The sequence below is a fragment of the Gymnodraco acuticeps genome, unplaced genomic scaffold, assembly GCF_902827175.1.
Source record: "Gymnodraco acuticeps unplaced genomic scaffold, fGymAcu1.1, whole genome shotgun sequence".
NCBI lineage: Eukaryota > Metazoa > Chordata > Actinopteri > Perciformes > Bathydraconidae > Gymnodraco > Gymnodraco acuticeps.
This window is the reverse complement of record NW_022991219.1, coordinates 1307256-1448980: the sequence shown is the minus strand read 5'-3', so window position 1 is coordinate 1448980 and position 141725 is coordinate 1307256. Positions and strand designations below refer to the sequence as shown.

General features: G+C 40.4%; 12 protein-coding genes across 25 annotated transcripts in view; 9 read left to right on the top strand and 3 right to left on the bottom strand.

Moving 5' to 3' along the window:
- samd1b (sterile alpha motif domain containing 1b) overlaps positions 1-5297 on the top strand; it is a 12511-nt gene extending 7214 nt beyond the window's left edge. The window contains exons 4-7 of one of the 2 annotated variants that reach the window (XM_034239087.1): positions 1007-1043; positions 1147-1267; positions 2769-2883; positions 3009-5297. In XM_034239087.1, the coding sequence (XP_034094978.1) occupies positions 1007-1043; positions 1147-1267; positions 2769-2883; positions 3009-3152 (417 nt within the window). In that variant the 3' untranslated portion in view covers positions 3153-5297. Of the gene's footprint in view, positions 1-910; positions 1044-1146; positions 1268-2768; positions 2884-3008 lie in introns of both variants that reach the window. The other variant, XM_034239086.1, reaches the window with a different exon arrangement.
- Positions 5298-5581: 284 nt separating this feature from the next.
- zgc:136908 (uncharacterized protein LOC563679 homolog) lies at positions 5582-18184 on the top strand. The gene is given in 19 exon segments (XM_034239090.1): positions 5582-5927; positions 6254-6386; positions 6467-6639; positions 10586-10728; positions 10806-10936; positions 11674-11805; positions 11908-12010; positions 12106-12244; positions 12748-12790; positions 12792-12879; positions 12956-13068; positions 13812-13976; positions 14542-14664; positions 14763-14975; positions 15055-15233; positions 15320-15449; positions 15748-15906; positions 17220-17371; positions 17468-18184. Coding segments are annotated over 19 exon segments (2448 nt in total). The 5' UTR covers positions 5582-5904; the 3' UTR covers positions 17574-18184.
- Positions 18185-20914: 2730 nt separating this feature from the next.
- Positions 20915-23735, top strand: ndufb7 (NADH:ubiquinone oxidoreductase subunit B7). The gene is made up of 4 exons (XM_034239275.1): positions 20915-20995; positions 21086-21218; positions 22835-23003; positions 23576-23735. Exons 2-4 carry the CDS (start codon positions 21107-21109, stop codon positions 23661-23663), a joined length of 369 nt encoding a protein of 122 aa, XP_034095166.1. The 5' UTR covers positions 20915-20995; positions 21086-21106; the 3' UTR covers positions 23664-23735.
- Positions 23736-25439: 1704 nt separating this feature from the next.
- Positions 25440-43301, bottom strand: tecrb (trans-2,3-enoyl-CoA reductase b). Of its 2 annotated transcripts, XM_034239251.1 has the most exons (12): positions 43180-43301; positions 38930-38980; positions 31418-31469; positions 31254-31298; positions 29816-29919; positions 29396-29511; positions 27598-27703; positions 27372-27444; positions 27236-27279; positions 27015-27072; positions 26399-26487; positions 25440-26083 (listed from the first exon to the last, which is right to left on the bottom strand). In XM_034239251.1, the coding sequence occupies exons 1-12, from the start codon at positions 43282-43284 to the stop codon at positions 25910-25912; spliced, it is 1017 nt and encodes a 338-aa protein (XP_034095142.1). In that variant the 5' UTR covers positions 43285-43301; the 3' UTR covers positions 25440-25909. The 2 variants fall into 2 exon arrangements, with proteins under 2 accessions (XP_034095142.1, XP_034095141.1); XM_034239250.1 differs by lacking the exon at positions 43180-43301 and having other exon boundaries at positions 38930-39610.
- A 1946-nt stretch (positions 43302-45247) lies between these two features.
- Positions 45248-48380, top strand: dnajb1b (DnaJ heat shock protein family (Hsp40) member B1b). Its single transcript, XM_034239357.1, has 3 exons — positions 45248-45641; positions 46949-47571; positions 47680-48380. Exons 1-3 carry the CDS (start codon positions 45422-45424, stop codon positions 47911-47913), a joined length of 1077 nt encoding a protein of 358 aa, XP_034095248.1. The 5' UTR covers positions 45248-45421; the 3' UTR covers positions 47914-48380.
- A 1526-nt stretch (positions 48381-49906) lies between these two features.
- LOC117561753 (hepatitis A virus cellular receptor 1 homolog) lies at positions 49907-54661 on the top strand. 2 transcript variants are annotated; one of them, XM_034239348.1, is made up of 6 exons: positions 49907-50001; positions 51112-51447; positions 52424-52579; positions 53741-53836; positions 54310-54326; positions 54421-54661. In XM_034239348.1, the coding sequence occupies exons 1-6, from the start codon at positions 49962-49964 to the stop codon at positions 54574-54576; spliced, it is 801 nt and encodes a 266-aa protein (XP_034095239.1). In that variant the 5' UTR covers positions 49907-49961; the 3' UTR covers positions 54577-54661. The 2 variants fall into 2 exon arrangements, with proteins under 2 accessions (XP_034095239.1, XP_034095238.1); XM_034239347.1 differs by having other exon boundaries at positions 54307-54326.
- A 5715-nt stretch (positions 54662-60376) lies between these two features.
- LOC117561752 (CMRF35-like molecule 9) lies at positions 60377-63087 on the top strand. Of its 3 annotated transcripts, none has more exons than XM_034239345.1 (6): positions 60377-60564; positions 60652-60972; positions 61262-61387; positions 61478-61519; positions 61790-61868; positions 62249-63087. In XM_034239345.1, exons 1-6 carry the CDS (start codon positions 60528-60530, stop codon positions 62295-62297), a joined length of 654 nt encoding a protein of 217 aa, XP_034095236.1. In that variant the 5' UTR covers positions 60377-60527; the 3' UTR covers positions 62298-63087. The 3 variants fall into 3 exon arrangements, with proteins under 3 accessions (XP_034095236.1, XP_034095235.1, XP_034095234.1); XM_034239344.1 differs by having other exon boundaries at positions 61720-61868; positions 62252-63087; XM_034239343.1 differs by having other exon boundaries at positions 61720-61868.
- Positions 63088-64228: 1141 nt separating this feature from the next.
- Positions 64229-67105, top strand: LOC117561749. Of its 2 annotated transcripts, none has more exons than XM_034239333.1 (5): positions 64229-64372; positions 64473-64769; positions 65195-65215; positions 65426-65553; positions 66460-67105. In XM_034239333.1, the coding sequence occupies exons 1-5, from the start codon at positions 64306-64308 to the stop codon at positions 66766-66768; spliced, it is 822 nt and encodes a 273-aa protein (XP_034095224.1). In that variant the 5' UTR covers positions 64229-64305; the 3' UTR covers positions 66769-67105. The 2 variants fall into 2 exon arrangements, with proteins under 2 accessions (XP_034095224.1, XP_034095223.1); XM_034239332.1 differs by having other exon boundaries at positions 65399-65553.
- A 9764-nt stretch (positions 67106-76869) lies between these two features.
- LOC117561571 (dynamin-2-like) lies at positions 76870-99599 on the top strand. Of its 6 annotated transcripts, XM_034239067.1 has the most exons (21): positions 76870-76958; positions 77052-77335; positions 80431-80504; positions 80928-81077; positions 81167-81370; positions 83952-84050; positions 84420-84580; positions 84891-85033; positions 85434-85569; positions 86005-86072; positions 86438-86576; positions 88850-88936; positions 89029-89099; positions 89574-89628; positions 91869-91979; positions 93182-93291; positions 93381-93492; positions 95564-95731; positions 95843-96069; positions 96592-96837; positions 97164-98051. In XM_034239067.1, the coding sequence occupies exons 2-21, from the start codon at positions 77175-77177 to the stop codon at positions 97231-97233; spliced, it is 2592 nt and encodes an 863-aa protein (XP_034094958.1). In that variant the 5' UTR covers positions 76870-76958; positions 77052-77174; the 3' UTR covers positions 97234-98051. The 6 variants fall into 6 exon arrangements, with proteins under 6 accessions (XP_034094958.1, XP_034094963.1, XP_034094962.1 ...); XM_034239072.1 differs by lacking the exon at positions 97164-98051 and adding an exon at positions 98490-99599 and having other exon boundaries at positions 76905-77335; XM_034239071.1 differs by lacking the exon at positions 86438-86576 and adding an exon at positions 87527-87665 and having other exon boundaries at positions 76905-77335; positions 97167-98051.
- On the bottom strand, positions 99424-104672 carry tmed1b (transmembrane p24 trafficking protein 1b). Its single transcript, XM_034239073.1, has 5 exons — positions 104331-104672; positions 102756-102853; positions 102458-102647; positions 101089-101256; positions 99424-100464 (listed from the first exon to the last, which is right to left on the bottom strand). The coding sequence occupies exons 1-5, from the start codon at positions 104655-104657 to the stop codon at positions 100414-100416; spliced, it is 834 nt and encodes a 277-aa protein (XP_034094964.1). The 5' UTR covers positions 104658-104672; the 3' UTR covers positions 99424-100413.
- Positions 104673-106839: 2167 nt separating this feature from the next.
- On the top strand, positions 106840-114146 carry LOC117561573 (tumor necrosis factor ligand superfamily member 14-like). Of its 3 annotated transcripts, none has more exons than XM_034239076.1 (7): positions 106840-106864; positions 111030-111295; positions 112053-112121; positions 112211-112244; positions 112393-112464; positions 112582-112819; positions 113704-114146. In XM_034239076.1, exons 2-7 carry the CDS (start codon positions 111098-111100, stop codon positions 113903-113905), a joined length of 813 nt encoding a protein of 270 aa, XP_034094967.1. In that variant the 5' UTR covers positions 106840-106864; positions 111030-111097; the 3' UTR covers positions 113906-114146. The 3 variants fall into 3 exon arrangements, with proteins under 3 accessions (XP_034094967.1, XP_034094965.1, XP_034094966.1); XM_034239074.1 differs by lacking the exon at positions 106840-106864 and adding an exon at positions 110459-110604; XM_034239075.1 differs by lacking the exon at positions 106840-106864 and adding an exon at positions 110476-110744.
- Positions 114147-116759: 2613 nt separating this feature from the next.
- On the bottom strand, positions 116760-118821 carry LOC117561745. The gene is made up of 3 exons (XM_034239327.1): positions 118349-118821; positions 118197-118230; positions 116760-117854 (listed from the first exon to the last, which is right to left on the bottom strand). Exons 1-3 carry the CDS (start codon positions 118568-118570, stop codon positions 117469-117471), a joined length of 642 nt encoding a protein of 213 aa, XP_034095218.1. The 5' UTR covers positions 118571-118821; the 3' UTR covers positions 116760-117468.
- Positions 118822-141725: the final 22904 nt, after the last annotated feature.

Sequence of the window (141725 nt, the reverse complement as noted above, 5' to 3'; positions counted from 1 at the left end):
ATGCATTAACCAAAACAACACCGCACGACACATCATACACGCAATACATCATCAGAAGCAATGTTACATGCACCATAAAGACCAACAACAGCACACACACACACACACACACACACACACTCACACACACACACACACTCACGTAAGACGCATACATATTATTTAAAAAAAGAATATCTCTGATGCTTTTAACATCATCTCCCCCCTGTCTCAGATATGCTCTTTTTGTCATGCTTATCATTTAGTTGCGAATCAGAAAATAGAATTTGTGCAATCATACAAATATCTCGGGACAATTATTGACTCAAAATTGAGCTCTGATCCAAACTGTGAAGCTGTGTGCAAAAGGGGGCACCAGCGTTTGTACTGTCTTAGGAAACTGTCCTATTTTAACATTGACAAAACCATGATGATTATGTTTTATCGTGCTTTTATGGAGTCAATTCTGTCTCTTTCACTAATGTCATGGTTTGGTAACCTGACTTTACAGAGCAGAACCTCTCTGAGTCAGATCGTAAAGTGGTCCAGCAGACTGATTGGTGAGCCACAGCTAAACCTGGAGACCCTGTACCTCAGGCAGTTACAGCGGTTATCCAGCTCCATATTAGACGATGACTCCCACCCTCTGCACTCAGAATTCAAGCTTCTTCCTTCGGGCCGGAGGTTACTTGTCCCAAGGAGTAGAACGAAGCGGTATAAAAACAGTTTTATCCCAGCCGCTATTGCACAAATTAACACATCATAGGAGCGTCACACAGATGCCTTTTTATTTATTTATGAATTTTGAATTATAGTGTTTTTCTTCTTAAATGTTTTTGAAATATTTTGAGATTTGGTTGAGCAGGGTGTACTTGCACTTTTTGTTAGTCCTTTTATTAGAGATGTGTCTGTTGTCTGTGTTTGTTTTTAGAGTGTGTCAGGATGGATCCCTTGTCTTTTTCTCTGCAAACAAAATGTACCTACGGGTACAAATAAAGAACCTGACCCCTCTCTCCTCCACATACAGGATGACACAACCAACCACACCTCCTCAGGCTTTAACAGTGAGTTCTGCTTTTTACAGATCATCTCAAAAGAAGTGTGTATGAGTTTGGTGGCTTGCAGTGACGACAGTTGATCACACTGCAATCTGTTTTCCCATCGTAGGCCTGGAGTGTAAGACAGAGGTTGGCATGTCGTCCTGCCTGCTCACACCCACTGCCTCCCCGAGAGACTCCGGCGTGTGTGAGGAGCGAGGGATGAACGGAGGACTTGGCGGTGGAGGAGGGTGAGTAGAGCAGAGATACTGGAGACGCTATGACTAAAGTCCAATTTGACTTAAAGCACGTTCTCACTCCACTGTAGTCCCATTTCAGTGGTCAATAAATCACCAGACATTGCATGTTCTTTCCTTCGTGTAATCCAAGTTGACTCTTTCCCTCTTTTCCCTTTGGCCACATGAGGGAAGCATAAACACATTGGGAGGGCATCCCCTTTTAAAGTGATGTGGCACATTTATCATATCCAGAAGTTATATACCACCATTATTAGTACTTTTGGAGATGTGTCTCTGTCTTTCTGATCAATGTCTAATATTCACTTTCTTTTACCTCTGTATTTGGTCTTCTCCAACTACTAAGGGAAATATCTGTCTCTTTAGCATCTAAAAGCTACACTTGGTTCACCAGCTAGTCTCTTACTGAATCTCTATTTGCTTGACGCTGAGCCAGTAGTGTAACGACAGTTACAAAAACAATGTGAACAATGAGTTACAACTCAATATAAAGCTCTGTAAAGCCAAGTATCAAAATATTGATTATAGCCTTTTAAATAGGGTCAAGCCATTTCATATGAATCAGAACGTAACATATCATTCTCCTGTTTACACTAAAACAGTGCAGTGTCAATATTAAAGCTACAATTTATTTATCAGTAAAAACATTGACCTAACAATGCTAATTGTAATTAAATAGCGCTTTACCGAGTGCTCAAAGACGCTTGCTAATTCTCCCATTCTAATAGAGCAAACACATAATTTATATATATATAATTAATTTATTTATTGAGGTCCAAATCTCTTAACAACCCAGAAGTTGGTACAGAGAAAAAAATATATAATAATAATGATAATGGTAATAACATAAAATATAGCTGTATATATATATATATATATGTATATGTATATGTATATATATATATGTATATGTATATGTATATATATATATGTATATGTATATGTATATATATATGTGTATATATATATATATGTATATATATATATATACATATACACACACCACCTCAATAGGAATTCTAAATAAATGCTTTCTTGAATGGCCTTGTCCTAGGTATAAAACATGCAAGTACAAGCACATTGTGTAAAACACTCTCACCTAGAATCACTAGAACTCCTAGCCAATTGTCCAATCAGCAAGTTTCAGTCTATTCTGTAAATTATTCGAGAAGAATAGGCAAAACTATCAGAAGGTTGTCTCTCCCAGATTAGTATTTACTGCAGGAACATGTTATGTTAGCCTCCGCCCACAACAGGTGTTATAGGTATAATGTCTGTAAAGGCACACGAGTGACAATAAAAAGGGGGTAGTTTTTTTAAGGAATCATTTGATGCTTCATGAATCCGAAAAAAGGGAATAAACCCCTTTTATAAACCCTGGAATAAAACACAAAACTACATTCCTTATTTAAGCTGTCTTCATTCCAAGAGTTTACGATTTCCAGATCCCTTCAGGTTTTTAATTGGCCAACCGCCGTCTTCCTTATCTCTCTAGTTTTATAAAGTCCGAGGGGACCATTGGGAGCCCGATGGACTGGACAGTGTCCGATGTGGTCAGTTATTTCACAGAAGCAGGTTTCCCTGAGCAGGCGGCTGCATTCGGGACCCAGGTGAGCCTGTCAATCCCATTAACGGCCACTAGAGGACACCAGAGACACGGTTAATGTCTGTACTTGAACCTCTCACAGCTGTAACCCACATCTACCTCCCCACATTGCTTTGCTCTCCTCATTAGGAAATTGATGGCAAGTCTCTTCTCCTGATGCAGCGTAACGATGTTTTGACCGGCCTGTCGATCAGACTCGGCCCCGCCCTCAAGATCTACGAGCGCCATGTAAAGGTTCTGCAGAAAACACACTTTGATGAGGAGGACTGTTAACAACAGAAATACACACAGACCGTTGTGTCTGTTGTATCTACATATAGCTCCAGTTATCAAATACTATACAACTATATGCATGATATACAATACACTTCAATGTTCATCTCATGTGCAACAGCACACACACACACACACACACACACACACACACACACACACACACACACACACACACACACACACACACACACACACACTGTGAATGCTCTGTCCCAGAAACAACACACAAAAGTAGAGCTGGAAAGGAGCCAAAAGGAGCACAAATGTTGGAGTGAGTAAGAAGACTTAAAATGTAAGATGCAGAGGATGCACAAAATAATGCAATATCCCCAATATCAAGCACTTTGAAATGTATCGACCAAACTGTGCAAAATGTTTTCTTTGTGTTTATATATTAGTTTGTTCTGACCTTTATGCACATTTTGAAAGAGGTCGGGTCTGTGTGGAAGTTATAAAAAAAACCTTTGGCTTTTTGAGGCACTGATGCAAGGGTTACTTGCTTGTAGGTGTGTGTTTTGTACACATACTGTGAGTGTGTGTAGAGGCATGGAATAGTAGGTTGGATTGAGCAGAAACATTCCCTGAAACTTAGATGGTTGGCTCGCTGACCCGTCAGTCGTCCTATAAGGATAAAATCCCGTGCAGGGTCGATGACCTTGTACAAGGTCATTGGACAAAGCAATAAACTCGTAATTCCCCCCTAGATGTTCGAGAGGTTGTTGGATCTTGTCAGCTCGCTGATCGGCAGTATATTTCAGATATAAAACTCTTTGACATAATGTTTTTAAGCAGAGCTCGCATGATCTGTTCTGACCTATGCATCAGCACATTGGGGGCCAGTTTCACAGACAGATTGTGGCTTAGATCAAACCAGTCAGACTCCGAGATGTCAAAATGATCGACTGTAAAAATGTTTGAAACATCATGCATTCTTATTACTCTACTCTTATTCTAATCATGAATCGAGAGCCATGTTTTCCCTTTATATAGTTGTTGGGTGCCACTGGTCACCATTGTAACCAGGTGATTGTAGTCATAGAAACATGGCTCTTAGTTCAGAGTTAGCGTTGGGGTACAGCAGCTTAATTTTAGGTCCCCAATTTTTTTTAACTTGCATTAGACTCACCTTAGTAGGATATTAAGACCGGACTAACACTACACACAAGTCTTTATATGAAACTGGCCTCAGAAATATTGATCAAACACGCCGGCTCACTGAACTGAAATCAGCAGAACAATCGGATCTCACTTAGAGTGTAAGTATATAAAAAATGATGTCCATCCAATACATCAGCCTCCATTTTGTAAGTAACTGAGAAACAACTATCTAACTGAAAGATGTTATGGCAGGGTAAAGCTGAGTCAATCAATAATCTCATAACACCAGCATTTTTCAACTATTACCGGTCAAACCTTAGAAAACCAATGCTGCCAAATGATCACACGTCTCATTCCCACCGTCACTGTCACGACAAATATTCCAGGTTTGGTATCTTTGTGCATGAATTATAAAATGATATTTATCTTTTCTCATATTTGTGTTTATCTTCTGTTTGTCATGTTCTGAATGTTTTCAGTCCACTCTCAACACACCAATAGTTCTTAAAACCTCCTCTACCTCTTTCCCCTTCACTTTCACTTACTTTGCATATCCAGAAACACGTTACAGTAGGCCTGTCACAATTCTGTTCTTAAGAATTTTCAGAATGTGAAAGAAATATTAAAATATCACAAAAAAAGACCACACGTCCAAAACAAGTTAGATTAGTTTTTGGTCTCTGTTAACAAAAATGTGCAATACCCAAATCATTGAATGTTGGCTAAAGTGTTGGTGACATTGTTATGTAAACAAAAATGCATGGAAAACAACATGCATATAACAACAGGTAGTACTGAGATCAAAAATGTTTGAGTTCACATACTTTAGTCTAAATTTCAAGTTATTTCACTTATTTTAACATGTATGTTACTATTTTTGTTGCCACTGTTATCAATCAAATCAATTCATTGTCATTAGTTGAACCTGTTGGAGCGGACAGCTGTGTCTGAGTCCAGATTCTCATGAGGGTAATGTACAGTGTGTCTCAAGTTATTTGTTAAAATACTTTTTTTGTAATAAAAGTTTTAATTAAAACACCAAAGTATGTCCATCCTGAGTGTGAGTGCATGTTCTTTGACACACGTGCTTATGTGTGAGGAAGGGAATCCAACAACAGCAGCTCCCTTCAGTCACAAGAAGTCAAAGACCATGAAACACATCCGGACAAGACAGACTAAAAGTCTGTTCTTTTGGAAATAGGCTCTATACCCACATTTGTTATGACCCATCAATATTTCAGAGAGTCAGGAAGTGTTCTTCATGACAAGCTAGTGCCTGCATTTGCTGGGAGGAGGAAATGTCATGCCGCTATATCTGTCCTGGGACTCACTGCAAAGTAAGTGCTTGTGTGCGTATGATTGCACATCATTGGTTCACAAATAAAACAGGGAAGCATATTTATACCTCCACTGACGTATCCCACAAACATGTTGATTCAAGGCAACATAGAAAAAAGAAAAGACTGATCCCTCTACTTGAAAATAAACAAAACCACACCAGGGCAGTTCAGAACCTGAAACCTTTGGCACTTGTCGCAGCTGAAATTGGGTCATACAAGATCAACTCCCACAGTAAACAAGTGCAGACGACAGAGAAGGAGCCGGTCTGAGTGGAGGTTTAGGATATCTGACCAGACAAAGGAGAGCAGTCATGCCCAGCTCAGGAGGAGCAGAGTGAGTACAACTGCTGCGATTGTGTATGCATATTTTAACTAACTCATATATAGTATTTTTGTTTAATTAAAACGTGTAACTTAGAAATTGTGCAGATTGCATGTGCAGTTGATCACGTTTTAAAACAATATAGTCATATTACTTGAAACGTAAAGCTATTGATAAACTATTAGGATCTTTTCATGTGTTTACAGACTATATACTGTAGTTGCTATGTGCAGAGCCAAAGAGTCTAAATTCAGCTCAGTGTCACATGAGGAAATTAGAGCTCCAAGTGTAGAGCCTGCATGATGTGCGAGAGTCATAATGTGTCTCTTGTTTGGAAGTCCAAAGGGAGAAGATTTATCCACTGCCATCCTGAAGCAGAAACACAGACCCAACAGACTCATTGTGGACGAAGTGCTCATTGATCTCAACAAAGCTCACAATGAAGACGGTAGCATCGTCAGCCTGTCACAGGTCAGTGTGTGTGTGGGTGTGGATCTATATCATGTACATCATGTGTATTTTTGTTGAGATGTTTGGTTTGTGCACTATAGGATAAGATGGAGGAGCTGCAGCTGTTCCGGGGGGACACGGTGGTGTTGAAAGGGAGGAAGCGTCGCCAAACGGTGTGCATCGTCCTGACTGATAACACCTGTGGGCAAGAACGAGCCCGCATGAACCGTGTGACGCGCAACAACCTGCGTGTCCGGCTCGGTGATGTCATCAGGTAGATCTTATAGACTGTGACTTTGCGTATGGGGTCAAGGTCCAGGGGTGCAAAGTGTCAGGGGCCCCTCTGGTCGTCTAGCCTTCACCCACAACATTTCACTTAAAGGTGGGGTAGGTAAGTTTGAGAAACCGGCTCGTGATACACTTGTTGTTATATTCCATGGAATGCTTAACATCCCGATAGCAATGAATATCTTAAGTGCTTTGACAAAAAATCCATTAAAAAACGTCATCTGTGGAAGCCGTAGCGCTGTAAAAAGCACGACCAATCATTTTAGCTGGCTAAAGTAACTGGATGGCCTACCTGCCAGTGTTGCCAACTCCATAGTAAGGAAAGTAGCTATTGGCTGTCCGAAAAGTCGCCAGAAGTCGCTAAATGACGTCATCGCCTAATTTGCATATCATGTAATGGCGGCTGTAGGCAAAAAAACGTTCCCAACCCTTCAAGGATCAAAACTTGAAACCACCGGAGTTAAATCCAGACGACAGTAGATCAGAAATGTCTTTGCCTTTTGAGTATGTTTTGGGGTTTTAACATGACAGTTTGGCATAGAAATCCCCCTTACAATAAAGGCAGTATGCCCGTGTGTCATCTCCAATAAATGGCTTCAACCATCCTTTATACTCAGGGTTTGATTCCCACTCCTTTCTGTATTTTTGAGAATACAATTTAGACTGTGCCATGATGTTTAGCTTGTCACAGAGAGGCACACACACAGTGGACGAGGTGATTGAGTGACTGAGGCTGTGTGAGGCAAAGCAAAGCAAAGGCAGTTATTTATTATAGTGTGAAAGTGAGTGAAGAAACATTTACATTCAACATTTAAATCCCGCTCAAAACCAGGACGGCTTGGCAGTTGGCGCATGCGCAATTCATTTGCAGTCTCGACGCGGGGGAGTGTGGTTGTCTCCTCTCTGCTCTGACTGCAGCAGCAGCTCTGCTGCGGCCAGGCAACAGTCAGTCTGAGCGCCTGTGAGTACTATGGGAGGGAGGCGGGGCTCTCGGGCTGTGCAATTAATCGTATTTTAATCGCGATTACGATTATGGTTTGCGACGATTAGGAAAACAGCATAATTGACAAAATACGATTATTTTGCTGGGTGCGCTTTCGCCCCTCCCTAAAAGCCCACTCGGCCACGTGGGAATGACATGTGTTGTGAGTGTTCAGCGCAAGCGAAGATGTCAGAACAAGAGCAGCAACTAGTTAAAAAGAAGGGTCGCGGGGAGATTCCCAGTCGATCGCGAGATGTGTCTAAAAATAGAACAACAATATTCTGTTTTATCGTTAATGTCCTGTAACATAATGTTCCCGTGCCAGAATAATGCACATGAACGCATCAAAGCTTTGTGATTGGCCGGCCTCACCCCATGTGTCCGGGCGTGGCTGGTGAGCAGTGCACTAGTTCGCTGACGTTGTCCGTGTCAACAGCATGGATGGTCAACAGGAGTGACAGTCCGCACACACACAAGACCGCAATTATGGCAGAAGCAAAAAAGCCCAAAATATATAATTTTCACTCCAAGTGGGAGGATCATTATTTTTGTATCTATTCCAATTCAAAGTCCGTCTGTCTCATCTGCAATGCGAGCGTGGCTTTATCGAAGAAGGGTAATTTAGGAGCGGCATTTCAAAACAGTGCACAAACGCTACGAGACGGAATTCCCTCCTAATTCTGCCCTACGCTCCCAAAAGGGGAGGGGCCTGAAAGGACAGCTAAATGCAGCACAGCAGTCAATTTTCACCAGGCTCAACAACAAGAGCAAGGCTGCTACCATAGCATCTTATCGTGTCAGTCACGTTCTTGCGAAACACATGAAGTCTTTCGAAGACGGCGAAGTTGTGAAAGAAGCTTTCCTGGAGGCTGCGACGCGCTTTTGTGGCACAGTAAAAATAATAGCAGCATTTCAACAGGTTTTTGATATAATAAAAACTCAATTTAGATACCGTTATTAATCTGCTGTAAGTTTTAGTTTGTTTGAATTTATTCATGATAATTATTGTACAAAATGGTATAAGAATGCAAACATTAAGATCTGTTCTGTTTAAATTGATTATTGTCTATCAGTTCAGAAACTAGTGTTGCTTGCATCCTATTTTAAAGGCATTTATTTTTATACTCTAATAAAATGCAACAAAAAATGGGTTTGATTCTATTAATGTTGTCTTTTTTATTGCACTGTTGCTGCAGCAGATTACTGTGTAGCTTCAGATCTGAGTTGTCTTATTAGTAAGCCTAATTTATACTTTTGTAGCAACACTATTTTTATATAATGGCAAATAAAGGGTTCTTCAAAGTCTTTTCTTTTTTTCCTGTGTCATATGTGGCAGCACTGCCACAAGTTCCTCTTCAGAGAGGGTCTTCAGTACAGGTGGCAATATTGTCACCTGCCTGCGCTCATCTCTGAAACCAGACCATGTAAACAGGCTGGTATTTCTTGCAAAAAAATCTTTAAGAGATGACATGAGCAGCCCTACCAGCATTTGCCATGGTGGCCTAAACATTTTTATTTGGTCTTAAATTGTAGTTCAACATTTATTTCCTGTTACTTCTGGACCATGACGGTGGGCCAGCCTTCAACGTTTAACTGAGTGGAATATGTTGAATATGTTTTACCAAAATGTTAGCTATATGTTAAGGAGTTTTCAGTAGGTTGTGACAGTGCACTGCAACATGTTTGATTTCATTTATTTTGGTCTAATTTATTTTTATTTATCATATTAATATATGTTTAGTATGGTTTTGGAAGTGCGCTCCAACACATTTATTGATCTTGTTTATTGGTAAAATATTATTTGTTTTAAAGTTCAATAAATGGTCAATGAATAATCGTCAAAATAATCGTGATATCAATTATTGACCAAATAATCGTGATTATGATTTTTGCCATAATCGCACAGCCCTACACGGCAGCACCCGCGGCTCGTTAACTGCAGAACAATGTGAGTCTCCAAACACCAGAAAAGTCGCTAATAACACCATTATAAATCGCTAGATTAGTCGTTAGTCGCTTTTGACACAAATAAGTCGCCGGAGGGTTTGGAAATCCGCCAAATTTAACGAGAAAATCGCCAAGTTGGCAACACTGCTACCTGCCTGTCAGCCTTCCATCTGTGCACAAACTTATCTCGTGCCCTCATTGGTCATGTGCGCGTTCGTGTGTGTTGGAGGAGGGGCTCTGTAAGGAAGTGGCAGATTTTCTCCGGTTGTGTATTTTCAAATTCTAGCGCACTCGAGCTGGTTTCTCCAAAATTACCTACCCCACCCAGCGCCATATAGACTATAGACTTCTATCTATATGGCGCTGACCCCACCTTTTAAAGACAATTACCAACCAGGAAGAGACTTAAAATGACCCCAAAGAAACATACAACTAATTCAAAGAGAAACCAATAGACAACGAACAGACTCAAAAATTACAAAAAGATTCAAACAGCTGCAAAGGGAATTTTGTCTTAACAAAACAAACAAAAAAGATCTACAAAGACACTCAAACCTATTAGCCTACAAGGATACTCCAAAAACTACAAGACACAAACCAACTATGCAGAAATAACCACAATATACACCTCTAAAAACACAGAAATGGCAAAAAAAAAGACCAATAATACAATGATAATTGAAAAGGGACATATAGACAAAAATCTAGATTTAAACCAGCTACAAAGAGACTCCAAAAACTATAACCAACTACCAAAACACATAAAAAGGGTAAAAACTGAAACAAAAAAATAACTTGAAAAGACCATAATAACAAAGAGATCCTAAATATAAACAGGTTTAAAATAATGTATTTGTGTTTCGCTTCTATTGAAAGCTGGGGGAGGCTTTTGCATGTCTGTACCCAGGCCAACATTGTAATCCGCCCCTGGTATGGAGTAACATGTGAGGTTTGACGACAGTATATGAAGTGACCAGGATGTCGATGTGTTTTTTTACAACAGTATTCATGCCTGCCCTGATATCAAGTATGGGAAACGGATCCATGTCCTCCCAATAGATGACACCATTGAGGGCCTGTCTGGAAACCTCTTTGACGTTTTCCTCAAACCGTACTTCCTGGAGTCTTACCGGCCCGTCCATCAAGGTACTGAAACTCCTCTGCTGCTGATGTTACCCTGATCCTCCCCTCTGTATGTGATGACGTTTTACCTGTGTTTCCAGGGGACATCTTCTTGGTGAGGGGGAGCATGAGGGGGGTGGAGTTCAAGGTGGTGGAGACTGATCCCGGCCCTCACTGCATCGTAGCCCCGGACACTGTCATCTACTGCGAGGGAGACCCAATCAAAAGAGAGGTCTGTGACACATCCAGCCTCTTCACCAGCTCTGTACTGTGATCAGGATGTCACTGAGTACATTTACTGCAGTACTTTACTTAAGTACATTTGTTAGGTACTAATACTTTGAGTGTTTTCATTTCCAGCCAGCAAATATTGTACTTTTTACTTCACTTCATGTATTTGCTAACTATTTGTTACTTTGCAGGTAAAATGTTTTAATACAAAATATAACTATGAATTATTATGTTTTTTTTAAAAAGTGTATTAAATGGAACAAACATTAAGTAGATCCAGCTTTTTTAAGGGAGTTGCTGCTTTCCTTTGTCTTATGTGGTGGTAAAAAAGGCATATTACTAATAAAGGACTGGCTTATCTAAAGCCAGTTGAGTAGCACTTGAAATGTTTGGCTCTATGAAACCTGATGTACTTATATGATTCTGTTTTCTTCAAGGTTGTGTCTTCCTGGTCGAATGCACTTATTGTAAGTCGCTTTGGACAAAAGCGTCAGCTAAATGCAATGTAATGTAATATTTGGTTCATTCAAATTTTTTAATTTTTTTCATTCAGAAAATGAATTGGCAGATAAATGGATTAAAACCAACATAATCTTTAGCAAAGTCGCCAAAGTCCTCCAGCCTGGATAGTTTCATGTAACCTTGTATGCATCAGGTGCCGGCCACTGAGCATACACCACGATCATTACAACAAATAAACTCAAACAGGGCTGACTCTTGCGTATCACCCTCTGATAGGATGAGGAAGAGAGCCTTAACGATATCGGCTACGACGACATCGGAGGCTGTCGGAAGCAGCTGGCGCAGATCAAAGAGATGGTGGAGCTTCCTCTCAGACACCCGGGCCTCTTCAAGGCTATAGGAGTGAAGGTGTTGTAGCTTGACCCCATACACTCTGATCTCTGCTTCCTTTTTTATTTGAACATTATTCTTTTTTATTTACTCAAAGTATTCTTCTGTCCTCTCTCTCAGCCCCCCAGAGGGATCCTGCTGTACGGCCCTGCAGGCACAGGGAAGACCCTGGTGGCCCGGGCTGTGGCCAATGAAACTGGGGCCTTTTTCTTCCTCATCAACGGTAAGGTAAATTAGGAAATGACCCTGTTCTTATGTATAGCTCTCTCTGTATAGGAGGAAATGTGTTTAACATGCCGTGCATTATTCTGTGAAAAGGTCCGGAGATCATGAGTAAGCTTGCAGGAGAGTCAGAGAGCAACCTAAGGAAGGCGTTTGAGGAGGCGGAGAAGAACGCTCCGGCCATCATCTTTATTGATGAGCTGGACTCCATCGCTCCTAAGAGAGAGAAGGTGAACAATAGATAGGAAGTGGCTGTGTCTGCAGTCAGTGTACAGAAACTCTATCAAGTTCACCACCAAGCTGTGTGTGTGTGTGTGTGTGTGTGTGTGTGTGTGTGTGTGTGAGGTGTGTGTGTGTGTGTGTGTGGTGTGTGTGTGTGTGTGTGTGTGTGTGTGTGTGTGTGTGTGTGTGTGTGTGTGTGTGTGTGTGTGTGTGTGTGTGTGTGTGTGTGTGTGTGTGTGTGTGTGTGTGTGTGTGTGTGTGTGTGTGTGTGGTGTGTGTGTGTGTGTGTGTTGTGTGTGATGTGTGTGTGTGTGTGTGTGGTGGTGTGTTGTGTGTGTGTTGTGTGGTGTGTGTTGGTGTGTGTGTGTGTGTGTGTGGTGGTGTGTGGGTGTGTGTGTGGTGTGGTGTGTGTGTGTGTGTGTGTGTAGTGTGTGTTGTGTGTGTGTGTGGTGTGTGTGTGTGTGTTGGTGTGTGTGTGTGTGTGTGTGTGTTGTGTGTGTGTGTGTCTCGACCCCCTGGTGAAGTGGAGCGGCGTATAGTCTCGCCGCTCCTGACCCTGAATGGATGGCCTGAAGCAAAGAGCTCATGTAGTCCGTCATGGCAGCCACAACCGACCAAACAGCATTGACCCTGCTCTGAGACGCTTTGGTCAGGACAGCAACATAAACAATCATATACACACATAAACACAGATGCATTTACAAATGGTGACGTCTCTCTCCAGGCAGGTTTGACCGGGAGATTGACATTGGAATCCCTGATTCCACCGGCAGACTGGAGATCCTGCAGATTCACACCAAAAACATGAAGCTCGGGGACGACATTGACATGGAGAGGGTGAGAGAGAGTAGCAGCCCGGGCCAAGACAAACTGACAGTTGATCATTCTTCAACTATTTTGATGGTCAAAGCTTAAAAAAATTAAATGTTTACGTAGATCTGGACTAATATTTCTGATGATTTGCTTCTTTTTTGTCTTATGTGACAGCAAATTGAGTGCTTTTTGGTTTTGGGATGTTATTAAATTGACGAGAACACTAAAGATATTACTGGGCATATTAATGGATAGTGAAAATAATTGTTAGGTACATAATTAGTTACAGAATTACATTTTGTCCACAGCCCCTTCATTTTAAAGATTGTTATTTTTTTATAAACTGTATTATAATATATTTTTCATGCAAATAAAAATGTAACAATATTCTTTCAGATAAAACATATGGGAGTCAATTAAAAAAGTGATTCAATTAAAGTACATTTCTTTAATTCTAAGAAAAACCCAGCTTAGCAACATAACATTTACATGAATTCCAGTGCACTCCTGTAAACTTTATATTATATAAGAAGTTGGAATTGTGACTTTCTCTACAAATATGTTGTTCTCATTAATGAATGTTTAAATGTTAAACTTCTTGCAATAACAGATTCAATTGAGTTCAGTCAGACAGCCCAGTTCCATCAAATGATGTCTAATTTTAGAGTTAAAAAACAAACACCCCCATCTGGTTGCATGCACCTACATTTTGAAACGCATATGTGCTACTTAATGAGTTAATAATAAAATCCCTAAACCTTTTTCAGATTGCGAAAGAGACCCACGGTCATGTAGGCGCTGACATGGCTGCTCTGTGCTCTGAAGCTGCTCTGCAAGCTATCCGCAAGAAGCTGACCCTCATCGACCTGGAGGATGATACCATCGATGCAGACCTGCTCAACTCACTGGCTGTCACCATGGACGACTTCCAGGTACACACGCAATTTACACCAACACGCATACACATTTTTGCTCATCCAAAAATAGAATGGGTTATTTAAGTTTAAGTTCTGTTACAGTCATTCCTGCCAAGAGTACAGATGTTAGAGACCCAACAACTCTGACCAATCAGAACAACGGGTCTTTTCCAAAAGAGGGCCTTAAAGAGACAGGCGCTCAAATAACATAAAACATTAAGGCAAAACTTAAATGACGACTTTAATGAAGTGTATTATGTCAACCAATTTCACATAACTGTAAAAGGTTAGTTAAAAGCACCTAACATTTTCTATTTAAATGTAATATTACTGCTTCCAACCAGTAATATGTGATATCTGTTGACATTTAATTAAAGTCACTGTTTCAGTTGTTCAGTGCATGCTCTAGTAGTAGAAAATGCAAATGCAATACAAAAGAAACTGAAATTAGCATTAATGCCTCCAAGAACGCAAGTGTGCACCTTGTGTACAACCACACTTAATGTAAATGTTTTGTAATGATACATAAATAAAGAGTGATGCATTTCCGCTCCCTGACGTTTATCATGTCCTCTCTCAGTGGGCGCTGAGTCAGAGCAACCCCTCGGCTCTGAGAGAGACTGTTGCAGAGGTGCCTCAGGTGAACTGGGAGGACGTTGGAGGACTGGACGAGGTCAAGAGAGAACTGCAAGAGCTTGTTCAGGTGAGAGACACTCACACACTCACACAAGCATGTTATGTGCATACCTACAAACAAAAGCCCCATCGGGGGTCCTTCTATCTCCACCTTGCTCTCCTCAGTACCCTGTGGAGTATCCAGACAAGTTCCTGAAGTTTGGTATGACTCCGTCTCGGGGAGTGTTGTTCTACGGCCCTCCAGGCTGCGGGAAAACTCTGCTGGCTAAGGCCATCGCCCACGAGTGCCAAGCTAACTTCATCTCCATCAAAGGACCCGAGATGCTCACCATGTGGTTTGGAGAATCTGAGGCCAATGTCAGAGACGTGTTTGATAAGGTGAGAGCAGAAAAAGGAAAATGAGGCATTCTGGGATCATTCATTTCACACTCTAACTTGTAACCCCCTCTGCCTACAGGCCAGACAGGCAGCCCCCTGCATCTTGTTTTTTGATGAGTTGGACTCTATTGCCAAATCCAGAGGAGGGGGAGCAGGGGATGGAAGCGGTGCAGCTGACAGAGTCATCAACCAGATACTCACAGAGATGGACGGCATGTCGGACAAGAAGAATGTTTTCATTATTGGAGCCACGAACAGGTGCACATGTGGGAGTTTTGTGTTCAGGGATTGTTAGCACATAGAAAGTCCTGATCTCACTTCCTGTACTCCTGTCTTCCCACCAGGCCAGACATCATTGACAGTGCCATCCTGCGGCCGGGTCGTTTGGACCAGCTCATCTACATCCCGCTGCCGGACAAAGCGTCTCGCACAGCAATCCTGAACGCCAACCTTCGCAAGTCTCCTATTGCAAAAGTTAGTGATACACACATACAGAGATTAATTACTTTCTTATCTACACAACATGGAAGCACAATCTGCGTTTGTATATCAGCCAATCAGTTTACCTGTGTCTGGTGAAGATCATGGGCTAGATTTGTTCTTAAGCCTAAGAACAGAGCCAATAGGAGGTGAAGAAGTCTAGTTTTCTCTCAAACTGCTTGAAAGACAGTTATTATGATTTTTTTGTCCAATAATGACAAAAATAAACTGTCTACTCCAGAGGCACGTTCCCATTCTACATCTTCCTCTCTTCTTCCTCTCCTTCCTGTAGGATGTGAACCTGGACTTCCTTTCTGGCATCACTGAGGGTTTCTCTGGAGCAGACCTGACAGAGATCTGCCAGCGGGCCTGTAAGATGGCCATCCGTGAGGCCATCGAGGCCGAGATCAAGGCTGAGCGCGAGAGGCAGAACCGACCCGGCGTCCCCATGGTCAGACTGTCAGGCTGGTGGCTACAGCTGCATGCTTGATCCTACACCATACTATAATATGTTAAGCAGGAGAACAATAACTGGTGTAGTGGCCGATTATGCAAAATAGAATGTTCAAAGGCCACTTAATCTACGAGTCGAATTCGAGTATTGACTCGCGTACATTTAAGAAATCCAAATACCTTGCGCGTTCCATTCAAGTGCTTTATTAGAAAGTTCACTGGATCAGCTGGCAACCCACTGCCGACTTGCAACATTTGCACGGCATTTAAATTAAATAAACAAACAAATCCAACAAGCGCACGGATGTGTGCGGTCAAAAACTTTTTCCGACTTTCTTCTCTCTAGACTTCCTGCTGTGTCACGCTGGCAGCGTCATTTATACCTGAGAATGCGCACTACATTCTACTTTCTATAAATAATAACAAAACATAAAACTAGAGCAGTCCATAAGCTAAACAAAACATTACAAAAACAGTATAATTATCGTTCATAGTTTTTCAGTTCATTTGAGTTAACTTAAAAGAATATTCAATTGGCTCATCAAACCATAATTAATTACCATTCAATAATGTGCCTAAAAGGCTCTTAAAACTGGGTTCTGTGACTTTGGTAACACTTTCTATGACCCACATGTCTGTAATGCACTATACATCTATAATCCCTTCAACTGCTCAAAGCACTGTGTATTTTATAGTTGTAAGCACTCGTAAATATTCATAATTCTTTATTAAAAAAATTATAATAACATACTATAATGTATGATTATAATGTCTTATGAGGTGAAATGTCATAAAGCGTTATAACTGTTGGTCTCTGCAAAGATCAGGGGTTCTTGCTAATTCCCATGGTTGTAATCAATCAATTAATAATATTTTAATAAAAATCATAATCACTATAATCACGTTTTAATGTTATCATATGTTACTCAGCTCATTGTTTGCTTTAAGTGAAGTAAAAATTACAAGTATTGTTATTGTATAGAATTAAGGATTTTTTTTCCCCTTAATTTTAACTAAACAATGACCAGAGTATCTGGCATTATAACATTAATAATAATACTCTATACTATATATAGTATTACAAATACTGTTATACAATTATTGCTATAAATCATTATGAATGTTTATGAGTGATAAAAGTTATAATTATACTGTGTACTATAGGAAGATCATAATGTGTTATAAGTATGTTTATTATAGAATTAGGTGTCATAGAAAGCGTAAGCGTGACCTGTGGGTTTTGTTACTTTCAGCCTTTGGACTGGGAACACACACACACACACACTCATTGCGTTTTTTCTCTGCCTGCAGGATGAAGACTTTGATCCAGTCCCAGAGATCAGGAAGGACCACTTTGAGGAGGCGATGCGATTCGCTCGTCGCTCTGTCAGTGACAATGACATCCGCAAATATGAAATGTTTTCTCAAACTCTGCAGCAGAGCCGGGGTTTTGGAAACTTCAGGTACATTTTTATGAATACAATTCATTTGTCACACAATCAAATGTAGTCGTGGATTCTTCTACAGATATTTGAAGTATTTATTTGTATCCCTTCTAGGTTCCCCTCTGCTACGGGTACCCGGTCTGGAGGTCAGGGGTCAGACTCTGGGTCAGGGGGGCCGGGACTGCAAAGTGAGGAAAGCAATGATGATCTCTATCAGTGACAGAGTTGGGAAGTAGTGGAGTACAAATACTTTGTTACTGTACTTAAGTACATTTTTCTGGCATCACTACTTTACTCCACTACTTATTTTTCTGACGACTTTTTACTTTTACTTCTTACATTTTCAACACAAAGCTGTACTTTCTACTTCTTATATTTTCAAAACAGGCTTGTTACTTTAGTTTTAATCTGCGTTTGGTGGTGTGATCATTATTATTTAGAGTCATTGCGTGACTATTGATTTGAACACGATCCATGTATCCATCATTTCCTGGTCTTCTCTAAACAAGAGGGACCAATGAGAATGGCAGACATTAGGGAGGAAGCGTAAGAGGCAGAGTTGTCGCAAGTTAGCGACAAGCGGAGATATTAATCTCCCTCACCCATGGCCATACAGTATTTGAGGGTGATGCTCGAAATGATCGGCATCAGAAGCGATTCCTGGCGATGTGTGGTTCAGGAAACTATTGTTACGCTGATGTGTTCAGCTACAATGTTACTTCATGTTAATTTGTTTGGTTTTCGAAGACACGGACACAAATACACACACAAATACTGAGTTGGGTTGTTTATTAATTGATCCAACAATTTTAAATAAAGTTCACTATATAACTTGTTTCAATTCAGTTTTTTTTAAAGCATTACCATAATAATTGTTGTGTTGTTTCCAAGGAACAGGTAGAGTCACCTTAGAATCTACAATGTATAGGCTGTAGTGCGAGAGATAGGGAGTCGAAGGCGGTGCAATGGAGGTGCAAAAGGGTAATTTATTAGAGTGTAGAAAAGGACATGTTGTCCGGTTGCAGTCCGGGAAGAAGAGAAAGAGCCAGGAGGGCACACAACATATATAGATAACAACACATATATGTCCGTGTGGAAACAATAGCCCCAACTGTAGTTCCATGTATGAATTATGTCCCAGTGTATTAATAGGTGGTCACCACAAGGCGTTTATTTCCCTGCTTTGTTTTTCTTTGCTTGTTTTCTAAATGTGTGTTGTTCAGTGTTGAAACATTCATTAGCTAACAATGACATTATTACAATTTGAAATAGAAGATCTTTAATGTTCTATTAATATAAAGTGAGGTCCAGTTACCATCTCTGCTAATAGGCAACAGGTGAGGGACATATATTTATTATCTGTAAATGAACACACCTGGGGCCTATACTACGAAGCTGGTTCAACCTAACCTGGATATGTTTGAGTTAGCCGGTTGGCCTAATCCAAAACATACGCGCTCTCGCTAAACTGTAATTCGACGCGGGTTATCACGTGGATCGCTCAAGCCGTTTCCTATCTAGTTAGGTGCGCGTTCAGATGAAAGGGGTGGTATCTGGAGCATTCGACCAATCACAAACATGGAGAAGCGTACTGACAGCGCAGCGTCATACTTCCTGAATGAAAAGTGAACTTTAATACTAGTCAAAAATGAAGAAGTTAAACTTTAAACATCCATGACTGAAACACTTTATCCAGGATAAAAGCCACATAGTTGCACCTGAAAGGTGAATACAGCTGGCAAAAGAAAAAGTGTTTGAATGCGTACATTAACAGGTTTATGATATCACTGCCCCATCTAAAACACGATTTGACTTTAATTACATTTGTCTCGAGTGTTTCGTCAACTTAATGTGTTGCTTAAAATAATACTTCTGCATACAGTAGGCCTATGTGACACTGTGAGTGTTGCACGGCCCGATACGGCTCAGCTGACTCAGATAAGAAAATATATGATACATTATGAAGTGATATGCCGCGGACTGTACTTAATGTTACTTTGATCCGGTTACGTATGTTGTGGCAGATATTTAAGTAAGCTTTCTTAACGCTAATGTTATAATAGTCAGATTGCTCTGAAGATGGGAGGTGATATTCTATTAATGTTCACGTTCACACAGTCGGTGATTTTTGCCGGCCGTCTTTCCTGCGATGGCAGCTTTTCTGTATTTCCTTTCTCCTGTAATATGACTTGATCGCTTTAAACTCCGCACACTGAGCTCTGATTGGTCAGCAGGCAGTGCTTTCACTGAGTTGAGCTCTTAGCCTGCAACCTAACCTGGTCCCGACCAGGTTAGCCGCTAAGCATAAGTTACCATGGAGATCTAGCCTGCTAAAAAGAGAACCAGCTTCGTAGGACTGGAAAGCCGGAGTTTTCCCTGAATTTAGCCGGCTAAGCGAAAATCCTGCTTCGTATACCCCCCTGGTATTAACACACAATGACACTATGATGGAGCAAATAATAAGCATTAACTTCACATCATATATTTTCCATAACTATTTTAGTTTTGTGTGTAAAGGAAATAAAATCTTTGTGAAACGCCTATGGAGTTAGGGTTTAGCTAATAAAGGAATATTTATGCATAATGTCATATTGCAGTTGATTCTAAGGGCTTGTGGCTTTTCCATTATATGTTTAATCAGATGTTGTTTATAAGAGAAGCCTAAATTATCCTGCTGTTTCCCTCCTTATCAAAATTACAGTTTTTTGATCGCCAACGGAGCCCTGCGCCCCCCCCCCCCGAAATTCAAGGTGTTTTTGAGCAACAAAAAAAGTTTAATTTTGTTTTTTAAATATATATATATATAGCACCAAATTGCAACTAATCTATATCTCCTGACACTTTTCACATTGAACATGTGCTCTTTTATTAAATAAACTAAACGCTTTCATTTTAAGTTGTGAGTTTAGTGCTTTTGACCCTAAGAAACACTGATGCATTAATCCACAGCTCTGCTCCAGAGGATTTAAAAAATATATATCCCAATGCCACCCCCCCCCCCCCAGCAGTAAACCTAGGAGAAACACTGGTATGACCTTATATGATTTTTATAAACAACAATTTTATGTGGCATTTGCTATCATGACATTTTCCCTTAAGTAGCCTACAGTCTACAGTCAGACGTCTTATCATTATCAATCGATATGATAGGTAGGTATAGGTATAGGTATAGGTAGGTAGGTAGGTAGGTAGGTAGGTAGGTAGATAGGTAGGTAGGTAGGTAGGTAGGTAGGTAGGTAGGTAGGTAGGTAGGTAGGTAGGTAGGTAGGTATTGAAATGAAATTACAAGTTCCCGTATCAGGGGTGCTTAAAACACGCGCACATACACAACTGTTCGCAAAGAAAAAAAACAAGCAATATAAGACAAAAACAAGAAGAAAAGGGCAAGACAGTTAAAGTGTTTTGATGAATAAATAAATCGCATGTACGATATAAAAAACAAGGCAGTTGTATAATATGACAGTTAATATTTATTCTATCAAGATTTTGCATTAGTAGTGAACACCACTTTTAGAAAACAAGTTTCTAACATCACCAGCCCCCTGCCAGCGGAACCTTTGTCACTTGGCAAGAGGGGAAGTGTTTCTGGGAGGGACCTCTCCGCTGTTTATTTCCGGTGAAAGGCGGAGGTGGCTTGTGGAGGTGACCGAATGGCAGACAGCTGAATAATTTTGGAAATAAAATATTAACACTGAGCAGAAGTAAACTAAATATATCATTTTTTGTTGATAGTGTATAATCATCGTTGTTGCCATGGGAGCTCACCTGGTAAGACGGTATGTCACCGAGACGGACACCGAGCCGGACCCGACCAAGAAGTACGAGTTCGACCCCCAGTTCGGCTTTGAAGAGAGGGAAGCGAGAGGTTTGTCACCTTAATGCACCATACAGTGTGTTTATAAACACCTGGAGATAAACAGAGTCCATTGTCCTCGTATCTCAGCTCGTCTTATGTTAGCCGAGCTAGGGTCGAGCTAATGACAGCGTTAGCTTTAGGCTAACTGAGGTGCTCAGTGTCAAACTGCTGCAGATCTGTGCTCACTTTGTGCTGCTTTCCACCATAGGCTCCTGTTTTACATGCATTATATCGATATTATAGTTTTATTCTTACATGCTGTAACTGTTATACTCTCAAATATTGGGATATTTGTATATGCTATCCCTAATTATTTCAAATATTTAGTGACATACCTGTCTTGATGAATGTTTATTTATACATTGTCAGTGACCATACATATTTTTAAGAAACCACAAAGGAGCAAAACACATTTAACATGAAGAACGACTGACCAAAACAATACACAAATCCAAAAACACGTCAACACAATTTAGGCAAAACTACAAAGTCACTCCCACAACAAAAGACAACAGTTAAACCATTGAGAAATTCACTATAAACACGTTGCACTGTTCATTAAAAGCCCTAACCTGAATTCTATATTGATATTTACAGATTGGCTGTTGCAGTAAATCAGGGGCAAAATCATTGTTATCTGAGAACACAAATACATATATAGAACGTAGCACATATGATGCAGCTTCTGTTGTTTTTAAAAGTCACACATAATCAAGAATGTCAATATTCATATGCTATGTTTATACTAAATTGGCAGTGAACTCTATCTTTTATGCAAAGTAAGGTGTATATATAAGAACTACATTGATGGCTTTTGTTCAGAAAGTTGGTGTAAGTGAACCTGACTTAAAAAAAGTCCCCTTTTACATAGACCATTTACAATCTAGATTGAGTATGTTTTATTGAAATGGCACTGTGGCATGAATGTGTTTAATAGTGTCTTGTATTTGTAAATGAGGGTTCTAAAAAAACTTCAGTATAATAATTAAAATGTACAGCCTTAAGCCTAGGAGCATAACGGGCTCTGTATTTGGACCACCCTTAAAGGTCACCTATTAAGCAAAATCCACTTTTTCATGTCTTTTATACATCAATATGTGTCCCCTCTGTGTTAAGAGATTGTGAAAGTTTCAGGAAAAAAGATTCTCTCTTTTTTTGTCCTGATCCATTAATTTATATAAAAACCTGTCTGAAAATGAGCTGATCAGATTTTGGCCACTTTATGATGTCATAACGATTTTTTTGGCTTGTGCAACCATTAGCCAATCACCCCCCCCCCCCTTATCACCTGAATCTCCTCATAGAGCACCTTTGTGTTATTTTTAACCAAATCTCTCTCCGAGGGGCGTGGGGAGTGGCTCCTTATTTTTATCTAAAGTCACAGACACAGAATCAGCACTTTTGATACAGGGCTGAAACAGAGGGGATGATGGGATGCTACAATGATCTGTTTGGTATTTTGAGCCAAACACTTCAGAGACATGTTTTGCATATATCTGAGACCTATAATATATTGATGAAAAACAGTATAATAGGGGACCTTTAAGACTCCCAAAGTAAATTATATAGTAACATCAGGTGCTTGAATTGTAAGATGACCATGAAAATGTGTATACCTTTGCCAGAGATGGTAGCCACCCAGGATCAGATGAACTTGGCCCAGCTGCCTCTGGAGCAGAGGGACTACTGTGCCCAGCACCTCCTGAAGTTCATGAAGTGCAAGAGGGACACCTGGCCCAACTTCCTGGCCTGCAAGGATGAGAGACACGACTGGGACTACTGCGAACACCAGGAGTAAGTGCAGACAGCCGAGTAGAGTTTTGACATTTAAAAGGTCGGGGTTAGGCGCTCTTAGCAGACTCACAAATATAACCAATGAAACTGGGCCTCTAGATCTAGTCCTTTAATTCCAAATTTGAAAAATACAATACATTTGTTTTCAGTGATAGCACAGGAAAACCCAAACTAATGAAACTGTCTGTTTTATGGCCTTTATATATACAGTTTTACTTTGTTTCAACAAGGTCGAGTTAGTAGCTGTTATGGTGCTTTAAATGGTATCACACATCTATGCTTCTTTAACAGTTTGTCAATTGTAGCTGTTAACATTTACATTTTTGTGAGCATTATAAGGACTTCTCATCGATATTTGTGATCTTATTGGCTAATTTCCCTTTTTTGAAATCACAAAAAACTCCATGTTTTTTTTTTCAAACTTTTGACAGTTTGCTACTAACAATAATATTTAATTATAAACCTCTTCTAATCTACATCTTTAGTTTCAGTTTTGAGAGTAAAACGTAAATCTTGAGATGATATTGACCCACCTTGTCATAACCATGCTCTCTGTGGTTTTCTGTCTCCAGCTACGTGATGCGTATGAAGGAGTACGAGAGAGAGAGGAGGCTCCAGCTGAGGAAGAAAAGAATCCAGTCTCAGCCTGAAGCTGCATGATCACAGCTGATGCTTCTTCTCTGTATATATGTGCCGCTGTCCACAATAAACACGATTGTTTAACCTCTACAATCCTCAGTCTTATTATTGTTAAAACATACAGTAATCCTCTGGATCAGTGGTTCCCAAGGCCAGGCCTCAGATGATTTGAGGCCAAATATCATATTTAGACTTTTTTTTTTTTTACATAACGCAATATATTGTCACTAAAAGCCTTGTCTCACATTACAATAAAATATAAAAATAATTGATTAATTAATTTGAATAAAAATTCAAGTTAGTATTAAAGGCATAAAAAGACAGAAATGTATAATTCTTTCTATAGAAATGTTTCTTCTGCCCGTAAAGTGTCCAAACCAGGCTTTTCTGGATAAGCGCATTTTTAAAACATAGTCATTGTCCATGCCGGTTTCAGTTGGATTATTTGTCACAGTTGCTCCGATCAGATCGGTCTCCTCCATTTTGTAGATTATTTACGACTTTTGAATCCACATAAACACATCGGCAAAATCCGGCTTACTTTGAGCATGTGTTTTAAACAGTTTAATCCCTTTGTGAATTGTTTCCACTTGTGCCGTCCTTTAATTTCTTCATACAGTGGGAATCCAAATGAATTAATCCTGAGTCCAATAACCATCAAAGTCACTCCAATAGTGCTCCTTAATTACGCTTTCATCCTCCTTTAACAAAATACTTCAGTCATCCAGTTTGTGACAGCAGTTGTAGCATTTTTGAGACTTTTAAACTTTAATTACCGCTGTTGCCCCCCCCCCCCCCCCCCTTGTGTGTGTGTGTGTGTGGGGGGGGGGGCACAACTTCCAACAGGAGTCATTTGGGGGGGCTCTTGGGAAAAAGGTTGGGAACCCCTGCTCTGGATGATGTCACTATAAAGTCACTATGTGCAACCTTTATTTACCTAAGAGCGTTTGATGGAGGTTTTGACCTGATTCAGGAAATGGTTTAAATGTCCTCTCCTTTTTGATCTTGTCCAGGATTTGTCCTTTGTACTTTTGTTAGAACCCATGTTTACCAGAACATGAATATCTTAACATTTTGATTATGCAAGTAAATATAATGTATTTGTCGGCAAAAGAGAGATTATCCGTCCATTGAACCCAATAAAGACTATAAAAATAACCTTGAACACTAGAACTTGGAGAATGATATTGGATGCATTCAGCTGCTTAATGGCCTAAATAAGATGCCTTTTGATTTTCCTGTAAGACCAGTTCTTACATTCTGTAAAATCACGTTACCTTCAAGTTTATTTAAAATTACCACGTTTTTTCTTCTTGTAACATGTTTTGGTAGGATCTCCAATGTTTGTGCGTGTCCCAGAGCTTACACATCACAACACCTGCCCTATAATGATAAGGGGGTGTTACCTTTCCTTTATTATCAAGAGGGATTCTTCATTCAGTGCGCCTGGGTACGAGTAGATAACGATTATAAAGGACGTTTGATGTATTTGGAGTGTTATTTTCTTTCCTACCTAAAATATACATTTAATAAATATCGAAATGCAAGTCCATCACCATTTTATCATAAAGAAACATTGTTTGTATGACTCGAGGTATTCACGTTTCTGTTTTGTAACCAAAAAGCACTCAGTTGTTCCTATCTGACCATTTCTATTTACATTTGAACCCAAACTAAGCCCATCAAATCTGTCAGACTCTGCACTCTGCAGTGCATTCGTGTAAAAAGCTCAAGGATAACCACACTGGTATAAATACACAGAGCGGCAACTGAATCACAAACAGAGCAAGACAATCATTAGTTTTACATTTTTTTTATAAATTACTTCAAACATCAACAAAATGACATGCTGTTATTATTTCAAATGTAGATGAATGGATATAAAAACTAAGCCTTTGAAATTTGACTGAATCTCACCGGATGCAGATTCAGCCTCATAACCACAGAATTAGATGACAGCGTGGTAAGACACTCTTTATCGACAGTATGTCATTCAGGATACACTGGCTCGTTTGAAGGTCAAGAACAGCTCTTGGAGACCAAACACACATAAGTCAATTAACCAATCAGATTGGATTATGGGGAAATGAAAAAAATAGAGCAAGCGTTGGTGCTTTACATTTTCACTCAATATTACAGGAATTACAGATAGGAAGCAAAAGAGGGGGAAAGAAAAAGGGGACATTATTGAAGCCAGTCAGTCTACTAAGCTCCAGTGTAAAACGGAGAGCCCCCTCTCAGTTAGCGCAGAGCTGAAGGCTTGAGCTCTACAGGATGAAGGGCAGGATGGGGGAGCGGAGGGGAGGGTAATCGCGGAACTCCTTCAGGTAGCTGCGGTGCTTCCCTTTGGCCCACACAGTCATCTGGATGAAACCCACCAAGGTGAAGAAGGCCACCGGCAGGCACTGGGTCATCAGTGTGAAGCCCAGCCAGGAGCCCAGCTGCAGAGGAAGAGGAGGAGGAGGATGGTTACACACAGACTCATACCACAAGAGGGCAGCAGTGTATTTAACTCTCAGTGTTGGAAATGAGCTCAAAGCTAAATCTGGCACTGTTACGCTTGACACATTTGAATATTTTAAGTGTTCATTACCGTGCATTGTCCCTGCCAAATAAACGATTAAATGAAAATGTTCATTCAAGGGAATACAGAGGGACAACCTAATCCAGTGGATTTATCTCAATTATCAAGCAATAAATAATAGTTTGATGCTGAAAAAGGCATCAGTAAGCATTTGAAGAAAAAATGATCTTACCTCGTAGGTGTAGTTGGGGCAGGAGACCAGCACGAAGATCCAGGTGAAGGGGTTCTTGGTGGGATAGGGAATCTTCCTGGTCTTAGAGCCTAGATGAAGGTAGCAACAAAAGGAAATGTCAATCTAATATGACTTTTTATTACATTTTAATAGCATTCTATAACATGACATTTTTAGCTCCGCCAAGTTCTTGGCTTGTTCTTTTATTAAAGGGATTACAGAGGTGTGCTGGCCTGATTTTCATAACACTTGGGGGAAAGGTGTGGTAACAAAGAACCTATTATATTAAAGATATTAAAAGCTCATGAACGCATCGATGTCCTGAGAACTACTTTCTGACTGTGGAAGGAGGCCCTTGGTGGATGCCTGTGCTCCCAGAGTGTAACACTAGAGAGTAAGTGCTCCCCTCTCACTGGCTTTAAACGTTGAGGCTTACCTATAAAAAACATGATGTCACATACCTTCATTTGAGCAATATTTGACTGCAGGCATGTGTGTGTGTGTGTGTGTGTGTGTGTGTGTGTGTGTGTGTGTGTGTGTGTGTGTGTGTGTGTGTGTGTGTGTGTGTGTGTGTGTGAGAGAGTGGTTAGCGTACAGGTGTTACTGTTGTTTGTACCTGGTGGACGGAGGTTCCGCAGAGCGATGTGGATGGAAAAGTTGCCAATCTGACAGAACTAAGAAAGAAAAAATACAATAAATAAAACAGAGAACCATATTCATACATGTTCTGTTGTAGAAGAACATGTATGACAGAATATAGTTTAGAATGCCAAAAAAACAACTATTTAAGTGATGTAAATAACAAGTAATTGTCTACTTTTTTGTGTCAATACTTACCAAGAATAAGATGAGGGCCAGTCTGATTTGCTGCTCCCCGTATACTGCATCAAGACATAATTGACAATAATAATGGTGAAAAAGAGTTATAATAACCCAATGGTATAAGTTAAGTGTCTGGTGCATGTATACTCACTGGGTGGTGTGTACAGCGGGTGGTTGATGTAGTAGGCCATCCATGCTGCAAAGCCCCAGTAGTACGTGCAGTTCTGAAACAGGATTATTGTCATGTTCAGACTTGATTGTTGTGGCAGTAGCAATGCACTTCTCACTCAAACTAAACGGTTCATGATTCACCTTTGACTCCTCATTTGGGAATATGAATGTACAGCAGGATAAGACAGTGGTAGAATGCATCTCACCTTAAAGATGTTGCGTAGCGGCATTGTACCATGAGAGAAGCGATGCACAAACAGCGTCTCCAGATTCCTCTTAAGGAAGTGGAAGGAGTGACACATACAGGCGAGACTGCAGAAGGACAAACACTTGTGTTAGCTCTAGCGATGGGTGTCGTTAAGATTTTAACGGTACTACTACTTTTATCGATACCGCTTATCGATCCGGTCCTTTAACGGTACTCTTATCGGTTATTTTGAACAAAAGAAAAGGTAAATTAACTAAACAAATTGTAAATAATGTGAACTTACAGAACTGTAAAAAACAAAAACAAAACAAGTATTTTCTGCAGTAACACAGTGGTACAGAGCAACACAGGTGGGGCATACAGGTATGCTGCCAAAGGCCTGACGGTTCTTCTGGAGGAAGATTAAGGCATACATAACACCTGACGTGGAAACGTTACTCGTGGATGGGGGGGCTACAGAGCTACTAGAAAGACAGTCGAACCCGGTGCATTCCTCCGTCTGAATGTGGAGCACTTTTGCTAAATGTTTAGACAAATTGCTCGTGTTACCGCCCTCACATGCTAAACTCTTATTGCACTTTTGGCAACGAGCATTGTGCACATCGAGACGGGTAAAGTTTAACCACAGCTTTTAGCGCTTAGTTATTTCTGCCGTGTGTGTGTGTTGCTGCATGTAGCAGCTGCGTGTATGTGTAAACCGCCCCGCCCCCTCACACACAGACGGGGGAGAGATCTCTCGTCTGGATTGGAAAGATCGAAAATACAAAAAAGACGCATTTTATAGTCTTATTGCATATCAGAAACGGAGTTGGCAAAACTAAAACTGCAATATAATGTTTATGTAGCAATAATACATATGAAATATCTTTTTTTAAATGTCTCCAGTACCGATAAAAAGACCGATAATGTCGGAGCTTAACGGTACCACTGTCTTTTCCGCCCCGGGTCCCTTTAATACCGGGGCTCGGTACCCATCCCAAGTTAGCTGTACTGTAGTTATCAAAAACAGGATGCTGCTAACATGGCGTCGGTGTGGAAAGAGCACAGCTTAAAAAGGAATACGCTTGGTTATTGACTAACATAAATACCACTCTTGTGTCTGCATGTTTAACATAAAGTAAGGCAATAGCCAGCAGCTGATTAGCTCAGCTTAGCTAAAGACTGGAAACTGGGAATGTCTGGCCTTTTTTATCCTACCACATATTTGAATTTAAAGCGAAATTGCCATGATCTATATTTAGTTCCCCAAATTAGATCAAGTCATTTTACACTATGTTCCTTGAAGTCTTGTTTTATATATTTTTTAAGTAAAATTATAAAACTACATTTTTAAGCAAACTTCCATGTTTGGAGTATTTAAAAAAAATACAGTTTTAAAATATCATAGTTTCTCTTGCAGAAACGTGCCTCATCCTTTCTTGTTTCAGGCTAACGACAAAACTTTCTAGAGCACTTTTGAACAAATCCAAAGGGTGGACATTGGTGACCTGTATAGAGCTTTAACTTATTCAATATATATGACTTTGAAAACAAGTTTCAAAAGTGCTGCGGTTGAATTCACATATGTCAAATGCTGTTTCTACTGTGACTTATTTTATACTGGTAGACAGTTGAAATCAGCTTGCATGTGTTGGTGAAGTCACTGGTCTGGTCTGGATGTCATTAATGCTTGTTTATTAGTGACAGAGAATGTGGTTTGGTAGTGAGAGTGAATTTATATTTGGTGGAACTTTAAGAGGGACAAGAGAGGCGCTACTTAATTATAAAGTGTGTGAAGATGTGATGAGGACACTTACTGAACGACCCAGTGTTTACTGGTGGAAAAGTCATATTTGGAAGCGTAGATGAAGGGAACTCTGAAATAGAACATCAGATAGAGGACCAGAGGACCAGTGTACTCGGTGAGAAAGACCTGAAGAAAAGAGGGACAGGATAAGTTTGAGCCTTTTTAACAGTTTAAGTGTAGCCCTAATGTCATAATATTGATATACTTTTGTTGCTGTGTTAGAAAGATAAATATAGCCGTCCCGCTCCTGGCAGAGCCAATTTAACTACGACACACGCACCCTTTTTACCCAGAGGGAAATCTCAATATAGCTCTTCTTGATCCCAGTCTGATGTATGTGGGCTTGTCAGGATTGTTAGATTGTGACAGCACAACATGCCCCCGCCCCCGACCCGCCCCCGGCCTTTTGGCGGCTCCACGGTGTACTCACTGTGACCCAGCTGATCTGAGCTCCCAGGTCTCTGAAGTAGAAGGTTGCCGTGGTTCCCACAGGTAGTTGCTGCAGGACATCCTCGTCCTTCAGAGACTTCCCCTCTGAAACACAGACAGGATTACTTCAGGAGACTACAGAAAACGAGGACTTGATTACAGAGGGAAGTGATAAGATGTTCCCTTTAAGTATACTGACAGAAAAAGTACTTCCTGTCTAGTTGTACTAGAAGGAAACTCAATCCCAGGAACTTTTATAGAATTATAATTGTTGTTATAAATAAACCCCAAACAGTTTATTTAGAACTCATTAAAGACATGGTTAATAAATACTCTGTCGGCCTTAAAGGGGCCCTATAGAGTGGTGCAGTGACGAGTCCTGAAACCCGGAAGTGAGTTAGCATTTTACCACTACCGGTTCCCTCGTCTCAGAGTCAATGGGATTTCTCCACAGGATTTTGGAAAATAGCTGGAAATAAGGTCTGTGGTTGACACAAATTTAAGAGACAGATCACGTTTTATCCTACGACATTAAATACATCAGCAGTGACCCCACTGGTGATATTTGAAGAGTTTACGTGTCTGAAAAACGATGGTTGTTAACAAGTGACTGAATAGGACTATAGAAGTTGTCGAGGACGTTGTACGTCATTACACCGAACACGTAAATATTCCCGCTAAGTTTGTTTTCCCTGTTCTGCTTGAAAGCAAGTACCTGCCTCTTGCAAACTGTTCAAAGAAACGCTTCAACTTGTAACAATTGTAATCTGTATTTTTGAATATGGATCTTAAGTCGGCGTGACGTTGAAGCAGCGACCCTGCTGTAGTTCCTTTATAGCATAACGTTAGCATTTTGCTTCTGGCGACTAGATTTATGATTCGAAAATTATAAAAGTATGGTAGACATGTGGAGATTATCCGGCTGAACAAAACGTGCATTTATCAAACAGGTTTGTTCTCCACAGACCTTATTTTGAGCTATTTTCCAAAATCCTATGGAGAAATCCCATTGCTTTTTTGTCGAGGGAATCCGAGCGCAGCTTACTTCCGGGTAAATACCTCATCCCTGCACCACTCTATTGTGCTTTTTGGGGTTTTCCATTTCCTGTGTGATATAGGTTTGTGTGCATGCAAATGGTCTGCAAAGGCTAAAATCCCTCCCCTCCCCCCCACACACCCCCATGTTTACATAGTGACATCACTATGTAACACTGGCTCTTTTATTGGCTAGCGCTCCAACACATTGTACGGGCTAAGGGGCAGGACATCACTAAGCGGTTGACTAATCACAACACAGCCGGTCAGCTAACCAATCAGAGCAGACTGGGCTCTGGTTTCAGACAGAGGGTGAAAAGAGGTGCTGCAGCACAGGCAGTATGGCATTAACCCTTAAATGAACAACAAATATTTAAACAATAGTAAATCACTCTTTGGCTTACTGGCATCAAGGCGAATGGACTGTCGGGTTGGGTACCACTGAGGATCTGAAACAGACAATAATATGTCACAAACATCTTAAGACAGGACATACATTTTTTATTTTTAGCTTGATGTTAAATCCGATTTATGAGGCTTTAGTCGCCTGCAGAGAGACGGCACTCACGGCTCTTGTGGAACATAGACTTGATCTCTCCGATAGTGGCATTTGGCTCGACCTGCAAATAACGCATCAGTAAATTAGTAGAGGGACACGTACACAAAAGGAACAGATAATAACCCTGTTTTCCATTCATGAAGGGGGTAAATTTAGCTCCCATACCCTGTGGATGTGGTTCATTTAACAGCTGGTATTAGGGTTTCAAAGCACACACACATCCACAGCCAAAGTACACGACCTTGTGCCAGGCTGCCAGAAATTGCCCAACTACCCCAAATATAAACCCAATGACTTCAAAACGGAAACATGAAGAGCTCACAGAGGCAGATCCGGACACAGTTGTTACGGGATGGTCTGAGGACATCAACACATTCCCAACATGTGATCAAATGGCAAATCTGTTTGATTTGAGCAGCTTTCACACTTCATACTGCTGCCAGAGCCCCCTCTTGTGGAGTAGTAAAATTGTTAAAAAAGAAAGTTGTCTGAGCCCTAGGATCTGCTATAATACTGAGCGCTTCAGTTTAAAAGGCAACAATACGTGTACACCAGAGCTTTAACAAATGTTTATTATTTATATATTTTTGGAATTATATTTATCTGAGGGTCCGAAAGATTTCATAAAATCATTTTAAAAATGTCCACCAATGTTTTAAAAAGAGCAAATAAGACTGGCAAAGCAAATACCAGTGTTTTTGCACACTACACATGTAAGCACTGACTAAATATGAATTATAAATATAACTGGCTGTCTGTATGCTTTTATAGTTTGTTTATAATTGGTTTTTATTACTGTGCTGTTTCACCAATTATGCTCGCATTTACTTTGAAACATGTTTGACTTCCCTAACCCATATGAAATGTGCTCTATGAATCAAGATTGGCGCCTTAAGCATTAATATTTATATTTGTAAATGACAACTTTTCTGACTGATAACCATTCATTTGAGATTATTAAACAAACTTGCTTAACACAGGTGCATTATTAACCCTATTTTCATTATTTGTCCTATATCCGTTTCAGTATACAGAGAGTTATTAAACTTTTAAGACATTTTTTATTGGTATGAAAACAAACTCATCAATGCACATTACATCCTAATAACATCTCAGGCATCCGCTTCAAATTTCTGTCAGGCCTCTGACATTTAGGAAGCTGGTGACAGGTTTCTCTAAACATTTTAGCAGTAAGCCTATATTACCCTGCTGGCCATGCCTCACTGTGTTAAGATGCTTCTGTGAAATGTAAACCTCTATGCGGCCCGTCACATTGACCAAGCAAAGGTGTGAAGACCAACACAAGAAAATATAAAATGATGTACTAATTTAAACTTCGATTGCAAATCATCAGGCCTTTAAAGAGTTGAACCACAAGGACACGGTTCAATTACATGTTAATGTTTGTCAGAGAGCACTTAACATACTATCAACCTATGGCCAAGACACTTATCAGATTACCAAGGCAAGCACTGTTCAGTATAGACAGTGTGGTAGTTAGGGATGGGTATCCTTAGGATTTTATCGATACCGCTTATCGATACCGGTATTTTTCGATACTCTTATCGATAGTTTTCAATAATTTGGTGCTCAAAATTATAGACATGATTACAAGATGTGAAGATTAAACAACAGTCATTTTATTGTAATTTATTTGTATTTATTATTTAATGTAACTTTTTCAATGTCATACCAAGCAGGTATGAGTGTGTTTGACAGTGTGTCTCTGGAAGGGTGGCGGTAATTAGGGGCAGTTCATAAATCCATGTAAACATGACCATTATTCAATTAAAACGAGACGCTGCGTGCGCACCTCCTAAACCGGAAGCTCCGGTCGGCTAACTATTATAATCCGTTTATTGCGTTTATTATTTATAATTGTAATTATGGATTATCCATTTTAAAGTTACACAGAGACATTGGATTAACCGTTTTTATGCCCTTGAACACAACTTTTGATCACAAAACAGCAAAGGTAAGACATCATTAATGCAGATAAAATGACGTAGAAAAGATCGCTTTTGCCAGTTATGTGCTAAAGTAGCCGTTAGCCCTGTTAGCCCCGTTAGCCCGTTTTGCTAAGTGTTGATTTAGACTCTTGGTGTTGGATTTCTGTTCCGTGTAGGTAAAATGGTTAATATCGTCTGTTGGCTGAGTTTCTTCCCGTTAAGTGGGTATGCATCATTAATAGGTTGTTAAATATTAAGAAGCCTTGAGACCCTGTTTCTAGCAAGATGTTGGTCTGCCCCTATGGTCTGCCCCTGGGAGTCTCACAATAATAAGAGCGCTGTTAGGAGAGATGACGAGTGGCATTCACAGTGGCCAATCAGAGTGCTACTCAAACTGGCTACGCCACACGGGATGAGGGTTCCCAACCAACCAGAATTGTTTAAAGTTAAACTAAGGAAGTAGCATAATTCATATACCGATAGCAGCACCGTTTGTCCGGCGGCTTAACGGTATACCAATACCGTCCAATCAGGTACCGGTGCTGGATACCCATCCCTAGTGGTAGTACTGGATTAGCTCTTCTGTTAAGATGAAACGCCCAAAAAGTTGAATTTGTATGGTATTTTAGGACGCCTTGAACGTTAAACACCAATATGTATTTTCTGTGAGAAAATGCTCCTCAAAGATCATGTGTGACCTATCTGAAAGTAATTAGTCTGCCGCTGAAATAAACTTGGCTTCTGTTCACGCCGTCCAGAGGACCGCAGGCCATTTTCAGCACGATGACATCACTGAGAAACCTCCTCTCTGTGACCCTTGCCCCCACCACCTCCCTCTCTTTCAACAGGCTTCATTCAGTATTGAGATCACTGGGAGTGTCCTGTAAACTCTGACCCAGACATGGGTCAGAGTTTGAGGGACGGGTGGCGCAGTGGTCTGTGCGTTTGATCATCAGATCAAGGGGGCGTTGGTGAACTCCAGTTCGAAACCCGCTCCCGCCCCACTGCGTCAGGCCGTTGTGTCCTTGGGCAAGACACTTCACCCGAATTTGCTCCTGTGGGTATTGTCCACAGTAGATGACCATTACATGTATGTATGATCTGTATGTGTAATGTGTATCTGTAAAGCGCTTTGAGAGTCATTGATAAAGCGCTATAATAAATATAAGGATTATTATTATTATTATTATGATACAGGATTTGAGTTTTATTTCTAACTCAGTCTGTTAGTTCAGCGCTGTTAGCCTACTTTAGGAAACCAGTCCCATCGCGGGGCTCTCTGCCCAGATCCTGATCTATATCTGTCAGACTTTCTCTCCTAAAGGTGTTAATATTGTGCATGGTATCACCATGGGAACTCTGCTAAGCCGACAACAGGGTATAATCCAAGAAGGATAGCCCTTTATACTTGGTGGTCTTCAGTGTTTCCCACAGAATTTGATTCTATTTGTGGGGGCACTGCACAAAAAAAAGAAAAGCCAAAGGCCCCTTAACCTATTCGGGTGGCCCACGCATCCACCCCCCCCTCAAATAACAAAATACATGTGAGTTCATGGCTACTGTAGCAGACAACGTTCTTGTTGCTCTTGTTACACCGGAGTTGAGGATCTGTGAGGTTTATTCTCCCAAAAATATAATTTACAATTTAGGCCTTTAGCAGACGCCTTATTCCACAGCGACTTACAATGACCGATTACAGGGACATTCTCCTTGGAGTAACCGAGGGCTAAGTGCTTTACTCAAGGGCAAGTGGTGTTCCAGGCAGGATTTGAACTCGCAACCTTCCGATCATCAGCCCACCTCACTATCCATTAGACCACCACCAAAACAAAACAACAACAAAAACAAAAACAAAAATTTTTTTTTTTTTTTTTATGACATCCATTTGTGGCAGACCATATTTAATTGTGGCGGCCCGCCACAAATAAATCAATGTATGGGAAACACTGGTCTTGAAGAGCAGCTTTTGAGCCTAGCAGACTAACGGAGCGTCCACACAGCAGCGTGCGTTGACGCTTGGAGTGTCTGAAGCTTGGGGATTTTTTGCGAGCAACGCGACCAACAACCAATCACATGAATCTCCCGCCCCCAACATACAAAGCAATATCAATGTTAAAACGAAGTAAACTGGATATAAAATCCCCAAACAGGCGAAAACCTACCAGTTTCACCCACTGTCTCTGCCACCTCCCTCCATGCCTCGCTCCTCTGGTTTGTATCCCAGTAGATGAACAGAGACTGATCCTACAGCACCGGGTGATTCACTACCGCTATAATGAATTTTCCCTCCATTTTTTGGAATATGAGGAAATGACCTGCGTAGTCTCTCCCAGCATACACACGGTTTGATTGGCTAGCGCTTGTACTGGCAGATTTGCATAAACGGGATTTCATTGGCTGACGCCTCCGTCGAGGCGTCAAAAGTTGAACATTGCTCAACTTTAGAAGCCAGCAACGCTCCACGTCCCAAAATGCAGTTCGGCTAAAAGTGACGTCACCCCATTCAAAGTGAATGGGCAGAAGCGTTGGAAGCTTCAACGCACGCCGCTGTGTGGACGGGCCGTAACGCCACTGTAAACTTGGCTAAGTCGCACACCAACAGCACACTAAACCCTCCTAATGCAGCAGCACTGACTTACAGGCAATGTGCAAGGTACTGTAATATACCAACTAAAACAATGAGCTAAAACATCCTAACAAAATAAAGGTGAGTAATACAACACTGTTACTCTCAAATCCAGACTAAGTCCATCAGTCTGAGTCTAAATACGTTATTGTGTATCATCTTTAAAAACATTTGACATGACATTTACACGACATGACAAGAACACGGTACAGCCCCAATGAAAGCCGAGAGCTTCCAGTCTCAACAAATTCTCTCTAGTACTTTTATGAAAGTCCTCTAAGCTGCTTCCAAAAACAAACTTTTTGGAGTCAACAATAGGTTATGTGCACACTATCTTCCTTTTTCCAGATATGTGCTGCATTTTTCATGCCCATGTATCTAAAGGGATTGATTCTTTGCCCAAAACATACATTTGCTCAGCATTTTGACCAAGTCTTACTTTCCATTTTCATAGAAATACCTTCCTTGTTATATGCACCTTAATATGTAAAGACTACATCTGTCTTCAAATTAAATCTATTTTTCTTTTTGGGTACCAGGCATCTGTCTAACAGTGTAGAGGGGTGTCTTGGGACTCACAAGTTGTAGAGAAGTTATTTTATTGGTGTAACTTCTGACATCAAGTAGGCTGTTGTGTTGGTTTGCACAGCTGTACAGTTGTTTATGCCATGTTGTTTACCAATGTGATGTGTGTGTGCACAGATAACCGCACACAGACAGCAGGGTTGTGTTGCGTTGGGACTGTAGTCCAGTGGTTCCCAAACTTTTTCAGTCGGGACCCCCGTGGGTATTGGAAATATTTTCGGGACCCCCCAACCCGGTTCCCATCTATATTGGTAGGATTCATTGTATATTGTTGTAAAAACATTACATTTTCTCTGCTAATAATAAGAAGATACAAAGATCCAACTAGGGGTGGGCGATATTGAAAAATATAATATCACGATATTTTTCAAGCAGTATCACGATAGACGATATTTATCACGATATTTGTTCATGTCGGTTATTATGGTTATTTTTCAAGTTACTTAACAGTACAACCACCTACAAGGTAACAAAGACTAAAATAAAAAGGAGTAACAGACCAAAATACCATTTCAAGCTGGTTTTAATTCTGCAATGAATCCCTGAATGAACAATTCAACAGGAATTTTGATATGGCTTCCTCAGTGTTCAAGTAGGTAGGCCTACACCCTACACAACAAACGTTAACACTGGTTTATTCACCAAGTAAAGTGCACTTCTTGCTAAATAAAATAAAATATTCAAGGCACAGTTTCTCAGTATAAAAATGCACTTTCTGTTTTAGGTAGCACTAGCAGTGATGTAACATCAATAAACATGAAAAGGAGAGTAAAACATAACTAAGTAAAACATAAAACATCAATGAGGAAAAGTCAGTGCCAAACAATTAAAATGTAAACTTTAGACTTGAAGTGCAATCAAAGACTTTAACATAACTGAACATCTGTTTCAAAGGAGAAAAACAATATAAATACCTTATTGATCAAATATAAGCCAACAGATTCAACCAAGACAATAAATGAAGTGCAATACTGTCTGAATCCTGACTAGACAGCATGGTTTTGACTAACCGTTATCAGTATTTAGTTACTTCGGCATCATTTTGAAACGTGTATTACAATTAAATCACGGTAAAATAGGTTAATTTTGTCGTAGTTGGTTTCCACCACAGTATTTACATGGATATAAGCCCCGTCCCCTATCCAGCGCGTCCTGTTTGAACGGCAGGAGTAAACACAGCTGACAGCCGCGGTGAAACTCCAGCGGTTAGGGTGAGAATATTCGCATTGCGTCCGTTGTGAACGCAGCATAACGCAGTTCAGAAACCACTGTTCTAATGCTTTTAAAGCAACTTCGAGATTTTAACAGTATCAGGGGCACGCAGGCCATGGTGGCCGTAGGACGTACAATTATTTTCGGGGCTTCGCGGCCAGACCGGCCGTCATGGACGCCGTGAAAATCCTACCCTGGTGCACTATCACGATAGATATGATATATCTGAAAAGGCATATCGTGGAGACCTAATATCGTCTCGACGATATATATCGTCATATCGCCCACCCCTAGATCCAACTATCATTTTATATTTTATTATGGATTACACATGAACAAAAGTGCTAGATACTGTGAATTAATTTGGCCTAATTAAAACTGGTTGGCCTTCTTCCCTGAGTAGTAGATTTTTAAATTCAAATGTCTTTAAGGAAAATATATTAATTAACTACTATTTATACTGCAGGTTGCAAACGATCACATCACTTTACCATTCATATTCCACACATAGCTTATCAATTACTTGTGTGTGCTTGCTTTCCCTTGCAGATCTTCTCAAACCGGGGCTGTTGTTTTGAGACTGCCCCTCTCAGTTCATTCTCAATGTTCAGCTTTGATCTGTATTTCGTTTTGATGGCAGCAACAGCAGAAAAGCCTATCTCACACAAGTAGGATGTTGCAAAAGGCAGCATTATGCCCACAGCTCTCTGACCAATGAGATATGTTCGAGCAGTGTTTGTTTACAATTGAATAATAATAATAATAACAATACATTTGATTTATATAGGTGCACTTTAAAAACAACGTCATCTCAAGGTGCTTCACAAAGATAAAAGGAGAAAATAATAAAATTAAAAAATCTTCCCAAGACCCCCCTGCAGTACCTCCGCGATCCACCAGGGGTCACGCCCCACAGTTTGAAAACCACTGCTGTAGTCTCATTTAGGTCTAAAGCAGCTAAACTATGTTCTAGAAAGCGCCTGACTCGCATACACCAACGCTTTTTACTGCAATATACAGTAGGGGCAGAAATACTGCACCTCTTGCATTAGGAAACACACAAAACAGCTACATACAGCTGTAAAATACTTTTTGCAGAGCTGAACAGAAATACAAAGACAACAAACACATACAAAAAAAAGTTCTCACCTTGTCCAGGAAGCAGAGCTTGTCCTTGGTCTTAGCATCCAGTATCTCCACCTCAAAGAAAACAACAGCTTTTTTAGTTTTTTTAGCAGGTTTGCGTTTGGCCGGGGCCGGAGCCGGCACACCGTTAGCCGGCTTTTTAGTGCTGGTAGCCTCTAGTGCTAGGGCATCCATGTCCACAGTGCTCCTCCTGCACTCGCTTTATTCCCTTCTTCCTCGCGGTTCTCTTGTCACTCTTCACCTCTCAACTGTCTCCCCACGCCAGACCATAGAGAGCAGCAGCACTCAGCTGTGGAAATAAATCTGTCTCTACCCTGCTTCTCCACCCCCTACATCCTCTCTGCCATTCTTTCACGCTCCCTCCCTCTTTGCCCCACGCTCATTCCTTCACTTCTGCGGTGTTGCTTTATTTAACTGCCAGCCGACCCCTGGAGCGTGGACATATGTCACATGTGTGTGTGCACAGTTGCATACACAGGAATTCCCAGTATCCCCCTGGCAAACTATCCGCAGTAGATCATCTGTGTGTCAAGAAGGGAGCTTCTAGAGACAGAGCTATGTTTCCAGTGACTCGGTTTTGAAACATAACTCGTCCCTAAAAAAAGGTCACCTGACGACCCGTGAAACATGTCAACCCCTGGTTAAGTGGTAAGATGGTGGAGAGATATTATGACGAACAGCAACACCCCTTTCCCAGTTTCTCCCCACTCTTCCTCTCCCCAGCTAAATATAAACGTCTACTGCTAACTCTGCATGACCAACCCTTTCCCCAAGGACCCCCACCCGTCTACGACTATGTGATGATGTCATGGGCTAATGGTTTAAGACCCTCTGCAGTTCTGTCCATCTGTCTATCTACAGCCACGATGCACATCACCAACCTTTGATCAGACTCCTAAATGCACCACTCTCAAGGTCTCTGATACCTCATTCACACCAACGCAACTCCGGTTCAAGTTCCGTGCTAGAGCTTTTCAGGTTCAGAACCAGTTCTTCGGTTTAGCTCTGGCTCTTTTCACACCGCCCAGAGTCCGACTGGTAATGCGTCGTTGCGTCATCGTTTGCGTCATGACGTAACCGTTTGCGTGCCTGCTTCATAAAGCCAAACCGCGCGGATGAAATCAGTTGCATTCATTTCTTATGGCTCTATCTGCAGCTTTTCCCGAGTCATTTCTGTGGTTTAGTTAAATTCTTATAAAAAAGTGTACTCGTGTCAATAAAGTTTTTTTTAAAAACACAACTACTTCCGAGGTCGGTCTTATTTCTTAAGGTGGACTGAACCATGAGTGTGGAGTAACGTTGTATCTTTCATTTAAATGAACTGTAACCTTCACCCAGGTATGTAACAGCTGTTCTCAAATGAACATGTGAAGTAAAGTTTAATATTTATAGTTTTATAGATTTATAATGAGTTATAATGAGAGGTGATCAACGTGAATGCTCAGGTTCCACCTGTCTATGGCAGAAACTCTGAAACTCTTGTTAAGTTTCTCCATCGTTGTGAACAAACTGGATAAAACGCGGGCTTTTTGTTGTTGTTCAGGTGCTTTTGCTCTGGCCGGACAATTTTTTGGTGCTTGAAACGAACCGGATTCCAGAGCTAAGAGGCTGCTCCGCTGCGGTGTGAAGAGGAACACCCGGTGCTTTTCAAGCTCCAGCTCCGAACCGGCCCTGAAACACTGTTGGTGTGAATGAGGTATCACACACACTGACTGCTACAGTGTTTTGTACCTTCAAACTAAACGGAGTAGCCAGTCACTCACACAGGAAGTCACCTTTTCCTACAGTACCACCAACGGGTGATAATACTCGAGACTCTCAGGGCTTAGTTGGGGCATTCCCTTTGGAGAAGCCCACCCCAACCCCCACCCTTCCAGTCTCTTATGACCAACAGTAAGTATTCAGTTACCATAAGAAATGTAAGACATAGCCACAAGGGGCAGCATGGGAGTTAAGTCCAGACATTTATCTATGGAAACGTTCATGTTGCATAAAAGCCCACCTTTGCCTCCCTCAACTTTGATCAAAGAAATAAATGTATATGGGTTTTTTTCTTTTTTAAATATAACTATCTGATGATTTTGTGTCGTGGCCATATATCATGGCAAAATATGTATTGACTTGTTCAAGATAAGCATTTACTTATTTATGTGCACACTAGCCATTCTAAAACTCGAATCAGTGTTATTTGTAATGGATTTACGGCCCTGCCTACAAACAAGCTGCCTGTATGACAAGATAAACATCCATGTCTTCTTAAATCAAGCAGGAAACCTGACACTGCAGTTAGGACTTCTGAGAAAGACCCCCCATCTCAGTCTTCCCGGTGCCAGGCATACCCACTGCCACTGAACCTCCCCCATCTCATCTATATAAAGCTACTGGTAGTGAGTCAGTCCTAATGCTCTTTGGGGTGAGGGTGAAGCAGGGAGAAATAATCTTTAATTACTACAGCGGACTGTTGCTGTTCTTCGCTGGTTCGCTTGATATCCCAAGGTAAGATGACACTTTTGAAATCTAAAAATATAAGGCCTTCCTCTTTAAACAGATTAGCAGACCATCTGGAAATGTTAATATGCTCCAAAAGTTTTTTGTTAGCAGATACTAATATCCGTGTGTAAGAAAGAGAGATAATTTTGGAAGTCATGCCGCCTCATAACTTGGGTGCTATCTGGTAACTGTCAATCTATTTTATGACCCAAGTGAAAATAAATGTCCCAAGATATTGTGAATTTAAAAAAGAAAAAAATGCAGTAGTTTTAGTTTGTCAAATAATGTGTGTTAGGCTTTAAATTGATCTGTCGTGCCATGTAAAGCATGCAATTTACAAAACCTAAACAGTGATCACTATTATGATTGAATCAATGAACTTGAACTTTTTTTTTTTAAGAAGACTTCTAAGGTATACATAGAGGAAATATTAAACTCAAAGAGCACCTGCATGAACATGTGCACTGGTTATGGTGTCAGTAAGAGTTCACAACTAGCAGGGACCACATTTTATGACTTCAGTTAGCATACCCGTTGAAGATAATGCTCTTAGCACTCACCTGAGTGACATACTGGGTGGTTTAGTCGCAATACTGGCACTTTATAGGCCTGAATATCACACAGTGGCCTCACACAAACATATGCAGGCTTATTTTATGCAGTTAGTCCTGGGCATGCATAGTTATACCTGTTGTAGCTTATGTTGCAATAATGCCCATTCACTGTCTTATCATGCAGTTTCAACAGCCATGGCCATAAAAAAGTGAGTCAAGCTAATATATTACAGGTTTCAGGGGTGGCCCATTTTTACATATATGGCCATATAATCGGTCAGTGCAAATAAATACTGACAAAGTCTTTGGGGGAAAAAAGCCTTCATGATTGTAATGTTGTTGTTGTTGTTGTTGTTGTTGTTGTTGTCCCCCTTACAGGTTGCAACAGCCATACTGTCTTCAACAGGAAGAAGGGGAACAGGAGCAGCCACTGGTTGGGTCAGTTTCTGTCAGACTCCTGCAGATCCTGTCTGACGGGTTTTGGTGCTCATGAAACTCCTTTTCATGACTTTTATGAAAGCTTTTAGTGATTGCAAGTGTTTACTGGTTAAGTATAGCAAACCGTTTACTTTATTGATAACATAGTGGAACAGGTCTGTGGTAAAAGTGTGGGTGTTTCTGAGAGACAAACATTGTTACTTTTTTGCTCTTTACAAGTGACTTTCTGTCATCAACTTAGGTCTGACTTCAGCTAATGCAGCGTCAAACAACATATTACACCGAAGCCTTGAAGATTTATTTCAAGTTTAAGTTTGCGCACTTGACTGTTCACTTGCATTATTGGGTAATAACAAGATACGAAGCGTCATGCGCCGTTCCAGCCAGAGATGGCGATGATGCGGAGTTTTATCCTGAACAGAGGTCTCTGTGTTTAGCTAACAAAGACATCCAGCATATATCCTAAAACATGATAAATATGCAACGAAAGCATAATTCGGCATTATTGTGGAGGCAGAAGGTCGACTTTGAGGTACGATATAAGCCGATATATGCCATGCACCGATAGGCCACAAATCCCCGTTCCTAGCAACCAGCCCATGACAGGCGGCGTCGCTGCATTGTGTGATCCTCGCTGAACATGTTTAAAGCTATAAAGTGCCTGTTTTTGTGGAGTTTACTTTAACAGAAATCACAGCCACATTTCGTATTGGTCTGATGATTACATTATGGCTCCATTTAGGGGTTTCGAGTTTTAAAATCACTTCTTACCTCGTAGTGCTTCATCTTGGCAGCTTGCACCCCCTTCCTCAATATCCCAGATGATTGACAGAGCCGCCCTCCACTCAGCGAAGCAACGTGCAACTGCTGGACCATAGTAGGCGGGACCTACGTTTGTTTTGCAGCCAATCAAAACCAGCAACATTCACGCCATTACGTTATCACGTACACTATCAGCAACGTAGCCAATGAGATTTGAGCAAACGAAAAGGTCGCCGCTATGTTAACATAATTGGATTTAATAGAGTTTAGGACTAATTTCTCTTTGAGAAGCAGCTCTGTCCGTCTGTGCGCAGGTGGAGCAGACTGGAGATTGAACCACTTTCCTTAAACTAAATGCATGTCGTCTTTAGTTGAATTGTATCTCTCTTTTCTACTTAATTTTCCAAAAGGGTAATCAATTAAGTTCTTATTTAAATGTTTGCAATTGCTTTTGCCTTATATCAAATCTGTATTTGCATTATACTGTATAAAGGAATATGTGTGTACAATGTGTTTTCCTTTTGTTTTTAATTGCCCTAAATTAATAAAGGTTGTCATTTGTCCGGTATGTTTTCACTTAATATTCTCAAACCCAAAGCAACATTAAGGTAAGGTACATTTAAGGTACATTAAGGTACATTTCAAAAACATGATTTTCTTGCACCTGCAAAAAACACACTGAGGACAAAACGACCACACATCACTGTGAAATGTAAAAACACAAAGCATAACAGTTATCTGTGAAGCCATTTAACCTGCAGTGATGTTTTGTATTCAAACTGACTACGCCCCTCTCATCCTTGAAAATCCGGTTTTCTTCACTTGACTCAGATCAGTATCTGTTACAAATGTTCTAGTCACTATATAAAAAAACGTTGCATTAAGTTTACTGATGAACACCTGATAAAATCCGGTCATGCAACACAATTGTCAAACTCCTTTGAGACATTAGGCCTATGAGCACAATATATTGTTACCTCACTCCAAGGCTATTTTGAATAAAAATGGCAGCTATGTTATCTTCATGCTTCTTGCTTGTTGTATTCCAGATTTAGCAAGAATTTAGAAAACATCTTTCATGTGTAGAACGATTCAGAAAACTGATTTAGAACACCGAAAGTGCTCAAATGCAGGGCCGTCCCTGGCCAACTGGAGGCCCCACGCAAAGTTATGAGGTCCTCTGTTTCGCTAGCGTCGACGGGGACGGGGGGGTTAGGGTGCTAGTGGAGCCTCGCAGGTGATACCACACTAATTGCTCCGCATAAGCGCATATGTGCGCCGCAATTGCGTAGGGTGCTAGTGGAGCCTCGCAGCGGCGATACCCGCATAACCGCATAGGTGCCACCCAGGCATAACAAGATTGCTGCCAGCAATGTAGTCAACGTTTCATTTTGGTATGGAAGGGGTTCAGTGAGGGGAGTATTTTTAAGGCTTACATAGCAAGTATTCATTGTTCATGATATCTCTGCTTGGGACATGATTTGTGATATGATCTGCCATGTCAGTCATTTTCACAGAATAATGTACATGTAAGCATGGAATTATTGATTTACTTTATTTGAGTAATTCCATTGTATGATATTTATACCCAACGTCTGTGAGAGAAGAATTGTACTTTTGACAATTATTAGATGTTTATAGCTACTTTTTAGATTTTAAACTAAAAACAATTGATCAATTTATAATAAACAACACATTGTTAAAGATTACACATGTTTGCTTATCACACTGACAGGGTGTGGTGGGGAATTGAAATCATACAAAAGAAAGTTGAACCAGACTTGTTGGTGTATCCTAGTATTACCAACAGGCGATTATTAATGTGTGGGATGTTGGGTATCACTACACTGTATTAAAGTGAAGTTATTAAATATGCTACATTAAATCACCCAAATTGTGCACATTTCTACATGCTACTTTGTAGACGGTCCCTTGTTTTGAGTTTTGGATTCCCCAAATTCGGATCCCTCAGTATCTTTCCAATGTATCAGAACCAGTTTAGTGAGACTGATAAGGCATGGCATGTTAGTGTGCGACAATATTGCCGATAGCCCTTGAAGGCAGCACGTCGTGACGTTGCGGTGGGCGTGTCAGTGTGGAGACTGGAGAGCTCGAGCTGTTTATGGAAAACTCTAGAAGTTTCCACGAGGTTTATAAAGAAAATACCCGGGACCCAGCGGTCTCAGAAGCGACAGAGCACTGACTGAGGACGGACTACAAACAGCTGTAACGTTTATAAACGGGCCACTGGATGGTCAAAATGGGTAAAGACTACTACGACATTTTGGGAATTAAAAAGGGAGCGTCGGAGGACGATATAAAGAAAGCTTATCGTAAGCAGGCTCTGCGCTTTCATCCGGACAAAAACAAGTCGCCAAATGCCGAGGACAAATTCAAAGAAATCGCCGAAGCTTACGACGTTTTGAGCGACTCGAACAAAAAGGACATTTACGATCGTTTTGGTGAAGAAGGTAAGATTTCACATAGGAATCATTTGCCTGTGAGAATGGGGATAACCAACTGATTACAGGCCTTCAGTAGAGGCTGGTTGTGAGGCACACAGGAAAACCACCAAGACATGTTTATACAAGACCAGGTTAAACAAGTATAACTGAAATTATGTGAACGTGAGTTGAGAAGGGCAACTTAATGTTGTTGACGTCATGAGGGGGCGGGGCTTAGCGTAGCAGCGTGCTCTTGTATTTGGATGTTTGAACGGTGTTGTCAGGGGGGCTTTATAGAAATGAGAGGTGGGGCAGTGATTGACGTGTACTGAAATACTTCAGTGACTAGTCATACCTGTTAAATAACTTTAGTACATTTAGGAACGACGTGATGATAAAAACAACACATTTGTAATTGAATGGAAATATTATAAGAAACCCTTTTTTTAAAAGCTCTGCATCTATTCACTGGAGATGTAATGGCTCCACTGATGTGTAACCATGGCAACATCATCATTTGGATCAACAAATGTCGGGTTACATGGATATCATGTTCCCCCCCCCCCTGGGATAACAATGTTTGTTTGCATCAAAGACATATGTGAACATTTAAAATAACTACTCATTTAAATGGCAACACTAAAAATGTATTACATTTTAATGGAAATTATGTTTATCAAGGGAAACATTTCAATGCATTCAAGCTAAGGATATTTCCAAATACGGAACCTGACAAGTAATACTTCTGCACACAGCTTGAAAACAACGACAGGCGCTGTAGAATTGTGTAGGTTTGTGTCACATTTTTTATGGTGGTGTCTGTAAACAAGAAAGATAGATCTTTCAGGGTTTTATCCGACATTTACAAGGTCTACATATCCACTTATTCTTACTTTGTGAGGCAATTGTTATGCACAGAATCGATTGCAAATCCCAAAAGACACCATGCTAATAGTGAGTAGGACTTTAAAAGTAGCATTGAGGGACTTTTGTATTGTGTGTTTGTTAGATTTATTGATAGAGCACCTCACAGTAAAATATGCTGCCTGTGTTGCCATTTCAAATGGAAAATGTTTTGCTGTTGCCATGATTTCTTAGCCTCTCCAATTCATTTATCAAAATGCTTTGCCCTTTACTTTGTAGCTTGCCTGCACAATCAAAACTGAGAAAGAAAAAAAGCAATATGAAAAGCTATAACTAACAAGAACAATGTGGGGAAATACCATAACCTATAACATGAATGATGCTATAATGAGTCTTGAAATACATAATTGATAATACCATTAGTGAATGAAGTCGTTTTGGTGATACTTTTTGTGGTTTCTCTCACTCAGGTCTGAAAGGCGGAGGAGCACCAGCTGGTGGTGGTGGTGGTGGTTGTGCTGGGCCTGGAAACTTCAGCTACTCCTTCCAGGGCGACCCCCATGTCATTTTTTCAGATTTCTTCGGTGGACGTAACCCCTTCGATCAGTTCTTTGGTGCCCGCAATGGAGGCCCAGATGAGGACATGGACACTGAAGACCCTTTTGCCCGCTTCGGGATGGGGGGCGGAGGGATGGGCGGTGGGATGGGCGGGTTCCCTCGCTCCTTCAGCTCTGGCATGGGAGGGATGGGACCTCACAGTAGCATTGTAAAGAAGCCTCAGGACCCCCCAGTGGTTCACGATCTCTGGGTTGCGATGGAGGATGTTTTGTCTGGTTGCACAAAGAAAATGAAGATCTCCCGTAAAATGCTGAACCCAGACGGGCGAACAGTAAGGACAGAGGGTAAAATCCTGGAGGTGCAGATAAAGAAGGGGTGGAAAGAGGGCACTAAAATCACATTTCCCAAAGAGGGGGACCAGACCCCCACAAACATTCCAGCCGACGTGGTTTTCGTGGTCAAGGACAAGGCCCATCGGGTATTCAAACGTGAGGGCTCGGACATTGTTTATACAGCAAAGATTTCACTAAGAGATGTAAGTTTACATATAAGATAGCCTTTTTGTCACTTGTGTGATTTGCATACATATAATGACGTTTCCTGATCTTAAATCATGTTTTATTTCTCCCTTTATTTCCATCAGGCCTTGTGTGGCTGCACAGTCAACGCACCCACACTGGACGGCAGAACGGTGACCGTGTCATCAACAGATATTGTGCAGCCAGGGATGAAGAGACGCGTGAGCGGCGAGGGGCTGCCTTATCCCAAACGCCCCGACCGTCGAGGCGACCTGTTAGTAGAGTACGAGGTCAAGTTCCCAGAAAGGCTCAGCCAGAGCGCCCGGGACACCATCGCTCAGGTCCTCCCGCAATCCTAAACCACACCAACGGACATCTGGGACTTTAGGATTATCACACTAAGCTGCCAACTATTTTGTCAGTCATTCATGCGGCGTTACAAATCACTTCACAAAAGTAAAGACAGACTTGTGAGATACATTTGTGAACGCTGTCAAACATAGTATGAGAAACCACCTTCGGAAAATGCTAATCATAAATGACTGCAGCATTTCAAAAGATACCATGTAAATATGACCAATATTGTTTGCTGTTTGGTTTACTGAATAAGATTATATTTTGATTAAAAAACAAACATTATAACATGTACAGCATATGAGGACAGTTCTGTTTAAATAGTTTTGTTGGTATCAAAGGTTCTCCACTGGAAACATTTTGTATGAAATTGCAACATAAAGATTGAATTGTTTTTATAAATTCAACCCATGTAAAGTTGATGGAGAAAATAAAACGTTGTCTGGCCTGAGAAACCTTCACTTTATGGAAAGAATGTGTCATGTTTATTAGCATTGCAGCGCACACAGTAAAAACAACAACTCTACATTCATGTGTTGACTGACTGACTTTCCCAGAATCCTTATGAAAGAGCAATCCCCTGCCGACACATGAGCGCAACATGAAGGTCTGAAAACATCATTTATTTGAAGGTCTTTCTTGCAAAGGGCCACCCGCAGGACCAGGGTGTTGCTCTTTGTTTCTGCAGGCGCTACAAAAGGAAGTTTCAGCATTTCAGCCTCAATTATAGAAAACTATATCTGACTGAGGTATTGCTAAATCTTCCTCTCTTTATAAACTCAATATTGACTGTTTCACATTTCAATCACTTTATGTTTCATGTCTAAAATAAATGTTTTTTTGGAAATACTCGCCAATAGTGAGATAAGAAGATAAATACTTTTCTCATATCTGAATTAAAGAAAGAAGATCTATCCAGCGAGATTTAAAGATACTTAAAACATGTGTTAACCTTTGGACCAAGCTAGTTTCCCCCTACCTGTTTCAGTCTCTATGCTAAGCTAGAAGAGCCGGCTACTTGCAGATTTGTACTGAATGGATAGATATAAGCAGTTGCAGTTATAAAATAGACAAGGACAATATACGTAATTTCCAAAATGTCAAGCGATTGCATTCAACAACAAAAAAATCTGAGAATTTGAGTAGATACATGTGAAAACAACAATCTTGTGTTATTCTGTTAATGTCAGACATCCAAGCAACAACTAACACAATGTTTTCTTACTGGATTGAGACTTGAAATAGTCCAGGTTTTGTGATAAATAAAACCCTGTCACAGCTAACTTTGTCAATTTATTATTTTATAGAAAAACATTGGAACCGTTTTATTCTTTTCTTAACACAAAACATGAAATATAGCCCTTCTCACACATCATTTGTATACAGTCCCTTAGGAGACACCGCTGAGTGGCTCGTGTAAGGACACGCTAACCCTGAAAAAAGGCCTAAGTGGAGCGAAAGGTTTCTGTGGCAACTTAAAGGTCGTCAGTCAGAAATACTTAATTTTTCCTGGGGGAAATTGGGTTTAGTGACAGTTGCCCTGTTTTGGAATTAGATAATATTAAATAAAAAATATGAAAAAGATATTGATATAAAAATAACTTATAAGATGTCAAAGCTGAAATGTGCACATTGTACTAGAGTTAAACCTGATGGTGAAGCGGCCCTCGGGCTCTGATACCCGTGACACAGTCAACAGACAGCTTTATGGCTTTGATGCCCTCCCTCCAGCTTCATGTGCACTGAGGCAGCAGGGCCAGCATCCAGAGCCAAACAATACATATAAAGACTGAAAACAGTTCATATGTATCACTGTCATGGGCTGGTCCTGCAGAGAGATGGGGCGCTGGAGAACTACAGTCAACTGTATCTCTGTTCTCAAGAGGCATGTTCAATTGAGAGACAGCTGCACAATCACAGCCTTGTAGCTAATCTAGATCACCAAGGCAATCACTTTTGTATGACACTGAATCAGATGACTAACACTTTGAAGCGGACCACTGCTTATTTTCTCTGTCAGCCGGAAAAAAACCGTTTTTAACCTTAAGCAAGAATGAGGATTCTTCATCTTGTAATTTTTTGCTGCATCTTGGGTGAGTTTTTTTCAAATCATTCGAATATTTTATTTCTAAAGGTTACATTGTGAATTGGTTATAAATGTACTTGTATGTAGCTTCTTCTAATGCACTGGTAATGTTCAGTATAGTCAGTGGTGGATCGTAACATAAACCTGAGTTCTGTCAGTATTGTTTTATGCTACTTCATACTTCTACTTCACTACATTCTGGAAGCCAATACTTTTTAACTTCACCACATTTATTGGAAGCTACTTTTTAGATTTAGATTATTATCTTAAAGTATCAATCAATCTATAAATGAACTTTGACATATTATTTTATATGTATGCAGCCCTTCATTTACCAGCTATTACAAACAAACTAGGACATCAAAAATCACAATCCAGAAATTAAGAATATACAATTCTGAAATGGGCCATTACGAAATAGAAGAAATACTTTTGGTACCTCAAGTATAGATAAGTCAGATTTTGAAAGCAATACAATTTAGTATACTTTTACTGGTAAAACATCTGAGCACTTCTTCCAGTGGTGGGTATAGATTTTAAAATTGGTCTTCTTTTTAAAAATAATTTAGTTTGAACACCATTTAAACATTTCCATCATAACTCAAACTTGCTTGCAAATAAACCTTCATCACAACCAAAAAGTGAAAGTCTACTGAATTAAAGTATGATATTGTATTTAAGACTATATTGAATCAGAGTTTTTTGTAATAGTAGAAGTAGGAATGTCTACAGATCTTTGATTAACAATGAGAAACTAAATATGTCAAATAAGTGTAGTGAAGTAAAAATTACAACAATTGCCAACAAAATGTAATAAAGTACAAATATAAAGTAGCATAATGTGAAAATACTCAAGCAAAGTACAAGTACCTCATTGTGTACTTATGTACGGTTACATTACCCCACTGAATGACATTATATAAAAAAAACACAATGGTGTTAAGCCACAATTCAAATCAACCAAAAAAGGTGAAGCTGTAAAGTTATCAAGCAGATTATGCTATTGTGTTTATTTATCTTAATATGCTGCCCGGTCAAGCAATTTAATTTCATCCAACTGCAGTTGTATAGATATCACCTGCATCATGTAACAAAGGCCCTTTGTTCCATGATGCAGGTGTGTGTGCTGCTTCAGGAGTGCTGGAGGTGAGCGGCCATGTTGGAGGAGAAGTCTCCATCCTCTGTTCTGACACCACCACCAACAGCTCGGAACTCTCCAACATGTACTTCTGCAAAGGAGACTGCGCCAGAGAAAACATCCTGATTCAAACTGAGAAGAAGAGTTTGGCTATCACGCGACGAGGACGATACAGCATGGAGGTCAGCAGAGGGGATGGAGCCTTCAACGTGACCATAAAGAGGCTGGAGAGGGCCGACACAGGGACATATCAATGCAGACTGGGGGAAACGTATAGAGTGTTGCACCAGGAGGTCAATCTCAAAGTCGAAGATGGTAAGTTCATGGGCAGATGCATAAAAAAAGTTAGCAAATTGCTTGAGAGAGCCGGGCTTTTTCGTAAAACAATGTATGTCATTCATCCTCCTCATGCAAATCATTTTAGCACAGTCACACTTAGCTAACAAAGCACCACCCTGAAGCGAAAAGGTCATGGTACCTTAGATCAAACAACCTCTGTGACAAAATCATTTGAAACCTGAAGTTGAAGTTGCATTAAAAAAATACAGAGGCTGTGGAGTGGAGTAAACGTATAACATTTTGCACCAGAGGGTCAACCTCAGAGTGACAAATGGTAATTGTATGGATTAATGCATAAAGGTTCCCACAGGCAATGAGACACTTTGGGACGTTACTGATGCACTATTTATCTTCTAGTCAGGAGTGGTTATTTTGTATGAAACAAAGGTCACAGTGTAAGCTTTTTCATTATAATATGACACGGTCATGTTGAACCAAAACCTATAAATATAACTGATTCTGTCTGCAGAATAAAACCAACCAAACTATGTGGAAAACGATTATTATATGTACTGCAGGTGTAAAACTTAAAGGCTATAATACCATGTATACATTACATTGTTTTATTTTAAAAACTGATCCGAGTGAACATATGTGTTTGTGTGTCCATGTGTGTGTGGAGCCCTTATAATAAGTGTTAATAGTTAATAATCATTAGACATTATTTTGAAAGCTCAAACTAATTTCTTAGTTTATTTAATGTGCTAATGCTGCTAACATGTAAATTAACATTCTTTGTGGTTACATGCAATTTTTATAATGATATAATAATTACAATAATAATAACAATAATAACAAAAACATTATAATAACAATAATAATACATATAATATTAATAATAATAATATTGTGATTCTACTGTGAAATTCTCCGGACGTTGCAACCCTTCCTGTGATGTATCACGAGTTCACAATATTTCTTGCCAGTCATCCTTCATCCTGTTCTCCCGCAGCCTCCACTGTTCCAATCGGACCCCCTCCCTCCACCACCACCCCCTCTCTGCAGACTGAAGCACAAGCTCTGCCCCAAGGCAGCTCTGCATCCAGCACTGAAGCATCAATGCTGCCGACTACAGAGACAAACCAGCCAGCAGCCACCAAACTAAAAGGTATTTAACGGTCACTGTTAGCAGCTGTTCTCCTGTTGCAGGCCTCAAAGCAGCGTATACCTTATTGGTCAGTTTGGATAACAACTTAAGTCACCTTGCACTCTAAACTGTTTTCTTTGTGTAACTTCACTTGGATGGAGTCACACTAGAAGTTTGTTTTCACTTCAGGTGCTGAAGGTGGCTTGTTTCTCACCTTACATGTGTTTCTATATGTATACAGTATGTGTCTGGAACTAGTCCAGGTCCAACATGCAACAAGTGGGATTTGGAAACTTGACTGCACATCACTAACAATGGACTTTCCATGAAGTAGAAGAAATCTTGTGTCGAATAGAATCTAGTTTATTTAACTCTTTTAAATGAACAAAAAAAAACTAACATCAGATCAGACACATTATTGAAAGCAGAATATTGGAATATGTCTCAAAACGTCTGAGGATGCGATATGTTTTTAGTTCATTTTTGTATCTATACTATGCAATATTTTTTTAAACAAACCTCTGGACTGTGTTAGTATATAAGTATATATATATAATATATATTTAAATCAATTACTGTCATACTAAATTATACTGTTCGCACAACAGATAAATAAAAGAAAGTTTGATAATCGGCTAAAACAAATCTCATTAGTAATCAAGACAAAGACATCATCCCCTTTCACCGTCAGGAGGTGAACCATTGTTTTTAGGTATTAACATGCATGCAGCCTATACTGTATATAGAAACAATAAAAAAGGCCTATACTGTTGTAACATGCTGCTATCAAAGGATAAAAACATTCAGAAATGTGTGGAATGGGCATGTGTTTATCCTGTGATGTGCATGTGAAAAATGTGCATTGTTTCCATTTAGATAGGAGGCAGACAAAGTTTCCATAGAATGCATTTTCAGTAATAAGTGGCTAAACATTTTGTGTTTTGAGGAAGAACTGATATTTTTTACCAATGGATAAAACCAGGTTGTTGTTGTTATGTTCTTAACTGACAGCTGATTGCTCATATTGAAAAATAACTTAGTCTGATAATTAGATTTCTTTGTCAGAATTGTTTTCTGCTGCATCAATAATGAAATGATTGTTCTGAATATCAGAGACTAAGTTGTCATCCTGTTGTTGAATAAGCTTTATTGTCAGTGGCACAAACGACTGTCTGTTTGCAGATGCCACAGTGGTCATCATTGTTTCGGTGACCCTGGCTCTTCTGGTTTGTTCCATTATACCTCTTATATTCTACGGACACTGCCGGAATAATGCGGGTGAGGAGACACATGCTCAGAGACATGCATGCTTACACACACTGCTTACACTCTACAAGGTACATGTTTTTTAAGGGTACATTTTGCCCATTTTTTTAATTCATACATTTTGTTTCCAAGTAATTGGAGCTGCTTCATAAATTAATTCTGAAAGATGTTATAGGTGACCCTGAGGGCACCAAGGACAACAGAGACACTGAGAACATTTCAATATAAAAGAGGTCATTTAGGTATTAAAATAAGAAAACAAACATTCTGTGGTTTTATAAAATGTTCACATTCATTGTCTGTAGGGCAGCTGCACACTTTAAGGATGGTGAAAACACACATTTCAAACATACTTCTCGGCTTTGAGATGCTCATATTCACAGATATTGATTGAACTTTCGTAGGCCAAAGAACAAACATGAAGTAATCCTAAATTAAGGTAGTGGTCCCCTTTAAGGAATCTTGTTGCTTGTGTGTTTCAGAAGGTCTAAACAAGAGTGAGGTGAGTGACCATTCTATAATTCACCACTTTTAGTGTTGATTAAATTGTTCACCTCTAACAGCTGTTCTAATGACTGTATGGTATTTACTTACAGTCTGATTACTGCGAGGAAAATACAGATGGTGCTTCTCCTCACTCTGCAGTGAGGCTGCAGGCTCTAGAAGCAGGTGCTGATCCAGAGTCTAGTATTCCCGACGCCTCGCAGTACGCTGCTGTCTATCAGGCACTGGATCCAAAAACTATGGACTGAGCAGGATTTATTCCTTTGAGCTGACAGCTAAACTCAACCTGTTCTCTGTATGTTACATTAAATAAAGGACAAGTGTTTAACTATATTTATGTACTATATGTTTTACTTTCTATGTGTCATTTTGTAAATGTGTGAGTAAATGTGTCAGTTAAACTGGGTTCAGTTAAAGTATATCTAATCTGATCCAATTTCTTGCAATGACAATCATTATGTTCTTGTGGGGGATTGCAATGGCCCTTCCCACACTTCCTTCCCTTTACTTCCGGTCCCCTTGCTCGGGCAACACCTATCTTGAAATCTAGCCTTCACCTTTATCTCATCTACATACCTGCAAAGTCACACCCAATCAAGCCAGGGGAGTAACATGGCATTGTGGCCCCCTTCCTCCCCTTGCTCGAAACATGCCTATCTTCAAACTTGACCTTCAGTTTGATCTCCGCTATATGTGTGTAAAGTTTTCGTCCTGCATGTTGTTTCATGGCCACAAAAATATCTCTGCAGACAGACAAAGAAATACAGACACCTGGAAAGGAACTCAAATCAAATTCCGTGGTAGTTCCTTGAGCACTTTTTGCCATGATGACAAACTCATCACTAAAGCAATGTTTCAAACTGCATGGAAAGCACTACTGGACTTACTACATCCTTGTCAGAGAGTACCTTTCTGGAGGTTTGGGATCCTCTGCTTTATACAATTCAACGTAGTGTTGGGGTAAGACCTGCAGAGGGTGCTACAGTACACACAAGCTATGATTCAACATGTCATCTTTGCCTTTCCTTATCTTTCACAACCCCCCTTGACAGCTCATTGACCAGTATTCCTTCAGAAACCTTAAATACCTGGGGGGTATACTACGAAGCAGGATTTTCGCTTAGCCGGCTAAATTCAGGGAAAACTCCGGCTTTCCGGTCCTACGAAGCTGGTTCTCTTTTTAGCAGGCTAGATCTCCATGGTAACTTATGCTTAGCGGCTAACCTGGTCGGGACCAGGTTAGGTTGCAGGCTAAGAGCTCAACTCAGTGAAAGCACTGCCTGCTGACCAATCAGAGCTCAGTGTGCGGAGTTTAAAGCGATCAAGTCATATTACAGGAGAAAGGAAATACAGAAAAGCTGCCGTCGCAGGAAAGACGGCCGGCAAAAATCACCGACTGTGTGAACGTGAACATTAATAGAATATCACCTCCCATCTTCAGAGCAATCTGACTATTATAACATTAGCGTTAAGAACACTTACCACATATCTACCACAACATAAGTAACCGGATCAGAGTAACATTAAGTAGGCCTACAGTCAGACCCGGCGCCAGAACAAATCTAAAGGGAGGGCATATGATTTTCATGGGAGGGCACACAAAACCGTCACGTGCTGCGGGCCTACGGCACAATATATATCAAACGGCATTGCGTAAAGACGCACACTTATCGCAAACATACACAAATAAAGGTCAACGTAGCAACCACTTTGAAACATTGTGTGCGTGGCAGCACAGACACTGCTAAATCACGAGCAAGGCACACTCGTTACGGATGGCAGCTTCCTCATCGCTGCACTCGGAGAGAAATAGTTGAGACGGAGACGTTGAACTGTTTAGCCCGCCTTGGGCATGGTTTATATTCCGATGCACTGCACTCGGACATGCTGTGGAGTGAATCGAGTCACCTCTGAGGGAGTTGGTTGACAGCTAAAAAAGCTATAATATCAACGACAGCTGACACGTAATAACGGCTCCGTGCCAGCTGACCTGCACCAAAGTTCTAATTTCCTTATTTGTTTCCTCGCGTATCTGTCTCTCTCTCCACAAACTCTCACATGAAATGTGTTCTTTTGATGCGGCATGCCTTAGCAGTCCTTTATCAGTCTGTAATGCGTGTTTCCAGTCGCAAAAACCTTTGACAGTAAAAGCCGCATCAGATGAAGACGTATTTACTTTAAACTGTCTACAGGGGAAACAAAAGGCTGCGTCTGCTTTTAACAAATCTTCAAGCCATGGTCTGTTGTTGTACCATGCAGCGGCAAAAGTGCGCTTCTTTCCTGAAAACAATCTCCCTGGATAACGATCCAGCTTCACCTGGTTGGGTTTATTAACCCCAAGATCATCGCTAACTCAGCCCCGGGGTTTGCCGAGGTCAAGCTTGTGACATTAAGGCGTGCTGCTGCAACGGCAGGTGCAGGGTCGCCAGCAGCACCATCGGCTGCAGTTCTTTCATCGCTATTTCGTTTTAATAAATCCTTAGACCTTTTAAGCCAATTTGTTATGTCCATTTTGTAATTCAAACAGAAATGGGAGTCTATAGAATGCACAATAAACAAATCCAGAATAGGCGGCAGAGTGTGACGCTGTGATTGGTCTATATGGGGACGAATCACAAATCACAACAGACACATGCCTTTATTTGACGTAGCATGGCGCCTGCGATTTGTTTTGTTTGTTCTGACATCACATACATCGTAGCATAAAAGTTCACAGTTTATTTATAATTAAAAAAATAAAATATATATTTTTTTTTAATTTTTATAAATAATAAAAAAACGTGTTTATTGGGGGAGGGCAGGAATGTCAAATGGGAGGGCCTGGCCCTCCCACGGCGCCGGGCATGCCTACAGTCCGCGGCATATCACTTCATAATGTATCATATATTTTCTTATCTGAGTCAGCTGAGCCGTATCTGGCCGTGCAACACTCACAGTGTTACATAGGCCTACTGTATGCAGAAGTATTATTTTAAGCAACACATTAAGTTGACGAAACACTCGAGACAAATGTAATTAAAGTCAAATCGTGTTTTAGACGGGGCAGTGATATCATAAACCTGTTAATGTACGCATTCAAACACTTTTTCTTTTGCCAGCTGTATTCACCTTGCAGGTGCAGCTATGTGGCTTTGATCCTGGATAAAGTGTTTCAGTCATGGATGTTTAAAGTTTAACTTCTTCATTTTTGACTAGTATTAAAGTTCACTTTTCATTCAGGAAGTATGACGCTGCGCTGTCAGTACGCTTCTCCATGTTTGTGATTGGTCGAATGCTCCAGATACCACCCCTTTCATGTGAACGCGCACCTAACTAGATAGGAAACGGCTGGCTTGAGCGATCCACTTGATAACCAGCGTCGTAGTACAGTTTAGCGAGAGCGCGTATGTTTTGGATTAGGCCAACCGGCTAACTCAAACATATCCAGGTTAGGTTGAACCACCTTCGTAGTATAGGCCCCTGGTCTTAAAGAGCACATTTAAAACACTAACAAAGATTGTTGTCACCCATTTAATTTTTTCTTTAGGCGCTTTCACACTGCGGTACTTTTCCCACAAAGGTTCATGTGAACTTAGTTCATGTGAACTCTTTTATCGCGTTCACACCAAAAAGAGCCGGTACTAAAATTAGTTCATGTGAACCTTTTTACCCCCTCGAAAGTCCCTGCTAGAGAGCAGGGACTTTCGAGCGGCTCTTTTGTGAGAAAAGAGCTATATTTCTGATTGGCTGGAAGGATTGCAAACCACGCCCCGCAAAACTCCCAAAAAGTTTAGGGGAAGCCGCCATTTTATTATCCTCGCATTAGCATTATTAGCATTAGCATTAGTCCAGCGTAGAAACGCAGAGAGACTAACTTATGGCAACACAAAATAAAACATGGGAGCGGTGGAGATGAGGAGGTGTCGGCGTTCTGGCGATTTACTCGGAAAGCTTCAGTAGAAGCTGCTGGGAGTCCCAGCAGCTTCTACTGAAGCCAGTCCCTAACTCCGGGGACTTCCGGCCGGGGACTCCGGGTGGCAGTATACGCCGTGAAGTGGTTTGCGGCCTGCCAGTAAACCCAAAGCAGAAGAAGAACAAGTGACGTCAGTGGCTTCATTTGCCTAATCCACCCCCAGGGACTTTTTACAGTGTGAACGCGATCTGTATTTAGTTCATGCGAACTAAAGAGTTCACATGAACTAAGTTCACATGAACCTTTGTGGGAAAAGTACCGCAGTGTGAAAGCGCCTTTTGTGATCTCTTTGTGTATTTTTGTTATGTCGGTGTAGGCCTCAATTGTATTGTTGTTCCTTCAGTTTAATTAAGATTATTAATTGCATGTAGTTTATTTTGGAATTTGGAAAGAATAAAATGAAAACATAAAATGAATTGCAGATATTTAGTTTTCATCAGATGCACCAGTGTTTATGCTTACCAGAACTATTAAATTAATTAATTATTAAATTGATGTACTAAAGGCGCTGCTATGTGTAATTGGTTACCTTGAGTCAGAGGGTTAACTGTTGCTTCCAGTTTCCTGTCTTTATGCTAAGCTAACAGGCTTCTGGCTATAGCCTTGCCTACAGTATATTAACTCCCTCACAGGTGGCAGATGTGGAGACATTTTAGAGTGACCTTACAGTTAATGAGTCATTGCGTTTTAATCACCATTAACAAGTGTGTAGCTGAAAGACTAGTGTGTAAACTCATGGATATTCCACTTGTGGGCGAATATATATAAAAAAAAACAAAAAAAGGTTATCTACACAATGGAACTTACAACATCAGGTTAACATTTTCAACAATAGTAACAGTGCGAGCTTGAGGAACATAAAAAAAAAAAAATAACCAAATGAAATAAAATACCTTACAAATTAAGTTGACTTACTCTACTGTACAGAAACTCTTACCATTTTAAGAGTTTCTGTATTGTTTTAGCATGTCCAGGTAAGATTTTTAAGTAGGACATGAAGACAGTTAGGGTTGGATTTCTGTTTTGTATGTATAAAACTATAAAACGGATGACACACATTCTCTTGACATCATCAAAAATGTTTTATTCAATTTCGAGATTGGGTTTATTATAAAGTAATATCATACCAAAAAGTCTGACTACAGGTACTGTCCCAAAAAGGACGACTCAACATTTAAACTGTGGTGAGTTTAGTAACAGAGAGGGTAAACATTTAATCTATACACTTTACAATTACGGAATTAACTGGATTACACCGTGCAAGATTTCCGAGACATCCTTATTTGGAACCAAACATTTTCTGGGTAATAACCATCCATGCGTACAAAGGATGAACAAATCCTTGTGGGCAGAGGTGTCGAAACAACAGAATGACTCTCACTTCTCTCTGACTGTCACGCACCCTCCCTGGAAATGTTGTGACTCTACCTGCATCTGAGCACGTATACCGTTCACAAGACTTGTGCATAGGTCTGAAAAAGTGTGAAGACTACATAAAACAAATGTTCTTAATAATTATATTTTGTTTGTTTAATCTTTACAAAACCAAGGTATAAAATTGACAATTTAAGTTAATTTCAGTCAGATCCATGCTAGCTATTCCAACATGTTCATGCAAGCTAAGCAAGCTTTTGATTAGCCGCATAGACGTGAATGTTAACCTTCTTGTCCACGCTTTTTGAGTGAGCCCTTTCACTTCAATCATTTGATACATCTCTATTATTAAATGTAGCTTACATTTGTGCCAAGGCAACTACAACTATTCAGTACTACCCAATACTCTGAATAGTTAATCAATATATCAATATAAGATATGAAGAAGCAGCGTGCATTATTGTATATCAAGGACATAATATCAGTGATGGACAGTATGTACTTTATTTGAATCTTTCGCATTACATTCACCTTTATTGCTAAATACACATAATTGATAGCGCTTAAAGGAAGTGTTGAAATGCATTGGAGAGAATGGTCCTCTCGCTTTAGTCCATGTTTATCTTCTCTTGGGTTTAGTGTCATGTCTACACCCCCTCGTATGCTCTCTAAACCACAGGAAGTAGGTACACAGTTGAGAGCTTACATACAGTAGATGTAATCTTATTTGCAAAAGGCTGTGCAGTAGTGGAACATGATGAAACATTTAACCACTGCTTAGTCTATATTAAAAATAGATTTAAAATCAATTTCAAGATCCAGGAGAGACCAACCAGAGTAATAGAACTACAGAGCTGACCCTTTTCATTCAGAATGAATACTTTTTATGCCTTGTTTTTTCTTCTACATGGTGAGTGGTTTTATTTAAATCCTCTATTAATGTATCCAAACAACTCAAATATGCTTTAACTCTTGTTGCATGATTTTATTTTGGCAGCTTCTGGGATAGAGGGAGCAGCGATCAATGTAGAGGGATTCGTGGGGGGAGATGTCTCATTCCAGTGTTCTCACAAATTCGCTTCGAAGATAACTAAATACTTCTGCAAGGCTGCATGTAAAGGAATTGAAGATAGACTGGTTACTGTACAGTCTGGTGCAACAGCCGAGTCGGGAAGGATAACTCTGGTGGACTCAGGGGCCGGAGCCTTCTCCGTGACCTTCAGACAACTCCAGCTGTCAGACATGGGGGGATACTGGTGTGGGGTGGAGAGGATCGGTTTTAACACATACACTTCAGTACAGCTTACTGTTAATGAAGGTATGTGCGTTATCTTATCATTCATATCGTTAACATTACACTGATATCTTTTTTTCTTTTTTTTATCTGCATTCATGAACACACATTTGTATTATTATGGATGGCATGTAAGAAAAGGTGTGTTTACTTAATTGCTGTACATTTATGAGGCACTTGTACTTAACTTAAGTATGCCACTTTATTCATAAACTACACCACATCCACTACATTTCAGGAGAGAATATTGTGTGTTTTTTACTCTACATCTGAATCCTGGGGAATAATTATTGCACATCTGTCCCCCATACAGGTGTTACAAATGAGATAAGAACAGTCAAACCTGAACTTTCTCACACATGGACATATGAGAATATGTCCAACTCAACACAGTTAACATCTGTCATGGACTCCAGTAACCCTGCAATACTTTCAGCAGGTTAGAAGAAAACTTCACTTTGACTTCTTACAAATATATATAATATGTTAAAAAAACGTTTTGAAAGAAATATCTCATCTGACCTTACAGCCACCAACAACAGTAATGGAGGAGAACAGAACGTCAGTACAGGTGGGTTTCATTTTGCATGTCTCAGCTGGAGAATGATGCTTGTGCTTTATGCTTTTTTTCTTTCTTAATGTCTTTCATTTTTTGTAAAGCACTTTGAATTGCCTTGTGTTGAAAAGTGCTATATAAATAAACTTGCCTTGCCTTGCCTTGTGGAAATGTAAAGCGCTAAGCCATCTCTCTTGTACTTTTGTGTTTTTTAGGCACCGTTTTGTTTGCTACAGTTGGGACACTAGGCATGCTCACAATTTTGACGCTGGCATTGATCATCAGGAAATGTAGAGAGACTTCAGAACCTCAACCACGAGTTTGCTTCAACTGCACAGACCTCTTCGGTGCAGACAAAAGAAAGGTATGAGAAAACAAACTCAACACGTCAGGATGTCTAATAGCAAAACAACTGTCTTCCTAGAGAAACATGGCAATTGTCTTGACAGTTGGTCAAATAAAGCTGACAACGATCAGGTTTCCTTTCCTGATTTCAGAGGTCAATGTACAACCAGGGGTTTTCCAAAATACTTTCTGCTCCAATACGACAACACAACCCATCTCATACAAGAAAATGGTTAGCTTTTTGCAAGCTTTACAGGAGCTGATGGGTTTCCCCTGCCTTTAGTCTCTAAGCGCACTTGTATAGCATATGTTTTACTGAGAAAAATGTGCACACAGTTCAATTCCCCACAGTATAGTACACAATAAGCTAATTCTTTAAATAACTTTGCCACTTTTCAGCAGGCCAACTGTGAGAACAATGAAATTGTTGAGCCAGGGAAGTCGTTGAAGAACACATCTCAGAGGCTCTCCAGTACTCAGCACCCAAAGATGGATCCACCAACATCTGCTTCCACAGCACCAGACTTTCATACATATGAGAACATTTGCTGCTCCAAAGGCACTGCACATTCAAGATTCTCCCCAGCAAACAACGGAGACGAACAATACGCCAACACTGTGATTTACATCAAACCATTACCACCTTTATCTGGAAGAACTGTCAAGGGCTGTCTTAGAAAACCCACAAGTGAACCTACAGAAACTACAAATGCCAAAGACCAACCTACAGAGAGCTGTACAAGCAATGCACCCACCTGTCAGTCCCACGCAGTCACAGAAGTGAGGCCAGGATCACTTTGGTTTGGGTTGAATTTATCAAAAACAGAGTGAGTTAGTGTGAGTATGATTGGGATTTTAAAGTTTTGACATTAATAGACAACTGAGCTGTACTTTCTAATCTGCTTTAAAAGTGTTAACCCAGATTCATCTTTCAATTAAAACTGGTTCTGTCTTTTTATTATTTCAGAGACAAACAAATCAAAATCATCTTCAGCTTTTTTGTCCATTTGCAGATACTTCAATACAAATAAAAATATTTGATTACAAGGCGTAACCGTGTGAGTTCAACAAGATTCAAATGTTACAGCGGAGACAGTTTATGCACAATCCTAGCACGACAAGTTTATATTTTCTATGATTTCTTTTAACTACTGCCATATTTATGGAGAATTTACATTTTCTTTCAATTACAGGGAACTGAGTAAATGGCTAAGGCTATCTCATTAGCTAGCATTAAGAACGTGGACACTGCAGTTAACTCTGTTTTATATTTATTTCAAAGAAGTTGTAAAAAAAGTAATAAAGAGTATTTTCTATGGTCTTTAGAAAGTAAGATTCTGGGGAATTCTTACATTTTGGCTCTATAGTCCATAGGGCAGTATGATATAATAGTGTTTATTTTCTTGGTTAAAATGTGCATACATCTCCGGTGGATGTTGGTCAATGTAGTGTCTTCAGGTGACAAAAGTAAGCAGGTTTTTATGACTGAAGTTAGACCGTGTGGGATGGAGAGGGCTGATGCGTGGGCTGATAAGTGGGTTAAACTGGTGACTCCTAGTGGTCATATTACCAAAGACACTCTGAATAATGACACTACTCACCAAATTATAATTTCCGGGACATTAATGTTAACATTTTAAACGTTTGTGTGTACTATGGGGCAACATATAAAGGAACAATATTTTATAAAGATGGGAAATGAAAGGATGATGAAGGCTTGCTTTCAGCCAGTGTTATATACTATTTCATATTGTATATAGTTCTGTCTAACCAGCATTTCGACCATCCATTTCAGCTCCTTTATTATGATATATTATTTTATATTATATATTATTATTATTAGACTTCATGATGTTTTTCTTATGTGGGTCATTTGGTTCAGAATAATACATCTTTTAGTCTCCTCCTCCATAATAATAATACAAATAAAACACTCCAAACGCTTGCCTTTCATGGCATTCCTTTTACATATAAGTTGCTTTAATAGCTTCAACCTTGAATTATCTTTCACCTTTCACAACCTTTTAAACATGTTCTCACTAACTCTTCATATCTACATGAACTTGTCAGTGGAATACATAAAAAAAAGCATTTTGTTGTTACACAGAATAATGTTATTAATAGTTCATGTTGAGACGAAACCATAACAGGTGCTAATTTTGATTAAAACATACTTTATATAAAGATTTATCAAATGTAAGGACGTCGAGTACTGCCACTGAATAGAAACGTTGACATTTATTCATTTCTGGGTGCACTTGAGATCTACCCAACCCATCATCCTTTTACATTCATGGGCTGAAGGTTATGTGGTGAAATGTTTTTACATGAAAGAGGAAGAGGTTGACACACATGGACATGAAAGCACCAGACAGAACACACAGATAGTTTTTATTCCAGGTGGCTGTCTCTTTGTGAAGAAGTTGAGCGTGTGGACTGAATGTAAACTGAGAACGATGGGAGCGACGTGGATCTCATGGAGAACAACTACAACCGTGTTCATCACTCTTCTACAAATCAAAGGTGGGCCGCTATGCTTTAGGTATTTCAAAGCTGATTAAATAGTCTTTAAATGAGTCAAAACTTGGTTACGCAGCTAACAATGATTTTGTGTCACTGACAGCTCTGATCAGTGTCCAGACTACAGTTACCGGTGTGGAAGGCCAGACGGTTGAATTCAAATGTGAATATGAAGATGGCCATAAGAGCAAAGTTAAATACTTCCGCAATGACAAAAATATGATCCTGATACAGACAGAAAAAGATGTCCAGTCGGTGATAAATGGACGTTTTTCTCTTTTCGACAACACCACCGGATCCTTCTTCATCGTGAGGCTGGACAAACTCACCTCAAGGGACAGTGGGACGTACAGGTGTGGGGTGGACTCACAGCTGGTCATAGAGCTGAAAGTTTCCCAAGGTACGTCGTGTAGGATTACTGGTGGTCTTCAGCATGCACAACCAAAATTATATTTTCTGGTTAGTGCTTCACAATTATAGATAATCGATAGCTAGCCAGACAAATGTGATATAGTTTCTGTACACCTGGTGATCTGGAATCGTCGGGCCACATACCATAAATGAGAACTAAGTACTGATACCTTTCTCACACAGGTTCCTTTAAAAAAAAAAAAAAAATTTTTTTATATTTCTGTTAAACACACACACACACACACACACACGCACGCACGCACGCACGCACGCACGCACGCACAAACACACACACACACACACACACACACACACACACACACACACACACACACACATACTGTTAGTAAACTTATTATAACTGAATGTAACTACTTTTTTGTTTTCTTTTATATTGCTACCCTTCAACAACAGCCAACTTTCTCACACAACACAGTAAGTAAGATCATAATATATCAGTTACCTCTGTGTCTGTTAATTGTATTTTCTGTATATTAATACTTAATACCAACCATACTACCAAATCACCGTAAAGTGGACAGTGAGTAATGTTTGTGTGTTCATCTGTTCTCATAGTGCGCTATAGCGCTCGTAATGATGTGTGTGTGAATCCTCCAGATAAACCTCAGTGGTTCTCTCCTGCAGAGTTCCACCTGCCGCTGTTTGTGACTGCAGCTATGTGTATGGCAGCGTTGCTGTTTGTATGCCTGTTTACACTTTGTCTTCGCCTGGCTGTTAAACACCAAAGATCCAGCCCACGCCAAAAGAGAGAGGTTTGTCAAAAACTTAAAGGAGCCCTTTTATAAATGTTTGGGTTTCCCTTTTCGGTTTGTTTGCATGTAAATGGTCTACAAAGGCTAAAATCCCAAAGAGTTTCTCTCCCACACACTCTCCCCCCCCCCCCCTGCCTGAAACGCCTCCATTGGACTCCTTTGTTTACTTCTGATACATAGTGACATCATTATGTAGTTAGTAGAGACATCACTATGTAACACTTCGATTCTATAGGCTAATGCTCCGACACATTGTACGTGATAGGCTAAGGGGCGGGACATCTCTGAGCGGTTGACCAATCACAACAGAGCCAGCTAACCAATCAGAGCAGAAGACTGGGCTCTGGTTTCAGACAGAGGGTGAAAATAAGTGCTGCAGTAAGAGAAAAATAAAGACCTATTTGAACATGAAAGCATGTGAACATGTCACAGTAGAGGTGCTAAAAACAAATATGAAACCTAAACATGAGCATAATAATGGCCCACACTCATATCAAGACTACAGGGGTGACTATGGGCCGGCCCACCACTGTTGTTCAGACTTTAATCAACTAGCGGATGGATTGCAAACATTATGGTACAGACATTCATGTTCCCATTAGGATGAATTAATATAAAAATGTTTGTTTAGTGCCTATATTAAAAACGTATTGTTAATGTAAGCAATTTAGCAGATTTCACCTGTTGATAATCAATTATAAACTTTATACCTGCTGAACATTAACCATATTAACCATATCATTGTGGGATTATTTACATTATCTTAAAACAACATTGTGTCCGGGTACAGGCTCCCAGAGTTGCTAGCATGGCAAAGTAACACATTGTCCAGTAAAGCCAACACATTGAATTTAGAGTATAATACAACCAAGAAGCAGTTCTCTGAGGTTTCTGTTCATCCCACAGGAGTCATCTGACTACGAGACAATGACGCCTGGTGTAAGAACTGACTCGGATGCCCGCTGCAGCTTTTCTACACCAGGCTTGGATGATCTTTCAGCTCTACCACCGCCATCACCTGACCTCTGCTCCCATTTCACATCAAGGAATCGCGAGTCCACTGTCACTCTCGGCCTCTGTGATTATGTGGATGTTGATGTACCAAAGCCCATCTGCCAGTACCAAGATCTGGATCTCAGTCGGTTAGAGGATCACGTCTATCACAGCCTTCATGGAAACAGCCATCCTAAAGATGGACCTGTGATTAACTCTTGATACTGTTGAAGGATAATTCAAGGTTAATGAAAACAAACTGAAAGTTACTTTTTATTAACTTTTGTGTTGTTGTTGTTGTTGTTGTTGTTGTTGTTGTTGTTGTTGCTGTCTTTCCTGAACTTGCAGAGATATGTGATATGATTACTGATAAGTATGATAGCCAAACGGCAACAGTAAGGCTGTTGTAAACCAAAATGATCAGCCATTGTGTATAGATGAAAGAAAGAGTTGAAGTGACAAAAATAAAAGAACGCAGGTCTCTAAACAGAAAATGTGTTAGGTGGCAGCCAAATAAGTTGTTGTCTTGTCACTGACATGAGAATAATCAGGAGAACAGCAAGACAAAAATACGATGATCACCGCTACACTTCTTACAGCCAATGGGGATAAAGAAACAGACAGCAGGACTACCAGCCGCTTCAGCTTTTCTACCGCTTAGCACCAGGACACCAGAAGAGATAACTCAGATCCACCCTGAAGGCCTATTCTTCTCCACTCTTAGCTTCAATAAACACACAGACTGCAGCACCTCGAACCGCATTCCATACATATGCAAATATGACACATAAAGCAACATATCAAACAACAGTCCATTACAATCTTTAAACTCCGTGCTGATCACTGTTAAGTTCACTATTATACACTCTAAGAGTTATCAAATCCAGCGCAGGTTGTTGAAAGGTTCAGATGTTTTTTTTGCTAACTTTTATGCAAGACAGATAATATAGGAATAATGTTAATTCCTCCGAAAAATTATGTGTTTAAGTAATGCAGCATCTTCATTAGATAATCAATTGTATCAATACATAGAATGTATTTTTTGTATACTTTCTGGGAATGTTTGTTTGTGGTTGACTTAAGAGTTGGTAAAGCTGTGAAACATATTCAAACACACCTCCCACATAGAACACACACACACACACACACACACACACACACACACACACACACACACACACACACACACACACACACACACACACACACACACACACACTGAAACTGAAACTGAGAAGGTGATGTGAAAAAAGGAACTGCCGGTGGGAAAGCCTCACACTCACACCTATAGCTCTTACATAACACAACACACTTTATGATGAACCTCAGTACTTCCTGGTTCAAATGAGGCTCCAGTTGTGTTTCTTGAAGATAATTAAAGGGGTATTGGACTCCAATTATTCTACTATCAGTCATAATAATGGGGTGTAGGATCTAATGAGTGTTGTGCATTAGAACATGCCTCTGCAGTGATTATAATTGATAATTCAGGGATGATCCATCAGCACAGGGAAAACGTCCGCAGCCCCAGTGGTGGGCTTAGAGACCAACACATCGGTGAGGACGTCCATCTGCGCTACTCCACAGAATGTATTCCCAAATATATCCCTACATGTCCAAAACTTGCCAGAGAATCAGCACATAGGCCTATCAAAGTGTTCTATCACAGTGATCCAGTGATAAGGAATAAGTACATCACAAACACCTTAACACATCATGTTTTTCACAATGAGCCAATTGTGAAAATGTTTGTTTAATATAAAGAATGTACATGTAGAATACACTAAAGTTACATCATCTTAAAGTGAGGTCTGCATGGATTTAATATTCTCTGAAAAATAGCTTTGACATTTGTATTAGTTAGTTGAAAGCAATAATATAAAAAAATATAATTGTGTTCAACATAATAGTATTGCTTTCAACTAACTAAATACCAATATGTGTAAGGCTGCTGTTTACAACATGCATTTAAAGGTCCCATGTCATGCTTTTCCGGTTATTTCCCGTCCCCTTGTGTGTTATGAAGGTTTTTCTGCATGTAAACGGTCTGCAAAGTCACAAACCCTCAAAGTACACCCTGTAGCGCAGGCATCGTCAAACTACGGACTCTGGTCCGGATCCGGACCGAACCACCACTGTCTCCGGACTCTGAGCAAATTATACTTTTCATATGTATTATCTCTCTGTATTATATGTGAGACATCGCCACAACTTATTCGCAACGAGTCAAAATTCTCCGCTATGTCCACTGCAAACAGCGCTCTGCATGTCTGACTGTTCCACTGTGTTCCACCTGTGTGTGTCAACGCTTTGGTCCAATCACATTCAGCATCCAGTCAGCGTTTTTTTCCCCCCAAACAATCTGCGAATCAGAGGCACAGTAGGGCGGGTCTTCGCGGACTGCGGGTGGGAAAAATGTGTGTGTCTCTTTCAACCTGTCTAAGTCAGAGCGAGAATTAAAAACAAAAACATTCAGAGCGAGAGTTAACAGCTCATCTAGTTCCATCTGTACTGTAGCTAGTAGCCTAGTTTCACCTACGGGGGTGGCAACTGACACCCTAAAAATAGGCCTTGCCACCCCAGCTGCCACCCCAGTTGGCAGCTTTGTTTTGAAAGAAAAGTTGTGGCTCATCGGACATTTATGAGAGAAAGTCTCTAATGTCCGAGTGCAAGTGAATGCAACACAAGATGCACGTCATGTAACCCCTCCCCCGGTCCTGGCGCGAGCGTGGACATACGATTGGCGGCGATTTCATTTTGAACTGGACGGCGCAAAACGAGAAGCATTCGGACCCAAGCACTGAAGGAATGAGGTATTTGCGGTCTACACTGACAGAGAAGAGACTGTCAGTGTGGCTGTACTGAGCATTGAATCAAAACGCACTAAAGCTGTTGATCTTAATACGTTTGTGAGGCGTTTCGCTGAACAAAATGGTAATCGCCGCATTCAGCTGTAATAGACATGTCAACTTGATGCTCTGCTCACGGATGAGCATACACAACTATTAAGATGACCTTACGTGTGTAAATATATTTTTTTCTTTGAGGGGGTCTGCCCCCAAAAAACTGTTTTAAATCCTGAGAAAGTCAAATAAGACGGTGTGTAAAACTACACTGCCCAGCCAAAAAAAAGTAACCACTTTGATGTAACTAGGCCAGTAGGTAAGGACTTTCCACTGGATAATAACTGCAGTATAAAAGAATGCATGACTGAAGTGATGGAGACCATGTTGAAGGCAAACAAAAAGAGGAAATAACAGGTCAAATCAAGCAAATCCCCCTCTCAGATTCCACAGCAACCAGAAGAACATACATACTGGCTGGTGATTTGATTCATCAGCTTTGTGATGGAATAAAAAATGCACAGTGCATTTCCTTAGCTGTGGGTGAGTCCACTGACACCACTGACAATGCTCAGTTGCTGGTGTTTGTGAGTTTTTATGATGAGGCAAAGGGGGAGTTTGTTGAAGATGTGTTGGGCCTGACGAACCTCAGTGGACACACAAGGGGGAATACATTTATAAAGCACTAATGGGAATGCTGAATGAAAGAGGGTGCAGCTGCCTTTATTCATAACTGTGCAGCTCTTACACTGCGACTCTGAGGGATCAAGCACAGACACAATAACAATGAAAACTGCTGCATACAGATTATTTTTGTTTTTGCAACCTCGTGTTAAGAATCTTGTTGCAATTGTTTAAAAGTTTGAATGACCGTAATAAACGGACCTGTCTTATTGAAACATTTTTTTTGGACCTTTAAGATTTGTATTTGAGTACCCCTGCTGTAGCGGGTAAAACTCTAACACAGAAAAGACCGGTCTATGCTGCCCCAACGCTTCGCTGGAGATGTATCTTTTTCTTCCTGGATCGTAGTGACGTAAGGGTCTAAGTGACGTAACGGCTAAGCGGATTGGTCTAAATGGACCAATCCGCGAACTTCCTCACACACACTCATGTAAAGGAGGGGGATGGGTAATAATTCATGGAGAGGGAAAGGGTTCTTTTAAATCAGGTAGAGAGCAAAACTGGGTAATCAAGGAGCCAACTACTACGTTTAAGATTTTAACACAATCATTTATTCAGAACATAAGACTTTACTAAGAAAACTAAAATCAGAGCTGTCTAAAATATAATCTCAGTAAAAAGATAGTCTAAAGCTATTTTAAAATACAATTAAAACAATACAAAGAATTCAAATGTTAAAAGTATTTTCTCAAAACCAGAGTCTTTCCAGGGCTGTAAAGGTGCTCCGTCGACACTCTCTTAATCCCTTGGTTGCGTGTGCCTCTGCTCCTGCTGCGTTCTGCCTCTGCTATCTCCTTCAGTTTCTCCCGGTCTCAGTCTGTCCTCTGCTGCTCTTCTCCTTCCATTTATAGGCAGGGCTGTTGGTGTAAATTGGCTCCAGGTGTGGTCACTCATTGTCAATCAGCATGGCTTGCCATGCTGATTGACAATGATTGACCAATCCAAACATTGGACAAATTGGACAAAGATTGACCAATCCAAACATTTCAAAAATAAAAGCATGCAGCAGGAAGTTAAAACCAGTTAAAAAGGCAAACACATTTCAGAGTAAAATCACACAATAAAAACGTATAAAACACACACTTAAAACCAATCATTAAAATACATTGCCATGTGACACTCACTCAGCCTCATCTTTTCTCAGCCGGAGCTCCGCGGACACACACACAAACTCACAGCCAGGCTACGAGTGTGTGTGTGTGTGTGTGTGTGTGTGTGTGTGTGTGCTCAGGCTGAGTTCAGGCTGAGTTTCGCGGTGTCTCGCTGTCTCGCAGACCCCACGCAGCAACCAGGAAATGACACCAGTAATCCAGCTCACACTGTCCGCTCCTCGAGCCCTATGCTCGAGCCTCAAATGACGGAGCAGCGAGCCCCGCAACGTCCCGCCAACACGGCACCCAGGCCCCACACAGCATTCTCATCTGTTTGTCATTACTGGTGTCATTTTCTGGTTGCTAACGCCATTGTAACACATAAACACTGATGTTCCGCTGTAACGGTGGTTGACTCATCAGAACAGAGTGGGCGAGCTGACCAATCAGAGCACAGTGGGCTCATAGTATCATACTATACAGAGATGCTGTATGAGAAACCAATGTGAGTTTGGAACATTGAACAATGTAAATCTATTCTACGTAGACCTCAACAATGGAATTATGATCAGTATAATGGCCATGACATGGGAGTGTTTAGTAGGTGGATTTCTAACTTCACTTCCTGTTTTGTCTGATACAGTATAACGCTTTATATTTTACCATAACTTGACATAGGAGGACACAGTCAAACAGTGTACATTAAAGACTGTTACATGTGTGATGTCCTACTCTAAAATGTTTTAATGTTTACTTTAATAAAATGTATTATGTCAACAGGTTCCACATAACTGTATTAAGTTAGTATTAATAGTATAAAGTTGAACCTATTCTTTTGTATTTAAACTTAATAATATCATTGCTTTCAACTAACCCTTACATAATACACTTATTTAAGTCAACGGTTGACATTTTTTTCAGCATAATAAAACACATTATAATGTTCATACAGGTTTTTTACTGTAAATGGACAAGGTACATAAGCACGTTTTGAATAACCCATTAGGATGTTATCCTTCCTATGGAAATATTACACATAATCAGGTAGATCACTAAAATACCTTCAGTTCAGAATGGATATTAATAGCTTGTATTTTAATATTGTGTATCCAAAGATAAGAGGGCCATTGTGCAGTTGTTCTGTGAAGCACAACCCTATTTGTTTTTACGTGAGAGGAAGAGATCATGCGATGCAGCAGGTACATGAGCCTGCACTCTCACATCAATATCTATCCAACCATCTTTCTATCTTTCTCTCCTCCCTCCTTTTCTGTTTCTCTCTCTGAATACAAAAACTACAACCTCATTTTGAAATGCAAATGTTTCACGTCAGCTTCTCTAAGAGGCACATTCATATTTCAGAGAGACAGTACATCACTGATGTCATGACACTTCTTTTTTATAAATGTACCGTTAATATTTGAGCTTGGTTTTAAACTATATTTAGGTGGAAAAAGCAGGACTGACATGATGAGGATATCACTGACATGTATCATTGTCTTAATGACAGGTAAATATATTTTTCTGTTCTTCTTTGATGAATATGCAACATGTTTGGTAACAACCAGTCTACTGTTTGATGATGAAATAACTTTATTTTCTATTGTCTGGTCTTTTAAAATAAGAAGAAAATCATGCACCAAGCAAACTAAAAAACAGACATGGAAAGTACATAAGTAAAATGTTGAGGGTATTGTACTTTACTTGAGGATTTGTATATTTTCTACAACTTCTACTTCTGGAGCATATTTCAGAGGAAAATGCACTATTTACTTTCAAATGTCTTTGATTTACTCTTATGACCTTTTTATTACCTTGCAGTCTATGCATCTATTGACAAAGCAAATGGCCTACCAAAACCCACGCCTGAGCTAGAAGGTTGGTAATGTGCGCGCTGCCTTGTTGTCAATTTAAAAACCTTTTGCTTATGCCATTGATTGTGGCTGCCACTGCTATGGGGCTTATATTGTTTGCACCTGTGTTTGGGACCTTGATGTGTTTTTATTTAGCTGTTTAAGTGGCAGTTTATTTGTATTCATGTAGCGTAATGCCTAGTGTACACTCACTGGTTAATTCTTGTTACTCTACTCGGGAATGCATATTTTGATTATTTTTAAGGTGTAAGCCCCAGGCCTCCTCAAAATAAACAGATCTACATAAAATATATGCACATGGTTCTATTTCCAGTGATCAGCATCTCATCACAACCCTAAGTATTTTACACATTCCATTACTTGTTTCTTCGTAAACTTTTTAACAAGTGATTTTTATTCTGCGCAAAATGTATTTTAAGTACGCTCATTTGTACTTTTACTTGAGTACGATACTCTTGTAGATCTATTCTTTTGACCTCTGCTCTACACGCTACACTCTTTGATTTAAGTTGTTCAGGGCTTCATCTCCACTTATAGGATTTGTTTTGCTGTTTCAAATAAGGGACATATAATTAAACAAGCACTGACCACAGGTGTCCATTTGCTAATAAACAGTACCTGCAAACAAATGCTGAAACAATGTTTGCCTTTATGCATGAATCTTGAACACAAATAAACTCTTCTGACAGTATGTATTATTAAACAGCTTCAACTGTTGTCTTTCAGTTCCAGACATAATTGGCATTGTGGTGGGCTGTCTTGCCTTACTGACACTTGTGCTCGTGCTTGTGCTGATACTGTGCAGACACAAACTCCCCTGGACAAAAGGTGAGGGGCAGAAATGTAGCATAAGAAACACGCCATAATCTTTATGAATTTGTGGTTAAATATACATTATTCTTATCATATATTCTGTGTTTATTATTGAAAAATTATTGTGGGTGAAGTAATGTATTAATTAATATATTTACTAACAAAACAGATCATGTGATTTCAATGCTGAATAACAGAGGTAAATGGGCAAACAAATATCTTGTTATTTACATCAATTCAAATTGTCTCTTTTCTCAGCGTGTTGTGCTGCGGGGGGATCATCAGAGCAAAGGACAACTGCTGAACATAACAGAGAAGTGTGTGTGTGTGTGTGTGTGTGTGTGTGTGTGTGTGTGTGTGTGTGTGTGTGTGTATGTATGTGTGTGTGTGTTTTTGTATTCATGAGTTTTTATATAAGTATGATCTGCATCTATCACACTGCTCCCCTTCATCTTCTGCAGGGACTTCATGAAGAACGACAGTATGAGGAAATACAGATGCCGAACCAGCAGGCAAGCTCAGGAAATGCCCTGACCTCCGGCTATGCCACCGCTCACCCTCCGGAAGACTCTCTCCACTATGCAAGTGTACATTTTCAGGCGGATTCTGACTTGGCATTGACAGACAAGAATACTGACACAAATAAGAACGTCTCCTTGGCCAGCGACTACTCCTCTATAAGTCCATCTCAGGGTCTCACTCATTCTCCTCCATTGGCAGAGCAGAATGTTTACTCTACAGTCTCCAAGTCTAAGCAATGATGAGGCAGACTTCCACCCGTTACTGTTAAAGGGACATTTCACCCCAAAAACTAAATATATATATCGGTTTCCCAATAGGCTACCTGTATTGCCATTTATCAATCAACACTTGGTTTGGTTTTGGAGGACACCATTACATCTCCCTCTGTCGTGAGCACCAGCCTCTCGCCATAATGCACGCATGGTGAAACAGTACAACGGTAATAGTTCCCAAATAAACGTTATTCAAAGGAAGGCAGACACCTCTATTGCCGATTACTCCACCACACATCAATAAAAACATTGAGACGGTTAAATAGCACAACCGGATCTTTTTATTCTTATTTTGGGATGAGCTGTTCCTTTAACTCTGCTGCTAGAGGCAGCCTGCTGTGAGAGATTTGCATTTGTGTTGTTACACTCTACAACCAGAACATAGCTGGCAGCCTTTTTGAGAGATGGACTGTATCATCTGTTACAAAATAGAGATTAGCATCCCTCATGGCTTTGTAGTCATTTAATGAAACATATACTGTATATGTGAATATTCATTTTAGTATGCTCTGAATGCTACTGATGATTAAAATTATGCTTGAGAATACTGTTTGTTTCTGGTCATTTCACTCATTTTCTTTATTACATTTGTCATTTCCAAACCTATTCAAGCAACTTCCAAATCAACACTTCGGCCCCAGCTAAAATGCAGTACCCACCAACCTGTTGTGTGTGATTATTATAATTTTTTTGAAAGGCGCTATAACATTTGAAACTATTATTATTATTATTATTATTATACACTTGCCATTGTTGTGTGAACAACTCAGTTGCAACTATTTGCACTCAGAAACATCTTTACAATAACAAAAGTGCCATTTAAAAAAAGGTATTTAAAGGAAAAAAAATAACAGGCCTTTTTTTTTGTACTTATAGCCAAAGCGCCATACAAACAAAAACAAAACACAAAACAACAGAAGTTTAACCAGAACACGTTTTTTAAACAGTGGCGTTTTGTGGCACTGTTGACCTCCCATGATATCAACATTACTTTAACTTGTTTTGCAGCGCCCTCTTCTGGTTGAGCAGGAGATCAGCAGGTGATTGTCTTATGTTTCTCTATTGGTGTTCATGGGGATTCTTTAAAATTGACTGATACTTAGTTACTCTACTTGTCTAACCGAGACTGACGCTGCAAATGAAAGTCTATAGATTATTGAAAAAAAGTGTTCATTTTGTCCTAAATCACTTACATTGAAAGTGCATTTAAAATACAAACGGCCAAAATGAATAGGACACATCAGTGGCATAACAAGGTTGTGATTGGCCCCGGAGCAAATATTGCCCCAAACATAAGCCTACGCTGATGCGCTCACACACGTACGGACACACACAACCACTCATAAGCGCCACATGTAGGATACCAACCACAGCCTGCCCTGGCCTCAGACCACCACAGCCTGACAACGGCACAGCAAACTAATCACACAATCACTTTACAGAATTAATTGAGATTTGGAGGACGATGTATGAAAACAAAAAAAAATCTAATTTCGTCAGTTTAGCCATTACATCTCCTTGTTATCTCTTGTCCTTTCTCTTTTGAGCGCTGCTCTTGTGCTTTGGTTTGCTGTACATTATAAATGCAAGCTATTACATGTTTTATAATGCTGCCAAACTTGCTGCTGCTAGCTACAGTAGGCCTACCTATAACTTTGAGGTTGATTAAACGGTTCGCTCGTCAGGCAAGGTATCACATGACATGAAAGGGAGCAAGGTCATTGGACAGACAAATTACAAATTATGTAGGTTGCTTGGTTACTTTGAAGACTGCGTGAACTGGTCAATGCCATTGACCCCCCCCCCCCCAAAAAAAAGGTACAGTATAGGCCCCTGGCCGGCTCTGGGCCCCGGTGCGTTGCACCGGCTGCATCGTCGATAGTTACGCCACTGGGACACATTATTACAGCAAGCAAAACCTGATTCAGTGATGAAATGGGTTAATATGGCTTATTTTTGATAAAGCACAAATAAGTGAATTCATTCGCAAAACAGATGTGGTATTCTTGAATTTAATAACAACTGTTTGATTTCCTTGAGTGCACAATGGAGAGGTTTTTTTTTTTTTTACCGCATAAGCACTCTTCAATGCGTTCATACTTTTTTTGTGACTACAATCACACTTTGTAATTCCCCTGTTTCAAAGGGCAAGTCAAAAAACGTTATTGTAAAAAATGATGACGTATGTGTGTACATTGACGGACGTTCCATCTGACCAATGACAGAGGAGAGTGAGGCTGTAGGCGGAGCCATAATCTCCGGTGGCAGCTGGGTGTCGCCTGACCGGATGATGACAGAAGTTTACAGTTAAATGTGTGTACTTTTATCATGCAATCATCCAGCTCTGTCTGCAGCTGGGAATTTTCACTCTAACCGTCCTTGTGTTTTCATTGAATAAACTCACAGAAGCTTTGACAGACTGCGGTGCCGTCTGGGAACTTTTGTTTGGCTGGAAGAGCGACCCTTTGGCTCTTATTTGACCGGGGAGCAGAGCAGGATAGAGCCCGCTGGGCTGACCGAGGTGCCGCTATGGGAAACCGGGGGATGGAAGACCTAATTCCCCTCATCAACAAGCTCCAGGACGCCTTCAGCTCCATCGGCCAGTCCTGCAACTTGGATCTGCCGCAGATAGCTGTCGTCGGCGGCCAAAGCGCAGGGAAGAGCTCCGTGTTGGAAAATTTCGTCGGAAGGTTGTACCTATTATATGTGTCATTAGATTAATCTGACACTCTAAACGTGATTTGTTATTTTTCTCAATGTAGTTTGTGACTGTTGCTGTTATTTTACGCCAAACCTTTGCGTACAAATCGCCAACTAAGCACTTGGTTACACGCTCTTTGGTGCCTCCCAGTTTTTCTTAACGGATTTTTTTTCCTTTTTGGAACTGAGCATTACACAGTACACGAACAAAAACAGATGTTCACAATAACCGAGGGGCAATTTGGTTAAAAGTGTGTTTCAAATATATTTTAGGTTAGAACTCCATATCCTAAATCTTTCGAAACGTTACTTCCTCAGCAGGAATATTAGCAGAAACTGCCTCTTCCTACCAGGCCCATTCTGTCAAACATTTACAAAGGTTGCTTTTCTTTGAGGCTGAATGCTTGGGTTGTAAATACATCTTTATTATGCTTCACATTTCAAAGGTCAGGTCAATGTTTTACCTTTAAGGGTGAGGAACACACAATAGTTGCAGTTTAGGTCAGGTAATGGTCAGATAGATTAATTATTGTAAGGGTCAGTGCAAATTAAAATTCCTCCCAGCATGCCTGCACTGCTGATTTTCTTTGTGAGGTTGATGAATAAGTATAAAGGTATTTGAATGACTAGTTGATGGCAAATTGCAGCAAAAGCAACAGTTACACTAAAATCATATGTTACTGCTCAGTTTATAAACTGTGTAGGAAAAAGTGCTATGAAAAAGTCATAGACAGTTTGTTTTTCAGTTATAACATTGAGCCTTGAAGGAAAATCTGAGGAAAGGGAAGAGGAAGAAGACATGTCGCTGCAGCAGAGATACTGGAGATATCTGTTGCAGCTTTGTGTTTTTATCTCCAAATAAATAGGTGCCCAGAGACGGGAACACTTCTACATCTCAGAACGATTTCACTTGTTTTCCAAGAGATTGGGAATGTTGATTAGGCAGCTAAGTCTCCTTTTTTTCCTGTCGCCTTTTGTCTCCGAGTCCCAAGTGGCTGGGCAGACAGTAGGGGCATTGATGAGTCTGTGTTGGGGTCATCAGTGATGTCACCAGCTGCACTGTCATGTGTATATGACACACTGGGTACCAAATACCCACAGACGGCTACTTAGCTGTTTACGTTTGTTAATTAGCTATAGTGACATGCAGCCGTTATCAACATTGGCTTGTTGATATACATTTGATATAGTTTATATAATGATTTTTAGTTAGTTAGCTGTTTTCAATATATCGTTTGCCAACATGTCGTAGGAACGCCTAAACAGGTCCAAGATGGAAAACATTGAACCTACATTTACGATTGTCTTAAATTGGTTATTGAAAAATCTCCAAAAGTAAAATCTTTGTCAGCTTTTGACGTGTCCTTAAACTGCAGAATGTTTCTTACCTCTTACCTCTGCTTTTATAATAATGATTGAATTTAATGAAAATTGAAAGCATGTGCCAGTTGATCCCAATTAGCAAAAGTAAACGCTGCACCATTGGCCATAACAAGGCATAAGATTTGCTTTGCTGTGTACACACAGAAACATTTAAAGAAAAGTAGGGAGAGTTAAGATGAAAATCTACAAACAAAAGTATAAAGAGGCTGAAGCATTCTTAAGCCCAAGCTAATTTGTAAAGCACTTTGGATTGCCTTGTGTTGAAATGTGCTATATAAATAAACTTGCCTTCCTGAAACAAATTCACAAGTTTAGAAGTGGACGTTCTTCTGCAGGAAGTGAAAGTCAAACTCGGTGCAGATACCATGGTAGCATCAGTGTATAACACTAAAAAAGATTCTTAATTTAAAAAAAGTGTTTGCCTTGTAGAACAACCCAAATTATTATTTCAAAAATATAGTATTATAAAGGAGAAAAATATAATTATATAAAACACAATAACCAATTATTTTTGCAAGGACAAATCCCAAATAAGAAGCATTGGTAATTGTCAAAATCTTCACAAATACTGAATTTATTAGTTTAAGTGTAACATTTGTCCGTAAGAATGGTTGGTGTATGTGGCACATTGTTTATTTAGATTTTTCCATATTGTTTCCTTTTGTTTGTAAAGTTTTGGATGGTTTTGCCATCAGGTCTCAGTTTTTGAGGGGACAAAACCTATATTAATCTGTCCATTTCAAAAACACGTCACCTTCACTTCAGTTTCTTTTTTTTTCCAATCAACATCCGAAATGAAAAGATGTTCTGTGTGCATTAAAAGAAAAACAAACAAAGGCACCGAAGAAGAAGAAGCAGCTAAAACTAGAGAACATGTGTTAAATAAGACTTGCAGATTAGTTATCTTTCAATCAATTTAACAACACATTTAAAAAGCCCAAATCCCCAAATTTACCCAAGACATGTTTAATGAACACATGGATAAAATATATTAGGATTTAATTGATTAACTGTCTTGTTGTTGGTAATGGTATTATTCATGTTGCGCTTCAAAAGTGACAGGAAGGGATGAGGAGGATGTTGTGTAACATCCTCACTGCAACGCCAGCAGTGGACAGATAGTGTGTGTGTGTGTGTGTGTGTGTGCGCACGTGTGCGTGTGTGTGGCCTGCTTACCTTACGCTAAAACTCAGTCTTGCTGCTGACCTGGCAAACACACAAAGAGAAGAGCAGACAGACATATTCTCATGGCCTGGAGAGTTTGGTAGTCAGTGACCTGGAAATGATCACAATTATATTGAACACGAGTTTCCATTCGATGAGCGTGTATGTAATGCGAAGTGGAAACAAAGAGACATGCTTCTTTCTCTATACACTATTTATGATGGATAGTGTTGTAAGGTAATCCTGCCATGTATAAATAATGTACACATGTACACGCGTAGACACTGCGGATTGATTTTAGAGCTTGTAAGCTTTTCATTTGGGTAGAAGCTGAAACATATTCATTACTGACATGAGATGTTTGAAAACAAAATGCTTATTGGCAGTTTAGTTACTGAGGGAAAAGTCAGGGATCAATAAGAGTGCAATCGATTGCTCTTGCTCTTTAACACTTTATTGTTGTGACACAGCCAACACAGCCATTTGTCTGTCCTAAGTTATCAGTGTGTTTTAATTTGTATATCTCTCTCTACTTCAGGGACTTCTTACCCAGAGGATCTGGCATCGTCACCCGTCGTCCGCTCATCCTCCAGCTGGTTAACTCTAAAGTGGGCAAGTAAAGAGATCAACTGTCGGTTTGCACTCTTAAATCCAGACTTTACAAAACATAGAGTCTGACGTGTGTAGCCAAAATGAACAGTACTAGCTCATAGAAAATGTATAGTTAAAATCAATATTTCATCAAATGCATTGCAAAACAGATGTGCAGAAAATGCACTGAGTTATAGACAATTTAGTTGTAAAACAACCCAAAAGCACACATGAGCGTTTTTTGTGAAACTGACAGATTCACACAATCTTTTCTCAAAAATCCATAGTTCAAATAGCTTATACAACAAGTTTAATGAAACAAATACTGCACTCCCCATCTTTGTGGCATCTCTCTCTGTTGCACCATTGTAACGTTTCTGTATCTATGTTCATATCAATTAATTGCCCTCTTTCCTGTCTAAATCTCTAATTTTCTCCGTGTAGAGTATGCAGAGTTCCTGCACTGTAAGGGCCGTAAGTTTGTGGACTTTGATGAGGTCCGTCTGGAGATTGAAGCGGAGACTGAAAGGGTCACCGGATCCAACAAGGGCATCTCCACCGTCCCCATCAACCTCCGTGTCTACTCCCCTAATGGTAACACACACACAAATAAAAACGTAGCCATTTTGGTAAAGGTTTTCAGCCTCTAACCTCCTTCCTTATACCCTATCAACATCTCTCAGTGCTGAACCTGACCCTGATCGATCTGCCGGGGATGACCAAGGTTGCCGTGGGAGACCAGCCTGTGGACATCGAGCACCAGATCATGGAAATGTTGATGCAGTTCATCACCAAGGACAGCTGTCTGATCCTGGCTGTCACACCGGCCAACACTGACCTGGCCAACTCCGACGCCCTCAAGATTTCCAAGGAGGTGGACCCTCAGGGTAAGGGGACCGTGAGGAGTGTGTGTGTTCATGTATAGGATCATCTGAATGGCCTTGATAACTTTTCGCTGGATATTTTTATAAATTTGACCTATTTTGCTCTAATTTACAAAGCTAATTTCTATATCTTGCAGCCATAATCACTCTTCCTTCTATACATCTTAGCCTCAGTGCAAAAGCAGGCTGCAGGCGTAATTAACAGATACATTATTAAAATACATCCTGGCAGCATAGATGTATTACAGGAGATTAGTGTGGAGGACATTCTAATTCCCTTACAGAGAAACCGATAAATGATTCATGGTCAAGTTTGTCTTTTGTTATATTTAATAATGTAATAAAAAAGTCAATATACAATTGAAATCGATCTCAAATGCAGGAACAGAGCAACTTCATCCTGAGAGGATAAAATGGCTTTGCACCCAGAACACAGCTTACCGTCACACTATATAGTAGAATGAAAATAGCCAACTGGTACTACCCATAACTTCTCTTAGGCATTAGATAAACATCGTCACCATTAAACCATAAAACCCCCCAGTCCTTAACCATTTGAAAAATCCAACTTTTGCCCTTCCTGAAATGTCAATCCCAGAGTTAGGACTAAAAATACAATTTAACCGAGTAAAAGGCAATCATATTATAAGACATAATCTATATTTATGATTTAAATGATTATATGATAATTTGACAGGACAATTAGTAGAGATATAATTAAATGTAATCATCCCAACCTTTCGTCTTCTTTTATTAAACCCAGACAAAGTTATTAAAGGTTCAGGCTTGTAATTACAGGACGAATGATAACTACAGCTTCTCCCTAACATTTCATTTAAAGCCATCATCAGTTAAGAAATTATAATTTGTCTTTATGACAAAATACCTGCAAAACAAATTGCATTCCCAACCATATTCAGCTGTACTTTAGTGCTAATGCTAAACTGGTAATAAGCTAATGCTAAGGCTATGTTAGCATGCTTACAAACTTAATTAAGATTGTCATTGTGACCATGTTAGCATGCTGATAGCAGTTAGCTCTACTGTGCCTAAGTAAAGATGGTAGACTATATGTAAAGGTACAGACCCACAGCTAGCAAGGCTGTAGACATAGCCTATAGTTTTGAGCAGTGTGGGCTATACAGTAAAATACTGTTTATATACTGTTCTACTGATGGTTATTAGAATTGAAATGCCTAAGTTATAACCTCCAATTATCTGTTTGAATCCTAAAATCCCATGTGTGAATATAAGAGCGATAGATTCAGTATTAGCATTGATGCTTTTGTCTTTCTTTTTCTTTTTTCTCATACTGATATTCTGAACAATCTGTGCTGTTGTATTTGCTGTAAAGTGTCTCTACTGTAGGCTATTTTCATTATATGTACATTAGGTGACCAGATTTTCAAAATTAAAACCGGGGACATTTTGAGTTTTGCGGTCAAAATATCACTAACATATCCAATTTTCTTCACTGTTAATGAAAAAAGGGGGACAATTCTGGTTCAATTTAATTTGAACATTTTAACTGTTGGATACAAACAGAAGGACGATAGCTCATATATGAGACTTCCAAGGTATTTTATTTTGTAACTCTACATCAGATTGTCCAGATTCTCTCAGAGTGATTAGATGGAGTGTCCTGCTATCACCCTGAAGTGAAATAAGTCTTTGATAATTTGACAGTTTTTTATTTATTCTTGTATAAAAACAGAAGGACGATAGCCCATATATGAGATTTCAAAAGTATTTTATTTTGAAACTCTACATCAGATTGTCCTGATTTTCTCTGATTGACTAGATGGGGTCTCCTGCTTATCACCCTGAAGTGAAATAAGTATTGGATTGACTTCGAATGACTCTTTGATTATGGATCGTTTCCATTAAATAATAATCAAAATATAGATGGACAATAGATCTAATTTGAGATTTTAAATAGCATACATTTTAAATTGTGCTTCAGAAAGTAATGTTATTTTAGGGGTGTTGTGAAATGGTGTCAACATCAATTGAAATTAGTCACTCAGTGGAAATGTCAGATATGTCTTCATAACTGTATACTTACATTTTACATTCATTCAGTTATAATGTGGTAGTTATACGTAGTTTGTTTTACATTATTATTGATCACATTATATAGTACATATTTCTTAATTTAAGCTCCAGTATATATGAATATGTTTGGTGTGTTTTTTAGGTATATTTGTTATTGACCGAGTAAACGCTTTTATTTTGAAGGCAGTTTTTACAGGCCTCTACCGTAATGCATAGGATATTCGCGCACTGCAATACAACGTGCTTTTGACTGTGTTTCCCGAAGTGGGGGCTGGCTTGACCACAGTCTGTTTACCCAGTGTTTCCTGACATGAAACGTTTTATTTCACCATGCTATGTGTTTTTAACGTATATTAAAAAAACGGGGACATTTCCGGGGACAGTTTCAACCGGGGACAGGCCTATACAAACGGGGACTGTCCCCGGAAAACGGGGACGTCTGGTCACCCTATATGTACAGCACTTTGGCTCGACCAAAAATCATTTATAAATGTGCTATATAAATAAAACTTGATTTGATTTGATTTAGGTCTACGGACCATCGGTGTGATCACCAAGCTGGACCTGATGGATGAAGGGACGGACGCACGAGACATCCTGGAAAACAAACTACTGCCGCTCCGCAGAGGTGAGAACCCCCCCCCCCCCCCCCCCACACACACACACACACACATTTTTATTAAATCCTTGATTGGAATCCAGCTATTACATTACAATATTTACAGACTTTATATACTACCCAAAACAGGGTATCTTTTATTTAGGGGTCAGCCAATCATCAATCTGCATTATTTTCCCTCTAATTCCTGACCTTGAAATCAAACAATTACTATGGTGTTAAATTGACTAACAGCTTTATTTGTATTGTTCCACATGTGAACAGCTCTCCAATTGTAGAAGTTATAATAATTTAATATTTGGTCGCAAGTGCTTTGGAATCAACGTTTGTCTTTATTCCATAACTCACATTGAACAACTGATATTTGTCTTTCTTTAGGTTACATCGGGGTGGTGAACCGCAGTCAGAAGGACATTGATGGAAAGAAAGACATCCGCGCTGCTTTGGCTGCTGAGAGGAAGTTCTTCCTGTCCCACCCGGGGTACAGACACATTGCAGAACGCATGGGCACACCACACCTGCAGAAGACCCTCAATCAGGTGATACATACAAACGCATGCACACACACACACACACACACACACACACACACACACACACACACACACACACACACACACACACACACACACACACACACACACACACACACACACACACACACACACACACACACACACACACACACACACACACACTCACACAGTTTTTATCAAGCTGCATTCTAGAAAAAAAAAATCCAGGGAACCCTTTTGATTCACAATTCTTCCTTCCTACAATTCTTCCATAATAAAATTGATTAGACAAAACTGTTGTATAACACTATTTATTTCTTGAATGTCTTTGCAGCAACTGACCAACCACATCCGTGATACGTTGCCAGGGTTACGCAGTAAGCTGCAAAGCCAGGTGCTATCGCTGGAGAAAGAAGTGGAGGAGTACAAGAACTTCCGCCCCGACGACCCAACGCGCAAGACCAAGGCTTTGCTCCAGTCAGTATACACACACACACACTCACACACACACACTCACACACACACATAGCCGCGGGAAGTCATTTTACTTAGGGGGTGCTAGTGAACTGTCAACGGGGGGGGTGGGGGGGTAGCCTCGCTACGGGGACACGGTGGACCTCTGTCGCCTCACTCGCCTGTCAGCGCAACTTCAATGATGCCGTTTTCAAACGCATTAAGGGCGGTGCCGACCGTGAGCGAACCGAGCCGGCCCTTGACGCCCGGCCGTTCTGTGATTCTCCAGATTCTAGGGGTGCTCCAGCACCCCTACTTCCCGCGGCTATGCACACACACACACACACACACACACACACACACACACACACACACACGTTTCCATAAGTATAGAAATGTAATGTATAATACTTATAATCGGTAGAATGGTACAGCAGTTTGGTGTGGACTTTGAGAAGTGCATCGAGGGCTCTGGTGATCAGGTGGACACCTCCAACCTGTCAGGTGGAGCAAAGATCAACCGCATCTTCCACGAGCGATTTCCCTTCGAGCTTGTGAAGGTGAGCAGTGTTGTGAATTTGTTTTAATATTTTGAATGCATTACATCTATTAATTTCAATTTCAGCTGTTTTTTTCTTCCACTTCTGCATATTTCTCATTTAATTTGGCAAGGTATTGCTTTCTTTTATCGTTCTGTTAATAAAAACAACTAAAGTATTACTTTTTTCAGGGGTAAACAAGTGGCACTACCATTGCAAAGTTGTTAATGTGCTTTGCCTTCTTAACTGTTTTGTATTTATTTATATTTCACCTGTATGTGGAAACCTTTTTAAATGTTGTTGTCATACTGTAGCTATGTTTCCTAAACTCTCTTTTAATCCAGCGCTAACAAACACAAACAAGCAGATTATCCCTCCTCTCCCCCATTGTCAGTACAGTATATGCATGGCAATGGCATTGCAGTTTAAATAGGTTTTTTTTGCCCGGTGTCTTAGATGGAGTTTGATGAGAAGGAGCTGAGGAGAGAGATCAGTTACGCCATCAAGAACATCCACGGAGTCAGGCAAGTCTGCCAACAGCACACTGTGTTGCACACATTTGCTTTCTTTATGTCTTCCAGCCTTTTTTCCTTATATGTGTTCATTAGCTTTATAAAGACCCACTCTTTCTGTCTTCAAGTGTTTTATATCTTATGTCTCCATTAAGTGTGCTGTCTCTTCTGTCTGTCTTTGATTTCTTGTTTCTGTGAGTCGATTCTATTTAGTCTCCTTGGCTGCTTGTTAGCCTTATTGCTGTCTTCCACTTCACTTCACATTTTCTTTACTACACCTCATTTGGTCCTCCTCATCCGTGTGCCTGTCTCACACTCTCCCTGTGTGTATATCTACCCTCGTCTCTCCATGTCTGTCGTATCTGTATGTCCTTCAGGACAGGCCTATTCACCCCAGACTTGGCGTTTGAGGCCATAGTGAAAAAGCAGATCATTAAGCTGAAAGAGCCCTGTCTGAAATGCATCGACCTGGTCATCCAGGAGCTCATCAACACAGTCAGACAATGCACTAATAAGGTATCACTGCATGGTCTCCTGCCTGGCTGCCACACCTCTACACACACACCAGAGAGACCAGCCGACTGTAGAGTTGCCAGGTCCATTAAAGCAGCCAATTGAATCATTTTAGCTATGTGCTTTTGGACATAATTCCAGCATCCTGGATTAAAAAATAAAGTGAATGAACTCAATGGAAAGGTTCAGTTTTCACAGTCCTGATTTGAAGTTCACTTGCAGGAACATTGGTGGTTGTATTTGAATATCCTGGCTGTACTTCACTGGAGTGGTGTCTCTGAGAAGATGTGTGGTTACAGACTGGATGTGGCTTGTTGCTGAAAAGTATCATTACAAAACAAGCTGCTAGGTTTCAGGCTGCGGCTGAAAGATGTACAGCCATGCTAGCGGCTCTGTGAGGCTGAATTTAGGCACACATGGTGCTAACATTTGCTATTGTTAAAATAACTTACTGGACTAGTTGCAATTGTGCCCAGATGGTGGCACTAGAGGAAGTTTAGGTTATTAACAATACAATTTGGATTTGCAGTATGTGAATCATGAACGTCTGTACAAAATGTCATGGCGATCCATCCAATAAATGTTAAAAGATATTGACTGACTGGCATTGAGATATATATATAGCCATGCACCTGACATGGCCTAAAAGCTGTGGTCTGACTCTCAACGTGCACATGAATAGGAAGCTGATGCAGCCATTAATACTTTTGAGAACCTGCAGCTTGTTTCTGTTCTGTAAATGAATTAGAACTAACTAAAATACCTTTTTCTCCCTCAATCTTCATTATCCTTTCCCTTTTTTGAACACTTCCTTTTCCCCCCAAACTATTCCATTCAACTTGAGATTTCACTTTATTTTTTGCCACCATTTCCCTTTTCCTCTTCATGCTACACTGCCTCCTTCCCTCACCTGCCATTAAACCTCAAACTCCCATGATGCCTCACCACCACAGGACAGGCCTGTTCACCCCAGACTTGGCGTTTGAGGCCATAGTGAAAAAGCAGGTCATTAAGCTGAAAGACCCCTGTCTGAAATGTGTCGACCTCGTTGTCACCGAGCTTGCCGCCCTGATCAGGAAGTGCACGGAAAAGGTAAACGGGAACAGTGGACAGACAGATTTGAAAATGATTAATTTAGAGAGCGAAAAAATGCAGTCAGTCAGTGATAGAGAGCAGTCAAAAAAAGGAAAAGAGAGGAAAATGTAATCAACTAACTTATCCCTGTCTGTTATTGCTGATCAATTCCCCTTACCGCTGTTTGAAGGCTTCACGTCCCACCCGTCTACCCCTTGGTTCCCTCTTTAATGACGAATCTAACGAGCCCTTTCCCTATCGAGACCCTGGACCTCTACCGGCACACTTACCCCATCCTCACTGTGATTGGTGATGTACATAACACCCCCCCCACCTCACCTCACTTATCCAATCAGATCCCCACTCTCACACTAAGGAATTGGGCTGTTCCCCACCCTGTCTTGTCAATGGAAATGTTCATGTATTATTCCTGTGATACCCCCTTTACTGCACCATTGACACCAATAACACAACCCCCCACACACACACAAACACACACCTCCATCAGACCCTCTCCAATCTTCATCTCTTTCTAAAACCTAACCTGATCCTTTTTTCTGCTACTTCCTCCCTGATTTGTTGAGACTTGCTATCAGCTTGAGATGATATTATGCTAATTAGAGTTGGGGTAAGCTCTTCCTGTAAGGATTGAGATTCTCATATTCTATTATTCATTATTTTTTATTATTTTTTGTATTTATCTAACTGATGGACACTATTCCTAAACACCAATTTGTTGTTATGTCCAGCATTATTCAAAATTAACTTAACTTTGCCTTCATGCGGTCATTTCCAACACCACCTTTATAAACCATCAATAGACTGGTGTAGATTATGAAATAAGCAGCCGTATATACTAAACTGAGAATCATTGAATGATGAGATACCGGAAGATTTACACCCCTGACCCTTATGTTTACTGTTTTTGTACACTGGTAACAACTTCATAGCTTTTGCAACACCTAAAGCTGACAAGTAGTCTCCAGCTGATACAGATCTCTTTAGTGCATGCCTGCTCAGTGTTCATGTTGAATGCCCTGCCTCGTATTTTGTGTTTATACTCTATATTTACTGTCAGTGGTTGTTGGGAGTTACTGCTTATGAGGGAACAAAGTGTTGCAGTGTTGTGTAAGCCTTCACAGGTGTGTGTCCTGTAATCACGGTGCCTGCAGCAGTGCGTGTGTTTGTGTGTGGCTCTACAGCTGGGATCGTACCCTCGACTGAGAGAAGAGACGGAGAGAATCGTCACCACCTACGTCAGAGAGAGAGACAGCAAGACCAAAGACCAGGTGTGTTTTTGTGTGTACGGTGTGTGTACAATGTTAGTGTGTGTACAGTTTCCTCTGTTTGTGTACATACCATGTAATGATTTTTCTCTCAGGTGCTGCTGTTGATCGACATTGAGCTCTCCTACATCAACACTAATCATGAGGACTTCATTGGATTTGCCAAGTAAGATACTTATTTATTATTATTTATTAATTTGTTTTATTAGAAACAGGGGTCGGTATGTTTTTTTCTTATTCTTTTCTGCAAAGATTTAAAGATTCTTCTTGGTATATATGAGACTAAATGTGTGTGCTTTGGACTGTTGACTGAATATTAAAAGCAACTTCCATATCAACTTGGGTGCTGGTAGAAGAATAATGGCAATTTTTCACTATTTCCCAATATGACTGGACAAATGGTTAATTGATAAATCAATCAAATATAAAATAATTATTAATTGCTGCCTATATCCATTCAAATCCAAACAGTCAGTACACATGTTTAATCAAATCTGAAAAACCCTTATGCTTTCCATCTCAAATTATTAAAGAAAACATAAAAAGAAAAGGAAAAAATAACATGATTTGATTAATATTCCAGAAATATCTTGTATGCATTTGTTAGCATATCCCTCATCCTTCAATGTCTCTCCTGCAGTGCCCAGCAAAGGACGGCTGCTAACATCACCAAGAAGAGAGTCATGCCCAATCAGGTAACCGCATCACAGCAGCTGCTTTCTCCTGCTGCTCCTTTATTTCCCGTTCTCTCTGTCGTTGCCTCAGCCCGTCTCTCCTGCCACGTGTCCCTCTGTTGATTCACATTTACACACTCTTGTCTGTGCCCCTGTTGTCATTATTCTCCCTTTCCTCTTTCTCTTCTTCTGTTCCTCCTTCTCATGGCCCAGGGGGAGATTCTTGTAAGTATGGTGCCCACTGGCTGCACCTCCACTTGTCACTTCCTCTTTGGGTGGGTGGGGGAGTCGAGGAACCAGATGTGTGCTCCTTGATGAAGAAGAGGGAAGTGAAAGAGTTACACTCATGGATGTATCATCATGAGAACCGGATACCCTGTACCAAGAGTTTCTCACCCAGTGAATAAGCTAAAGTTATTGTTTTCTCATTCTGTATTTTTCAGTATTGTTTTTTCATGTGTGGGATGTGATAAAACCAGTGGCGAGCCGTAACTTTTATACCTAGGCCCTCTGACCGCCACCCCTTCCCTCGAAAAAAAAAGTTATTACGTCATAGCGTGTATACTACAGCGGAATATCAAAACAACGGCCCGGGGTGCAAAACGCATCAATGAAAAGCGACCCTCTACCACACAAAACAACACCTTTAAATAACCCAATTTGTGTTCTTTGAAATTGAAAAGGATATTGCATTGTGTTTGTTACTTTCGTTGCAGTTGTATGTCTTAAGTATAATTTGGCATGCTTTTATTTTGAAGGCGAGTTTACGCTGTTGACAGGAAGTTGTTGTTGCTATGGAAACAAGAAAAGTTTCACAGGGCGTAACTTGTCATAAAGTCCGCGATAATAAAACCCACCCATTTAGAGGGAAGATATGATTGGTCAATTGTACTGTCATTTGACATTACTCTCTCGTTCACTTGACCCTCTGTAAATGCATAGCTGGACGTCCAACAGCTCCTGTCTTCACAGTAAGAGACGAGCTTCTTTCATTTAACCCTTCACATTCTAACAGAAACTGAATAGGCAGATTCGAAGGATTTATTTCTATGGAAATGTTATTTTAAATACAATTAAATCAAGTTATTTTGGTAAAACTAATGAAAAATATAACTAAAAAACATATTTAAAAAATATATATATATATATATTTTTTAATGTTTTTAAATATTATTTTGTAGAATATCTTAGGCCTTCAGAGAGGGCCTAGAGGGCCCTGACGGCTCGCCACTGGATACAACATAAGAAGCCTTTCTAGAGATCCCTATGTCTTATTCTTGCACAGCGGTGTGAACAAAAAAACAACAAAAGTTTGTGTATATTTTTGTAAAACCATTGAGTTTATTATTATTTATAAGAATGGATATCGACATCTTTAACATATGCCTTTATTTAGAAATTCCCAAGGCATGACTGTGTCACCATTTTTGTCCAAACAGACCACCGTCCTAAACATTGAAACAGTGCTTAAACACGAGAGATGTGGCGCTTTAAAGTGAAACACTTTTGTAAAGCCTAGAAATACAATTACATTATTAATTATGTGAGTTGATATAAATATAACTGGTGTTGTTAAATGGGCACATGATATCATCTCATAGCGTTTGCAGGCTTCCGAATTGAATCAATGAACATTGTATCATGGCAGATTCATGATATCACCAAACAATCGTATTGTTCTTTAAATGATTGGTATAGCGTTGTATCATGGTAAAAGTATTCACATGCTCAAAGTTTAAGATTGTCTAAAATAAATGAAAGCGCCCCCTCGGTGGCCCTGAGCTCGTCTATGCTCAACCGCCTTGATCATAATAGAGATGTATGTAGAAAAGGCTGCAGGGGAATCCTTAACTGAAGCACCACAGCTTGCAACTCTACAATACACTCATGGTTACACCACCACACAATCCATATGTCCTCTCATTATCCCTGTGTGTCTGTTCCCTTTGTCTCCTTGTCCGTCAGTCTGACAGAGAGAGAGAAACAGAGAAGGTGACTTTTTATTGGAGCCTGTCATTTATTCTCTGTCTCTGTGTTTGTTATGAATTTTCCGGTAAGACAGTTTGGCCTGATCTGACTGCATTGTGCATCTTTTTCTTGCAAAACTGTTGCACTTGCATGTCTTTTCTGCTTTATTTTGCTGTCAATTATTTCTACACATGAATGTTTTTGTCTTTCATTTGTTTCTATTATTCTATTTGATTTCTGTAGATACATATAGGGGTGTGTGGTTTAGTCAACTTTTGGGCTCTCGTGTGCAGGTGATCCGCAGAGGCTGGCTCACCATCAACATCAGCATCATGAAGGGAGGATCCAAGGACTACTGGTTTGTCCTGACAGCTGAGTCTCTCTCCTGGTACAAAGATGAGGAGGTAAGGCTACTAAGGGGACAACATATTGCCTTATTTTCATGTGATAGGCAAGTTTATTGATATAGCACCCTTCAACACAAGGCAATTCAAAGTGCTTTACAAAAATGAAAGAGATTAAGAGCATTAAGAAACATTATAAAAGGGCATTTAAAGTCACTCATTTAAAGGTGGGGTAGGTAAGTTTGAGAAACCGGCTCGAGATACACCTTTTGTTATATTCCATGGAATGCTCTTAACATCCCGATAGCAATGAATATCTTAAGTGCTTTGACAAAAAATCCATAAAAAAAAGTCATCTGTGGAAGCCGTAGCACTGTAAAAAGCACGACCAATCATCTGAGCCGGCCCGGCTAAAGTAACTGGATGGCCTACCTGCCTGTCAGCCTTCCATCTGTGCACAAACTTATCTCGTGCCCTCATTGGTCATGTGCGCGTTCTTGTGTGTTGGAGGAGGGGCTCTGTAAGGAAGTGGCAGATTTTTTCCGGCTGTGTATTTTCAAATTCTAGCGCACTCGAGCTGGTTTCTCCAAAATGACCTACCCCACCTTTTAAAAGCAAAGATAGTAAAACATGAATAACAAAGGTACATGAATACAAATTACAGTGCAGTGTGAGATACACACATCGCAAATGTTTAGGTCTGACTCTCAATCATTGCTAACTTTTTTAGCAGAAATAGTTTTCTTTGACCTCACTTTCTTTCTGCTTTCTTTTTTAACTTATCCTTTAATTATTTCAAGTGTTTCATGCTCAACGAACCCCTCTTTGTATAATTCTAATCTGCAATCCAATATTTCGAAAATTCAACGGATCCTGGCCATATTTGTGTAGCATATACAATTAATTTGCTCCCAGACATTCATTTGGCTTGCTAGTTTTGGACCCAATCTGTGGTCAAAAAGTCACCACCTAAGGTTCTTTCAGTATTTCTACTAATCACTTAAGCATACAATAGTGACTTTTGACTTTCTGTTTGATAGGAGCGTCCTCCTACCTGAGGTTATTTTACAGGCACAACCTCACATAGAGAGAAAGTTGGCGTTTTTTCCATGACAAATATTCTAGCATCTTGTAAAGTACTTATAAATGTGCATCTAATAAAGCCCACTTGTTGTACCTTGAAAACACTTATTATAGGGAAGAGACTGTTTATTTGTTATAGTATGACTTATTTTATTGTTGTCATATCATTTGTTTATCAGGAAAAAGAGAAAAAGTACATGCTGCCTCTGGACAACCTGAAGCTGAGAGATGTGGAGAAGGGCTTCATGTCCAGCAAACAAGTCTTCGCCATCTTTAGCACTGAACAGAGGTGCGGCTGCTTTAATCCTCTAAAACAGTCATGTTTACGGTGTTAGTCCGTTCTGATCTTTGGTTCATTTCAACATGTGTGTCTTACAGGAATGTGTACAAAGACCTGCGTCAGATTGAGCTGGCGTGTGACGCTCAGGAGGACGTGGACAGCTGGAAGGCCTCGTTCCTCAGAGCTGGTGTTTACCCAGAGAAAGATCAGGTAAACTAGAGTGTAGTAACTTTTTTAATCTAGTAACCCCAAGTTAATTGTTTTTACAAAGGACTGCAGCTTAACTTTAAATGTGGCCTGAGGATTTCTAAAGATATAGTGATGAAAACCCAAAGGTAAAAAGTTAGTACACTCTAAGATGTCAGCGTTTCGGCTGATACACAGTAAATTGATATTTAAAGATAAAGTCAACTTTTCAGTTTAATAAAATCATTAAATGTTTCTTCCACAACATGCATATGCTAATGTAATGTACTGCCCTGCTGCTCCAGGAAGCACACTGGTCATAGTTTACCTTGCGCTTTGTATAATCAGGTCAGGTCTAAAGAGAGCAATTATATCAAGAGATGTTATTTGTGATCAATAATACTGATGTAGTGTGGATGAAAATACAAATGTGGATTCAACTGTATTTGCATTTATATGTGTCCAATAATTTTGAGATGTGCACACTGTCATTTGAAATCCCCTTACACAGCTTTAAATCTATTTGTATTTCTCTATAACAGTAAATATAGTATTTAAAGATAAAAAAAATAGCTTGAATTTCTATTTATTTGATTTAAACTCAGCCTTATATACTTAAAACTCTGCCTAACTGCTTCATCATGTCTGTGGGGTTGTGCTTCAAACATATTTTGATTGACAGTTGTCATCAGCTCCTATTTCAGATATTGCTTCTTGCGCAGACAAAAACACAAAAACCTATTTCTCAGATGTGTTAGAACTAGGGCTGTCAGTCAATTAAAATAGTTAATCGCGATTAATCGCACATTTTTGATCTGTTTTAAATTTACCTTAGGAATATTTTTCAAGTTTTTAATACTCTTATCAACATATGAGTGGACAAATATGCTTTATGCTAATGTTTATTATCATTTGAACAATGACAAATATTCTCATGAATATATTAAACACAACAACTTCTGAACATTACAAATATTTGCCTCAATTCAACCTGGAACCTCTCTCATATAATAATACAGTGTGTGTGTGTTGTGTGTGTGTGTGTGTGTGTGTGTGTGTGTGTGGTGTGTGTGTGTGTGTGTGTGTGTGTGTGTGTGTGTGTGTGTGTGTGTGTGTGTGTGTGTGTGTGTGTGGTGTGTGTGGTGTGTGTGTGTGTGTGTGTGTGTGTGTGTGTGTGTGTGTGTGTGTGTGTGTGTGTGTGTGTGTGTGTGTGTGTGTGTGTGTGTGTGTGTGTGTGTGTGTGTGTGTGTGTGTGTGTGTGTGTGTGTGTGTGTGTGTGTGTGTGTGTGTGTGTGTGTGTGTGTGTGTGTGTGTGTGTGTGTGTGTGTGTGTGTGTGTGTGTGTGTGTGTGTGTGTGTGTGTGTGTGTGTGTGTGTGTGTGTGTGTGTGTGTGTGTGTGTGTGTGTGTGTGTGTGTGTGTGATGGATCGTTGGAGCTATGTGCAACTCAAGGCATATGCTCGAACGGGAGCTGCCTGGACGCTGCAATCATGTTGCACTATCCGTGCTGAGTGTGCTGACTTCTCGTACAATGTCCCACTGTCTGGCTTCCTGCATAAAGTCAAGTGCTCGGCGCAGTTGTCGGCGAAATGTCGCTCCTCTGTTTTCATTTAAGCAGCTCCTTATATCTGTATATATCTCCTTATAGCTAGCACCAGATGCTAACAACAACAATGCACGTAAGGTCTCTCTCTCGCTCGCTCGGGCCACACATACACACACCCTCCCGGTCCTCCCAATAGCCAGTCGGTGCCTGCCGGTGAGCGTGGAAGTGTGGTCTGCCACAAGCGGGCGGCAGGAGCGGGGCTGTCAGCATCAGCTTGTAGATGGTATTTTAAACTCGATGCGCTCTGAAACTACGGGGCGGCCGAGGAAAAAAAATACACATGCGTTAATCGCGTTAAAATAATTAGTGGCGTTAATTTTTTTTTGCGTTAACGTGTTATTAACGCGTTAACTTGACAGCCCTAGATAGAACCAAAGTGATGTCCAACATTGGCAGACGTATATTTTCGGGACCTTTACAGATCGCACTAACAGAAACAAAACATCTCTGCCCCCCCCCCCTCACATCTCTCTATCTTGGTGTCTTTCAGCCTGCGAGTGAAGATGTGATGAATCCGAGCGACACCGTGTCCATGGACCCACAGCTGGAGCGGCAAGTGGAGACCATCCGCAACCTGGTGGACTCGTACATCGGCATCGTTAACAAGTCCATCAGAGACCTTATGCCCAAGACCATCATGCACCTCATGATCAACAGTGTACGGGTTCTGCTTTATCTCTTTTCCCACTAGTCATATTCAACATCTAGACAGGTATGAGAAATGGAAGTCATTTATCATTCTTGCAGTATTAAAGTATTTTTTCTCCAGGCGAAGGACTTCATCCACTCCGAGCTGCTGGCCTACCTGTACTCGGCCGGGGACCAGGGCAGTATGATGGAGGAGTCCCCGGAGCAGGCCCAGAGGAGAGACGAGATGCTGAGGATGTACCACGCTCTGAAAGAGGCCCTCGTCCTCATAGGAGACATCAGCACCACCACCATTTCTGTCCCAGTGCCTCCACCTGTAGACGACAAATGGATTGCCAAGGACCCGAGGTAACACATATTTACAATCTAGGTTTAAGCTGACCAATATATATTTTGGCCACCAGAGGCCACTGACGTGTTAATTTCTCTACTGTACTGTATGTACCGTGTTCAAGATGTAAATTGGAACAGGATGCATTCCTAGTCATAGTTAAAAAAATAAGAAGAAATCCAATATCGCTGTTTGTGTTAAACAACAATCCCCAAGGGCTTAAACATTTCTAGAATCATTCTATAGAGGGAAAGCAGGATAATATGTCGCACTCATTATCATGCAGTCAACAGCTAGTAGACGCTCCACTCACACTTCCAAATAGCTTCAGTGTATTGCCACCTGGTGCAAATAGATAAAATAATATAAACTATAAAATCCACTTTAATAAATGTACTTTTATTTAATCATATCATCTTGAGTATAATCATTATGTTTGCATATTCTGCTAATACAAATATGCATATAATATCTTTATGAACACATGTAGAGTGCATTACATCAAAATACTGTAACATCCTTGTCTCTCTGTGTCTCAGTCCTCCACCTGCGTCCCGCCCTGCCGCAGCAACAGCGCCCCCTCCCAGCAGACCTCCTGCAGTGAGGGGCCCCACCCCAGGCCCTCCGCCCCCTCTCAACCCCTCCCCAGCATTCGGGGGACCGCCCGTGCCGACTCGCCCACCGGGACAAACGGCCTACGCCGGGGATCCAAACTCTGGATCTGTGCCTCTAGTTCCTTCCAGGCCGGCCCGCGTGCCTCCCGCACTGCCGCCAGGGATTCCCAGGTAAAATCGTTCACACACACACACACACACACACACACACACACACACACACACACACACACACACACACACACACACACACACACACACACACACACACACACCACACACACACACACACACATACACATACACACACACACATTCTGACTATTGTGGCTTTGGTGGAAGTGGCTGGTGCTGCTGGTGATGGGTTGTACTGTATGTTCTGGCTTTTTGGTGTTTTGGGAATCTTTGCTGCATGGTTATCTGATGATATTTTTCCTTGCATGTGTCCCCCTCCCCCCTCTTTCCCCCAAAACCTCTCCTCCTCTCTCTTCCTGCAGCAGAAGACCCCCGGGTGCTCCCATCCGACCCACTGTCATACGTCCTTCAGAGCCCTCCCTGCTTGACTAGAAACACACACACAATTCTTGTTTACACGTTTATATTTCTGTAGAGCAGAGAGTCGTCTTTTATTTCCCATGTGTATTCCTATAACTACACACCTACAGTAACCTGTCATCTGATGCTGTTTCAGTCTGTGCATTTCAGAAACATTATGTATGTACTTTAACTAAATGTGTAGGCAGAGGGTTTTTTTAAACAAAGAATATGATGACATTTTCTGCATTATGTGTGATGAAAAGGGATACATGATTTTATTGACTTTACAAACCAGCAAGTCCTCTTGAATTTTTTGATTGTTTCATTTGAAATGTGTCTTTAAAACAATATATGTGACTCATAACTTTGATATAATGGTAACAAAAACGATTTTAGAAGTCATCTTTTGTGAGCTGTATACTTGCTAACGTTTTGTCAGTAATCTCACACACTAAGCACCTCGTTAAGAAAGCAGCACTTTTCCATCAAGTCTCTTTTCTCTTCCTTGATGGTGCATTTTCAAAGCCTTAAATTGAGCATAGTAAAATTAGACTCACTAATGAAATTTGTATTTTGGCGTCATTACAATATTTTTCAAGGATACATTAATTACGTTTTTTGTGTTTCTCTTTTGTGGAACAATTGAAAAGTGACAGATACCTACCACCACTGCTCTCATTGTAGGTGATATTTGAATCAAGTGCCTTGAGCAAAATACAAATGACTCACTTATCACTTTAAAAAAGCCCAATAAAAGATAATCATCCAAGAGAAAGGGCCTGCCCGTCTGTCAGCAGGTGTATACAGAGATGTATTGAATAAAGGAATATAAGGTGTCGTGGCTGGTGCGTGTTACTGTTGTGTGTTTTCTTGAATTCTCATGCACCACCAGGCTCCTGTTTGTTTTGACAGTAAACATGTGGTGCGTCGTGCACTTCCTGTCTCTGAGTGAGTCGATCAGCCTGCAGTTCAGAGAGAGTGCGTGATAGTCAATGCAGGCGGCCATGCAGAGCACGAACGCTTAACTTTTCTGTGTGCAGCCTGGCATGAGCTCACTTCCTTTCTACCTTACTGTATGATGGAGCCGTGGGTTACCATGGTGACTGTGGTTGCCAGTGGCAACACACGGTAAAGACAGTGTTGCTCGTTGCTTTTGGGCAGGAATGAGTAAAAGGTATGCAATCCTTCGCCTGCTTTCAGAGATATCTTTCTTCTCTCCCGTGCTTCAGTCAGCTGTCAGTGATCCGCTCCTGATCATAACATCTGCTCATGGTTTTCTCTCACAGGCGACCTCCACAAGTCCCCTCTCGTCCAAACCACTGGTGAAGGATCTCAGATGTTCTGCACACAGCGTCTGACTTTATAACCTCATATGTCCACATTCTGGAACTGGATATATAGTTTTTGTAAATATTTGTAAGGATTGAAATGATGCAGAATTATTTGTGTTGAGCTCGCCTCAGCTCACAACATAGCGTATAACCTCTGAACAGACAGGCGTGTTATGAAGCTGGCACTTACAGTAGCGTTTATTATGTATGTTTCCTCCCAGTAAGTGCTGTTGAAATACTTGATATGTCTCTGACTTGATCAATTGGAGGGTGGATATGTCAACTTGGAAAAGGAAGAAAAATCTGTTCGACAAATTCAAGAAACAAACCTGGCATAAATCCACAAAATATATTCCAACAAGGTTATTTACACTCCTGCTACATCTTTTGTTCTCATATGGCCAGATACTGTATAATTAAAATGTGTTCATGCACACTATGATCTATAAATATGTCTCCGCCACATTTGTCACTGTGATAAAAGTAGAAAAGCTTTAATGAAGTAACTTTGGGAATGTCATCATTTTCACCCATCCAGTGTTGCTTCGGATATTACTCACTGACAAATGCAGTTAATTAACCTTATACCAACTTTAACTTAATGTCAGGGGTGTTTTTGTTTAAAGTTTAAAGGTCAGACGTTAGGGGGAGTTACATCAGCAGAAAATAAGTGCTTCTTTGCCGTTTTGGTCTCAAGTGGCTCAAAGGGAAAACACTACAAACGACAAGCAGTGATGTTTAATAGACTATTTTGTATCAAATATCCCAAATGACCAGTAAATATGGTGCTGTATGCTGTCATTAGATCATGATGTGAGCACTAAGGTCTCATGATTTACCTTCACAATATGCAATTCCTAACAGAACACATTTAAAAAATATTACTCTGTTACTATTTTATTTATTTATCAAAGACAACTCACAACAAACCATGTATTTCCTGTGTAAAAAATGCATTTATTGATATCAATAATCCCCATGTAAACCTGAATTTGACTTATTCTATTGAAATGTGTATTAAAAGCTTATTCTTATAAAAAAAAAAAAACAGCGGCTGTCTGAGCAGAATCGAAACGTCACATTCTGTTGACACAAACATACATCTCAGAAAAGGAAAGTTGGATCGTCTAGAAAAACAAACAGAGACACACAAACACACATCTACCAATCAGTATGTTGATAATCCTGATACATGTCCGAACCGACATAAAAACATACCTATTACATATTCATCTGGAAGCGTACATTGTACATTATTGGCAATCACGCTTAAAATCATCTCAGCATGGACTCGAGCTGTAAAAAAAGAAGTCAGTAACATCTATCAAAACGGCTGTAACCAAGGAAACACCTCGTCAGACGGACATATCTCTAAAATAAAGGAGAGATCGTAAACTGCCAGGAAGATCAAATACACCAACAACACTATTGCACATTGTTATCCCTTGTAAACCAGCAGACCAAGAGTTCTGTTGATCACTTGTAGAGTTGTGTAATTTAACATACCTTTAACATTTAGCAAGGATTATCACCTTTAAAAAAAGATTCCAAAAACCTTTAACCAGTTTCAGAAGCATAGGACAGCATGCACCACAAACAGCTGTGTACTGTGCCTTTTAAAATGTATTTCCTCATTGGTTTGTGGAATCATTTGACATTAAAGGCACTACATTAAATTAAAACAATCAACTTCCTCCTCTGGTTAACCTTCATGATCTGATAACATTGAATTATTGCTCAAAAACTGATTTGTATCGATGTTGAATGCGGCTCTTCGTATAGACCAAATGAAATACAGTATATTGGACAGTCGTTTGAACGTCTTGTGTTGGATTGTTCTCTTTCATAGGACTCCTTTCATCACTTCAAAAGAATCTCTCTATGAGCAGACCCTCCGCTTATCGTCGAACAGTTTACGGACAGTGTAGACCTGGAAGTAGAGAGAATATATTGTTTAGATCCGATGCCAACTGAGAGACGATTCAAAGATGAATTGCATTGTGATGTGGAGGTGTCCAGAGACACTGATGTGTTCAATGAACACAAGTATCCGTATTCGATAAAGACCAGACGTGTTTTATGGATATGTTAAAACTAGCAACTGTTGTATTTTCCAACCTTATATTCATTGCGCATTGTTGCTACTTTAGAGAATAACATTATTAAATACATTCCAACACACTAATACTCTTTTATTTATTCATTGTTTTATCAGGAAACTGAATTTCCCATTAAACCTATGGCTGTAGAACAATTTAAAGAAGAAGAACATATAAATATTTAAATTTTTAGAATTGGTTTTATAAAATTGAGGAGATGAACACATACAGCTAATAGCTACATTTTGTTGCAGCCGTCAGACAGCTGCCTGCTGAACAGGAAGTTCTTATCTTGCCACAATGACACGTGTAGATCTGAAGAAAAAGCTGATGCACAGACATCGTAATCATGTTTTTATCTTCCCCTAAACTAACAATATCAGGTAGAAGACAATCATTTATTTCGTTTTCCAGATCCGGCTACATCCCTAGTAGTTTATCAGCCCTCCATTTACCTGGGTAAGTGCCACACACAGCATCACCAGCACACTGGCGCAGGACCAGAAGGAGACCCTCCACAGGTTGTCCTCCAGGAGGTTTCGGTCCCGTGCCTCGAAAGCCCGCAACACCGTCTGCATCTGCCGGCTGCGCTCCAAGCGTTTGTGCAGAGAGTCCATGGACTCCTGGGGACATTTGGAGATACGTTTTAGCGGTTTAAAAAAGTGGTTGCTGCCATGAGGTAGAAGAGACAGAGAACATTTGAAATTTTAAAAAGTTCACAGAATCTTTTATTATTGTTGACACATTCTAAGTGGTAAACGTGGCTGTTAATGGTTAATCATAACACTTTGACAGACATGGTTGTGGTTGGGGCCTACCGTTCAGCCTGTCACCTGGCGAGTCACATTATTAGGTCATGTAACCATCACTGTGTCGCTCGCAGCGTAGCTAATGTTTCCAGCAGTGTTGGGAGTCACAGGTTGAAGCTGACGTTATTCTATATTTTCCATGTTGTCAGCAGATTTACGATAAACCAAATGTTACAATACTTTCCCACTTCCCCAGGCCGTCTGTGTTCGTTCCTTACTGAAGATGAAACGGAGAACACTGACCAGAAATGTGTTGTTGTCAAATAAAAAGAGGCTAAACCATTTCATTGAAAAGCTGGTCGCTGTGTTTATAAGTAAACGATCCCAAAACCAGGTTAAAAGCTGCATTTGGACGATGGCCCTTTTACCCAGGGAAACAGTGTGGCTTACGTATGTCCTTTTGTGGCCATACATGTAACTGATCCAGTTGAGTGTTAGTTTTGATCTTTTTGACAATAATATATAATAATAGCCTTTTATTTTGAAAAGCCAATATATATATCTAGTCTTTTTTGGAGACAAGTACAACAGGAGCAAGGGGATAGATCTTAACCTGAAGGAAGTTTTCCTACTATTTATATCCTGCTTATATTGTGTATTTTGTAAAACAGAAAATTGGCCCTTCAATAGTGTTTTTATTTGGCAGAGAGTTTATAGATTATTTTATCTTCACGGTCATCTGTATATCTGTCTGACTCTCTAAAGCTGGTTTGTTTCTATTTTGAGATGTTTCCATTTTGAAATTGTTTATTTCTACTCTTATAATTTGTCATTATGTGCAATGCCTTGTTTTGTTTTATGCTGCTGCAACAAAAACAAATTCCCAAATTAGGATTAATAAAGTACATCTTATTTTAGCTTATTTTATCTTTATTAAAATGTGAAAAATCTGACCTCTGTTCAACCAAATGGTTACTATACTCTCCTCTTATTCCCTGGACAGCTGAGGTTTATCTCAGGTCCAACTATATACCCTTTTCTGAATGCACTTCTAAAACCCAACCTAACATCTCACCCTGATGTCATCCAGCTTGTACTCCAGGAGACTTCCATCAGGCTCCTCCAACCCCTGCCACTCTTCATCTCCAGTCACATCTCCTGCTTGACCCTCGATGATGATCTCAAAGAACACCATCTTCTCTGAGAAGTGACTGAAGCTGTTGTCAAAGCAGATTTCGTAGTCTCCCTCCACCGTCGGCTCCACCCTGGAATACCAGGACACAAAGTCAAATGTTAAACAGACAGATCAGATGCCACGGAAATAATCATTTTTATAAGATCAAGAATTCAGGCCGATGTGAGGCAGCACTCACACGTGGACTCCGTCGGAGCGTCGAGACTCGAAGATGAGATGGACACCTTCTGGAGAGATGATGGTGAAGTCGACATCCATACCCGCACCTGATATTACCTGCATGTGCACACACCAATACATACACACTCAGTAATAAGCTTGGTGGACAGCTGTCATGACACACAGCTAGTGGCAGAAACAAGGCGTACCAGGCCAACAGGATGCTAAAACAAACATTTCCAGGAGAGATTAGGCGTGCCTTTCAAGAGAGCGTATTGTCGCCTCTTAGATTGGGACTCTCCCACTAAACACACTGACTAATGGGACTTTACATTATAAGACATGTTGCTGTGCACATATTCTTTTTTTAAGTGACATTGGACAGCAGTATAGCTGCAATATTTAGGAAGTGTCAATTAGGAATGTGATATAGTAAATATATATAACACATTGCAAAAAACGATTATTTTTTATGCTAAAAAAGCCAGAAAATGTTGTTTCAGACTTTCAAACATTTAGATTTTCTGTTTTGTCAATGTAATATCATAATAATCTGTATGTCTTCTGGGTTTAGACAAACACGGGGTATTTAAAGACATCCCTTTGGATTTCTAGGAACTTGAATGGACATTTTGTACGCAGCAGTAGACTGGAGTAGAGCTGCAAGTAACACTTACTGTCATTGTTCGTTAATCTGTCTAGTATGTTCTTGATTATAATGAATTATTCACATTTGAGAAGCTAGAATCAGATCATTTTTTGTTTATTTTCCAAAAAAAACAGTTCATCTTTGCAACTCAAGACAGGAGAGTTCATCATGAACACTTCAGCTGCTCATAAGTTATTAACTTTGATAATGGGGCATACTGTAAATCAACACTTTGAAATGAAGTGCTGTTGAACTTTGGATAGCTACAACTATTGCCTGATTAACAAAAATCTATTTAATGTGATTTTATGTTGTTGTTTCTTAGCCGCTCTCTTCACACAACCTTCCTGTTTCTGGTTCCCTGGGCCAGGAGCTCCTACAGGATCAACCTGCTGGAGGATCAGAGGACACCAGGATCTGAAGCTGTCTCACATACGTGTACAGCTTATCATTAACACAGTGACTCATTCAGATTTACGAGCAATGTGTGAAGGCTTCAAATATATAATCTCATGTCATGTGTAGTTATCACTGATCATTTTTAAGTAAAGCCTTTGTGGTTGTCTCTTTCAGGAAGTACTTTTTATTGCAATCTTGCACAAAAGGTGCTAGATTCATGAAGTGTGATTTGACCTTAAGGCTTTACTTTTTTTCAGGAAATGATTTAGCTACAGTACAGCAGTTGTAAAAATGTGTCACGTTAACTTCATAGAGATGAATATAAACAAACATTAGCGTGCAGCACCAGTGTTATGCTGGTTTATAGAAAATATGCAAATACAGTAGCAGCATGTCAGCTAGCTAAAGGAATGAGTAACGGTTAGCCTTCCAGCTGGTGATCCTCTGAGGCTGCTATTAGCATTTGTAGCTTTTCACAGGGGGCATGTAAATGTAAACACACTGAGTGCTGGTATGTCTGCTGGCCAAACACACACACACAGTTACCTGATATTCGACCTCCATCGTCCCATTCTTTATTGCTGTCTGAAAGAAACACTCGGACTTTCCGGCTTGCAGCAGAAACGTCAACTCGCTGTCTAGGTTTTGTCCGAAACAGCTCACAGACCCTAAACACCACCCAAATACTACTGCGAGCACGAGCACGAGCACGAGCACTCGTCCTCCGCTGTCCTGTTTCCTCCGGAGAAGGTCCATGGTGAAGATAATCTCAAACACAGGGCTATCTAAATTCAGCCATCTCCTTCGCATCCCTGTTCCGCAGCAGAACTTTGCAATGTCCTGATTGGACGGAGGCCACAGGACGAGGACCATGCAGCCGACCAATCAGTGGGCGAAGAGTAGCAATCTTCCTCCAATCAGTGAGCGAAGAGTAGCAACCTTCCTCCAATCAGTGCAGGGCTGAGGTTTTCACTCAGAGCTACTGTATGACCCACTGCTGTCAACCCGTACCATGCTCCAGTACGGTGCCACTTTATTAAGCCATTATAAAAGCCTAATAATGGCTGCATTTAACCCTCATATTGTCTTCGTTTTCTCCCCTTACTTTGGTGTTCGTGGTAACATTTGACCGGTCCTGTTTTGACTGCTATTACATTAACACAAAAACCATTAATCATCACCACATTTCATTTAACACCCTTTCAAACTGTAAATATTGCATCAGACTGCTGGTATACATGAAAAACTGCAGTAAATATACAGAGAATAGACACTGAACATGTATTGCGTGTGCCAGGTGTGATCCATGTGGGGGGATGGGCCCATAAGAGCGGGAAATATGTCAAATTGTTCTGTGTGTGTGTTTGTGAGTGCCAGTTGTGATTGACATGGGGGGATTGGGCACATACTGTAAGGGGGACACGTGTGTGTTTGTGTGTGTTTGTGTGTGTGTGTTTTATCTGATCCGGATGGTGACAGGGGGACCCTGATGTAAACAAGACGAAAGTCTTTCTCTGGTCTGCATCCCCTTAACAATTGTATGTTTTGAGCTGTACCTACTGTACTGTACCCAATATACAAGCTGTTAATACACTTTTCAATCAATCAATGCCGGGAACACCATGGGTGTTACAAAGTTGACTAAATCATCCAAAATGTAATGCAAGTGGTGATCAGCAATTGTATATGTTCAAATGTCTACTGTGAAGGATATCATAAAGCCTTAATGCAGTCGAATGTAAAACAAAAAAGTTATGATTGATGAAAGTATAAATCAGTCAGATTTGATCCGAAGACAACAGGAGGGTTAATTAAAGATGAATTAACTTACTTAAATAATTGTCAGATAAGTTGCAACTTTTGTTCAGCAAGGTTGTAAGAAAAACCTTTGTCTGCTGCAAACAAAGACTGGAGATTCACTGTACAAACATAATGAAAATAGTTGGATACACTGGAGGGTGAACTTTCTATAGGGTTTTGTCTATTAAGTGACCTCATTGACATTTTCTGTTATATAACAGATATATATATATATATATCTCCCTTAAAGAACACAATGTTTCTGCACCCATTTATATGATTTTTAACTGCAGTTTTGAAAAGCGTGCTTTCAGAACTGAAAAGTTTATGAATGTATTTTTAGTAGGCCTACATGATTACACAATAGCTTTCAATACACGGGATTTTTTTATTGTGGTTAGTGTGACATGATTGACTTCATGAATCACACGTCATAGTAGGCTACCGTTCTGTATAATGCATTGCCTAGGGATGAAGACGTGTGTCATTTGTACTGGTCAGTTGGCAGCGACGTGCAGTCAGGGGAGGCAGGGGAGGCAGAGCCTCACCTGTCATACTACAATGTAACGGAAAAACAACTAAAGAAAAACTAAATAGTAATAATAATAAAATGTCTCCACTGATCTGTGTTGTAAATGTGATTTATGTATGATTCCAATCGCTTTTTATAGTTAAAATCAGCAAATTTGACGAGCTCCGCTCCAACTACGGGTAATGATGAGAAGTGAGGCAGGGACGAGCTCTGCCTCTCGTAAACCCACAGCCCACAGTAACTGTCTGGAGCGCGGGCACTAATTTAACGCGGGCACTTATTTTGTGAGCGCGCTCAAGCCAGTTACTGTGAGGTAAGGTGAGGCACAGATGAGCTCTGCCTCACCTCAGAATGCGTCACCCCACAGAAACTGGCTGGAAAGCGGGCCCTAAGCGCATGCCTGCACCATCTCACTGTATGTCACCAATGTAATGTTTGTAGATCCCTTTATTACATTTATCCTCGCCATCCATAGTCTCTAAATAACTTATTTCACGTATATATGATATTTAGGCTCGCCGTACAACGGCAATGAAAAAAGCACCAGGGGAGGCAGCCATAACCTCTGCCGCACTGAAGGGGGCGCGTGTGAGCCCACAGGTTCTTGTTGCTAATGTTATTCTACGCAGAGACCGTAGACGCAACAAACTAGACTTTTGAAACTTGAGGAAGATAAGGAGGACTTTTACAAAAAAGTAATAGAGATTGTTGTCCAGAAGGATAGCATGGACTTCATCTTCAAGTCAAGGTAAGACCCCAATTGTAATGAAAATGGGATCTTACTAAGAAAGAACAATCCAATATTTAGATTTTGGGTATCCTTTTGTTGAACGGTCTGTTTAAAATGAATCGAAGCATCAGACTAAAAAAGCTTTTGAAAATAACCGAATATTTCGATTATGGTCAAAATATGATATTTGTAAATCTGACTCTGAAAGAGTCAATGCCTCACCAGCCATGAACCTCACCGCACGTCACTGTCAGTTGGGTAACCTGCCTTTAACATCTTTATTGTTAGTGAAAATGAGAACTAAAAGATCTTCTCATATCATTTAGATTCCCTATTTGTGACCTATATCCGACCATTGTTTTTCCCAAGTTATGTGGGAAGTCTCTCCCTTGTTGACTCATTCACAGTTACCTACCTCAACAATAACTTTTTCACAGCAGACATTTTAACTTCTTGTTGAAGGAAAAGAAAAGCTCTTAATTATAACAATATCATTTTCTCTGTTTCATTCATGTGTCCAAGTAAGCCATGACAGTAAAGCAGCTAACTGTTATACAGGGCAAAAATACAAAAATATACTAAATAAACTGAAAAAGGCCAGTAAAAGTAATACGAATATTTTGTTTTGTTTTTCATTTGTATTTACTATTTTATATTTAGTTTAAACAATCAGCTACAGAAAAAGACTTCTGGTGTTTCACTTGTGTCCAGTCCATTCCTCCTCCTCTCTATAACTGCAAAACCACAGCAGTCCACCACCACACATGGAGACTTCCGCCTGTCCTCCCAATGCTTTATCATCACTGAACACAGTGTGTGGTGTGTGTGTGTGTGTGTGTGTGTGTGTGTGTGTGTGTGTGTGTGTGTGTGTGTGTGTGTGTGTGTGTGTGTGTGTGTGTGTGTGTGTGTGTGTGTGTGTGTGTGTGTGTGTGTGTGTGCGTGCGGGGGGGGTTGTGGCTTAGTAACATTTATGTAGTGTGGTTTCAACACGTTGAGTTTGTCAAGTCAAATAGCCCCCTACCACGACAATGGACAAAATAGATTGAATTTCACACTGAACAAGCCGTGAATGATCCCCTCCAAACCTCTTTAACATAATTGACACAGCATTTAAACAACAAAGAAATAAAATATCAGTATTCTCATACAGCACGTACGAAGGAGATGTTTGATAAAGTGAGGGAAAAGAAAGTATGTTCTACATGTTTTAGAGGTGAAAAAAAGAAGTAAGAAAAGTGATATTTCTAAATTAACTTACTATCATAACCCTGACTAGTAGGCTACATGACATGTGCAGTGTGTGCATTTCAGCTGTGTAGCTTTGTCTGAAATCCATGGCAGCTGCTGAGTGATAATCACCACTGCTAGCAATGATGTTAACGAGAGATAACTATGCTAGCTAGCTAGCTATCTCACAACATTATTGGTAGCGATAGCAAATCATTATAGACTGTGCTCTATTAACCCAACCTCATAAAAACACGAGAAACATGTACTTGCGTAGTGGTGTGTTGACCTGAACAACTGCAATCTTAGCTTGTCCTGGACGTAGTTTTGTTGTGAAGACCACCTTAACCGAGACCAAGTCATTGCTAAGACCGGAGTGCACACATGCACTGGCACACTCACACACACTCAGACTGAATAACAAATACTTTAGTGTACATATGCAAATATGCACTCTCCCACTACTCACGTGTCTGTATCAGCCGTACACACACATACACTGCAATCTTCAATCTTTGTTGGAAGCATGGTTGTTAAAAGATCCTCCCAACCAACCCCCTAAAACTGAAACATGAGTTGTGTGTTATGTTGGGCCCCATGGTAGCCATGGCTGCATGCTAACATGTTACAGTGAGATCCACGTAATAGTTAAGAGTTACTTTTATTTGTGGTTCTTCATTCACCCCCAGAAGACATAAAGGTGATAAGTGAAGGATATCTGTATAGCCCCTGAGTTGGTTTCTAGACAAAACCCTTGGAATATAAAAGGGTTCCCTGAAAAACCCAATGGTTGGGTTCTTGTGAGGACCCTTGGAAGGGGGAAAGGCTCCTGATTGAATCCCCAGTGAAACCTGTTTATGTTGGTTTCTAGGAAGGTAGAACACTCTGAAAGGCTTCCTGTTGACACCTTTATCAAAGTTCAGCCAAAAAAGCCTTATATGGTAATAGTTATCACATCTTATTGATGAGTGCATATCAAAATCCTCTGTACGTCCTCTGCACATCACAAGTCATCTTTAATCACCAGTTGCCAACAACAATAAAACAAACATTTGCTCAAAGACTCATCTGAGAAGTTTGAAAAAGCAAATAAGTGAGAAAGCATTAACCTGGCAGTCTTGCAGGAGGCTTTGTAAATGACTGCTCATTGTATGGTGAGTTTCAAAGCGCAGATACACTGAACAAAAATATAAACGCAACACTTTTGTTTTTGCTCCCATTTTTCATGAGGTGACCTCAAAGATCTAAAACATTTTCTATATACACAAAATAACCATTTCTCTCAAATATTGTTCACAAATCTGAAAAAATCTGTGATAGTGAGCACTTCTCCTTTGCCGAGATAATCCATCCCACCTCACAGGTGTGGCATATCAAGATGCTGATTAGACAGCATGATTATTGCACAGGTGTGCCTTAGGCTGGCCACAATAAAAGGCCACTCTGAAACGTGCATTTTTGCTTTATTGGGGGGGTCTGCGGGGGTCCGAAAACCAGTCAGTATCTGGTGTGAGGGGTAGGGTTAGGGGTAGGGTAATGTTGTGAATCGAGTAGCCTGTGTTCGTCGACCATAACATACGCCTGCCCATACCATAACCCCACCACCACCATGGGCCACTCGATTCACAACATTACCCTAACCTAACCCTCACACCAGATACTGACTGGTTTTCGGACCCCCCCAGACCCCCCCAATAAAGCAAAACTGCACGTTTCAGAGTGGCCTTTTATTGTGGCCAGCCTAAGGCACACCTGTGCAATAATCATGCTGTCTAATCAGCATCTTGATATGCCACACCTGTGAGGTGGGATGGATTATCTCGGCAAAGGAGAAGTGCTCACTATCACAGATTTTTTTCAGATTTGTGAACAATATTTGAGAGAAATGGTTATTTTGTGTATATAGAAAATGTTTTAGATCTTTGAGTTCATCTCATGAAAAATGGGAGCAAAAACAAAAGTGTTGCGTTTATATTTTTGTTCAGTGTATATTAGACTGTGGGTGAGAAAAACTGTGGTAGCAGGGTATAGCGGTCAAAGTACAGATGTGAAATTAGAAACTTTACTCCTCTGAGCTCAGCCTCCACATCAAACCCTGCTGTTTTAAAGTCAACTGATCAACTGTACCATCACACTGTATGGTTCAATAGTATACAACATGTTCCAAATGCAAGACTTAGCTGAAGAGAGCAAATTGTGCAAGTTTCTTAGAAACTTAACAGAAATAGCTACAGAGAGTAAGAGCAGCAAACCAAAAGTGTTAAAGAGCATATGACACGCAAGGCGAGAGACATTGAAGAAAAGGAAGTGTCAGCTGAGAGACGATAACTTTATTTGAAGGGAGTGCCCCACGCACTTACACACTCTCTTTCTGTCTTTTTCTTCCCTGTGTCATCTTCATTTCCTCCTTACATGAGCTTGCTTGAAGAGCAATATTCTTGATAGTTGACAGCAGGCGAGCAAACACAGTAGGGGAGAAAGCAGAGAAATCTATACTTGCAGTGGACAGAGGATTTTCCTCTTCTTAAAGGGTGAGACATCTATAAGCCAATTTAATATTATTGTTTGAAGAGTTTAATAAGGGGTTTTGGAGGAGGGTTTAAAAGTTTGTTGTGCTGCTGGATGGTTGACTAAGCTGAAGGGGAACATCTGGTGCACACTTTATACCAAGGTAATCTTCATTTAAAGTACTTCAACAGAATGAAAGAATATAACTTTTTTTTGAATTATTGATGTGTTGAAACTTACTTCTTGTGTAAACAAGAAGTAAGTTTCAACACATCAATAATTAAAAAAAAAAAAGTAGTAAGGCTATGTAGAAATCACAGTTCCCATAAACTGGTTGCATCGTGTCTTCTAACTGTAACTCCATGTCTGTTTTGGTCTATTTTCAGTACTTTTCGTCTCTCTGCCTTTCTGTTCCCAGTTAAACTAACCCTTACCCTGTCTCTTTTAGGATCCCTTCCTCACCACAACGTTTTAACCTTAAGCCCTAACGTCCCAGCTGGAGTGTGATCTGGTGGGATGGCAGAGGGCGATGTGGATCCGTACCCTCAGGTGTTTGTGGTTGACAGCCAAGCCAACTACGTCTCCATGCCTGGCGAGAAGAGGCCACGTTGGGTGAGATCAGGACAAAAGTTTCTTCTCCTGCTGGTAGGACTCGCCCTGTTGGGACTTGTTGTCGAGGGGTGTTTTATCTACAGTCTATACAAAAAAACCGAGGTGAGATTGATCTCTTTTTTATGTCTGTGTGGGTGAAGGGAGAGTCCAGAGTCTTGGAGCTTTGGGCTCTTGGAAAGTCCTATTGTTTAGAATTTCCCTCTTTTCCTTTACGTCATAACCAGACACACACTGTAGTGGATTAACACGTGTGCGTGAGCTGTCATTATTTCACCTTTTAATTTACTGGTCTGCAATGACAAATCTGTCAGATGGACTTGTTCTCTAGTTCTACTTCCCTTTTTTCTCTCTTAAGTGCAAACCAACAATATTGCTTCACTTTTCTAAACAGTTTCATAATGACACTTATTACACGCCTGCCTATATTATGTTGTGCACTTGTGCATGTTATGTAATATGCACTACAGTTTACAAATCTAACCTCTAAGACTGTACAATGTCAAAACTTAGATACCCAAGAGCAAAAAATGGCAGGTGACATTTTGCCTCTTTATCATGTTGTATTAAAATGGTATTCAAATACTCCAGCATTGACAAAACACAAAACTGGTCAAGTTACATTTAAACATGTATATATTACATTTAATTAAATGAAAAACGACCTCAATGTTTACTTCAAGATTTTGTTATGTTTTTTTGTGTAAATATGCCTTCTGTTGTCTGTACATTTCTATTAGTTTCTTTATTGCAAGACACTTCCTGTTCTTACACGCTTTTGAACTTTTGACATCTTAAAAACACACACTGATTTTGTTACACATTCTATATTTCTCAGCCCCTCCTCTTCCCCTTTCTGCAGGACTTGACCTACTGTAAGTCTCACCCGCTGTGCCAGAACCTGACCAATCCTCCAACATCTGGCGGGCAGGTAGGTGTGGGTGCTGAGTCACGGGTTACACTGTCGCACCGCCGGATGTGTGTCGGAGTTTTCTGCTTTAACACCTTTTTCCGTTTCAGGGTGGCACCATATTGAGCCAAGTGGGTTCCAAAGGTAATGAGTTATTCTCTGTTCTGTGATGATGATGAGCCACAAATATGTGATGTGTGATTTACTCCAGCCCATGCAAACCTCACGTGTCAATTCAGATATAAGGTTTTTCGACATTGTTTGATTGATCTGAACATGCGTTATCAAACAGATTCCAATGAGATTCCCACAGTACGACCAGATCTGGAAGACATCCAACAGAGACCCTTTGCTCAGCTTATAGGTAGGAACCCTCTGAACACTCAAACCAGGTGACTGTATCTTTTTATTTCAGCTATTCTCCTTAATTGTCTTTGATCATAACAACTATTTTGTATTTCCTTTCTCATCTTAACGCCAGGTTCAGACTCTTATATCGGAGAGAACCATGAGGTGCAGTGGGAAGATAAAAATGGCGAAACTGTAACCCACAACATGGGCTTTGAAAAAGGCCGGTTGATGGTCAAGGAGGATGGCTACTACTACATTTACTCTAAAGTGACATTAAATGTCGCAGAGGAGTGTGAGCTTATCCAGCACAAGATCATAAAAGCTACCAGTGCCTACGGCAAGGATATTGAACTTTTGAAATCCAAAAGGTAAGTCAGTGTGCCTCTCTTCCCTCCCTCTGATGCGGCACATGTGCTTACAATTGCCTTCTTGGGTTCAACCAGTGTGTACCTTTGCTTCTGTGTCTTTGAAGTTAGACAAAGGCAAAAACATCTTTTATATGAAGAGGTTAATTTTCTAAGATGTTGGGCCATTTTGCTTCAGTAACATGTCTTCTTCCATAGTGGAAAGAAAACATCGAAAATACAATTTATTATTTTTCTAATTATGTCAATTTGCGTCTGTAGGATTGACTTAAATATACTAAAAGTTTGCATTAGATAATGCCAAATTAGCATATTAAACTAAAGGAAAAAATAAAATGTCAGAAGTCTGCATTAATGCGATGTAAATAACTGGTTGAGTTTCATGATAGCATCTATTTCTTACATTCACACTCACTGGTAGTGTCTTCAAAGATTTATGGAAATACACAAAACATCTAAAAAACCTTTAAAGGCTATTATCTCTACATAACAAAAAAAGCCGGCCTGCATGCACCATCTTTTCAGTTGAATTCCTATCTATTTTATGAAGTTTTGTATAGAGGGGTTTGTTGAAATATCATTTACAGACTGATTTAGAGAAAATATTAATCTCAAATAATGTCTTTTGGGCTGTTGATCATGATTTCTGTTTCATGCATTCTCCTTTGACTCTAAAATCTAAAATGAAACAAGAATTTAAACCTGGCTTCATCCAATGTTTAGAAATCTGTCCCAGAAAGTGTTCACATTAGCCCCTGTTTAATTGGATAATGCCTAATATGCATACCTAAACATAACATTCCAGAAAATGTATTTATGAGATGTTGCTGTAATATAAGTAAATAAGTGCTGGTTTTATCGTGTTGCTTTATGTTTGTCTTCTGCAGTTACCGCTGCTTCAATCCTACACGCTCCCCGATTACTCACAAGGAGGATATCCGGAACAGTTTTCTGGCTGGGATCTTCCACCTGAAGAGCGGGGATACAATTTTCGTCACATTGGAAAATAGCCCTAAGATGTTTCCGAGACATACTGAATACCTCATGGGGGCATTTATGATATATCCAGGTGGATTGCTGCAGGAATAATATCCTCTGTCCCACTCTGTGAACAGATTCTATGTCTCTGTGTTATGAACGTACACCATATGTTGTGGTGAATGTTATGTATCTAATATATAGGCCTATATAATCTAAATTATACTATATGTAATTGAATCCCTTATGAAACAGCAACTAATGGTTTTGACATCATAAAAAAGTATCTGACATTCAGGTAATATAATCCTACTTGTTGATTTGTTTTTTGTTAATAAAATGCATTCATTCATTCAGGTTGTATCAGTTACTGATTAGGTTTTATGTTAGATAGATCAATGAGAAAAAACGTTTTAATAGTTATTGGTGCGGTAAAGTAAGAATAGATTTTATTTGATGCGACCTAATAGCTTGAGCAACCTGAGACAAATCACGCAGTTGCAGATGTATAGATGCAGAACACACACAGCGCCTGTATGAGTGAGGAGCAGGATGTGGTTGGGTAAGGATGCTCTGAGGAGAGGATGGAGAGGAAGGGTGGCTGAGGTGCAGAGGTTGGTGTGGCAGACTCAGCTCTTCTCACACTGTGCAGGGGAAAGTTTTACAGACATTGCAGAAGTGTCACATGGAAAAAAAGACATATGGACGTACAGAAAAGTTAAGTTCAGGAGTGTTCAGCAACCAATGAAGAAATTCCACTAAGGAACCAGGGTGTAAAGAATGTTCGGGATTGTGGGAAACAGTATTTCGATCTATCTGTCTGTACACACAAACTGGAAGATTGACATTAAAGTTGACTATGCAAGATACAAAGTGTTACAAACAGTAACAATGAATGATGACACAGGAAACCATGCAGACAGGTAGACAAATGCATGAGTGGAAAGACTGACCTCAGAAGCATCTGAGATATTTGGGTCACTTCCTGCTCAAAGATGCAGATGAATAAATTGTGTATGTGAGTGAGGTCAATACACAACAGTATAATACTTGTGCTGCGTGAGCATACAATCTATTTTCCATTGCTTGGAGTATCATTTCTCACGTGCTGTACTTATGTAGAATTTTGAGGTACTTGTAATTTACTTCATTGTTTCTGTCTTTGCCTTTCTTCATACCTCTACCCTAGTTCAGAAAAAACACTGTACATTTTGTTCTATTAGATTAATTTGACGGTTGTAGTTATTACTAACATTGAAGATTACAATTTTGAACATTGGATATATTAAGCTTAGAGAATAGAATGCATTATTATAGAATAAACTACCATAGCGGACAGACAAATGGTTTGCCTTACGGGAACACGCCAACAAAGACACATAAGAAGAAGAAAAATGTGGCTTTGCAAATGTTTCATGCACCTTTAACCATAGAAAATACTTCTTTAAAGATGGAAGGTGAAACGTTCGTACAAAAAGCAACTATAATGCCCTTCGTTGGGTTGTTGCGTTTCTAGTGGGGTTAACTCTACCTGTAGATCAACTGATTGGCAACAACTCTTGTTGAATTTGAATCAAGTCACTTCCAAACAAATCAGGCACCAACTTGCATAAAATCACAAATAAACCACAACTTTGGGCAGCAGTAGCTCAGTCTGTAGGGCACCGAAGGGATGCTGGTTCAAGTCTCGATTTGAACAAATACATAGTGTGGAGAGGAGTCAGTTCACCTCCTTGAGCAAGGCACCAAACCCCCAACTGCTGTAGGGTTGTAGGCATGTGTTCATGTATTTTGACCTACGTGTGTAATATATACTAACAGAGAGAAGAACTGAATTTACCCTTGCAGATTTGTAAAGTATTTCTTTCTTTTAACTTGGCCTCCCATCTGGTCACCTCCACTCGCCACTGAGACCGCATTATTATGGTCCTTCATAACATATACTTGCTCCCAGTTAAATACAGAATCAACTACAAATACTACGCACCACCTACAAAGACTAAACTACCTGGCTCCTTCCTCCTCCACCCACTCGCTGGCTCAGGTCTGGAGGCGCAAACACCCTAAAGACCACCAGGGCTAAGCTTCGGTACTGGGGTAACAGGGCCTTCTCTGTTGCCAGACAGTCCACCCCCCCTACCCTTCTGTAAACAAGCCCTCAAACCCCACTTATTCAAACTGGCTTTTTCCATTAAACCTCTTCTCCCAACAACATATCTGCCAGTTCTGATCACTTTACTCTATAGGTTCTTTGTATTTTCTCTAAACTAATCTTGTTTTTTCCCTAATGTATGTTTGTTGTATGGAATATTTTTGTAAACTGACTTTCAGTATTAAGAGAAATATAATTATTATCAACCTAATGGATGTACATTTAAAAGTCTCTCTCTTTAGCGCTCATTTGGACTTTACCAGCTCCTGAAAATAAATGTTGGGTCTTAAGATGCTTAATGCTCTGCAATGCTCACCAGCTAACTATAAAGCTTGAAAGCAGAGCTGCAGATTTGAATACAAATAATTTAGCGCAATGGTGTTGCCAAAGATTGACAGGGTTTGCACACATCGGCGATCAACACAGAGTTTTGTGGACATTTCAGCATTTGATTTTGAAAATACAAAATTGATTACAACCACTTCAAGTAAAGTAGCTATTGAGAAGTAATATTTTATTTTAGACGCAATAATTGGAGCATCCCCTTTGCTTCTTGTGTGAGTGTGACTTATATATCATAATAGCAGGGAATATTTGTTACATCTTGTGTCAATATCAGACAGGAGGTGTCATTTAGGTTTGTTGACTGCCCTGTATAGAGGTTTTTTTCAAACCACACTGTTTGGTAAATAAACAGGAAGTGATGTACATCCAGTTCTCGGCATAGGCTGCGTAACAGTAGGGAACTTTCCCTCACACAGGAGCGTTTCATTTATTCCGCTTGAAACGTTGACGCAATCACTTTCACACTGCTTTTTTTTTCAGGGCAAAATATCCAAGTTTAATATGGATACATTGAAATCAATTCAACAATGTGCAAATTGTCCATAGGACTTACATGTCTTTCAAAAACAAAACATTTTCTTATTCATGAGTACACATATTAAAGATACTTTAGTAATGTGGTCATGATTTCATCACAGAGACACTTCTCATAGGACCTCCACTTAACCTCACTAGATCTAAACGAGATCCCTGAGGAGCTTGTTGGGGTTTCCGAGCAGAATTATCATCTTGCATTTTATTATAACACTCAACTTTATGCACTGAGTAATTTATATATGAAAAAAACAGAGCAAAACAGAAGTAATATAACCCAATATAGGCTTATTAAACTAGCAGTGTATTGTACATCGACACTAATGTAGTGATATCTACTTCATAATACATTTCTATTAAAACAAAAAGTATAAATATAGATACATAAATAGTTTCATCATCAAATAAATATATCATATACATATTAATACAAAATTAGGCAATTGTGTTTTCCAGATGCAGTTTGCATAAAAAAATGCAACTTCTCCTTAAAATCCTGCTTAGCTTCATGGCCTTAGTTTGCAAAAATCTGGATAAAGCTTTGAAATGAGCACCGGAGAAGGCCCATTTTCATTTAGTTGGACACTTAGAAAACACAGTTATGACCCAAAGTCACACACGTGCAGGCAGATCGGGGTCTACATTAGTCCACGAGGAACATCCCAAGTCCTGAGGTGTTCAGCTCCAGCCTCCAGTTCTGCAGTCCCTCCTTTGGTACGGTCATCTGAGTGAACAGTTTCTGCCCGTCCAATCGGCTCACTGTCCAGCACTTCCTGCTTACAGGCGTTGTATCCGCCAGAGCCGGAAGCTCCACCTCGCAGGTGAGTTTATCGCCCAACCTCACACTGAGGAGTCCCGCGCTACATTGGTAGGTGCAGGTGAGGTTGAGATTGATGTATATGAAGTAGTACCCCACCTGTTTGGCCTTCAACGAATGCGTACCTTCCTCAAACTGGAAGTTGCTTCCCACGGACAGCCCAGCACCATATTCAATTTGAGACAATTCCATGGTGGAGTTCTGCAGCTTGCCTATAGGAGGAGACAAATACAACTCATTTAGATGATGTTTACAAAGGGCAACAACAGGCTTCATAACACTGTAGCATTATTTTCTGGTGTTTTTTTTAGTAAAGACTGACATGATTTTGAAAAGCTAAGAAATCATCTGTGAACTATTTTTTGTGTGATTTAGTGATGCAAATAAACGATATTTAAAGTTTGGATATTACACTGTCATGAAGAGGAGAACATGTATTTAGGATATGGCTTTCATTTAAGAATTAATCATCATTATGCCTACTCAGAATTTTTTTTGTATGAGTGTATGAATCTGTTCCATTATGTACGAGACATTAAATACATTTGACTTACTTGAGACAGCTTCCAGATAGGCAAAGTTCTGCATCTGTTGACAAAATAAAATAAATATTGATTAAAATGTGCATAGGACATAAGTCAAACTCCAAAAAAGAAGGACACAATAGGTAACTTTTACATATCATGAGCAGAAGTATTTTGTTTACCTTGTATGCTGAGTCAGGTGTGTCTCCTGTCAGCCTTGATGTCCCGGGATCAGATGAAGGACGCGTGGTCTCCAGCTCGGACCGCAGCTCCATCACCACCATCACTCCGCCGGCGGCCAGAGCTGCCACCGCCACAAGCAGAAACATGGTGGACACGACGAGGAAAACGTCCAGGCAGCTTCCACGGCGGCGGCCGCTCTTCTGAAGAGACTCAACGTCCATTGCTTTATCTTGGTGTCTCTTTAGTCTGTTTTAGGATGCTTGAGCTTCAGGGTCCACAGCGTCCGGTTAACTTAGAGAATAAAAGGGTCCAGGGACTCGATGGTTTACTGCCAAAAAGATAGTCCTCTTGATATCCAGAGTTCACTCGGCGTCTTGATGTGATAGCTGTGAGCATGCTTTTTATACTGGACTCATAAACTCATGTGCAGTTTCATACACAGAGGAAAAACGCGGAAGTCATGGGTTTCCCTCTCGGCTCATCACACACACGCCCCCTCCTGAGCAGCGTGTAGTTGAAGTGAGAAAACGAGACTTTCCGCGGCTCTCCCTGATTGAGCAAGGGCTGCCCAGAGTAGCGCGCGCGGTGGAAAACGAAAGGGAAGGAAACCTGCTCATCCTCCAGTCTCACTACACATACTCTACATTCCGACACAGTCAAACACAGGCTTTCACTCTCAACGTTCAAACTCACAGCGCTGGCGAAAGTGGCACAATGAAGATAATGCAAACATAATGGGAATTTGGCCTTGAAAGCCTAAATGGAAAAGTATTTGGGGCAAAGGGAATGGTGTGTGTGTGAAATGCAATGAGATAGGTTTGGGTTTTCCTCGAGTGTGTATTTCATCAGCGAAAGGAAACTCAAACTGGTATTACTGCAGGTGTGTTTACCTTGCGTAATGTTGGGCCCTACTGTGTGTGTGCGTGTGTGTGTGTGCGTGTGTGTGTGTGAGTTTCATCACCAAGCTAAGAAAAGCTCACAGCGTCACACCTCCTTGTTTGTATACCTGGCGTAATTTTGGCAAAACCACAGTGGGTGTGTGTCTGTGTGTGTGTGTGTGTGTGTGTGTGTGTGTGTGTGTGTGTGTGTGTGTGTGTGTGTGGTGTGTGTGTGTGTGTGTGTGTGTGTGTGTGTGTGTGTGTGTGTGTGTGTGTGTGTGTGTGTGTGCGTGTGTGTGTGTGTATGTGTTTGTATGTGTATGTCTGTGCGTGTGTGTGTGTGTGTCTGGAAACATTATAGGAGTTACAAGGACGACTAAACCACTCTACATTTTATGAAAGTGTTGATCAACAACTGTATATGTTCAAATACCTACTGTGGAAAATAGCATAAGGCCTTGAGGCAATCAAATGTAAAACACAATATTTATGATCGATGAAACACAACAGGAGGGTAAATAAATAGTACCATGGAAGGATAAGCCTCAACAGTTTTTATTGGAACTACTGTCTTCTGAAGAAAGACTTACTTTGAAAACAGTTGAAAGTATGTTAACAAGTTAATTTGCTCGTCATTTGAGTTTTAAGCGATTCTGTATCTCTTCATTATGTCTAGTTAGACACAGCTCCGTGACTCTCGCTAATACATTCATAAATAAGCATGTGCTTATGTTAATTATAAGCTGAAAAAATAAACCTGAAACAGCTGAAGCTGATAACAGGTATGAGAAGTAGAGCTTATCTCTGACCCATGTTTGGGTACTTACTGTAAGTGTATACTTTTATTCTACTTTTACATTTTGAACTACTTATACTTATATTTCCATCACACATTTATATAAAAATAATCCTATTTTTATATATTTATTATTAGTAGTAGTAGGTTCTATTGTATATGGTTGTTGTTTATTTGTGTTTTTTCTTCTTTTAAAGGTGGGGTATGTAATTTATTTCAGAAACACTTTTTGTTATATTCCATGGAATGCTCTTAACATCCCGATAGCAATGAATATATTAAATGCTTTGACAATAAATACATTAAAAAATGTCATTTGTGGAAGCCGTGGCGCTGTAAAAAGCATAAGCAATCATTTTAGCCGGCCCGGCTAAAATAACTGGATGGCCTACCTACCTGTCAGCCTTCCATCTGTGCACAAACTTATCTCGTGCCCTCATTGGTCATGTGCGCGTTCATGTGTGTTGGAGGAGGGACTATGTAAGGAAGTCTGAAGGAAGTGGCAGATTTTTTTCCGGCTGTGTATTTTCAAATTCTAGCGCACTCGAGCTGGTTTCTCCAAAATTACCTACCTTTAAGCATGTATTTTTTTTTTCCGAACGGGAGCTGCCTGGACGCTGCAATCATGTGGCGCGCACCATCTGTGCTGAGTGTGCTGACTTTTCATACAATGTCCCACTGTCTGGCTACCTGCATAATACACGTAAGGTCTCTCTCTCTCTCTCTCTCTCTCTCTCTCTCGCTCGCTCGCGCCACACATACACACACCCTCCCGGTCCTCCCGATGGCCAGGGCATGGAAGTGTGGTCTGCCGCAAGCAGGCGCCAGGAGCAGGGCTGTCAGCATCAGCTAGATGGTATTTTAAACTCGATGCGCTCTGAAACTATGGGGCGGCTGAGGACAAAAAACGCGTTAATCGCGTTAAATAATTAGTGGCGTTAATTTTTTTTTAACTTGACAGCCCTAATACAAATATATAAAAAACATGTCTATGAAGTGTTTTGCTCAAAATACCAAACAGATCACCCATTCTAGCCATGCCTCACATATCTCTCTATTTCACTTCCTATTTCAAAAGTGCTGATTTTGGGTATAAAGCTTTAAAAAAAAAAATGATAAAAAAAGGGGGGCTGAGCTCATGCGGGACCCGGCAGCTACTGTCTAAACTAAATACTGCCGTGATGAAACGCCATATCATGGATTATCAAGGATTATTTCTGAAACAGTATGGAGCTCAAAGGCTTTCTCTCTTGCCGGTTATACCACAAGGTGAGTTCCTTTTTATTTCCTGCTTCTTCACACACATGCTCTGTGCAGTACAGGTTAGCTCTGAGTGTTAGTGATGCTATGTAAACATGCACCGACCATATTACGTCCAAAACAGTCGGGCATTGTTTCTGATAGCAACGTTTCTGATAGGGCCGTGGGTGTAAAGCCATCCTACATTTCCGATATTACGTCATATCCAACACAGTCTCACAAAAAAACGTGTAATAACTACGTTGGTCCACAACTTGGGACGTAGTATTTCTACAAAAACGCCTCTGAAATTGTTAGATCCCTATACATTTTTTTTCACCATTCATTTCCAATGGCTGGCGTCTATGTCACGTGATCTTCAAATTTCTCCCTGCAGAAAAAAAAAACATGGCCGAACTTCGTTTTATTCTCGGTGGAAAAAAACTATTTTAAGGTTAGTTTGGCCATTAAAATGCGTTTTGATGTCATTTGATGTGAGAAATATGAGTTGTTATTTCAGATTATGTGTGCAGTGGATGTACATGATCTTTAATTTGCTAGTTATTGCGAAGACTACTTCAGGAAATTGTGTCCATACAACGTTTTCATTGTTACCAAGGTGGTTGCTAGGGACGCTGCTATCGATATTATTTCTGTTATGTTGTGTAACTGTTTAATGGTGTTATCTTTATTGCTACCCCCTTCCCCGTCAATTTATAGCGTTGGTCCACAGCGCAAACGTATTAGTTTAACAAAATCCGCATCTAAAATTGTGGCATAGATACGTTATTTTCCCCTGTGCAATTCTCCAACCCAGTCTCACATCTCACATCACATCATCATAAACAAATGCCGGAAACAGACAGAGAACATTTTTTTTAAATTAAATAATAATACTTTATTCCGAGTGTGCTTGCTTTTCTCTTTGAAAGTCATCACATAACGGCATTGTAATACACGGTTCGGCTGCATTAAATATTACATATCTGACGTAGTTCTCTATTTATAGAGCCCTGATGAGAAGACTTCTAAACAAACATGAGGAACTGCCGCCAAAACTGAAAACGTGACGTGGATCATAAATATATCAGCAATTAAACAACATCTTACATTTCTTTTCACACAATACTTCTCCTTGCAGTATCAACACTAATTCGGCTGACTTTTTTATTTGATCCAATTGGTAGATAGGCTGTATTTACACCATAAAGGTGCACAGCTGATATAAAGGGACACCTAGTGGTTAAAGCATGTTATTGAATTTCATTATTTTTATTATTAGATATTAATAGGATCCCTATAAAGTATATTCATTACTCGTTATTCTCGACTAATAATTAATTAAAGACTGTATATAATGAATATTTTGCACATCCCTTTCAAGATTTTCTAAGGTTTATTGACATATCATATAGGCCTACACAACTATGGTGTAGTATGGTGTATGCATTGAATGAAAAACTTGGTTCGCAGGTTCCTCAGCAGTGCATTACAAGACATCTATCAATATTTGTGTATACCTCCAGCAATGTCAGCAACTATGTTGAAGCACTTATTTTAACTGATATTATATGTATTATACTCTTATAAGATGTATGTAGATAGTATAAGAAATGTTCAGAATATGACAGTTTAATGGTGGAGGTATACACACATATTGATAGATGACTTGTAATGCACTGTTGAGGAACCTGCAACCCAAGTTTTTCATCTCCGGCCTTGTCCGGTATTGAACAATCAATAAATAAAGAACCCAGAATTATTAAATATAAAACACAGAATTTGTGTGATTATACTAAATGATTTACAAATAAACACCACTGCATATTTACAACTGTTACACATGCTGATGTAACGCAAATGTTTCCAACTTGGGATCAATAAAGTATATCTTATCTTGATGATCGATGGCTACTGCCATATTTGCAAAATGTGCCTCTGAACCTTGACAAGTGCATGTTTCAGGCTTATTAATTAACAACAGGAGGGGTCACAGACATAAGACCAGCTGTTAAATAAAGCTCTTCTGACCTTAGCTGTCATATAGGTATATATTAATGCTGCCCATTATGGACACAAGCAATTTTCACCCATTTATTAATTAGATGTTTCAAATGTGAGTGTTTCCTATCCCCTAAACATCCAGGGATGTACACAGTTTAATACTGGCAACTTCTTATTATGGGAAATACGAAAACGTCTTTTAAAACTACAACTCCCAGTAGAGACGTGCCATAGAGAACATGTTGCGAAACACAATAGCCAGCATGTGTAGTTCTGGGGACGGGTGGGGGAGGGGGGGACGGGATGGACCCGTTCAAATCCAGTTTTGGACAGTCTGCCGTGGTTCCATCCCATTTCAACTGCTGTTCGACGCTCGGCGTAATCCTCGGAGCCAGTCCTTTATTAGTATATAAGTGCTTTGTTAGCAGTTCTTTGTTAGTAATTATATCGCTCGAAGTGGAGTCGAAAGAGATGAGTTTTCAGTCTGCGCTGGAAGATGTGCAAGCTATCTGCTGTCCTGATTTCAATGGGGAGCTCATTCCACCATTTTGGAGCCAGGATAGCATTTGATCTATTCCACCACTTAATCCCAAATAATGTAGAGGTGTGTTGTAGGTGTCTTAAATAACCCCTTGTTTTCTAGTGAGATCTATTTTTATGTTCATATAATAGTGATTTCAATGCCACCCCAAAATGATCACTGGTTCCATCCTGGCCACCCCACTGAAAATGTCCTGGCTCCACCACTGCTTGGTTCGCCTGCTGCCCGCTGTAGTATTAGCTAAAGAAATGATGTTGAACAAGGCTTATTAAGTGAACATGAGCGTGTGTGTGTGTGTGTGTGTGTGTGTGTGTGTGTGTGTGTGTGTGTGTGTGTGTGTGTGTGTGTGTGTGTGTGTGTGTGCGCACATGCTGGAGCTGGAGAGGCAAGTGTTTTTTCTTCAATGATAGTAGATGCACAGAGAGGGGAGAGACAGAAAAGCAGATCAAGATAGTGAAGTGTTTTCACTTTGTAAATGTTCACATAAAAGCAGTCATTTAAAAGTATTGGTAATAATGTCTAGACATTTCCCAGTAATTGATTTTTTAGAATTGTCCTAGTAAGCAGATTGTGTTAATGCTCATTGTGAAAACAAAAAGCAGTAGTTACAGTTAAGGGGCTGAGCATGTGACTGATAGATGCAGCATTGCATCATGCACTCCTCTAAATGCTGCACTGGGATATTTTTATTTACTGAAATGGCCAGAAGTATATGGACACACTTGTCTACATTTGTATGTATTTTTGCTCTCTTGCAAAGCCCATTAGTTCCAATCAAGGGAATTCTTACAGCACACTCTTACAGTCGTGGAAAGTAACTACATTTATTTATTCAAATAGTGCATTATGTAAAATTCTTGAGTACTTGTTATTAACATGCGTATTCATATTTTATACTCCTTCATACTTTTCTCTAATACTTTTTCATAGCCATTATTGTACTTTTTTACTACATTTATTTGACATATTTAGTTTCTAGTTTTACTTTTACTTTACAGATGCAGATTTTTACAAAAATATAAACTAACTAATAACATTGACACATAACAATAGGTTGAAATATTTTACAGCAATATACACAGTATTTCAAATTAGCTCCACTTTCACCTGATAGACGAATGTTTGCATAAATGATATATGTCATTTCATGTATATTATTCTGAAATGGGCCATTATGCAAAAAGTGCTTTAAAGTTATGTTGACTTTTAATACAGGATTTTGACTTGTAACAGAGCATTTTTACAACTTACTTCTGCTACTCTTACTTAAGTAAAACATCTAAGTAATTGCTTCTTCCACCATTGCACACTTACGGCAATAGTTATCTTTGTGGCAACTTACTGCCCATGTGCACAAAGGGCTCCATAATGAAATGTTCAAGATTCAAGATACTTATTGTCATATGGACAGTATAACTGGCACTGCATCTGCACAGAGCCCTGGTCTAAACTCTTGTCAGCCAGACCTTAATAATATCACTGTCCTGGAACAAATCCCCATCATGTGGAAAGCCTTTACAGAAGAGTCAAGGCTGTTTTGGCAGCAGATTAAAGCCCTCAAATGGAACTACCTTTTGCAAGAAGTGATGCAAAGGACAATCGATGGGAAAGCTTAGGGTGCCAAACATATTTCTAATAATAGCAAAACAACCAGGGTTAAGCACTGAGCCTGTTTTTCAGGTCTCAGGCTAAAAAATGACCATATCTTCCCTTCTAAAAGGGTTAAATTAATAATCTTTTTTCTCAAAGTAATGATAAACCTGTGAGTTGGATGTAGAGAAGTCAGAATAAATATAGATGTTTTTTATTTTAAAGAAAATTCAGATTGAACATAGTAAAAAACTGTAAATTATAGGGTCCGTCCAAAAATTCTTTTTTTACTTATAGTGAAAACTACCCTTAGATGATGGAAAGGTAGATGAAAAGCTTTAGGAATCCAAAGTACAACATATAATAAGTACCCTGTATCAAGATTGATGCAAAACAAGTGACATTTGACCTTTTTAGAGTGGTTTAGCAAAAAAAACATCCATTTGGGTAGAAATGGGCGTTTTTACCGTTTCTCTGGAACTCATTGGTCGATTTTGATGATTGACATCTCTTTTTGACCAATATAATCGAAGGGGAATTTCCACATACACACCAACATTAACAAAAAAAGGTGGGGGCTTTGCGCATGCAGGTTTGTATCAGAGCGAACCTATCTCTCGCTCTGACATCTGGAAACTGAAAAGCAGATTTATTGCTTATGGATTATCAGAAATCATTTCAAAGGGACACAGACACATTGGATTAACCTATGGATTTAAAAAAAGAAAAAAAAGATCAGTTAGCTGAGTTTCTTCCCGTTACATGGATATAAAACATTCATAGTTTATTGAATATTAAGATGCCCTCAGACCCTGTTTCCTGCAGATGACGCGTTTTTTCCCCCGGTATCGGGGTTAAGGAAACAATGTCTTCCCCCACTTTAAGTCAACTTCTATGAGAAAGGCTTTTTTCTATGTTTACTAAGTTCATTTGGAAATGCTGCAAAGATGCCGAATAATCTTCTGAAAAAAGATACAGCCTTATGTGTTTGTTAAGAGGATAAACTTTTTTTTCGTTTAGCTCCACAAGCAGATTGACCTTTTAATGCTCAAGTATTTTGGTTTATAGCTAAATAATATTCTAATCAGCCCAATACATTTAAATCATTTTTTTTTTACGTGTGAAAGGGTCTAGAGAATTTGTGTTAAGGTCAACACAAGCGACTTCAAGTGAGTGATTGCTGCTCAGATTTCAAGGGTTATGTTTACTTTGACTGTAAATTACAGTAAATAATCTCCAGTGTCAGGGTGTTACATGTGAGGGCTTTCCCTCGTCATCAAGCGGTGATCCTGTAATCCTACAGGAGAGTTTACACTTGCATTTATGGAAATCACACTCAAATGCTTCTTCCTGATGTAAGCATGATCAGCTGATCAGATCTGCACAGTTTGCTAGGAGAGAAATGTTGAAGGGAATGTTCCAGAAAGGGAAGTGCACGTTATATAAAGACAAACATAGGACGGGAAGTGACAATAACCGGTTCAGAGATATGTTTAGGCTGACCACACTAAAACAGCTGCCTTTGCCAATTTTGTGTAGTATATTTGTTGGGAAAATACTGAATGTAATCTTCCAATATCAGAGAAGAACATGATAACAAAGGCCCAACTGTAGCTGTGTATGTGACGATGTATTCAGCCTCTATGGATATAGACATATGACAAGCATGATCATTTCTGACGTGGGCCTTAGTTAATCTAAACACAACATTGTGTACTGCTTTGAACTGGTATTCCTGCATCTTGTGACTGTGTAACACTCTCTCACGTGTATAATAATAATAATCATAATAATGCATTACATTTTGTATTAGAGCGCTTTTACAGGTGCTCAAAGCGCTTTACAATTACACATTACACATATTAGACATGTAAGAGTCATTACTGTGGACATTACCCACAGGAGTAAGCATGTGAAGGACACTGTTCGGGAACTACAGTAGTTGTACTATGCTCTGTATGTGATGACTGTTAGAGTTTATTGAAGGATAAAAATGTGTTTTCATAAACTGTGTTTTCATAATGTATTCTCATTTGCTGTGTTACAAAATGTGTTGATGGAGGAACAAAGCATAGTCTGTTTAAAATGACACACATACACACACACACAGATTCACATGACTGAGAGACACAAGATCCACACGAACAAATAAGGCGTTGGTCAAGACCACATGATTGTCTCATGTTACTGTATTGTTGAAATAAAAGGACTGCACTGAGAGGAGGCGAGTGGGAGTCGGTTAGAGAGTTGGCTCTCCTAGCTGAGAGTTGGTTCTCCTAGGGGAGAGTTGGCTCTCCTAGCTGAGAGTTGGTTAAGGAGTGGACATGGCATATGTCACTCGCCGATTCTCCTAGCTGAGAGTTGGTTATGGAGTTGACATGACATGTCACTCGCTGATTCTCCTTGCAGCAAGTAAACTGGAAACATGAGTCCTGTTATCTTTGTTCACTGGATTCTGGTATTATTGAACCGAGCTGGGGTTTACCCTTACAAAGTAATATAGAAATACCACACATTAATTGGTCCTTCGAGCCGGATTCCAATACATCGTGACGGGAAGGAGGAGGGAAAAGACACGCCGCAAGTCAGTCGCCAGCCGGGATCATCAGCCGACCCCGAGAAAGACCCGGGACGCAGAATTCGTGGCCGGGCCGGTGCTTATATGTCCAACCTCCCTCATCCTCGGCACGATTGACGGAATCCAACCGGACCAGTGACCAACGGGTAAGATAAAAGTTGATATACATGGTTTCTCCACCATTTAAGGAGGTAGAGAAAGGCTTCTCCGCCATTTAAGGAGGATTGACGTGTCTTTGGGTACACTTATGAGAAAGGTTTCTCCGCCGTTAAGGAGGTTGATAAAACGTTGATTGAGAAAGGTTTCTCCGCCGTTAAGGAGGTTGATAAAACGTTGATTGAGAAAGGTTTCTCCGCCGTTAAGGAGGTTGATAAAACGTTGATTGAGAAAGGTTTCTCCGCCGTTAAGGAGGTTGATAAAACGTTGATAGAGAAAGGCTACTCCGCCTAGGAGGAGGATCGACGTGCCTTTGGGTACACTTATGAGTGATTGAGTGAAAGCAGTGTGTAAAAGTGTCACCAAGTGGAATCAGCGCACAGAGTGGAAACCTAACGGTGATAACAAAAACTCTGGTCTGTTGAAGTACACTAGTGGTGAATTAGGAATTAGGTTCTGACCGGCACGTTGTCCAGTAGGAACACCAAGCAGTAAGAGAATTAAGCGACAAATTGAGAGCAATAGTGGAAGAACACAAAGCGCAGGAACAAAGAATAAAAAGAAAGCCCCCCTTTTTTCTTCACAGCTTTCCTCTAATTGCTGAAGCAGCAGTATGACTGCTTGTGCTTCTTCTCAAAAGGCCTACAAAATGGCTGCTGAGCGTTGAATTTAAAACAAGGAGTGAATAATCAACGACTGGTCTGAAGTTGGAGTGAATAACATTGCAAATTAATAGATCAATGTGTCGTAGATATCTAAATAAATAAGAAACTATAATTTGTCGTTTTTAGCATAGTTTTTGTGGGATGCAGTTACGTCACATTGTGGTTTTCATGAGAAGTTTTGAGAACTGATTGTTACTATTGCATTGCATTGTGAATTTTAGCAGGAGGGATCTGTTCATGTTTAAACATGACAGAGGTGCTGCACGAGGCTAAAAGCACACTGTTGGCTAAACACAGAGAGGTGATTGATGAGAGAAGCTTGTGCAGGAGCAGCTGCAGGGCACAGAGAGAGAGAGAGAGAGAGAGAGAGAGACAGAGAGACAGAGGAGAGACAGAGAGAGAGACAGAGAGACAGAGAGAGAGAGAGAGAGACAGAGAGAGAGGAGAGAGAGACAGACAGAGAGGGACAGAGAGAGATGGAGAGACAGAGAGAGAGTGAGACAGACAGAGAGGGACAGAGAGAGACAGAGAGACAGAGAGAGAGAGAGACAGAGAGAGAGAGAGACAGAGAGACAGAGAGACAGAGAGAGAGAGAGACAGACAGAGAGGGACAGAGAGAGATGGAGAGACAGAGAGAGAGTGAGAGACAGACAGAGAGAGACAGACAGACAGAGACAGACAGAGAGAGAGAGACAGAGAGACAGAGAGAGACTGTGAGGAACAGATACCACAGAACAAAGAAGGGGGACAAAAGGGACAGTACAAAGACGAAAGACATGCCCCCCCCCCCCCCCCCCCCTTCACATAACCTACATAGTTATGACAACTGACTAGACGTAGAAAAGGAAGAAGAGGACGTCCACACACATCACATTGACCTTTCTGAAGTATTCAGAATAAACAACAAGATAGTACTCCCTGTCTCTATTAAACAACAGCTTATTTGAGTCATGGGCAGTGCCATGTCTCAACAGGAGGGGATGGTGTGGCAATAATAAATATAAATGAACACTTCCATACATACAACTACATTACATTTTCTAAAAACTTTTGTAGAGCCTGTGTAGTATGTTGCAGACACAATACTCAAGGCAATGAGCGACCACAGAGAGGAAAGTAGAAACATGCATGAGAATCACACCCACGGCAAAAGGGTTGTCTCCCTTTGAGATCATAACAGGAAGGCAATTCAGATTACCAATCACAGACGAGGTGAGGGAGGAGGATGATGCTGAGGCAGAGACTACATTAGCTGAATGGATGAGCAGACTCTTCAGAAGTAATGAGATAGCTCGAACAAATAACCTGCCAGACATTTCTACTCCCTTGCAGGACACTCGAGTGCAGACTGGTGACCAGGTCCTCGTGAAGGTGATTAAGAGGAAGCATTGGCACTGTCCACGGTGGGACGGTCCCTACACGGTACTGCTGACAACACCGACTGCACTAAAAATCGCCGAAAGAACTACGTGGATACATCAGAGCCACTGCAAAAAGATAATACCTCTCCAACTTAACGACGGATAAGTGGTGGAAGTCCGGCTACAAAGGGCGGTGTTTCATTAGGAAATACTGGTCTCAACCCCGGTGAAGAAAACAACAGAACCACTATCACAACTAGACTTTGTTGGGAAAGGTGTTGTGTGTAGTGACCCTGCTGGGTCTGACGCTAATGACTATAAAGACACTGTAACCAGCTAGTAATTATGAAAAACAGGAGGGAATGTTAGAGTTTATTGAAGGATAAAAATGTGTTTTCATAAACTGTGTTTTCATAATGTATTCTCATTTGCTGTGTTACAAAATGTGTTGATGGAGGAACAAAGCATAGTCTGTTTAAAATGACACACATACACACACACACAGATTCACATGACTGAGAGACACAAGATCCACACGAACAAATAAGGCGTTGGTCAAGACCACATGATTGTCTCATGTTACTGTATTGTTGAAATAAAAGGACTGCACTGAGAGGAGGCGAGTGGGAGTCGGTTAGAGAGTTGGCTCTCCTAGCTGAGAGTTGGTTCTCCTAGGGGAGAGTTGGCTCTCCTAGCTGAGAGTTGGTTAAGGAGTGGACATGGCATATGTCACTCGCCGATTCTCCTAGCTGAGAGTTGGTTATGGAGTTGACATGACATGTCACTCGCTGATTCTCCTTGCAGCAAGTAAACTGGAAACATGAGTACTGTTATCTTTGTTCACTGGGTTCTGGTATATTTGAACCGAGATGGGGTTTACTCTTACAAAGTAATATAGAAATACCCCACAATGACTACTTCACTTCTTGCAAGGATTATTAATACGTGTATCCTGTTAGTGCTGGTTTACAACAGCTTCTGAGGACTTGTTCCCAGTATGGCATTGATTTTAATATTAAGTATAACGCCAAGAAGAGTAGCATCATGATTGTGCGAAGTAAAGAGGATAAAAAGGCTGTATTTCCTAATTTTATTCTCAGTAGCAACATTCTTCTTGTGTGCAGTGAGATTAAGTACCTTGGTCATTATATTTCTGATGATCTCACAGATGACAAAGACATCCATAGACAACGCTGCAAACATGCCCAGGCAAACATATTAATGCGGAAGTTTCACAAGTGCTCTGTAGATGTCAAGGTATCACTTTTTAAAGCTTTCTGTGCACCATTGTACACGGCTCACCTGTGGAGTAACTACAAGGCTAGAAGCAAGCAAAAACTAAAAGTTGCATACAATGATGCTTTACGGTTGCTGCTGAGGGTACCAAGATGGCACAGTGCCAGCCAGCTGTTTGTTAACTTGGGGGTGCCTACTTGTCACGCCCTTTTAAGAAAGTTAATGTACAAATTCATGTGTCGCCTAGAAGACTCGGACAATCATGTTATCTCGATTTTAATTAACCCTGTAAAGAGTTCTACCCAGTTCTCTTCCATGATTTGGAGACATTGGCGCAATAGCCTCTACAGACAGTGAGCATGTGTGGCTCGCTGTGATTGGACTGATTGGACTGATTTTATCTGTTTGTTTTTATCTGTTTTGTGTTTAGCTTTTTATCTTATTTATTGATGTGTGTTTTGTCTTTTTGTATGTGATATTGAGTCTGGAATAAAGATTGGAAATTGAGGCTCAAGCCGGTGACGAGTTAACATAATTGTTGCAATAAGATTATTTTTTAAACCAAGGCTTGCTGAGCAACATGCAGTGATTGCAATATTCTTGTCTGTGGTTTAATCACGGGCTCTTCAAATTCTCCCTAGTAACATATAGACAGTATTTTATTGTCTTTGAATTTTTCCCTGTATCCCGGCAGGAAATGAATGTTCCTCCCTAGATACATTTTAAACCAAAAAACAAAATTATAAATTATACTCTCAATCATTCTGCTCCCTTGTTATTTTCTTATACCTTATTATAGGGGGGGTCTTCTTCTGGGGATTTTTTCCATATGTTCCCTTCTTGCAGCCCTAAAGGGGAAGTTGGTCAGGCAGCTTTGTTGTTGCGGGTCTGTAAAGCCAACTAAAACATTGTTCATGATGCAATACACATACATTTGACTTCCTCAATCAAATGCCGTGTTTTATAAAGAATAGCATAATCTAACTTTAGGATTTGCAACAAAAAAAAAGTGCTCCAGTATTGAACATTTCACGAAGAATGACAAGCGAGAAAAGTCAGTGGGAAAGATGGGAACAAATGTGGGGACTGTTTCTGTGTGGGAGTGAGGGACAAAAATGGGGAAGTTAGCATGACACAGTGAAACAGAGAAATGTAGCATTTAGCAGTTCAAGTATGACATTAGTGCAGAAGGTCTTCTGTTCCCTTGTGAAACTGAAACACTTGTTTAAACATAAGCAGTAATAACCACACACACACACACACACACACACACACACCACACACACACACACCACACACACACACACACACACACACACACACACACACACACACACACACACACACACACATACATTCCTCAAAAGTTTCCAGGTTTGTTTACAAAAGTGTAATCTTGACCATTATCTCATCTGATTGTGAGGAAATGCATTCACTTGTTGCTCGATTAACTGTGTGTGTGTGTGTGTGTGTGTGTGTGTGTGTGTGTGTATGTGTGTGTGTGTGTGTGTGTGTGTTGTGTGTGTGTGTGTTGTGTGTGTGTGTGGTGTGTGTGTGTGTGTGGTTTTAACTTGCCGGTCTTTCCATTGGTCCTAATTATTATTTTAAAAATGTAATTGAACCTGGAATTACACAAACAAACCGAATGTATGATGTTTTCTTCATGTGTGTCTATCCACCTTTTAGTTTGGCTTTTAATTGACATCTTTTTAGGCAAGGCAAGTTTATTTATATAGCACCTTTCAACACAAGGCAATTCAAAGTGCTTTACAAAAAACGAAAGACATTAAGAAAATGGCATTTAAAATCAGTCATTAAAAAGAAAAGATAATAAAAGAAACATTAAAAGAAAAAATACATGGATAAAAGTTACAGTGCAGTTTAAGATGTGAATAGTTCAATTAAAAGCAGCGGCAAAAAGAAAAGTCTTTAGTCTGGATTTAAAAGTAGTCAGAGTTGCAGCGGACCTGCAGTTTTTCAGGGAGTTTGTTCCAGATATTTGGAGCATAATAACTGAATGCTGCTTTTCCATGTTTAGTTCTGACTCTGGGGACAGAAAGCTGACCAGTCCCTGAAGACCTGAGAGATCTGGATGGTTCATAATTTAGCAGGAGGTCAGAATGTATTTTGGGCCTAAACCATTCAGTGCTTTATAAACCAGCAGCAGTATTTTGAAATCTATTCTTTGACACACAGGAAGCCAGTGTAAAGACTTCAGAACAGGAGTGATGTGATCCACCTTCTTAGTGTCAGTGAGAGGACTCGAGTAGCGGCGTTCTGAATCAGCTGCAGCTTTCTAATAGATTTTTTAGTGAGACCTGTGAAGACACCATTGCAGTAGTCCAGTCTACTGAAGATAAAAGCATGGACAAGTTTTTCCAAATCCTGCTGTGACATTAGTCTTTTAATCCTAGATATGTTCTTTAGGTGATAGTAGGCTGATTTAGTAACTGTTTTAATGTGACTGTTGAAACTCAGGACAGAGTCCATGACTACACCTAGATTTCTGGCTTTATCTGTTGTTTTGAACATTGCAGACTGAAGCTCAGCGCTAACTTTTATACGTTCTGCCTTGGCTCCAAAAACCATTACCTCAGTTTTATCTTTGTTTAATTGGAGAAAGTTCTGACACATCCAGTCATTGATTTGTTCAATGCACTTACTCAGTGTTTGAATTGGAGCATAGTCTCCTGGTGAAATTGTTACGTACATTTGTGTGTCATCCGCATAGCTATGGTAACTTATTTGGTTGTTTTTCATTATTTGAGCCAGTGGTAGCATGTAGATGTTAAAGAGAAGAGGCCCCAAGATGGAGCCTTGAGGAACCCCACATGTCATATTTGTCAACTCAGATGTGTATTTACCTATAGAAACAAAGTTGTTTCTGTCCTTTAAGTAGGATTCAAACCAATTTAGAACTGTTTTCGAAAGTCCCACCCAGTTTTCTAGTCGGTCGAGTAATATGTTGTGGTCAACAGTGTCAAACGCAGCACTGAGATCTAATAATACTAACACTGAAGTTCTGCCATTGTCTGTGTTTAAGTGGATGTCATTGAAGACCTTTACAAGAGCAGTCTCAGTGCTGTGGTTTGGACGAAATCCTGACTGGAACACATCCAAACAGCTATTTAAAGCCACCAACACACTTACCTCCTTTTCCCCTTTCTCTCCAAGTGAGGTTCTACCCTCATTACCTCTGCCCGCCCTACCACCTGTCCCCTGGACCCTATCCCTTCAAACCTCCTTCAAACTATCCCTCCTGATATTCTACCGTTTCTCACCCATTTCATCAACACTTCTCTAACTTCTGGTCACTTTCCAAACAGTCTCAAGGAGGCAAGAGTAAAACCCTCTCCTAAAGAAACCCACTCTCAACCCGTCTGATGTTATAAACTACAGGCCTGTCTCTCTCCTCCCGTTCCTGTCTAAATCACTTGAACGCTCTGTCTTTAAACAACTCTCCTGTTATCTCAATCAGAACAACCTTCTGGATCCGCACCAGTCTGGTTTCAAGGCAGGTCACTCCACAGAAAACTGCTCTCATTGCTGTCACGGAGGAACTGCACACTGCCAAAACTGCATCCCTCTCCTCTGTCATCATCCTTTTGGACCTGTCTGCTGCATTCGACACGGTGAATCATCAGATCCTCCTTCGCACTCTCCAAAAACTTGGAGTTTCAGGCTCTGCACTTTCCCTCCTCACCTCATACCTGAAAGACCGTACCTACAGGGTGACTTGGAGAGGGTCTGAGTCCGACCCTTGTCAATTAACTACGGGGGTCCCTCAGGGCTCTGTTCTTGGTCCCCTCCTCTCTCTCCTGTACACAAACTCGCTCGGATCAGTCATTAGCCCGCATGGTTTTTCTTACCACTGCTACGCTGACGACACCCAATTAATTCTGTCCTTTCCCCGCTCAGAGACCCAGGTCGTTGCACGCATCTCTGCTTGTCTAGCTGACATCTCTCAGTGGATGTCTGCTCACCACCTCAAGCTCAACCTTGACAAGACTGAGCTGCTCTTCCTCCCGGGAAAAGATTGTCCCACTCTTGACCTAACAATCAACATCGGCACCTCAGTTGTTCCTCCCCGACTCAGACTGCAAGGAATCTGGGTGTGACCCTAGATAAACAACCTGTCCTTCACTGCAAACAATCGCTGCTACAACCCGCTGCTGCAGATACACGCTTTACAACATCAGGAAGATACGTCCCCAGCTGACTCAGAAAGCGACTCAGGTTCTGGTCCAGGCTCTCGTCATGTCACGCCTAGACTACTGCAACTCCCTTCTGGCTGGTCTACCTGCATGTGCCATCCGACCTCTGCAGCTCACCCAGAATGCAGCGGCTCGTCTGGTCTTCAACCTTCCTAAATTCTCCCACACCACTCCGCTCCTCCGCTCCCTTCACTGGCTCCGGTAACTGCTAGAATCCACTTCAAGACACTGGTACTTGCTTACCATGCTTGCGAATGGATCTGGCCCTTCCTACATCCAGGACATGGTTAAACCGTACACCCCAGCGCGTGCACTACGCTCTGCATCAGCCAAACGACTCGTTGCGCCCTCGCTGCGAGGGGGACCCAAGTTCCCATCGGCGAAAACACGTGGGTTTGCTGTCCTGGCTCCAAGATGGTGGAATGAGCTCCCCATTGACATCAGGACGGCAGATAGCTTGCACATCTTCCGGCGCAAACTGAAAACTCATCTCTTTCGACTCCACTTCGAGCGTTAGAACTATTAACGAAGCACTTTTATACTAATAAAGGACTGGCTTACCTAAAGGCCAGTTGAGTAGCACTTGAAATGTTTGGCTCTATGAAACCTGATGTACTTATATGATTCTGTTTTTCTTCAAGGTTGTGTCTTCCTGGTCGAAATGTACTTATTGTGAAGTCGCTTTGGATAAAAGCGTCAGCTAAATGCAATGTAATGTAATAATGTAAATGCAAGAAATTACTCAACTGTTGAAAAACAACTTTTCAATGATTTTACCTAGAAATGGCAGGTTTGATATGGGCCTGTAAATTGTTCATTACTGAAGCATCTAGATTATTATTTTTAAGAGGCGGTTTAATGACTGCAGTTTTCAGGGCCTGTGGAAAAATACCTGAGTGAAGAGATTTGTTTACTATATGAAGTAGATCTGAGGCCATGCAAGGCAAAACATCTTTGAAAAAAATCCTGTTGGAATAATATCAAGGCAGCAGGAGGAGGATTTCAGAAGTTGAATAATGTCCTCTAGGTTTTTATCATTAATCTGATGGAATTGTGTCATGGTGTTTGAATTGATATTAGGTGGACATAGGGACAACACATTTACTGTTCCTGATGCAGAGGCACTGACTGCTTGTCTGATTTTCTGAATTTTGTCAGTGAAAAAGGAGGCAAAATCATTGCATGCCCTGGTGGATAGAAATTCAGAGGCTACTGACACTGGGGGGTTAGTTAGTCTGTCGACGGTAGCAAACAAGGCACGTGCATTGTTTTTGTTTTTGATAATGATGTCAGAGAAGAAAGACTGTCGTGCGTTTTTCAATTCCAAATTATAAAGGCCAAGTCTCTCTTTATAGATTTAAAAGTGAACCTGGAGATTTGTTTTTCGCCACCTACTAATATCTATTAATCTATTACCTATCAACACAGATATCGGCAAAGCTACAGGCAGGCAGGGCCCCGGCATGTCCTGGAAAGAGTTGAGAGTGCCATACGCCCTTGAGCCTGGACCCAGCACATATCAGTAAGAGTTTGTTGCGTTTTGTACACACACATGCTTATCAGGCTTCGGAGACTGCAGATGCTTTCTTGAAGGGAGGGGAGGTGGTTGACGTAGGCACGGTGATGGAGACGGGGGAGATGGTGTGTGTCTCTGCAGTGATTTTGGTGGGCGTTGTTGAGGAGCGGGGGTAAAGGACATGCTGCCAACCCTGCGTATCGCCTTAGTTTGGTCTTTGAACTTCCGGAAGGAATCGGTGCCAACTCTCTGTATCTCCTTTGTGTGTTCAGCGATCTCCAGGAGGGTGGGCGAGAGTGAAAGGGTGAACGGAGAGTAGAGAGAGCTGTGGGGTGAAGGAAGAGTATCCTCAGAGGTGATAGGGGGGGGTGAAGGGGCGATGGAGACTCCTCCTTTGTCTCCCATAATCAAGACATTCCTCAGGCGGGTGCAGTGATAGCTTTTCAAGGTTTTCTGAGCGATGTGTTGTGTCTTTCTCTTGTTTTGATTCCTCTTGTTGCTTGTCCTTGGCAAGGGAACAGATTGATGAGTAGGCAGTTGAATACGTTATAATATATTATATATATATTATACGAGATAAAACAAATTTCACTCCTGATTTGTTCAGACAAACTCCATTTGCCTTATAAAAATGTCTGCGGGGTCCCAGAAAAAGTTAAAGTTGTCAATAAAATTGACAGAATGGGTCAATACAGACAGTTGAAAGCCAGGTGTTCAGTGCAAACAATCTGCTGAATCTCTCCACTCCTCTTCTGACTGGCGGTAGCAGCTGTCCACGGCTGTTTCCCTAGTAGGAACAGGGGTTGAAGAGGCGCTCTTCCTGGTGATAACAATGCAGGCCAGCCGGTCGCATCACAGATTTCAGAGCGCTGGGCTCTGCCTGTTGTTCGTCCTCCCAAATCCCATGGAAATGATTTACTCTTCGGCCTTGCACCCAGAGAGTTCGAGGGAGGACTACCACTTCTAGATTTATTAACCCGGTACACAGCCCTCCTGTTCCTTGGAATCCTTGTAGCTTGCTAACTAGCTTTGAGTTAGCATGCCTTTGTCCATTATTTTTTGCAACACTGGTAAAGTGGTGTCATTCCAACCTAGTCCATTCACTTCCACGTTAACTTCCAAACCGTTGCATTTTCATTTCCAACACGGCCATCTTCTGTAGACGTTTGTGGAAGTCATCTGTAGAGAACGGAGACATTTTGCTGCTAACTAGCTTAAGCTAAATAGCATGCAGTACCAGGCTTTAGCTGTTGCTAGGCCACGCTACTGTAAGACTGAGGTCATCGTAAAAATATTGAAATATGGGTGAAACCCTCCGTCTATTTACGAAAAATAACTGTCCCAGTGATAGGTTAATGTCCAGGAGCCGCTGCTCGAAGTTTTCAGAAAAGAAAAATAGAAAAAGAGCATAAAAAAGTAAGCAGAAGGCAAGAGCAAGCAGAAAAGCGGTCTGCACTGTAAGAAAGCAAGGTTAGGGCAGGTTTTAGTCTTGTATTTTTCAGTCATGTGTTATGTGTTCCGTTGGCATTTAGTTTATTTTTATATTGAGCACAGTAGATCTTTCTATGGATCTGGTGATAAAGCACTTCTCCTTTCATACCTTTGTGTATGAAAAGTGCTTTATAAATAAAGTTTGATTGATTGATTTGTTTGACATGTTTAGGACTGATGATGTAGTTAACCAACCTGTTAGTGAAAGGAATCAAGAGATCACCCAGGCATCTCCTTTTCTACTTTTCAGGAAGTGACGACAGCATTACTCAGACAGCTGCTGTAATGTGTCATGTGGAGTTATTTCAACATTTCATTAATGTCCTTACTGATATTTAAAAAATACATGAGAAAGAAATCTCCAAAGGAAATTCGTTAGACTATTGTAAATATGAATCAATGAACTTGCACACACACATGCTCACAAACGCAGTTTTTATATCCACAGCTGGAGTTTTCTGTGGTCAGGATTACGCAAGGCTTTAGGGAAACCCTGCCTCAGTTTTCAGTTCACAAATAAAAAAGCACAGAAACTCGCTCTCTCTTTTCCTTTCTCATGCTTCTTTTTATTTTCTTCTATGAATGGAAACTGAACAAAACATTGCTGACCTTCAGCAGAAGAGACAAATGAAACCTCCCCTGGCAGTGCCTTTTCTTGCCCCTTCAGCAGAGTACAAATACAAATACTTTCCATACACTATTTATTACGCTACACTACTTCGGTATATTAGAGAACTGATACAAATATGACGATAATGTATCTTTGACTGTGATTAAACTATTGTGTCTCATTTCCCCCATCGTTGAGGGAGACTCTAAGTTTATCTTAGCTGAGAGCTACTGTAGGTCAGCAGGTGGCGATACAGTGATAATAAATCAGAACTGGGCTGCAATGTTTACTGTCCTCTGTTTTTTTCCTTCCTGCTCTGCTTCCTGGTCCGCTGCAACTCTGACTACTTTTAAATCCAGGCTGAAGACTTTTCTTTTGCCGCTGCTTTTGATTGAACTATTCATATCTTAACTGTAACTTTTATTCATGTAATTTTTCTTTTAATGTTTATTTTATTATCTTTAATTTTTAATGACTGTTTTTAATGCCATTTTCTTAATGTCTTTCAGTTTGTAAAGCACTTTCAATTGCCTTGTGTTGAAAGGTGCTAATAAATAAAACTTGCCTTGCCTTGAATTGCTCTGGTTACTGGATACTGTATGACACCTTTTGTTGTGGTAAATTGGCACTTAGTACTTTCTAATGTGTCTTTAGGAAACGTTTTGCTAAATATAATATAACCTGTACATATAACCCTTAGTGTAAATGTGCTATAAAAAGCATATTTCAAAACCTTTTGGTGGTTTGTTTCATTCATTAACTATAGTTTCATTAATTTACATTTTTGTGAAGTTGTAAATAAAGCAGTAAGAACTTTTGGAAGTTACTTAACCCATAGCTTAACCAAAGTAAAAGAAAAACCCACATATTTTACTCTACAATTATTGTTATTGTTTAGAATTACATTACATTACATTGCATTTAGCTGACGCTTTGTCCAAAGCGACTTACAATAAGTACATTCGACCAGGAAGACACAACCTTGAAGAAAACAGAATCATATAAGTATATCAGGTTTCATAGAGCCAAACATTTCAAGTGCTACTCAACTGGCTTTAGGTAATCCAGTCCTTTATTGGTATAAAAGTGCTTCGTTAATATCGTTCTAAACGCTCGAAGTGGAGTCGAAAGAGATGAGTTTTCAGTTTGCGCCGGAAGATGTGCAAGCTATCTGCCGTCCTGATGTCAATGGGGAGCTCATTCCACCATCTTGGAGCCAGGATAGCAAACCCACGTGTTTTCGCCGATGGGAACTTGGGTCCCCCTCGCAGCGAGGGCGCAACGAGTCGTTTGGCTGATGCAGAGCGTAGTGCACGCGCTGGGGTGTACGGTTTACCATGTCCTGGATGTAGGAAGGGCCAGATCCATTCGCAGCACGGTAAGCAAGTACCAGTGTCTTGAAGTGGATTCTAGCAGTTACCGGAAGCCAGTGAAGGGAGCGGAGGAGCGGAGTGGTGTGGGATGAATTTAGGAAGGTTGAAAACCAGACGAGCCGCTGCATTCTGGATGAGCTGCAGAGGTCGATGGCACATGCAGGTAGACCAGCCAGGAGGGAGTTGCAGTAGTCTAGGCGTGAGATGACGAGAGCCTGGACCAGAACCTGAGTCGCTTTCTGAGTCAGCTGGGGACGTATCTTCCTGATGTTGTAAAGCGTGTATCTGCAAGCAGCGGGTTGTAGCAGCGATGTTTGCAGTGAAGGACAGGTTGTTATCTAGGGTCACACCCAGATTTCCTTGCAGTCTGAGTCGGGGAAACAACTGAGGTTGCCGATGTTGATTGTCAGGTCAAGAGTTGGACAATCTTTTCCCGGGAGGAAGAGCAGCTCAGTCTTGTCAGGTTGAGTTTGAGGTGGTGAGCAGACATCCACTGAGAGATGTCAGCTAGACAAGCAGAGATGCGTGCGACGACCTGGGTCTCTGAGCGGGGAAAGGACAGAATTAATTGGGTGTCGTCAGTGTAGCAGTGGTAAGAAAAACCATGCGGGCTAATGACTGATCCGAGCGAGTTTGTGTACAAGGAGAAGAGGAGGGGACCAAGAACAGAGCCCTGAGGGACCCCCGTAGTTAATTGACAAGGGTCGGACTCAGACCCTCTCCAAGTCACCCTGTAGGTACGGTCTTTCAGGTATGAGGTGAGGAGGGAAAGTGCAGAGCCAGAAACTCCAAGTTTTTGGAGAGTGCGAAGGAGGATCTGATGATTCACCGTGTCGAATGCAGCAGACAGGTCCAACAGGATGATGACAGAGGAGAGGGATGCAGTTTTGGCAGTGTGCAGTTCCTCCGTGACAGCAATGAGAGCAGTTTCTGTGGAGTGACCTGCCTTGAAACCAGACTGGTGCGGATCCAGAAGGTTGTTCTGATTGAGATAACAGGAGAGTTGTTTAAAGACAGCGCGTTCAAGTGATTTAGACAGGAACGGGAGGAGAGAGACAGGCCTGTAGTTTATAACATCAGACGGGTTGAGAGTGGGTTTCTTTAGGAGAGGGTTTACTCTTGCCTCCT

Bases quoted from the DNA above. Each gene is read 5' to 3' on its own strand.
- ndufb7 (XM_034239275.1), top strand. From the start codon at position 21,107: ATGGGAGCTCACCTGGTAAGACGGTATGTCACCGAGACGGACACCGAG. The intron at 21,219-22,834 runs GTTTGTCACCTT...TACCTTTGCCAG, and splicing joins TGAAGAGAGGGAAGCGAGAG to AGATGGTAGCCACCCAGGAT. The intron at 23,004-23,575 runs GTAAGTGCAGAC...TTCTGTCTCCAG, and splicing joins GACTACTGCGAACACCAGGA to CTACGTGATGCGTATGAAGG.
- tecrb (XM_034239250.1), bottom strand. From the start codon at position 39,100: ATGGATGCCCTAGCACTAGAGGCTACCAGCACTAAAAAGCCGGCTAAC. The intron at 31,470-38,929 runs GTGAGAACTTTT...CGTTATTTGCAG, and splicing joins AGCTCTGCTTCCTGGACAAG to GTCGAGCCAAATGCCACTAT. The intron at 27,445-27,597 runs GTGAGATGCATT...ATCCTGTTTCAG, and splicing joins CGCTACGCAACATCTTTAAG to AACTGCACGTACTACTGGGG.
- dnajb1b (XM_034239357.1), top strand. From the start codon at position 45,422: ATGGTCAAAATGGGTAAAGACTACTACGACATTTTGGGAATTAAAAAG. The intron at 45,642-46,948 runs GTAAGATTTCAC...TCTCTCACTCAG, and splicing joins CGATCGTTTTGGTGAAGAAG to GTCTGAAAGGCGGAGGAGCA. The intron at 47,572-47,679 runs GTAAGTTTACAT...TATTTCCATCAG, and splicing joins CAAAGATTTCACTAAGAGAT to GCCTTGTGTGGCTGCACAGT.
- LOC117561753 (XM_034239347.1), top strand. From the start codon at position 49,962: ATGAGGATTCTTCATCTTGTAATTTTTTGCTGCATCTTGG. The intron at 52,580-53,740 runs GTATTTAACGGT...GTCTGTTTGCAG, and splicing joins AGCAGCCACCAAACTAAAAG to ATGCCACAGTGGTCATCATT. The intron at 54,327-54,420 runs GTGAGTGACCAT...ATTTACTTACAG, and splicing joins AAGGTCTAAACAAGAGTGAG to TCTGATTACTGCGAGGAAAA.
- LOC117561752 (XM_034239343.1), top strand. From the start codon at position 60,528: ATGAATACTTTTTATGCCTTGTTTTTTCTTCTACATG. The intron at 60,973-61,261 runs GTATGTGCGTTA...TCCCCCATACAG, and splicing joins ACAGCTTACTGTTAATGAAG to GTGTTACAAATGAGATAAGA. The intron at 61,869-62,248 runs GTATGAGAAAAC...GCCACTTTTCAG, and splicing joins TCGGTGCAGACAAAAGAAAG to CAGGCCAACTGTGAGAACAA.
- LOC117561749 (XM_034239332.1), top strand. From the start codon at position 64,306: ATGGGAGCGACGTGGATCTCATGGAGAACAACTACAACCGTGTTCATC. The intron at 64,373-64,472 runs GTGGGCCGCTAT...TGTCACTGACAG, and splicing joins CACTCTTCTACAAATCAAAG to CTCTGATCAGTGTCCAGACT. The intron at 65,554-66,459 runs GTTTGTCAAAAA...TTCATCCCACAG, and splicing joins GCCCACGCCAAAAGAGAGAG to GAGTCATCTGACTACGAGAC.
- LOC117561571 (XM_034239067.1), top strand. From the start codon at position 77,175: ATGGGAAACCGGGGGATGGAAGACCTAATTCCCCTCATCAACAAGCTC. The intron at 88,937-89,028 runs GTGTGTTTTTGT...TTTTTCTCTCAG, and splicing joins ACAGCAAGACCAAAGACCAG to GTGCTGCTGTTGATCGACAT. The intron at 96,838-97,163 runs GTAAAATCGTTC...CTCTTCCTGCAG, and splicing joins CTGCCGCCAGGGATTCCCAG to CAGAAGACCCCCGGGTGCTC.
- tmed1b (XM_034239073.1), bottom strand. From the start codon at position 104,657: ATGGTCCTCGTCCTGTGGCCTCCGTCCAATCAGGACATTGCAAAGTTC. The intron at 102,648-102,755 runs GTGAGTGCTGCC...CTGGTATTCCAG, and splicing joins CGCTCCGACGGAGTCCACGT to GGTGGAGCCGACGGTGGAGG. The intron at 101,257-102,457 runs GTGAGATGTTAG...AAATGTCCCCAG, and splicing joins ACAAGCTGGATGACATCAGG to GAGTCCATGGACTCTCTGCA.
- LOC117561573 (XM_034239076.1), top strand. From the start codon at position 111,098: ATGGCAGAGGGCGATGTGGATCCGTACCCTCAGGTGTTTGTGGTTGAC. The intron at 112,122-112,210 runs GTAGGTGTGGGT...TTTCCGTTTCAG, and splicing joins CTCCAACATCTGGCGGGCAG to GGTGGCACCATATTGAGCCA. The intron at 112,820-113,703 runs GTAAGTCAGTGT...TGTCTTCTGCAG, and splicing joins GAACTTTTGAAATCCAAAAG to TTACCGCTGCTTCAATCCTA.
- LOC117561745 (XM_034239327.1), bottom strand. From the start codon at position 118,570: ATGGACGTTGAGTCTCTTCAGAAGAGCGGCCGCCGCCGTGGAAGCTGC. The intron at 118,231-118,348 runs GTAAACAAAATA...TTTTGTCAACAG, and splicing joins CACCTGACTCAGCATACAAG to ATGCAGAACTTTGCCTATCT. The intron at 117,855-118,196 runs GTAAGTCAAATG...CTCCTCCTATAG, and splicing joins CTATCTGGAAGCTGTCTCAA to GCAAGCTGCAGAACTCCACC.